Source organism: Onychostruthus taczanowskii, unplaced genomic scaffold, assembly GCF_017590055.1.
Source record: "Onychostruthus taczanowskii isolate IOZ18803 unplaced genomic scaffold, ASM1759005v1 scaffold7, whole genome shotgun sequence".
NCBI lineage: Eukaryota > Metazoa > Chordata > Aves > Passeriformes > Passeridae > Onychostruthus > Onychostruthus taczanowskii.
This window is the reverse complement of record NW_024504786.1, coordinates 7,526,743-7,664,149: the sequence shown is the minus strand read 5'-3', so window position 1 is coordinate 7,664,149 and position 137,407 is coordinate 7,526,743. Positions and strand designations below refer to the sequence as shown.

General features: G+C 48.8%; 7 protein-coding genes across 10 annotated transcripts; 3 read left to right on the top strand and 4 right to left on the bottom strand.

Annotated features, from left to right (window-relative positions):
* Window positions 1-48,490: 48,490 nt before the first annotated feature.
* Window positions 48,491-66,643, top strand: RAD54L (RAD54 like). The gene is made up of 18 exons (XM_041421486.1): window positions 48,491-48,563; window positions 48,707-48,793; window positions 49,822-49,941; window positions 50,682-50,742; window positions 52,301-52,436; window positions 53,189-53,258; window positions 55,311-55,599; window positions 56,013-56,137; window positions 57,675-57,825; window positions 58,973-59,099; window positions 61,232-61,306; window positions 61,724-61,854; window positions 61,956-62,066; window positions 62,213-62,336; window positions 62,654-62,732; window positions 62,838-63,017; window positions 64,445-64,608; window positions 65,746-66,643. Exons 1-18 carry the CDS (start codon window positions 48,561-48,563, stop codon window positions 65,945-65,947), a joined length of 2,235 nt encoding a protein of 744 aa, XP_041277420.1. The 5' UTR covers window positions 48,491-48,560; the 3' UTR covers window positions 65,948-66,643.
* Window positions 66,644-66,769: 126 nt separating this feature from the next.
* LRRC41 (leucine rich repeat containing 41) lies at window positions 66,770-74,676 on the bottom strand. Its single transcript, XM_041421485.1, has 10 exons — window positions 74,485-74,676; window positions 74,313-74,399; window positions 73,983-74,053; window positions 72,085-73,216; window positions 71,442-71,687; window positions 70,328-70,492; window positions 69,887-69,985; window positions 69,290-69,412; window positions 68,341-68,416; window positions 66,770-67,565 (listed from the first exon to the last, which is right to left on the bottom strand). The coding sequence occupies exons 1-10, from the start codon at window positions 74,609-74,611 to the stop codon at window positions 67,331-67,333; spliced, it is 2,361 nt and encodes a 786-aa protein (XP_041277419.1). The 5' UTR covers window positions 74,612-74,676; the 3' UTR covers window positions 66,770-67,330.
* A 135-nt stretch (window positions 74,677-74,811) lies between these two features.
* On the top strand, window positions 74,812-76,085 carry LOC121345007 (cytochrome b-c1 complex subunit 6, mitochondrial). Its single transcript, XM_041421508.1, has 4 exons — window positions 74,812-74,950; window positions 75,036-75,056; window positions 75,282-75,443; window positions 75,817-76,085. The coding sequence occupies exons 1-4, from the start codon at window positions 74,927-74,929 to the stop codon at window positions 75,847-75,849; spliced, it is 240 nt and encodes a 79-aa protein (XP_041277442.1). The 5' UTR covers window positions 74,812-74,926; the 3' UTR covers window positions 75,850-76,085.
* Window positions 76,086-77,074: 989 nt separating this feature from the next.
* On the top strand, window positions 77,075-80,893 carry NSUN4 (NOP2/Sun RNA methyltransferase 4). 4 transcript variants are annotated; one of them, XM_041421496.1, is made up of 7 exons: window positions 77,075-77,199; window positions 77,526-77,774; window positions 77,930-78,351; window positions 78,495-78,649; window positions 78,816-78,970; window positions 79,614-79,738; window positions 80,466-80,893. In XM_041421496.1, exons 2-7 carry the CDS (start codon window positions 77,760-77,762, stop codon window positions 80,737-80,739), a joined length of 1,146 nt encoding a protein of 381 aa, XP_041277430.1. In that variant the 5' UTR covers window positions 77,075-77,199; window positions 77,526-77,759; the 3' UTR covers window positions 80,740-80,893. The 4 variants fall into 4 exon arrangements, with proteins under 4 accessions (XP_041277430.1, XP_041277429.1, XP_041277428.1 ...); XM_041421495.1 differs by lacking the exon at window positions 77,526-77,774 and having other exon boundaries at window positions 77,078-77,199; XM_041421494.1 differs by lacking the exons at window positions 77,075-77,199; window positions 77,526-77,774 and having other exon boundaries at window positions 77,786-78,351.
* Window positions 80,894-81,853: 960 nt separating this feature from the next.
* On the bottom strand, window positions 81,854-98,384 carry LOC121345000 (vitamin D3 hydroxylase-associated protein-like). Its single transcript, XM_041421492.1, has 16 exons — window positions 98,351-98,384; window positions 91,262-91,484; window positions 89,367-89,480; window positions 88,905-89,048; window positions 87,580-87,713; window positions 87,002-87,208; window positions 86,507-86,547; window positions 86,169-86,293; window positions 84,934-85,059; window positions 84,455-84,552; window positions 84,185-84,284; window positions 84,041-84,084; window positions 83,555-83,594; window positions 83,041-83,149; window positions 82,644-82,789; window positions 81,854-81,979 (listed from the first exon to the last, which is right to left on the bottom strand). The coding sequence occupies exons 2-16, from the start codon at window positions 91,472-91,474 to the stop codon at window positions 81,854-81,856; spliced, it is 1,767 nt and encodes a 588-aa protein (XP_041277426.1). The 5' UTR covers window positions 91,475-91,484; window positions 98,351-98,384.
* On the bottom strand, window positions 97,887-108,632 carry LOC121344999 (vitamin D3 hydroxylase-associated protein). Its single transcript, XM_041421491.1, has 15 exons — window positions 108,423-108,632; window positions 107,324-107,437; window positions 106,854-106,997; window positions 106,365-106,498; window positions 105,885-106,091; window positions 105,325-105,365; window positions 104,622-104,746; window positions 104,130-104,255; window positions 103,311-103,408; window positions 102,745-102,844; window positions 102,155-102,198; window positions 101,495-101,534; window positions 99,300-99,408; window positions 98,351-98,496; window positions 97,887-98,088 (listed from the first exon to the last, which is right to left on the bottom strand). The coding sequence occupies exons 1-15, from the start codon at window positions 108,630-108,632 to the stop codon at window positions 97,960-97,962; spliced, it is 1,767 nt and encodes a 588-aa protein (XP_041277425.1). The 3' UTR covers window positions 97,887-97,959.
* A 2,780-nt stretch (window positions 108,633-111,412) lies between these two features.
* Window positions 111,413-119,798, bottom strand: LOC121344998 (fatty-acid amide hydrolase 1-like). The gene is made up of 15 exons (XM_041421490.1): window positions 119,443-119,798; window positions 118,291-118,404; window positions 117,457-117,600; window positions 116,998-117,131; window positions 115,807-116,013; window positions 115,369-115,409; window positions 114,726-114,850; window positions 114,424-114,549; window positions 114,111-114,208; window positions 113,643-113,742; window positions 113,320-113,360; window positions 112,904-112,943; window positions 112,261-112,369; window positions 111,839-111,984; window positions 111,413-111,751 (listed from the first exon to the last, which is right to left on the bottom strand). The coding sequence occupies exons 1-15, from the start codon at window positions 119,605-119,607 to the stop codon at window positions 111,623-111,625; spliced, it is 1,719 nt and encodes a 572-aa protein (XP_041277424.1). The 5' UTR covers window positions 119,608-119,798; the 3' UTR covers window positions 111,413-111,622.
* Between the last annotated feature and the right edge of the window lie 17,609 nt (window positions 119,799-137,407).

The window sequence follows — 137,407 nt, the reverse complement described above, 5'->3', positions numbered from 1 at the left end:
ACAATGTGGATGAAGTCACCTGGCTCTGAGTAGAGCTTTTGGCTTGACCCTCGTGTGGGGGCTGTGCCATGGCCACTGCCAGCGACCAGAACCAGGCCTGTTTTACTTGGGTAGCTGCAGATCAAGGGGTTGTTGTACTGGATACTCTCCTCCTGCATAGTGGGAACCATTGCCCGATGAAACAGTGGAGAAACTGAGGCACAAACCAATTAAAGGACTTGCAGGAGTAGGATCTCAGGCTTTCGAGGGTGTGTCACATCCCTCTCCACACCTAACAGGAACCTCCAAGAGTGGATTTCACCTTCTGAGGTCATATTCCATGCTGCCTTTCAGTGAGTGTTGGGGGTGCTATCTCTTCCACTTCCACAATTAATTGTTTACAAATGAATTTTACTGCCGGTGCTGTTGGGCCTGGGCGTGTGGGTGATAACCTGGAGGCTGAGCACAGTGGGGAGGCTGAGACATGCTCTGCTTTCCAGATGAGCCAGCTGTAATTTTTGGAGCCCTTGTTTCATTCCATTAGGAAAATTTTCCCCCTGCCTCGCTGTCCCTGATGTTTGAAGTGCCAGGCATGAAAGGAAAGGCAAGTCAATCAGATGAGCAGAGGCCTACTGGAGATAATTGCTAGGCTCTCTCCCAGACAGCTGAGTCAGCTGGGGAGAGCAACATCACAGAAGTGATGTCACCAGCTCCTCTGTGATCTCCTCTTCTTCCCGAGCAGAAATGGTCTGAAAAACAGCTTCTGAAAAAGCCATGGGGGAAAAACAAAGTTGGTCTTAAGGGAGTTGGGCAGATGGGCCCATCAGCTGGCAGAGAGGAAAGGGAAGGCGGTCTGGTCAGTGTGAGCAACCATGGATGTGCTCAGGAGGCTTTTGAAAGGAATTGATGGGGAAGTCAAACTTGGGCTCTTTGCAGTGGAACGCAGCAGGAGAATGAGCAGCAATGGTCGTCCTGTGGAACAAGAGAGGTTCAGGCTGGTTATGTGCACATCCTCCTTAGGTTATGTGCACATCTTCCTTATACAACACCAACTTTTCACGTGAGGGCAATCAAGCAGTGGGACGGGTGCCCCACTGTGAAGGCTGTGCAGCCTCGGCCTTTGGAGGATTTTAAGCCCCAAGCAGACAAAGCCCTGAACAACCTGGTCTCACCTCAGAGCTGACTTTGCTTTGGGCAGGAAGCTGGACCTAAAGACCTCCTAAGCTGCCTTTCCACTTGAATTATCCTATGGCCTTGGGAACACATTCTTTTCAGTGTCAAGGGGACAGGGAAAGAGCAGGTTCAAAGATTGTGGCTGTACACCCTCAAAGAAAGCCCTTCCAGAAATATGGGAAGGTAAATACAGAGATGCCTTGACATGGAAAAGGGTTTTTACTCTTCACTGGAGATTTCTAGGAACAGAGTAGATGAATGTGGATCAGTGGGCAAACTTAATGTGACCTTGTGTGCCTTCATGTGTGAGCCTTGGTGTCTGAGGTGACTTTCCTGGTCTCCTGACACCCAGCACCAAGCTGGACCTTTCTGAGATTGAGTGCTGCGGCTCTGCCTTTCACCTTCGGCACTTTGGGATCTTGGGGATATCATGCCTTTGTCAAACTCCCCTGACCCCCTCTCCAGGTCTGCTGCCACCATTACATGTCCTTACCCTTCACAATCAGCACTGTCAGTGCTTTCTAGAAACATTCCCAGTACTTTGTAGGAATCTCCATTTTCTTTCTTGACATTTTCCTGGTATTTTCCTGATTTTTTTTTTTTGGGAATTTCCACATTGCTTTTTAGGAATGTCCCAGCGCATTTTCCAGGAATGCACCATTGATTTCTAGCAATTTTGAAGCAATTTCAAAAACAAATTTTTTTTTTTTTTGGGAATTTCCACATTGCTTTTTAGGAATGTCCCAGCCCATTTTCCAGGAATGCACCATTGATTTCTGGCATTTTTGAAGCAATTTAAAAAACAATTTTTTTTTTTTTTGGGAATTTCCACATTGCTTTTTAGGAATGTCCCAGCCCATTTTCCAGGAATGCACCATTGATTTCTGGCATTTTTGAAGCAATTTAAAAAACAATTTTTTTTTTTTTTGTTGTTGTTGTTTTTGTTTTTGTTTCTGGTTTTTTTCTGAATGTTTTGCAGTGTTTTTTGGGAACACATCAAAAATTTTCTCTGAATTTTCCAGAGTTTCCATAAGTTTTCTCTGAATTTTCTTTCTAGGAAGCTCCATGTTGCTTTCTGGAAAGTTCTCAGGTTGTTTTCCAGGAATTTTCTCCGATTTTTTTTTTTGTTGTTGTTTTTGTTTTTGTTTTTGTTTCTGTTTTTTTTTCTGAATGTTTTGCAGTGTTTTTTGGGAACACATCAAAAATTTTCTCTGAATTTTCCAGAGTTTCCATAAGTTTTCTCTGAATTTTCTTTCTAGGAAGCTCCATGTTGCTTTCTGGAAAGTTCTCCGGGCCTTCTAGAATTGTCCCCAGCTGCTTTCCAGGAATTTCACATTTGATTTTAGGAAGTTCCCTGATGTTTCCTAGACATTTTACCATAGGAGCTACTTTCCAGAAATTCCTTCTCTGCTTCCTAGAAATGTCCCAGGATGTTTTCCAGTAATTTTTCTTTTCCTGAAGTTTCTCCTTTGATTTATTTTGAATTTTATCAGGATGTTTCCAAGGGATTTTTTGGGTTCCTTCCAAGGAATATCTCCATATGATTTCTAGGAATTCTCATATTACTTTCTAGGATTTCTTGTGTTTCTTCCCAGAAATTTCCACATTGCTTGCTAGAAATCTCCCCTTTGCTTTTCCATGTCAATATTGTTTTCAAGCCATTTCTTGTTTTGCTTTCTAGAAATGTCCTCGAGTGCTTATCAGGAACTTTGCAAATAATTTCCCAGTTTCTTCTAGGATTATTTGTAGGAAAAAAAAAAAAGTTTTCTACTAAATTCTTTTCTTTCTAGGAATTTTGTCACTTCACAGGATTTTGCCTGTATGCTTTCTAGGAATTCTAAAAATCCCTTTTTGTTGTTTCACTAGATCCCTTCCTCCTTCACGCACCTTTTTGAGGCTATTTTCCCAATATTGGCGTGGGGAACTGCCAGAGGTGGTTCCACAGAGCCAGCTTTGCTTTTTTTCCCCTCTGCTAACTCTTGTGTGGAAGTGAGCTTGTGTACAACACACTGGGAACTATTTCCTGCCTGTGTTCTTGTCGTCTCTGCCTTTGTGGAGCCCTCAGAGGTGCACGTTTCTTTCTGCCACTGCTGCCTTTGAGCCTCTCTCCTGCTCCTCAGTGAACACAGATCTGCTGCTTGCTCAGGAATCTGACAATGCCTGAAGCCACTGGCAGTAACTCAGGTGACAAAACACCATTTGTAAATGTGTTTCTTGGGGTTCCAAGCTGGCGCTGTGAAGAGCAATATCATCCTCTGCTCTGCCTTAGCAACTGAACCAGTGCTGAGAGGGTCTCTGTTTGCACAGAAAGCAGAGGTGCTTATTTATCACTTCAGTCGTGTCCAAGCTGCCCAGGTGGAGTGGTCATAAAGCAAGCTGGATCAGCAGTGTGGATGATGAGGGAACCACCAGTTCCTGTGCAATAGGGTCCCATTAATCTCCTGCAGAGTTAATGTAGCTTCCATGTAATGCCTGAGGATGAAAGATGGGCTGGAGATTTCGAGTCATTAGTGAAATCCTGGTGTTACAAAAGGCAATAGCAGATGCCAGTGAGGAATACAGAACTCATCCTATAGTTTCAATCCGTTGATGTGATGGTGTTTTAGTGAGTGACCTTGGTTATGACCTTGGTTTCCAACCAGCTTTGGGCCTTACCTTTCTCTCTCCTTGTCTCTGCTTGTGTCTAAAAGGTGGCAGATCTATTGAAGTGGAAACTTTTTTTTTTTTTTTTTTGGTAAAAAAAGAACAGCTTTGGCAAATGTCTTGGTTTAAAAAAGAATCTTCAAATTCTTGAAAAGTCTCCCTTTGACAACCAAGACTTTTAATTTTCTAATTTAAAATGCCCTTGTTCTGTAATTTAAGCTGATTATTAACAGCATGTTCAGAAGCTACTGAAACAAAACATTTTAATTGATCCAAACCAGGTGGCTTTATTTCTGTTTAGTTTCACAGGGGCTTGGAATTTTGATCTTCAGCTGGAACAGGAGAGGGCAAAAAGAAATCTCCAGGAGCTTTGTGAAGTAAACCCTTTTCCTAGCACTAGGATATGGGAGAAAGCCTCGTGTCTTTGCATCTTTGCCTATTGCTGGGCTCAGTAAAGCTCTTCTCTTTTAGCTAAGTAAGAAAGCAGCTCTCAGCTGGCTGTTGTCTTGCAAGCAAAGACACTCAGAGGTGACCTGAATGAAGCCATGCACACATCTCTTTCACCTGCTCTGCTGGCAGGTGACATCTCCCAGAGCAGCAGGCAGGTATGCGGGGAAGAAACCGTGTTATCCCTTGAAAGGTTCCTTACCTGGATTTCTAAGGTTGCTGTTGCTTTTCCTCCGCGGGAAAAAGAGATAGAAGCCTGCCTTGCCCTTCCCCTGCAGGTGCCTGCCCAGCTCCCTGGCAGGCTCACACAGGAGGGAGTGCAGAGTCCCCGTGCAGCAGGACCAGGTGACCTTTGTCGTGCCCAGCCAAGCGTGCGCAGCGCAGCTCTCGGGGCCAGCGTGGCAGATGTAAACACGCAGCTCATCTGAATGCTGAGCCCTGAAGAGGGGGAGCGCTCAGGCATGCTAAGGGGCAGATATTTGTTTGCCACAGCCCACCCCGAGCTTTCCAGTTAGCCAGGGAGATGCTGGTGAAGGGATCTTCCCCAGCAGCAGTCGGATGAGCTCTGTGCTGTCCCACACTCTCTGCCATGGGGTGGTACAAGGTGCAGCTCTTTCCAGGCAGGAAAGCTGCCCAATACTCTGGAGGGAAACCCCACCAGCCCCAGCATGTGAACAGACACGTGGATGATGAAAGTCAGGTCTGCAGGGCAGTGTTGGTGCAGATGTGCTGTGCTGGAGTGTCAGGAGAGCTGGGTAACTGCAGCAGGGAGGTTTCTGGTTCCTTGAGCACCTGATCTTAGCAGTGCTGGGATATCCACTGGGGAATATCAGGTGGGACCATTCCTTGAGCTGGTGGCACTCCTGGAGGAGATTCAAATAGGACTTTGACTTGATATTGGACACAATGGGTGGTATAGCAGGTCTGTCAACATGCCAGCTTTCTGTTAAGGTCATCCAGAATCTATTTAGCATAATTTGGCATTTCATAACTCTTAAAATTCTTTCCTATGGTTCTCTAAATGGCATGTAGAAACAAAGACTTTGGAAGGAGGAAATAATAATAGTAATAATAAAAAGGGCAAGTTAACAACTTTTTAACAAAAATTATGCACGGGGCTGCATGGCAGAGGGAGATATTAATCCTCCAACTGCTTCACTTAATATGGAAATAAAGGGCAATTGATCAGAGCCAGTCACCCCCACAGCGCTGAGCAAGGAAAGGCCAGGCTGACAGTGTGGGGGAAGGCACAACAGAAAGAGGCAGCTCTAAATGTTTCATTTTAATGTTCTCCCCCTGTAGCCCTTTCTGCCTTTTATGTAGTGCCTCTTCTCTTCCACGTCTGCTCAGGGAACTGGCACTGGCCTGGGGATGTGCAGCGGGCTGGGGAGGGGTTGTGGGCAGCATGTGAGCTTGCAGCTTGTGGGGCAGGAGCTCACAGCCACAAACCTGGCACAGGACCCCTGTCCCATTAAAAACTAGTGGTCCTCATGAATCTGCTCCTCACCTGAGGCCAAACTGCCCTGACCCCAGAGGGCTTTCTCCTGGAAGCAGAGCTTTGTATTTCATCAGTTGCTTTCAGACAATTTCTTTCAAATTTTTGGGATCTCTCTGTGAGGTGACAACTCAAGGTCACGCTTTCAAACCCTCATGGCTCCAGAGAGAAGCTTCCCAGCCAAATTATTGACTCCAGCAATGCCCATGCCAGTATCAGCATCCTCTTGAGTGTCCCATGCTCGGGGCAGCTTTGTAGCCCAGCCAAGGGCAGAGGTGCCAGTGCTTAGCAGAAGCTGGACATCAGCTTAAGTAATGGGATTATCTGGGGATGAAGAGGGAGAGGGAAGATGAATGGGAAGATCAGAGCAGGAATGAAGGGGGAGAGGGAGGGCTGTGTGCTGTCTCAGGGGAACCTGTCCCCAGGACTGGCTACGCCTTGGGGCAGTGAACCAGTCCTGCTGTCCCCAGTGCTGCTGTGGGTCCATCTCTGGGACTCCCTCCCTGAGCAGGGAGCTGCTGGCAGGCAAGCACTTTGTAGGAGGGCCAAAGAAATGTGTTCTGCTCTGTCTCCAGAGGCTGTGAGATACAGCCAAGGTGTTAGAAGGACACAGTCCCATGGTCCCTTTCCTCTCTGCCACTGACAGTCCCTGTGACCTCTGGAAACTCACTTTCCATTTTCTGAGCCTTGATTTCCCCAGCCTGAAAAACAGTGCTGATTATTTCCCTTTCCTCTGATTTCCTGGCTGATTTCTACCAGTTTTCCAGAAGGTAAATTTGACAGAGGAAATAAAGACTTTTTTTGACTGCATAGCAGCAGCAGGGTAAAGTTTATCTAACTCAGGAGGCCAGGAGGAGGATGACAGGCAGACAGCTGAGGAGAAGCAGGTCAGAGTATCAAACTGTAAATGACCTTGGTTTGTGGGTTTTTTTCCCCTTCCCTGTTCCTTAATCCTGGCTATTAGTTCTTCTGTCTGAGGCACAGGTGATTATTTCCAAAACCCCAATCATTTGGAAAGGAGAAAAATATCTTCATCAAACACGGAAATGCTCATGAGAAGAGCATGAAACATGAACAGCACAGAAAGCAGTGGAACTAACTTGTCAGGTTCAAGCAAGCTGAGAGTATTGGGGAGTGATGGGACACAGAGTGAGTTCAGGGGACTTGCTGCTGTGCTTCATGCCTGGATGCCCAGCTCACATCCAACTTCAAAACCTCCCACTGCTGCTGCTGATAGCATTGCTCCTGCAGCTTGTGTGGAGACCAGTGCATCAGCTCTGGGATGAGGAGATCTTTGTGTCAGGGGTGATGTTAAGTGATGGGTTTTATTAAGGTGATGAATGGGGGTGGGCTTGTTTCCATTTTGCCTTGGTTGACAGGAGGCAGATGGTGACTGAAAAGGAACTGGTTGTTGACTGTGACCACTGTGGAAATGTTCAACTCAGTTGTTCAAGAAGCTTCAGCTGCAGTGCCAATGTCTCCCTTCATTTACAAACAATGCAAACTTTTGCAGCCATTTGGGTCATGAGAATGAGGAGAATTCAGTGACACCTAACCCAAGAGCAGCCCAGTGTGATCAGCAATATGAGCAAAAGAGCTATCTTTTCCACTTGAAAATAGATTACATTTGATCTGAACACTGGCGGCACACCACAGTGTCTCTGTGGAAAGGGCTTTCAAATCAGAAGCGCACTTTCATGTAATTTTTAATACATTTTTGCAGAAGTGGCAGGTTGGGCAGAGCAGAAATCCATCCTGACTCCACCCACAGAGCAGCTCCTGTAGGCAGAGCAAATTCCCTTTGAACTGCTCACAAGACTGTATCTGCAGGGAGAACAAACACTCCAGCTGCAGACATGAGGAAAAGTACAAAATTACTCAAGGCCCAGTTGAAGGTGTTCTGTACACGTTTAGTGGGAAAGCTGACACACGAGTGATTCCAGGAGCTGGCTATGACAAACTAAGCTCGCCTGGCAGAGAAGCCACGGTGGGCAGGGATTAAACAGCTCCAAGGGGGCTTGCAGGGCTCTGACCTGCTTCATGCTCATGCTGAAGGACAGAGGTTATCTCCCAGCAGTTCCTGGGAGGTTTGGTCTCAGGAAAACAAATGGGTTGGTGTTGGTAAGCAAGAAAATCAACCCTTGGCTCTAACATTCATGCCATGCAAAATATCCTTTCTTTTTTCCTGAAAGAGGGTGAGGTGGGTGTTGATCTCCCTTTCCAAGTAATAAGTGATAGAATGAGAGGAAATGCCTCAAGTTGTGCCAGGTACTCCCAGCAAATGGGAGCTCAAGGAAGTGTGAATTTCAGATAGTGAAAGGTGTAGGCTGGCAGTTGAACTACCAAATAAAAGTATGGATGGAAATTGAATGCAAAAAGGGATGATAATTTGAATCCAATCAGCCTGTGGACAGTGTTATAAGTAATCTTTTCACTTTCATCCCATTGGTTTTCTGAGGGATGGTGATGAAGAGGGTGCCCTACCCCAAAGCAAAGACAGCCAGGACTGCAGAGGGGCTTGTATGAAGCATAATCAGTATTTGTCTCCCACTGAAACCTTGTCTGGAGGGGTCATTAAGCAAAGAGCTGGAGGGAGACATGACTTTTGCATGGCTCCTCATGGCCATTTTGAAGATGATGATGCACTCACCAGCCACAGGGATGGCTCCACATGCTTCTGATCTAGGGATCTTCTGCTCAGGTGTAAACTCAACCTAAGCCAGGGAGCAGAGTTGTCTCCAGCTGGGATGGCAGACCACCACAGACTAACACTGCACAAATCAGGTCCTAAAGCCAAAAAATGCACTGCCTTAATCAGAACAACACAGTGCATGTCCAAGGAAATTAAGCTGTTTATTATTCATCTTATATAAGGGAGGGGACAGTGGTTTCCTGGAAGAGGGACGCCGAGTCACTGACTGTGCAGGGAGAAGAGCCCAGTCTGACCACGAGGCACGGAAAAACCACGGAATGGGCCATGGCTCAGGCCAAGCAGTACCTCAGAGGAGGAACAAGGGGTGCAAAAGGCCAGCAGGGCAGCTGCTCCGAGCCAGTCTGTGCACAAAGCCATAATGCAGCTTAGTGGTGCCATCCCAAAATAGCCTGCTTGTCCAGCGAGAAACCTCTCCAAATCGGCCGCCGTGTTTATTTAAGGAGACACTAATTTCCTTCAGCCTGGCTTCCCTGGCTTCAGTGACCAAATAATCACCTGTCAAGTGGCTTACACGGTGACAGACTGGAGGAGGGAGCACAGAGCAACGAGGAATCATCGCTCCAGGTGATTTTTAATATCCAAGAGGCAGTGGCAGACAGGAAGGTGATGGAAAAGTGTGGACAGTGGCAACACATCTGTCAGGAGCTGCCTGTCCTGCAGGCAGACAGATGGGCTTTTCAGCATGTTTCATCAGGAGAGTAACCTGCAATATGGCATGGAAAGGGAGAGAAGAACCAAAGGGTGAAGACCTGTCCAAGGGGGACAGGGCACCACAGTGCCCCTGCAGTCAATGGGGGCTCAAAGAGGCTGTTTGGTCTCTTCTTATGAAAAGACTGGCAGGAACTGGGCTGGATGGAGCCCAAATAATGACAAATTTTAGCTAGGTTTTTGTAAGGAGGGTGAGGATATTTGGACAGTGCTTCTGGGCTGGGGTACAGAGCCTCCCTGCCTTCTTTGGTGACAGGGTAGAAGGAGGGGATTTTCATAATGTGAAGATCTGCTCATGAATATCTCATTTTCTTGTTATTGGGACCTTTTTTACATAGCCAGCAAGAGGACTGGGATTAACTCACTCCCACATAGGCTCAGTAATACCTTCCCTACCTTCAGGTGCTCCTTTGGGAGCTTTGCTGCAGTCTGCAGGTCTGGGTGGCTTTGAGGACCTTGCACCCCAAGCTCCAGCTCTGAACTGTCCTTGCAGTGCAATGTAAGGTGCTGTTCCCAGGGTCTGCCCCTGCTTCCCTAATCCACAGACTCAGCTGTGAGGTGTAAGGCAAGAGGGCTGTGAAGGCAAAGTTCCCTGGGTAGCTCCAGTCAGATGCTGTGTTTGCTGCTTGTACCATGCTCAGCAGACAAGCAGTGTGTTTTGTCTCTACAGGCTGTCCAAGACAGGGCCCACTGGGAGCATCTGAACATTGGCTTTTAATGCAACCGAGAGAAAGTGTTGCCCTGAATCCCCAAATCCAGTGTTTTGTTTCAAACAGGGGCAAAGCCACAGTGAAAGTCTAGTTACTCATTGCCATGGCATCCCCCAAGCTGAATTTGCCTGACAAATATCAGAATGACCAGTTCTATAGAGATATTCTTCCAGAAACATAACTTTTCTTTTTTTCTTTTTTTTTTTTTTAAATGAACACCTCAATTTTTGCCATTACTTTGGGAGACTGCAGTTATAATTTATTTCTTTTTCCCTTTCCAACCATCCAGGGAAATATGTTCACATTTCAGGGCTGAATGTACCTTGGAAACAGATTTTCTATTTCATTACCCTACTCAGCACCTCTGAGAAGGAATGATAAGAAGTGAATTCTTCCCTCGCTCTTATTTCTGGCAGGCAATAAGATATATAAAAAAAAAAAATCTGGAAACACCCCTTGCTACTTTAGATTTAATTTTACTTGTCTCTTTGGGCCTGAGTTGTCACTTTGCCTTAACTGGGTTGTCAATGGACCTGACATCCCCACCTGCTCTGCTCCTCCTGCTCAGGTGCTGGGGCTCCCTCCACCTCTGCTCCCAGCTCGCTTTCCCTCAGGGGCATCTGATCTCTTGGTGCTTTCTGCCACCCAGTCTGCTTTTGTTTCCAGCTGAATTGTGATCAGCAAATGCACAAATATAGATGTTAGCGTGACTATTTACTGAAGGGATCAAGCGTCCTTCCACCTCCTGTTTTTCGGGTTACTTCTATCCCATTACCTGATATAGCTCTAGTTAAGCCCTTCTTGCCAGTTAAATGGGTGCTGTCCTGTCCCTCACCTGAGAGCAGGACTTGGACCTTGACCTCCAAAGCTGGTTATTCTTCCTTGGGAGCTGAAAGAACAAGTATGTTTTTATTTTCCTCCTGATACAAGCCTGAATTGTCTTTTTCCTCAAATAAAACTTCTCAAACTGTGTGAAACTGTCCCCTGTGTGAAAAGCAAACTGAGCTGGTCTCAGCCAAAAGATTTTCCAGGTGGACTGGTGTCAATATAACAGAGCTTCTTCCATCTGTGTCCTGTTGGTGCCATTAGCGTTGAAAAATATTCTTAATTACAAGAGGATCATGCTCCCATGGCTTGTAGATGGATGATCCTAGGGAAGGCCATAGACACCTCACTTTTCTCAAGGGCTCTGACATTGATTTCTCCTCTGGGAAAACTGTTTTTCCCAAATGCAGGACTTAGGAAATTGGAATGCCTTGTTCCCTGAATGTTTGGGGGTTGGATGTGTCCTCCTGGCTCAGAAAGGAATTTTTTCTGAGTTTTGGTCTTACTGTGCCAAACAGCTCCAGTGCTGCTCTGAATGCATGGGTGTGTAAATCAGAGAGATGGGGTAGGAATAAAGGAGTTGAAAGATGAGTGGAGGGGTGGATGCAGCAGTAGAAAGTGAGTGTGGTGTAGCTGTACCAAAGTCTTTCAATGTGTTACAGGGTCTCTTGCTCCACTTAAGAGTCTGTAGGCTGGGACTTCTTCTGACAAGAAGCAACAGGGGGGAAAGCTCCTGCCTGACTCCAGCAGGATTTGCTGTTACCATCTCTGCATCTCTCTGTGTATATCTCAGTCGTGCTGCCAGTAACAGGATCTGGCCAAGGGGAGGGTGTTCTGACCCCGAGCAGAGCACACATTCCTCCCCAGAGCACCTGCCTTTCTCTCAGGTCTATTTCTGTCCTCCAGTGTCCTTTCATCCCCACTTCCAGGGGATGCTCTGACTCTGTTTTCTGCTCTTCTTTTTTTTTTTTTTTTTTTTTTTTTTTTTTTTTTTTTTTCTTCTTCCCTTGGTGTTAAATAAGCATTTTACTTTAAAGGGAGAAGACAGGGGTGAGCAGAAAGGTTAAACCAGTGACTGGCACCTAGTGAGAAGCCCATTCCCATTCACACTGGGGAGTGTATTATTTTGACAGTTGTTCCAGGTTGCTTCACTTCCTCATCCCCTTTGGGGAGCTGGCAATATTACCAGATTTGCATCTGGTTTGCAGATGATTTTGCACATCTTCCCTCTGGTGCCTGTCTCAGAAGGTTCTTCACAGCCCCCAGCTTGCAGCATGACAAGAGGGACCATGCACTGTGGTGCCACCTGACAGTCAGGGGGCTCAGGGTCACCAGCTCCAGGCCCTTCCTGCTGTTTGGGGTGTCTGACACAGGGAGAGAGAGGGATAATTCTAAGCACCAGTCCCATGCTGGAGCTTAGCTCTAGGCAGCAGATCCAAAAGCTTTTGAGGAGACCTAGGCATCTCCTCAGAGTTGTGTTTGAGTTCAGACCCCACTGCCAGCAGGTTTTTGATTTGGGGGAGGGGAAATAGGACTTTTGGCAGGGTTTAGGTGACCCAGCTGTTGGGGAAGGCAAATTCTGGGAAACAGTTCTGGGGAGAGGCAAATGACAAATGACAGCATACACAAAGTGCCACGGTGTTCATCCGGGGGCAGCTGGTGGCATGCTGGTTTCTGTGCATCGTGGGGCCAAATTCATTCTGAAAGCATCTCCTAGGAGCTGACATCAGAGATGCTCGTGAGGTAGGGACTGCTGGCACTACATCTGAGCCCTGGAAGTGGGATTACCTTCCAGCCTGACTGGGGCAGATCCTCAGGGAATGGCTGTTAGGGTGGTGAGGAAATGTCACCTCCACGCTGTGCCCATGCCAAGGCTCCAGCCATCCAGGGTGTGCTTCTCGGCCCTGCAGCCTTTGGGGTGTGCCTTGTAGGCGCAGAAAGTTTCTCTTCCTGATCACCAGGCTTTGACAGGGCTGGAGCTTTCCTCCCTTGGGCTCTCAGCTGTTCAGGCCACTCAGGCCAGTGTGGAAATCACAATCTGTGCTCTCCTGTTCCCAGCTGACCACTTTGGAGGCTGGTGCAGCTGTGCAGCTGCAGCTTTTCCAAGGCAGACTCTCCCCCAGTGTCTCTTATTTGCACCCAGTGGAGTTTATTGCTCACAGGCTCTCAGCTCTGAGACTTGCTCTGATTTTCCTCTCCACAACCCCCCACTGGGTGCTTTCTGGTCCCTCCGCAGCTCACTCTGTAATCAGATCAGCTCCCTGCAGGGATCCATGGAGGGACACTCATTCTCAGTGTCTCACTGATTGGGTTTGTTTCAACACAGGCTGATTGTGAAGAGGTGTTCTCAGGGCTGTGTGGTAGCTCAGCCTTTGGAAAAGGAAACGCCCTGCTACTTCAGCAGTTAATGATGGCCCTTTGCTGATGAGCCCTGGCTGAGCTTTGCACAGAGGTTTTTCTTTGGAAGGTTTTTATTCCAGGTGGTGTGAGTCGGTGTTTTGTTGTTGTGTTTTTGGTGGTGGTTTTTTTTTTTTTTTTTTTTCGGGTGTATGTAATATGTATTTTTCTATTCCCTCTCCTGTCTGAGTCTGCAGGAGGAAACAAGAAAAATATTTGACCTGCAGCCAAATAGCTTGACTTCCATGGTCAGATTCTTCCTTTTGGAAGGTGTGAGCTTGGGGCCAACTTGCTGTTTTCTTGGTTTGTACCTTGCATTTTGAAATGGCTCTCACGTGAATCAGAGTTGGGTACCTTTTTAATGATTGTGTGGCAGGTTTATTCAGAGGTTTCAATTAGCCATCTGCATCTTGCCTCTGGTCCTCTGCATTTCCTGTGCCAGTCATACTCCCATCTGCCACGCAGAAGCACCATGCAGTGATGACAGCAGTGCTGAGGCATGAGCTCAAGCTCCAGCTGGATAGAAGTTTTCTGGCAGGGTGGTTGAGCTCCAGATCCCACCTCAAGGCTGGAAAATGTCTCTTGCTGTTCCCTGTGTCAGGCACATTCTTCGTGCACTGGAAACTTTTTGGTCTTGTAGAGGGCTGTGGAAATTCAGTTTCCTGCTTTTCCCAAGAGGAGGATGTTCATTAAAGCAGACTCTGCTCCCTGCTCAGTCTCCAGACAATTGCATTCTCCTCATGGGCTTTCCTGTTTAAACCAATAGTCCAGGCCTTCTCCCAGTGAGCTCAGTCTCCTTTCTGCTGTTTCTATAGCAACGTCTTATCCTAAAGGAACCTGAAATCCCTTTGTAAACACAGCTTGAGGATATGCCCACAAACCTGCAGGAGGGAGGATGGCAGGTGCCCCAGAGCCCAGAGGGAGGAAGAGGAAGTCAAGAGTCATCTTGTGCCACTCTGGTTTTACAGGCAGATTGGAAAGATTTGTTTTTGCCAGCCCAGCTGGTGCTTTAATCACTCTGCTGCCGCTCTGCACTCAGAGGAAAAGGGTCAGGAGGAGGCCTGTGGTGCCTGTAAGTGGCTGTGGCTCTGGGCTACCAGAGGACCTTCATGGCTCACAGCCCTTGGTCTCCTCCTGGCAGCCCTGCACATAAGGAAGCCTTGATCCAGCATCCCTGGACAGCACAGAAGAGATTCCTGTGAATTTCATAGGGATAGCCCACATGGAATGTGAGCAGGGCCCAGCCTGCTTTGCCTGGGAGATTGCCTGGGTGAATCCAAGCACTATGTGCCATTGGAATGGAAACAGGATTAGCAAACTCAAATGTTGTCCTATATTTGTGATGGACCATAAATCCTTGTTGCTCCCCTGGATAAATCCAGCCTGGATCACAATTCCTTTGAATACAACTTAGCTGGTGCTCCCAAGCTCCCCAGTGATCCTGAATCTGGCCGAACACTGCCTGACCAGTGTGTGCTGAATGCACTTGCTCATAGTTACTGTTTTAGTTTGTCTGGGATGGCACAAAAAGGCACCAAGGCTGTGGCAGTATGAGCAGCAGATCAGACAGGTCTGCCCTCAGGGGTACAGAGCTTCATCTTGCCTTTGGATCATTTGGGATCTTTGAGTTCCTAAATGACCCTATGGACTTTATCTACTCAAGGACGTTTTTCTACCCTTGCCTGTGGATTTTTGTCCTGAAATTTTCTAGAGGAAATCTCATGGCGTAGAGAGCACATTGTCCTGTCTCCTGCCTGAGATAGATAAAGGGGTGGCATAAATTCCTCATGAGTGCTCTGAAAGAAAGTTTCCTGGTCTCCCATCACCACTAAGACTGGTAAGCAGTGGAAGGACACCCAAGATGTGTTTCCAGAATGGGTTTCATGAGGTAGTACAGGGCAAAGGATTTTCCCCAGCATGTAGGCATTCCAAGCCATCTGGAAGCTGAAATCAGTGTTTGATGAGGAAAATGTCAGGAAAGCACATCTATATGGGGGTGTCAAATTCTGCAGTCCCCAAGCAGGCATGGTTGATCACACATGTGGGTAAGCTGATGGGATCCTTTCAGAGCCACCCCAGAAGAGGCACCCAGCCACAACCTTTTCTCAACAACTTTGCCCTCAAAGTCCTCAAACACTGACTTCTTGACTTTTTATGTGCCAATGGCTTCTGCCTGTGCCTAGCTCTGTCACAACACCAGTTGTGTGAATGATTCTGAGGATGTAGAAGTCGTGGTTTAGCACTTAATCAATTCCATTAAAAGGAGCATAGGAGTCGCATAGCAGAGGAACACGGAATATCTGTGGTGTCAAAACACAAAACAATTGGCATGAAATTATGCTGATTATTCATGTATTAATTGGAAAAAAGACAAGCTCTGGAGGAGGCTCCGATTGCTAATTCCCCTCCTGAGACAGGCACAGAAAGGTCTCCTGGAGCAAAATCCACCCCCTGGGAAGCCCTCCCTCAGCCTAAGAGGAGGATCATTAATAATACAAACCCAGAGAACTTGTCCTGGGGTTAGTGTGACTGTTTAGACAGGGTGAGGTGGCAGTGTCTTATCACATGCTTTTTTTCCACTTCCCTTCCCAGGGATAAGTCTGTGTGGAAACAAGGAGCTGTCTTGTTGACACTTGGGCATCAGCCCAGACACTGTCACCATCTGTTCAGCCCTGGAATGGGGTTGGGAATCTTCGCAGATGGAGGATGAGAGCTGATGGTTAGACATAAACCAAGAGCTGTCACCTCTGCAGGTGAAAAGATCGTCCTCATGCTAGACTGAAGCATCAGCCCCTGCCAGGCAGCCCTCGCTGCAGGGAGCCTTGTTTGTTCCTAAGATCTCTGCCAGCTGTGAGGTGCTGGAAGGGGAGCAAGGTGGAGAAGACACGGTTGTTGCTGGGAGACAGGGAAAATGACAAAGGTAAAAGCCACTTCCCTGGTTTGTTGGTTTTGTTGTGTTTTTTCCCCCCCTCGCAGATTTGTGACTCTGTGTACCTGTGAAGAACAGACTCTGAAAGCCAAAACACAGGAGAGAGGGTGGTGTGAAAAGCCTGACCTTACAGATGCAGAGTGTGATTGTTTCGGTGACTTCATTTATTTTGCTGCTTTACTCCAAGGGTGTGCTGCTGTGCAGCTTAAATAAACCCTGGCCAGAAGTTCAGCTCAGTTTTAAGCTCTTGGTGTAGACTGACCTTTAGTTCCCACTCCTTCTTCTTTACAGTTGCTTATTGTCCAAACAGCCTGGCTGAGACTTGCTTCACCCCAGAGGTGATTTAAGCCCTCGGGGTCTCTCACTATAAGGAAGTTGGTCACCCCTTGAATAATGTTTGTGCACAACACACAGCAATTTGGTGTGGGTCAGGGATTAAACTGCTGGGCAGGGGGAGGTTGTTCCTTCCTGCCACCACTGAGGGGACAGGAGAACTTCAATCATGGCAGCAACAACTGAGATTTTACTAGAAAAAGGGCAGTTATGGAGGCCTCAATCTGCCTCACTCAGACTCACATCAGGACAACCTTGCTTTCAACAAGCAGCATGTAAAGTAGCGAGAGCAATGCCCCTCTTCCTACTGAAACAGATTATTTGCCTCAGTAATGAAGAAAATGTGAGCAAAACCAAACTGCCCCAGACCTGCTGTTTAGCCTGTGCACATGTGTGGCTAAACAGAGTGAGCAGCCTGGTCACAGCTGTGTGGGAGTGGGCTCAAGTGACAGACCAAAACATGTGAGCTGCAGGTAATGGATGGAGAGCTCTCCCTGCTCCTCAGGGAGCGTGAGGAGTGAGCACTCTTGGATGAATTGTGCCCGTGGCTTGGACTGACTTCAGTTTTCCATGGGAAACCCTCCCTGTCCTTGCCAGCCTGGCTGCTTGCCTGGGTGTGTGCCTGGGTGATGGATGGTGGCTTGGATGTCACCCAGGCAACGAAACCTTGCCGTTGTGCTCCTGGACATGTAGCATTGCCTGTGGCTGTGTGTGGAGACTCAAATTCCCTGCTCTTCCCCACGGCTCCTGAAGGACACGGGCAGCTCTGACCCCTCAGGGGGAGTTTGGAGGGGTGAAATGGGAAGCCTTGGAGAGCCAGTGCCCAAACAGGTGACTGGGAAGCGTGGTGTTAGCAGTGGGGCTGCTGTGTGTTGCAGGAATGACCATGAGGAGGGATGGTCAATTGCTCAAACCAGGTCTGAGTCCCTCAAAAGGAGCCCTGTGCAGCTGCTGAGCTTGGGTTGGGGTGTCCAGTTATCCCTGTTCAGCCAGCCCAGCCTGGAGGGCCTGAAAACCCCTTGGGAGTCTCTCTGGGACATGGGATGTGTCAGTGCTTATACAAACCAAGGTGTTGGGAACTGCCTGCTGGCACTGCTGTGACAGGACAAATGGGGACAAAGAGCTCAGGCCGTGCCTCCCCTGGGTCCTGTACCTTGGTGCTGGCTCCATCCTGGACCAGGGATCCAACAAGGGCTTTAAACAGCCCACAGCCTGTCTTTCTCTGTTTCTCTGGGGTTTAAAAGGTATGAGGTGGGGATTGCATGCTTTCTCAGGGTGCTCTCTGGTATGTGGTAAGGGGCTGATGTGTCCCCACAGGCTGTCCTGCTGTCCTGCAGCTCTGCCTGTCCCTCTGCCTGTCCCAGGGGCACGTGCACAGACGGAGGCTCCTGGCAGCCTCCACCTTTCGAGCCCTGAGGGCTGAAATGAGCTGACCGGTTCAGGACTTACGAGGGTGGGCTGGCACACTGATGGGTACACCTGGTACCCATGTTGCCTTTCTTCAGAATACCAGGTTAATAACAGTAATAAAGCCTTCAGCTTTGTTGCTCTGGTGAGGTACCAGCGTGCTGTCATGCTCTGATGGTAAAACACTTCAATCCAAGTGAGCAGAAGGTGATGGCCCTGTGGAGAGACATATGTTCCTGCTCTATTATTTTTATTGCTCTTAACAGCAGTGTTTTCAAAAGCCCTCCATTTCCTGATCACATCTTTAAGTGCCAAAAGCTGGTCTCCATGGAGGGGGAAAGCAGGAGGAGCGACCTGGAGGAGGCAGGCACAGGCACAGCCTCTCAGGCAGTGCCTGTTTAAGCTCTGTGACTGTGGGCAGAGAGGGATGTGCTGTGGAGATCTCAGTGTTCCCAAGAAACCACTTGCTTTGTGCTTCACCTTGCCTGGCTGCTCGGAGCAGGGTGTGCTGCGGGAGCGCTGCCATGCTTGGTACCCCATCTGTGTCCAAGCTGCCTGAAGAGTACTCGGCTCTCAGCAATGGCCCATCTGGACTGATTCACAGGCAGGAGCAGCACCTGTGCTGGTTTCTTTGCTGTGCTCCCCAGAGCCATCACTGACACCTCTCTTGAAGCACCAAGATCTTGGCAGCCAGCTTCAGCTCAGCTGACAATACAGATCAGGAGAGGCTGAGGGTGCATCCAGCCCCTGCTGCCCCAGCTCCTAATCCAAGCAGCAATGGAGCATGCAGCCCCCCAGCAGTCTGATGGAGTAGGATGTCTCTAAAACTGTATCTTCTGCTGAGAGTTGACAAATTTCCCCATCGGGGGTGACCTAATGATTTAGGTGAGCCAGGGGCTGGGGTCCCTCACTGTAGTGTCACTCCAACACTCACTGATATACCGAATGTGGCCCATGGGCTGTCACCTTGGTGGGGTGGAAATCTGCTCTGTGCTCAGAAATCCTCAGAAGCTGCTAAATCAGAGATCAGAAGGAATCTGTAATGCCAGTGCTGAGGCTTTTGGCATGCCAACGTCCACTTCTAAGAATTAGAAAGAAAAAAATGTCCCCCTGAGATGGCAGTGGGGAGTGCACCGGGCCCTGGGCTGGTGATGAATTGCAAATCACTGGTGTTTTGTAACAGGGCAGCTTCTTGCTCTTCTCTCCACCCTCAGGAAGAGATATCTCTGCTGCAGATCAAAACAAAATAGATTGAAGTAACAGTTCAGATGAAGGAACCTGTCCACCCAGGGAACCCTGCAAATTGCTCTGCCATCTCCCTGAGAGAACAGAGGGATACACATGTATTTTCTCTCCATTGCCAAAGAAAATGAGACGCAGTGATGTTTGGAGGCAGAGAAATGGAGTTCAGAAGAGACCTGCCTGTGTGGGTGGAAGCACTGACAACCAGGAAACCTCCAGAGTAATGGAAAATGCTACCTGATGGATTCATTAATGACAAGGAAATCTGGGGTTTCAGTGCCTGACAATCAAATGTGGGAGTGTGTATGGATGGAGGCTGCTGAGCAGAGTCTTGATCCAGCAGCTCCTGTGTGCAGGTGAAAGCAGGATCTGCCAGGGAGTCTAAAGATAAGCCATGCCTAAGTGATAGTTTGAGCTGAACTGACTCTTATAGTTGGGGGAAATGGTCCAGCCTTTCCCAATAAATTCCGGATGCTTCCTTTCACATTCATTAGTAGAGGGGTCCCTGTCCATCCCATGCCCACCCTTATTTGCAGCACTGCCCCAGTGCCTGGGCCAAGCTGTCTGAGCCCAAAATGCAGCATGCTCTATGTGACCTTTCCAGCCTTCTTTCATGGCTCACAGCCAGGGCATCTCATTCTTTTTTTTTTTTTTTTTTTTTTTTTTTTTTTTTTTTTTTTTTTCCTGCTGGCCAATGCAAAAATGACTGTCCTTTGCTCTGCAAAATGCTTGGAGCACCAGCAGGAAGAAAGAAACCAGTTTTGTCTGAATGGAGTGAGGGGGAAAGGGAGAAATGAAAGGACATGTCCCTGGCACTCTGTGAGCTGGGCTGGTTTCAGTGATCAAAGGTGACATTAGCGCAGTGCTGGGAGAGGAGCTGCTTTAAATAAGTGGGTTTCATCTTAATTGCATCTTTCTAAAGCCAGTGTAGCTGTTGTGCAATGAAACCTTTCTGAGCCAGAGCCTGATTGAGAGGCTGGAACAAAAGAAGAAAGAGGAGGGGAAGAGCACGGCTGTGTCCCCAGCATTTGGTGAGGAGGGCTGGAGGAGGCTGAGATTTGCCAGAGCACGGTAGTGTGGTTTTCTCTGGCACTCTGCTGTACTGGGGTCTTGGTTTTGAGATCTCCTTGGGGACAGCTGTCAGGATGGCAGACACAAAAGGAAGAGCAGTAGCTTCTTCAGGAAGTCTCCAGGGACTACAGGTAGCCCAGGGGGTTTCTGTCCCATGTCACAGTTGTGAAGGAGTAACTCTTCTGTAGTGACTCTTCATCATTTGTGACTCTTCTGCCTGCCCAGAGCCTGACTCTTGGAGCTCCCACATCCATAGAAACATGGAAAGGAGTTTGGACCAGCCACTGCTGGCTCCAGCACTGAGGGTCCCTGCTACCTCCACCTGTGAGGTCAGGTAGTCCCTCCCAGTGTCCAAAATTCCCTGTGTGAGTCAGAGGCACAGCTCTGTGGTGATCAATCCACAGCCTGAGAGAGGCTCACACCTGCTGGGATGAGATTTGCTTGCCAGATCCCAGCTGTGTCCTGGAGAGTCCTTCCCCATCTGTGAGCAAAACCAAGTGGGGACAACAACAAAGCTGAGGATCTTTGACATCCCGGGATGATGGAGTTGGCCATACACCATGGGACTGGTGTTTTATCAGCTGAAGCCAAGCAACCCTAATGAGCAGCTGATTAGTATAATCACAGCTTCACCTGTTCATCAGGAATGGAGCATTTCCTAATCAGCTACAGGAGGGGCTCCAAGAGGGGTCCAAGGTCAAGGAATTTGAAAAATATCTAATATCTCAGCAGGCAGAAAGGGGACACTGGTCTTTGCAGGAGTTGGACACAGCTCCATTTCCTTTTTTTTTCTTTTTTTTTTGGTTTAGGTACCCTTTAGGTTTGGTAGCAGCCTGAGAGCATTTGGTCAGAGAACACTTGTGTTTCTCTGTAATAGATTGGTTGGAGGTCACATCCAGAGGGTGTTGGTCAATGACTCTGGACATCAGTGACAAGTGGTGTCCATCAGGGGTTGGCGTTATTTAATAGCTTAATTAGTGACACAGATGGAGGGATTGAGTGCACCCTCAGCAAATTTGCAGGTGACACTAAGCTGAGTGGTGTGGGTGACACACCTGAAGGATGGGATGCCATCCACAGGGACCATGGGAATCTCAGGAGGTTTAACAAGACCAAGTGCAGCGTGCTGCATGTGCGTAGGGGTAATAAATGGTATAAATCCAGGCTGGGGGAGGAAGAGATTGAGAGCAGCCCTGCTGAGGAGGGCTTGGGTGGGATATTGATGGATGAGAACCTCTGCCATGAGGGAAGGCTGAGAGAATTGGGATTGTTCAGGCTGGAAAAGAGAAGGCTTCAGGATAATCACAGCCTTCCAGCACCTGAGGGGAGCCAACAAGGAAGATGGAGAGGGACTATTTACAAGGGGGAATGGCTTCAAACTGACAGAGAGCAGGTTTAGATTAGATATTAAGAACTCTACTGTGAGGGTGGTGAGGCACTGGAATAGGCAGCCCAGATTCCCCATCCCTGGCAGTGTTCAAGGCTGCACTACATGGGGCTGCGAGCAACCTGAGCAAGTGGAAGGTGTTTCTGTCCATGGCATGGGAGTTTGAACTGGATGAGTTTTAAGGTCCCTTCCAACCCAAACCATTCAATGATTCTATGATTTTTGCTCAAGACATGTCTGTAGTCAGAAATGGGAAATGCTTTGCTTGCAGGAATGCAACTGTCCCAGGGAGCAGCACCACATTTCATATTGCTGAGAAGTGCTCAAGAATTGTCCTTAGGGTTCAAGGCTCAGCACAGACTGTGCAGTCTCTTTGTGCCTCAGTTCCCTCACTGGATTTGATTGCTCCTAAAAGTTGCCCAGAAAGTGCCCCTTCAGCTGAAACCACCAGACCTTCCACCCCTTGTAGCTGGTGCACTGGGAGGGAACCCTAAACTGTGATGCCCCTAAACTCTGCTCTGGGTCTTTTGTGCCAAAGCTCAGCTGGATGGGAAGGGCTGAGCCTTCTTCCCTCAGAGAAACTTCCAATGCCTTCACCCTCACACACAGGCATCTGCTTTGCCCTCTGTTTTTACCTGCCTTTGGCTTTCAAGCCTACTTCCCCTGTGCTCTCCTGCTCCTGAGCCCCACGCTGTGCCTGCTGCCAGCCTGGCTGTGCCACCGCGGGAGGACAGGGACGGTTGCATAAGCCACTCTCTGTCCTCCAGCATCGGCATTCATGCTGCACAGCCCCTATTATTGGGCTTGCAAATGACACTAATTTCCCTTCCCAAGCCCTCCCTATAATTTAGCAGCAATGTCCTGTACTCAGATATTATTAGCTGTGCCTTACGTGAACAGTTGCCCTCTTTCTGTTGGTGGGGGGAGATAATGAATTTGATAGGGAGGGCAGACCCACACCAAGAGCCTTTGTCTTTATTTTTTAATTGACCTGGCTGGCTGGGTTGGAATGGCATTACACAGGCTCTGCTGCAGCCAGCCTCACTGCTCCTCAGCTGTCAGCATCAGCTCAGAGGGGATCCCCAGACCTCTGCACTACAGGAGCAGCACGTATCACGAAGCAGGCAGTGAAGGCAGTGGACAGAGGGCTTTCTAAGCTCCAGGTAGCTGTGATCTATTTCAAGTTCTTTCACTCCTTGAGAGGCTCAAAGCCACCCAGCTCTTTTGTTATATCCCGTTCCTTTAAGATTTCATTGTGCTGGGCTGAATACAAAGTGACCTTGACCTTAGGCACACCACACATACACCTGAGCGTGTTTTGTTAAGAGCAGAGAGAAGAAGGAATTGTGAAAAGATGAGCTGCAGATACAGTGACCTGCCCCAAGCCAGGGCCATCCATGCTGTGAGGGACTCAGCCCACGCTGTGCTACCTTCCTGGCCTTTCCTGCCCATGCCTCCTCTCCAGCCAGCACACCCTTTCCAGTCCACTTTGCTATACAGGGAATTTCTGGTGGCTACACAACCATGTCACAATTCATAGCTTGGCCTCCAGCTCCTCCTGCTCCTCCAACATAGATCAGACATATATGAACAGACAAATGCAGTCGCTGTCCCCACTATCCAAGTGACACTTTGTCCTTACCCCAGCAAGAAATAAGGTGACCGTGAGAGGTTTCTACTCCAGCAGAGTGGTCACTAGGATGCTTCTCTCGTTCTCATCAAGGAAAATAACTCCAACCAGCAGGCAGGAGGAAGCAGGATTGTCTCTAGCAGGCACAAGATGCCCAGGTGAGTGGTCTATATCCCAGGCTGCTGTAGCTCTTTCATCTGCTTCTGAGCACACTTGGAAACCATATAACCTGAATATCCTGAGTTGAAAGGGACCCACAAGGATCATTGAAGTCTAGCTGCTGGCCCTGCAATGGTTTTACACTTCATGCCATTCCTGTGTTTTAAGGCTCTCCTGCCTTAGTTCACTTGCCATGGGCAAACTCTGCTGCTGGGTGTGGACAAGGGCAAGACTCAAGACCTGGAGAGCCAGGAAGCAGCAGCCCAGGAGCAGATCAGGGAAGGGGAGCAGCCAGGACAGACAGGGAAGCTGTGAGGTGCTGGACAGGATTTCTTGGTTGGAGAATGCTGTTGGAAACTCAGCTCTGTTTCCCCAGGCACTGGAGTTTTCCTTCCTCCCATGCAGTCACCAGGAGTCTTATACTGGTGATAGATGAGGAGTTGACACTCTAGCTTTGTTAATTTTCTGTGTATGCTCGTACTAAGCAGTGCCAGGAGTTTGCGAAAAGGATTTGCATGTGGCTAAGTAAACATATTAGAGATTCAGTCTATAGAGGAAGACTTAGAAGATCATTTTCTGTTGAACCCTCTCCTCCTGATTACCAGCCCTCCCTCGAGCAGATGCTCAGCCCTGCAGCAGGGATCACAGATGCTGGCTTCTTCTCAGCTCAGTTTCTGCAAGAATATAATATTCCTGCTGATAATTAAAGATAAAATCCAAGGCTTGCTACAGGCTATCTCTGCTGGTGACCCAGGAACTTAATCTGAAGCTTAGCAAAGGTTTTGCTAATTTTAAACCTGGAAGGGCTATTGGGCTGTGCTCAGTAATGGAGGGAGGGAGAAAGCCCAGACAGACTGAGTCGGATCAGCTTGTGCTGTCATTTCTTCTGGCTTTGATTCAGCTCTCCTGGGAAGACACCCAGCTGGGCCCTGCTCCTTCTCCATGTCACCTGAGGTTGCTCCACCAGCTGGCTTCAAAGCTTCAATGCTGGCAGAAATCTCTTTGAAATATTCTGTGTTCACCTAAGAATATAAAAAATAAAAGGAAGAGGAGGAAGAAAGCAGGGAGAAGAAAAGCTCCGAGGGCTTTTGGAAATGTGTGATGGATGTCCCCCCTGCCAGGTGTGTGCTGGATCAGCTGTGTAAATCCTGGGGGCTTTGAGAAGATCCACCCACTTGTTCTTGAAAGGATTCAGGTTGGGAAGAGAGCAGAGTGGGTGGAGGGGACAGCACCAGAGCCCTTCCAGGACCTGCCAGTCCTTGAGGTTTCTTGTGGCAGCCACTGACAGGAAGGGACGGAGACTGTTTGGGCACAGGGGGTCAGGCAGGGACCAGGACTGCAGGGAGGAGACAGGGATGCCAGGAGCTGCTGTTGGGAGTTTCAGCACAATATCACAGCTGTTGATCTCTAGTGTCTGCCTGAAAGGATGTGATGGTGATGACAGCTCCTCTTTCCTGGCCAAGATCCTTCTGGGGGTGGATTAACAGTGGCCTCACTGCCTATTGGCATATTAAGAAACCTCTCAAACAAAGGAGTGAGTGAATGGAGGGGGCGAGTTCATGCTGGTGTTTATCATCACTCCCATCAGAGACACTCTGCAATTGTGTGGTCTTCCTAGGAGATAATGATGTGATCTTTATCAGTGCTGAAATCAGCTGGGTCTGTCCCTCGTGGAGGAGGAAAACTGGGCAAACCCTCCTGTTTCTCCTGCTGGCCAGCAAAAGCAATTTACACATCGAGTAAAAACATCTCGGTGTCTGGAGAAGCATCTCTGCTCCTGATAGCTCCCTCGTGCTGCCAATGGCTATCCACCTCCCTTGGCAGCAGGGTTTTATTTTTCCCTGTTAATCTGTATTTTCCCACCAGCACTGTGATACTGATGCCTCTTATCTCCAGGGGGAAGAGGTAGAAATGCCTTCTCTAAAAGTTTCGGAACTTGGTTTTGGTCAGATGATCTCTCAGGATGTTTTTCCCCTCTTGCTTTCTTCAGTGTAGTGATACAAAGATCCTTCTCCTGTTTCCCAAATGACCAATAATCAACCCTTAAAAGCAATAATCTGAAGACATGAAAAATTTTTAGCAGCTATAAATAGGTTTTAACATATCTTCAACTATTTACACCGGGTTGGCATTTTTTGTCTGGAGTGGGCAAAAAAAAGTTTAAGGAACCCAAAAAAAGCAACAACAACTACCCCAAACCACAAAAAAACCTCCCCAAAAGCCCCAAAACAAAACAAAAAAACCCAACCAACCAACCAAAACCCCAAAACAAATGAACAAACAAACAAAACCCCAAAAAATCAACAAAAACCCCCAAAACAAAACAAAAAGCAGAAAAAACAAAAAAAAAAAAACAAAAAAAAAAACCCAAACAAAACAAAAAACCCCCAGAAAACGCTAAGATTGCAAATTTTCCTTCAGATGGAGGAGGATAACTCCTCTCAAGGCCACCAGCCCCTTTCTCTGCCAAAAGACTCACAGCTACACAAGAATCTTGCAGGTTGTCTTCTGATCCTCTGGTTCTAAGTGAATATATGGGCAGTGAACGGGAGAGGCCAGCAGCATCAGACCATAGGGATGATGTGTATGGAAAGGAATTGTTGTGCTGGTTCCCAAGCTCTGACATCCCATGAGCCTGCCAAGATTTCCTGCAGTCTGGCAGCAGATCATGCCCAGGAATATTGCTAATGAAAATTAGCTTTTTATTGCTTTTAGATGTGTGGAAATATGGGAGTTGCTGCACATTCCCTGTGGGGCTGTCTGGGCTTCTGGAGATTACAGAAGCTGTTGGGAGAAGATCCTGAAAGGGTGGAATTTCTTCTGAAGCTTGTTCACGAGCTTGGAACTGGATGTCAGACCCTCTCCATGGTCCTGGAGAGTTGCACAGGTTTGCAAAGCACTCTTGTGACCTCTCCTGTTGCTGCAAGGAGTTATTAGGAAAGGACAAAAGAGAGCAGGGAATGTCTCTGAGCCACTGTACAAATCCATGAATGAGAATCTTGAAGACTGGGTTTCCTCCTCACACCCAAAGCCCTCAATTCCAAAGGCATGGCAGGACTGGGAGAGGCAGCAAGGACGGTCGCCAGTGTGTGAGGTGTCTTTGCAAAGGACAAAGAAGCAGGAGTCTTTATTCCTGGAGCAGAAACATGTTTTAACCTGTCATCTTTTCTCTTTCCTGATGCTCCTATTATGAAAGCAAACGTGCCTTGATTGAGCAAAACAGAGAAAATGGAAAATGCATAGCACAGGGCTGATGATAGGACAGCAATACTGTCTCTCTTGCTCTGTCCCTTGGGGCTGATTTCCCCAACCTTGCCATGCACTGAGCTCCTCCAGAGAGGCAGGAGATGCTCCCTGCAGCAGTCAGACAGGGAGATCTTGATGGCACGTACACAGCTTCAGAGAGATCTCTGAGTTTGTTCCACCTGGGAGGTGGTGCCTGCCCCCTGAGCCTGCAGCTGGAATGTTTCAGGCAATGGAGGCCAATTACCTGACACGTCGAGCAATTTGGGAGTGATTTCACGCTCCCTGCGCGTACCAAAGCTGTGCCCGGAGAACCCGTGCTCTTGGAGCAGGCATGCTAAACATCAAACAGGACTTGAAGTTTCCAGCGTTTAATTTCCCATTTAGCCAAGGCAATTAAAAGCATCACCATGTAAAGTGGAGGATTTTCTCCTGCATTTTTATTTGTCTGTGTCCTTAAAGAGAGCAGCTCATCCATCCTCCTGCAGCAGGAACAGGCCTGTCTGCTTGCCCCTGTCAAGGACATCTGAATCTCTGCTCCATACTTCCACAGCTCTGGAAGCCTGGACTCTAAGAGGATGCCCTAATCCACCTGAAGAACCACAGTGCAGGCACATCTCCATATGAGATGGCTCTTCTGCTGCTGGCATAGCCAGCAAGGCAGCAAGGGAAAGAGGATGAAAATTAATTTTGAGAACAGGACTACTGATTGGGGTGAGAAGGTGAAGTGAGATTCTTCTTGGAGATCCCAAGTGAAAGGAAGAGAACAATAGATGCAATTTGTGGCCAGTGAGATTCCAATCAGACATTAGGAGAGAAATTCACCCTCGGGATGGTCAGACACTTGGGACGGGGTCCAGGAAGGTGGTCAGTCTTAGTCTTTAAAGATATTTAAGCCTTCACTGGACAAAGCTGTCCCTAGCCTGTACAAGAGAGGTGCTGGCTGGCCACCTTTCAGCTTTGCTGTCTGGGTTATAGGTCTGAAGGCATCAATTTCTCACTAAAAAAAGGGAATAGCACTGATGACTGCAAAACTGGTGAGAGGCATCTGGATGGGATGGTGAAGGTGCCCCTGGAAGCACCACAGGAATAAGCGAGCCCTCCAGCAGTGGGAGGTGTGCTCCCAGGCAGCTCATCCCTGCAGCTGGCCATTCCCTGGTTGTTCCACTGGGCACACCCAGGTATTTCCTCTCAGGGCTGGCTCTCGGAGGGCTTTGAAGTGCATTTCCTTCCATTTAGTTATCTCTGGGAGCTCTGGAGGGTGGTGGCAGAGGTGGCTGCATCAGTTCATTTGTTCTCCAGGGCGGGTTTTTAACCAAGTAATTAAGGGTTGTTTTCAGTTGTACCTGAGAACCAGCCAGTGAGGCAGAGATAAGGTAATGACATCGCAGCAGGTCCTCCACTGTTATTTCTAGCTATGAATTAATCACAGCCACTGAGGCCCTTCGAGTAAGTGCATTGATCATTTGCTACAACAATAAGAATTTGAACCAGTTATGCTCTTTTCCTCTCTAGAAATACTTTGGAAACTGCTGACTTAATGAGCATGAGTCCAGGCTCTTCCCAGAACACTAATAGCATCCATTAAGAAAGAAAAAAAATCCAACCCTTTATTTTGTGGCTGCTGAAAAGCCTGTTGCTGTTAACTGCCCATGTCTGGGTTCTGCCGAGGGAGACTGAACTCTCCAATTCACAGGAGGATCCAAGCTGTTCCCTCAGAGAGACTGGGAAAGATTAAAAGCAGCTGAAAGCAAACCATGCTGGCTTGATGAATGGCGTTTGGATGCTGTCATGTTATGGCTGCTGGCATTGTCTTCCTTGAGAGCTGTAGCATGAGCCTCCTAAAAATCAGTGCTTGGGGCAAAACCTTGAGGAGCCACAGGGCAACACGAGGATCCCACCTTGCCTTTTTACTTGAGAGCTTTGCGGAGATGAGATGAAATCCCAAATTCAGAAAGATAGTCAGATGGTCCCAAAAGTCTCAGAGGAAAAAAAAAGAGCAAAGTGGATTATTATGTTTTGAAGCCATGCATGTGCTTTTTGAACCTTTGAATTTCACTGCCTGGGGTGAGGAAAGAGGGTGAACTCAAGACTGGTCATTCCAGAGAAGGACAAGCCTGTACTTTGGGGGCTTTAATACAAAATATTGTTTATTCAATCATCCTGCCACTGCCCACAGGGATGGTCTCCCTGGCACCAGTGCCATGGGGCTGGGATGCTGTGAATGTGTATGAGGGCAGGGTTTGTCACTCCTACTTTCCAGAAAAGCAGCACTGATGGTGCTGAGCAAACAGCCCAATGTGCATCCCAACAGGAATGACTCCAGCATGTGCTCAGCACCTCACACCATCCCTGCCACGCTCTTGGGAAGGGTGGCACAGCTGTGAGTGACAACAGGGACAGTCTGGCTGGACCAGAATCATCTCCAGATGGCTGCTGTCACATGTTGATACCCTCACATGGCTTCCAAGCAATAGGAGTGATTAAATACAACTGGAAAAGCCACATTGAACAGTGACTCCCTCATCCCTAAGTAGGTACTTGAGAAAAAAAGTTCATGCTGTTAATGTATGTTTTGGGCAAGTTTTTTCCCATGTGCAGGAAGGGTGATCTACTCAAAACAAGGAACAGATTCAGAAAATCGAAGATAAGTTCTGTGCAGACTCTCCAGCCCTTACTGGAATTATCAAATTCCAGATTTTAAGGTTCTGGCCTTTAGTATGGACTTGGTAAAGCAGGGCTAACAATCTGTGGTTTGTGTGTTTACACTGCAAACACTTCCACATCAAGATTACCTCCTAGCTTGTCCAGCTGGGAATTGTTGGTCTAATTTTCAGATGGAAACTGGGCACATGATGTTTGGTAGCAAATAGGGAAGAGAATTCCATATATCCCTAATGACTCAAATAGGCACGATTATTCACTCAGGTTTCCCACCCAAACAAACAGAGGAAACAGCTGTCACAACTAAAATACCTTTCAAGAGCTCAAAAAAACTTTCCAAGCATGGGCTGGATTGGAAGGCTGAACACTGACTTTTGTTACACTACCAAACTACTTAACCCTCAGCATGGGTCAAATAATATATTTCTTTTAGATACTCTGATATATTTTTTTTTCTTGACAGTTAAACTTTATTTGAACTTTTAATTTACAAATTAAATTAATTAAGTTGAAAAGATGAATAATTTTTTTTAAAGCTGATGTATGAAACTGGAATTTTTTTATTTCTATAGCTGTATAGGGAAAGAATGTGGAATGAATCAGAGTGCTTTTTTTGTTTGGTTTTTGGCTTTTTTTTTTTTGTTTTGTTTATTGTTTTAGGTTTTTTGGTTGGTTGGGTTCTTTTGTTTGCTTGTTTCAGACAAAATAGTTGCCTTCAGCAGGGTTTAGCAAACATTTGGGAGGGTGACCCATCTTTGGCCCATTTTTCCCATCTACAGATGGACCCTCACTACAACAGCTCATGGAGTTAAGGAGAAAGAAGATGGGTCCAGTCACAATAGGATTCACTTACTCACTGGTAAACACCCATTACTGACAGGAAATGATCTCCTACACTTCACCAGAACTTTAACTGTATTTTGAATAATCTGCCCTATTTACCAGGCAGGGGAACCCAGGAAATTCCTTCACACTCAAGTGGCAAATATTTACATACTGTTTTCACCAGCAAACAGCCCCTGGGCTGGAAAGGACTTGCTTGGTTTATTTATTTGTTAATAGTTTTCTTTTATTGAACACAGCTGTTCAGAGAAAAAAAAGGAGAAAACGCAGCAACACTAAAGAGGGAACTGCCCAGACCTCCCAGGAGAATCCAGACTCAGAAACCTTCTCTTATCACCAAACAGGAAGGATTCAGATGAGAAACACAGAAATTAGTGCTTAGGAGTTATTTTGCTTGAGCTTAATGTCTGTTCTCCAGAGATGCACAAAGATGTTTGAGTTAGAAACAGGCCAAATTAAAATTAAAAAATAAGAATTTTCCTGGCCAATCCCAAGATAAGGCAAATCACAAATAACAGCACTTTCTTGCATAGTATTTGTACATACAAAATGGTGGGAGAGAAGCCTCAACAAAATCTTGAATAGCACATAGAAATGGCAATTAGTAAATATATCATGCCACTCACATAAAAAAAATAAAGGGTACCAGTGAGAATCAGAGGATTTGAGACGACAAAAAAAAAATGTTTCCCCACATTATTTAGTGATGAATGTTATTGCTCCAGGCAAAGATGTAATAGATCCAATACCAGCCTGAAGTTTTCATGGGAAAAGCACCAGGGCCTGTTAATAGCCATGTGTCAATGTCCACTTCAGGAGTCCATCACTCATAAACCGCTTGAAAGAAGGAAGGAATTCCAAGGAAAAATCACTCCAAACTTGAGAGGTCTTTTTATTTTAAACAACTTCCTGCTAGAATTCCCTAGCAGTGCCAGATACAGGTGCAGTATCATATGGACTTCTGCTAATCTTTTTTTGGTGCATGTTTTTCATTGGCAATGTCTTAAGTCCTACCCATGACAGCTTTTCCTTCCGCTAGACTGGAATTTCTCACCAGCATGTGGCTGGCCCAATGCCAGGAGAAGCAGGCTCAGCCCACCAAGCCTTTGGAAGCCCAGGCCCTCAGGATTCAGTCTGACTTTGAAACCATGAACACTGAGCTGAGGTCTTCCTGGTGACCAGGTTGTGCCCAAGGCCCGTGCTCAAACATTTTTCAGTCCTGACAAGACCTAGAACTTGGATTTTCTTGCAATTAGGAGACAAAGAAGTGCCAGAGCACTTTGTCATGTAGCCACGTACCACAGACTTCTGAATGCCCCCTTGGAACCAACCTGGCTCCTCTCTGGCTTGGCCATGTTATCCAGCTCCCACTTGAAGGACCCAGGGATACTGAGGTCATTCTCCTTGAGTTTGCTCTTCCCCTTTATCTCCCCTCTGCTAAAGATATGCTCCCCATGTCTTATTTGCATTTGTCTGCCTTCATCTCTCAGCCACTGGCTCTTGTTCCGGCTTTCTCTGATAGATTAAAAAGCTCTTTAGAAACTGGTGTTTTCTTCTGCTGACGGCACTTAGGCACTGTAATCAAATCACCTCTTGACCTCCTTTCTGATAAGCTAAATAGACTCTTTCAAGGTCTTGTTGAAATTTTTTCTGTTGCTCTCAGATTATTTGCAGGCTCTCTCCTGCAGCACTCAGCCTGTATGCAGCACTCCCGGCCTCCTCCTAGGATGGGGAGGTGGAATAGTTTTTTTTTAAAGAAATGGGAAAAGTTGTGGCATAGCTGAGGCTTTGGCTTGGGGTCTGACTCTTCTGCAAGGGCATCTACCTGTCCACAGCCTACCTGATACCCATGGCATGCTCCTCCTTTATCCACATATGCCCAAATTCCCCCTTCATAAAATGACTTCTCCTATTGAGGGTACAAATGGTCTGATCACATGTCAGCCCCAATTCCCAGGCAAGAATCGTTCTGTTCACCTGGAGCACTCAACACCCACTGAACAGACCCGCCAAAGTGCTTCTTGTGGACTTGGGACAGATCTGTGCCCCAAAACGTCTGGTGCTCGCTGCTCCTCTCTCCAGCTGTCCCCTTCCCAGACACATCTTCCTCTCTTCTCCTGCACCCTTCAATGCTTCACCCCCTTTAGGGCCTGCAGCTCTTCTCCTCAGGACACAGCAGCAGCATCCTCACCCTGCACATGTCCCTTGCAGAGGTGTCTCCCTCCCTCAGTGCCCTTCCTTTGCCGCAGGATGACCAAGCATCTTCTCTGCAGTATTAGGAGAACTGCAGGATATGGAAGATCCTGCTTTTTGCAGCCAGATGTTGTCAGCCTGTAGTTATTAGAGATCCTCCAGTGCTCCCACAGCCTCTGCATTTTCTCATTGATGAAGCAACAAGCTCCAGATTTGAAGCCCTTCCTAAGTGTGTCAGACTTGGAATGACTCCACCAGCTTTTCCCACTGCTCAGAGGCATTCCAAAGATATTTAATTAAACCCACATAAGGTTGCTGTTAGCAAGCTTTCTCCAATTAGCAAGGTGGAGAGGACTACATGTCATGGGGGGAAATGAGCAGACATGAAATGGTTTTGTTGCCTATGCCTTCCTCAGTGTCAGATTAATTGGCACTTTTCTTCCAATTTGAGGCAGAGCTCTGGGTGCACACGGGTCACAGCATCACAGAGCAATCCCATCCCATTTTGTAGTTTCCTCTCTCTCTCAGCATGATTGAAAATTTCCTTAGGCACTTGAATCATGTTGTGCTCTGTCTGCCAGAGGGAAAAAAAAAAAAAAAAGAAGGAAAATTAGAGGCGCTCAGACTGGTCCTAGGCAGGGTTCTTTCAGGATTTCCACTCTCCTCTTCCTCACCCATCTCTGTGCAAATGTGTTGGATTTTTGGGCTGTTTGAACATATGCCCTAAAGCACAACTAGTTAAAATCAACCTCAAATGGACTTGCAGTCGCTCAGGCCCTCTCTGAAACAAGTTGAATTAGTCAGAGGGTGATCCAGCCTGACTGAGAATCTGCCTCTCTGTCACTATGAACTTGCAGGGATCAGCTGCAAGGAGAGCTGCTCCTTCAAAAGCAGTAACAAGAGACTTGCTCAGCAGAGGTACTCTCCCTGTGACCCCAAGGACCTACTGGCTCTCAGGATCTGTGTGTGACACTCATTTGTGTCCTTCCCATGGCCTGGTGCTGTGTCCCAGTTTGGGCTGAGTTTGTATCCTTGGAACTCCTTACCTATCCTTGGAACTCAGCACCCTTAGGGCTGCTCTAAGGGTGCTGAGAATCAGCTCCACTTTTCCTCCCACAGTCACAGTCCCAAGACCACAACAAATTCTCTTCTATCAAATCAGGACACCAGGCCTTGTTTATTATTTGGAAATTGCAAACCAGACCTACCTCGATGTGCAAGCCCGCGATGGGGACATGCTGCTATAACAACATGAGACTGAATCATCCAGAGAGACAAGACACACATAATTGTGTGATCACCTGTTCCCACTTGTTCAAAGGAAATTTTATTAGTGCTGCTGAAGATGCATTAGTGAACAAAGCATAAAACATCCACACATCAGCTTGGGCTCAGCTAATCGATGCAAGCGTGGCTTGAGCCTGTGCCTCACTGTTTCTGCTACTCAGCATTTCACAGGATCCAGAATAGAATTTACAGAAACCTGTGTCTACATGTGAGGGATCAAGAAAGTCTCAGTATGAAACATTTATCCTTTTGTGTTTTCTTGAGAACATTGGAGTTTTGACTGTAGGATATTTGTGGCCAGTGGAGGGACAGTCTGGATCCAGGATGACGGTTAGAGAATGGGCATGACTAATGGAAAACATGACTCTTTTTAACATTAAAAATCCCAAACCAACAATAATTAAGAATGGTAGGTGGGAGAGGAAAGATGGTCTGCTGTACTGCAGGCAAACAGTAATATGCAGGGTCATTATTCACTCAGCCATACATATAAATCTGAATGTGTTAGTGCTGTGCAGGTGCATCAACCACAGCATCAAACACATCCATTTCCAGATGCTGAGAGCACAATTCCACTTGTTTCCTTGCTCCCTTGTTCCTCCTAACACGAGGGTGCCAAAATTACAATTCCAATCATAGGGCTGGCTTTGTGAGTCCTTTTTTTAGCCATATAACCCCTGGGCAGCACAAAAAACGGCTTAATGTCAGTTCAAGTATATCCTAAATGGGAGTGTCTTGTGCTTCTTTTTAATGATCTGTCTTTTCCAGATCTGTTGGTGGTTTTGCTTCCTTAAGTCTTTCATACCTTAATCTTGTTCACCCAGAAGACTCCAGCAAGTATAAAGAGCTGGTCAAGTGGAAAAAAAAAGGCCCATTGTGTTTATGAATCACACTCTCTTTGAAGCAGTGGTCAAAAAAATTCATAAGGAACTTTTTTTCCCCAAGCTTTTTGTCAAGATTTCAACACACAACGATAAAAAAAAAAAAAAGAAAAAAAAAAAAAAAAAAAAAGCAAGCAATTTTGATAGGGTATTTACAGCATTTGAAGATTTTCTACCAGGAGAATCAATGGCATTTTTACATGACTTGGGGAATTTTCTGCCAGTGCTCCATTCTGATAGTGCCCAAATAAATATCAGTCAAATTTCCCCAGGAGCTGACAGGGGGCATTGTTGGCAGCAGCAATAAGACCTGAGATGTGGATATTTCCTCTGTAGATAATGCACATGCATGAGTGTCTCACTGAGAACATTTCCATCTGCTCCATGGTGAGAGGAAAATGTGGGTATTCCACAAGAACCATGCTGAGACCACTCAATCAACCACTAATAAAACCAGCCCCGGAGTAATGTGAAAACAAGAGGCTCAGATGCACAGACATGAAACATTGCTGGATGAGCCTGTGCTACAAACCAGGGCCACCCCAGTGACAGAGCACATTGTGAAGAGCAGCACCTCTCCCACCTGCCCCTGGATGTGGCACCAAGGCTTAGCCAGGTGTGGGGAGGCACTTTTTGAAAGTCAGCTTCAAAAGGCATTGAGGAAGGAAAGAAGTCCCAGGAGGGACAATAGTGAAGCATAACAATAGACCTGCAGACAAAAGCAAGACCTCTGTGTTGAACAGAGAATTAAATGCATTGAAAACTGTCTGAAGGGCCAATGCAGGGGGGCGTCATCATCAGCACAAGGTCTAGCTGGAGTCCAGCAGGTAACAGTGTGTGCCAGGGGTCAGTACTGGACCCAATTCTGTTCAACATCTTTATTAACCATGGGGATGATGGGGTAAGAGTGCCAGTCCTCTTATCCCCAATAAGTTTGCTGATCATACAAGACAGGAGAAGTGGCTGATACACCCAAGGGTCCTGCTGCCATCCAGATGGACCTTGACATGCTGGAGAAATGGGCTGACAGGAACCTCATGAAGTTCAGCAAGAATAAAAAGTCCTGCACCTGAGGAGCTGCCCCAGGCACCAGCAGTACACTCTGGTGGTTCAGCACTGGTACAGGCTGCCCAGAGTAGAGTCTCCATCCTTGGAGATATTCAAAAGTTGACTGGACATGGTCCTGGGCAAACAGCTCTAGGTGGCCCTGCTTGAGCCATGCAGACCAGCTGGCCTTCAGGCCCTGTCAGCCTCAACCATTCTGTAACTCTGCCATTCTGAGGAGGTTTTAAAGGACAGGTTGAACAAATATATGGTAGACTGTTTTGGGAGGATGGACAAACATTGTGAAGGCTCCCTCACTCCTGCCTGGGTTCTGGTTGGGGTTGAGAGGATCTTCACACCAGGTCTACACCAGCTGGCAGTGTCTCTGACTGCCACCAGCCCACATCTAGCAGCTGCGTTTGCTCAGTGACACTGTTAATAGGAATCTTCAAGAACAGATGGTGCTAGAAGGTTTTTACTCAAGAATGGGGGAAATCTTGACTGCTTTCTTACTATTTTAACTGAAAGCTGTGTGGCAAAAAAAGCCATTCCACACTCTCTCTGATTTTGGGTTTTCTTCTGCAACTCCATCTCCAGTCAGAAGATCATAATGTTGCTGCACAACTACAGAAGAAGAGGGGCACCTGTGGGCATGGCTGTCACCTCTTTGCATGGTTTTGGTGCTACAGGTTTGAGTTAGAGAGACAAATTTTCAAGAAAAAGACATGAAGCAATCCTATGACCTTTCACTGCTTAGAAATCTGGGGATGCCTTTTGATGGCAACCTTGTGCATTAGCCCTTGAGCTCAGTTTTCTTCCATAGCTTGGCAGATGGGTTTCATGATTTGGAAAGGTCTGAATAAGCTGTGGAGCATGGAGGTCCCTCAGATCTCTGCCTTGAACCCTTCTCCTGTCAAACAAAACGCAGGAGATGGACACAGTGTGAAGTGTGGGGGTGGCTGTCATTCTGCTACGTCATGTCATCAGTCATCTCCTCTCCCCACCAGCCTGACTTGGGGAAGATGGGATCCTGAACAGAGCCAGGGGAACACACACACATACAGCAGAGAACAGAAATAACCTAACCTGGCAGAAAGCAGGCAGGCTGTCACACCTCCAAGGGGAAAACTGATACAGCCTCTTGCTTCTGTTTCAAAATCAATTTCAAGCTGGTTCCACAAAAGAAATGGCATAAAGGGCATTAGATCTGGCAAGAGAGGCTGCTGTTCCCAGGATGATGTATGGGAGATGAGTACAATTACCTGCATGCCTAAAGCTGGTACACAGCCTTTTAGGTTCAGCAGACCCTGGCTGTCCTTTCCCATCAGCAGGAAGATCAAAATAAAGTCTCCAAAGCCTCTTATGGGGCTGGGCTTGTCTCTGCTCCTGCTGTGTTGGAGAACAGAACAAGGAGCAGCAGTGGCAGCTACTCAGCAAGGACCATCTGTAATGCTGTACCAAAGATGACCTGGTGCACAGTGATGCAGGGGAACTCTTGTGCACCAGCAATGCAGTGCCATGGCTGCTCTACCACTCTTCCCTATGCCTGCCATCTCCCCTCTCCCAAACTCACCATCCCCTTCCCTTCTGCACCTAATGAGAGAAGCAAAGCAGAAACCACAAGACTCATTCCCACACACACCCTCTTGCAGGTGCCACCTTCTTTCCTTTGAAGGCTCACCTGGAGTTGGCATGGACAGTGGGAAAATCATGACCTTGTGGGGAAAGAGATGCTGAGGTCCTGGCACCATCATCCACTCAGCCAGTGTTTAGTGGGCCCCCCAGAGAATGGGGACACCTGCTCAGGAGTTGTGTGATCCTCACACAGTTGGATGTGCAGCAGATAAAACATGATAAAACAGCTGAACACCTTTGGCCCCTGGACTTAATTTCTGTGGAAGAAGGAGACATAGGCAAGCAATGGTTGCTGCATTTCGCCCATGAGCAGCAAGGGCCTTGCATTGGCTTCTTCTCTCTGCTTTTGTTTGGAGGCCAAATGCAATAGGAAATACCAGAAGGTAGAAGATGTCTTCAACTGGTGGCTCTGGTTTTTCTCAGACTGACAAAAGCTTGGAGATCTACAGCCTGCTTAGAGAGACAGGGCCAATGGTGTCTCATGTTATTTGGTGTAATTAATGAAGTCTAATCTTTATTTTCTTCTTTAAAATTGAAATGCCTTGGAAAAACAGTATCCTCTGTCTCGTGGCTACAGGCAGCTCTCCTGAATAAGCTATTGTCAGGCCTCAGAGATGTGAGTCACAGCATCTTTAATCTCTGGGCGGGAGCATTCTCCATGGCTTTCATGCTTTGGAATAAATCTTCAGAGATGTTCCCAAATTAAGCATGATTCCTTTCTAATCTCCTTGCACTTCTTCCTCTCCCCATTTTATCAGCCAGGCTCAAACACATTTCACATGGCCTACTTCGAAGCAAACTGATTAATGTGATCGCTTCAGGTTTTAGGAAGGATCAGTGCTTACAGCACAGGAAAGGGCTCCTACTGCTGCTGGCAGCCCCAGCTCCACAGTGCCTTGGTTGGCTCAGAGGGATCTGCCTGTGAGCAGGGCTGACAACAGAAGCTGGAATCACAGACTCACATGGGCACCTTCCCAAGTGCAGCAGGACTCAGTGTCCAGACAATTCCCTGAGCCCTCAAGGATCAGAAGCAGCATCATGCTGTATCATGTGGCTGGTGCCTCCTGGGCTTGGGGGAGAAGGAGGGAGGAGCTGCTGGCCTGCAGAAGGGATGTGCTGTGCTGCCCAGTGGCACCACTTCCCTTCCTAGGCACCACAACCTCCGCCTGCTCCTTCAGCCAGGGTCAGCTGAGCAGAGGATTGCAGCTCGTGCTGCTCTGCTGCAGCTGGCACACATCTGGTGTAGAACAGAGGGTTTGGGTCTGCATCACTGCCATGTGTGATTCAGGCCTAGCTGTGGGGTGTGAAAAGCTTGAGTTGGGAAGCAGTTGTCTGAATGTCAGTCAGGGATAGAAAGTGATGTTGGAACCGGGTGGTGAAATGCTTTGGAAAAACACTAACTGTGGATCCATATGTGTGTATTGATGTTGCTCACAGAGAGAAAACTGCTCCTCTCGGCTTTTGTGAATCAATTTTTCTGATAAAAGATGCAATCTCTCTCTGCCATCCTGCCTGTGTTCAGCTCATGCAGGTCATCCTCTGTTGTCTAACAGAGGGGCTGCTCGCCTGCAGTGTCCTTGGACAGCCCCCAGGAGCTCACAGCCTACACAGACAAAAGCTGTGCAGTGATCAGCTGTGTTTTACAGACAAGGAGCTAGAGATGGAAGAACTAGCAAGGAAGGAATCTCCCTCTGCAACTGCAGTTTTGAAGCAACAGTGTCCTGAATGCAGGGCTACATTTGCCTGGGGCTGGGAGTCTCAGAAGCATAAGTGCCCTTTGATTTGCCACCAGGCTTCAGAGTGGGACAGGCTACAGTTTCTGAAGGTGAATGAAATAATAACTAAAATGCTGAAGTAAAAAAACAGTATGTCTTGATAGGTAACACCAAATGGGACACTGCCCATGGAAAGCTGAACCTCGTGGAGTGCCACAGAACTCACGGAGCAGAGTAAATATTGATGGTAGAGGGGATAGGAGAAGCACAAATAAACAAACAAACAAAAAAAGTGTTTTGAAGGAGTGAGCCTCCTGACATTACTTGTTTCCTGCAGAGTCTCTGCCTCGAGCAGAGCAGGGTGATGAGGAGCCCTAGAGCTCCTGCCTTTGCAGTCTGGCCCAAATGTCTACAGTCTTGTGCATTTCTTTTTCCTTGATTGACAAGAGTGAAGGACCCTCGTGCTTTAGTGAGTGTATAATGGCTGCCTTGATGTCATTTATTGAAGCTTTGGAATAGCTGTGCTTTCTAATTACTTCTTCCCACCTGCCTGAAGAGCACCTTTTGCTTTCAGATTAACTTCTTGCTGTCTCTTTGAACTTGTGCCTCTGTACTCCAAGCACCCTGGGTTTTGTGAGATCAAGGCAGGCTTGGTTAAGGTAAAAGGCAAGTAGTGATCAAGGTGGTTTTTATTTCCTTTTCTGCACAGAGACGTGCCAGGTTTGCTGATTAGACTGTGTGTGGCACAATCAGAGCCCTTGTGCCTTCAAAGAGACCCTCCAAGAAGAACAAGTTAGTGAGTGGCCTTTGAAGGGGAAAAGCCTTTTTCCTAATCTTCAGGGGGCATCAGCAGTGTCCAGCATGAGCATCCACGGGCACTGCACATCTATCCTGCATGTGTGCAGTGGCTTCTTTGCTCCTGCAAGTAGAGAGGTTTGGGGGCTGTGTGATGGATGCCTCCTACTTGAGTGATGCTTTGCAATTCAAGCTGCAAGGGCTGATTTGCTGCAGACAGTTAAATGTCCTGGACAGAAATGCCAATGTCCAGATCCAGACACTACATAGTGGCAGCATAGTGGTTTGACTGAATTTAAAGTGGCAAAAAAATCACAATGTTCTTACCAAATAAGGATTCAATGGAGCTTTCAATATGCCAATTCACTGTAGTTTAGTTGTGGCATGGAGGGAAGTTCTAAGGTTTTCCTGTCCACATAAGACATTTAGGCACAAATGATAATCTGGAATTTGCAGCATCCTTATTGTCTGAGGCAGTGGGGCAGGAGTTGTCCTTGGGCTTTGTGCAGCATTAAGCACACCAGAAGCATTAAGCAAGATGAAAAATGACATCCTCTCTTCTAAGATTTGTGTCCTGCCCATCTATTTCAATCAGAGCATTAAGTTGCTGGTGGTCTCCTCAGAGATGGTGGTTTCTTATGGAAAACTAGAAATTAAATCAAGAGGGAGATCTAGGGGTCCAAAGCATAAAGCCAGGTGAAGGGTGTACTGCCTGCTTTTAAAAACTGTGGCAGTGGAAGGCCATCCCTATCCAGACAAGGTTTTCCCTAATTTCTGACCCATACATATCTTCTTGAGCTGCCACTGGAGCCTACCACTTTCCTTTCTTACTTCCCATCACAGAGAAGATGCCCTACTTTGACAGAGCTTCTTATAAATTTGCAGATTGATCTCATTTTCCCCTTTCCTGAGTTTAAAACAATCACATCTTTTCAGTTTCCCTCTGCACTTCCTATTTTCAAGGGTTTTGATAATGCTGGTCACTTCTCACCTCCTAACACACTGAGACAGGGTACCCAAAACTGGGCATGAAATTGCAGTGTTGAGGGACAGGATGCTGTGTGGCATCTGATGGTTTATGCCTGATGATACAGTCCAGGATGCAGCAGAGCTCTTTAACAGCTGCACATGTGGTGGCTCCAGCAGCTGAGGACTAAAGGAGCCCTGAGCACAACCTCCATCCTCCATGCTAGAAATTATTGCTGCTTGCACACAGGAACAGCTCAGAGCAAACTGCAAAGCCCTGCTGTAAAGCAGGACAAGTTACTCGGGAGACACGTGGGCTGGCCTGAGCACAGCCCGTTTCCCATGGAGTTATTCCTGAAAGCTGAGTTCTGCTTGGAGTCTGTGGTGTCCTGTAAATGAGATGTTTCATGGTCCTGTGTGGCTGTCAAGAAGCATTTTGCACCAGCAGAGTTTCTCTCTCCTCTCCCCAGCTGCCTGTTTACTTCAGACCTGTCAGAATGGCATGTCTGGTTCCCCTGTGAAAAATTTGGTGCAAGCAGCCAAAGGATTTAAAAGTTATTAGGAAAAAGAAAAAAAAAATTAAAAAGAGAACAGCAGAATAATTCTGCTTTCTTCAAAAATAAAGCTTAAAAAAGATGAAAGGTATTTGCCTTCACTCTCTGTAGGCTCTAACTCAGCAGCCAGCTGGAGAGAATTTGGGAAAGCAATTCCAGGAGCTTGGAGCTCTTACTGTCAGTAAAACCTGCCACTGGGACAGCGGAGCCATCTCACTGCAATCCGCTTTCCTCTGCTTCCTGGCAGGTTCAGCTTTTCAGCTTTTTTATAGTGTTTTCTTTGAGCTGAAAGTCCCCCAGTAGCTTGATCCACTTCCTGTACAAGATGACAAGTGATTGCCCACAACTGGCAAGTCAATTCCTTGCCTGGCACTCCAGGCTGTGGCATTGAGGTTCTTCCTTTTTAGGTTGTTGGTGTTTGATTTTTTTGTTGGTTTTTTTTTTGGTTGTTTTTGTGTTGTTTTTTTTTTTTTTGTTGTCTTTTTTTTTTTTGTTGTCTTTTTTTTTTTTGTTGTCTTTTTTTTTGATGTTGTTGTTTTTGGTTTTTTTTTTGGTTGGTGTTGGTTTGGTTTTTTTTCTTTTTTTTTTTTTTTTTCCTGCGGAGACTCATAAACATTCTCATACAGGAGGAGAAAGCAAAGTGTCAGAATCTTGAAGTCTCTGTTATGGTGGGGCTTGGTGTGTCCAGCACAGCTGCCTTGGATGAAGCACCCACACTCAATTATTTATGTCCCTGCTGTACACAGAGCCTGAAGGTTTCAAAAAGTTCTGGCCCACATCTCTTCCTTTCAGGGGCTACTTCCTCCATGACTGTATATGCCACTGCACATCCCAGATCTCTTTCCATGACAATCCCAGGGCACTGAGAGGTATTAGGACATTTTTCATTGGGGCACTGAACCAGAAGGCTGAAAACTTGAGTGAGTGTGAGTGGGACAAGGGATTGGGGTGCCCATCCTCAGAGATCTTCAAAACTTGACCAGAAAATGCCCAGAGCAAACTGATTTAATCTTTGAAGCTGGTCCTTGGAAACTGGAACATGAAGCTGGATCAGAGACTGCCAAAGGTCCTTCCTTACCTAAATGAGTCTGTGACTGCAGGCATGGTTTGAGGTAAAACATCCTTCTGGTCCTGAGGTCTCCATCTCCAGTGGAGGGAAAGTCACCTTCCTGATTCTGCATTACCCATCCAGCTGAAATCATAAAGCGGAAAGTCAAAAATAAAACACCCAATCCCTCTTTTCAAGGCTGGAAAGATTGTTGTGCTTGTCAGACATTTCAATTTTTTTGACATTTTCACTGATTTTTTTTTCCCCTGAAAATGTTATTGCTTTTTAGCTTGACTGAAAGCCCTCCTTTCAGAGAGAACTTCTCAACAGCCATCTTGATAACGGTTTTTGTTGTTTTTTTAAAAACTCCAAATGATTAAAAGCCCTCATTACAAATGCTGAAAAACCCCTCACAGTCTGCCTGTTTTGAACCCAGCAAAATGAGAACAACAGACAGTTCTGTATTTTTCACAAAATAGTTCTTCCTCTGTATTTTTTTAAGTCTTTCCATTCAGGCTGTGAGCTTTTCAGGGCAAAAATTGCCTCTTTAACAATGTCATTTTCCAGATCCCACTTCACCAAGGTTTTCAATTTGGATGGGAGCTCTAAGTCAGATAATCATTCAAGACCACAATGTCTCTGGTTCAAAGCAGTGCTGACTATTTCAGCTCACAACTCTAAACTAAGACTTTCAGTTTATTAAAGCCCTAAGTTTGATGGTGGTTTTTTTGTTTGTTTGGCTTTTTTTTTTTTTTTTTTTTTTTTTTTTTTTTTCCCAGTAGCCTTGTTCGCTGGTGCCCTGTTTGTTTTGCAAGCTATTATATAAAAGCAATTGTTTTTTTTCAGGGAGATGCTGTCAGTTCTTTGCTTTTCAGGAATTGCAGCTATCAGAAATGATTGTCTTAGTGCCTAAGAAATCTATCATGCCTGCCCCTTCCCTTAACACTTACAAACATGTATCATGTTGATGAATTTAGATGGTCATTTAAAGGCAAATTGCTTGTCCTACTTTTTGCTTCTTATTGATTGTCATATAATTAACTGATTCATTTTGTTAATATAATCCAGAGTGCCTGTAACCCAGTTAATCAGCAGAGCCTGATCAGAAGGCTTGGCTTTAATTAGACTGCTCTAATTGCCCCAGTGAAATGATGTTTCCTCTGTCCTGAGCCATTACTTACAGAAGCAAGATTTTTTTTATTTTTATATTGAGATTTAATCAGGGGCAGAGAGAACAATATTTTGCCTCCTGCCAGAGGGAGGGCTCTCTAAGCAAAGACAAAGGGGTTAGGGACAGCAGTCCCACATGGTGACACGTCCCTTGTTACCTGGTGAGGACCCAGCAGGATCAGGGGCTGTCCATGGTCCATAAGGCTGAGATCTGCCCTTGAATTTGCTCTGCAGCTCTCTGAGTGCTCTCTAAGTGTCTGAGCTTGGCAAGGAAAATTGTAACTGATTGTAAATTTCTTGCAAAAAATGGACCTTCAGCAGGCCTAAACCAATTTGCAAAATCAAGCTGAATTTGGGAAGTAATTTCAGCCTTCCATCCTGCCCATAAGAATGGAGGGATGTGTTTATGGGAGTGCCAATATAGCTTGATTCTGATGTTTCCTAAATCCAGGCTTTTTCATATTCACAGGCTGTGTTGTTGGCTTGCATGCGCTTCTAAAGGTGAGCAAGATAAGACTGGCTAATTAGCTTGTAAACAAAGTAGAACATTTTGCTTTGCATCAAATGAAGTATTTTGGGTTGCTGAGTCAGACTTATGCATGTTTAAAAACATTCTGGCAAAAAAAAAAAAATTAAATTAAATTAGACACAAAGATGGTGCAGGGGAAAATACCCTGTGGGGATTGCCTTCTTGAATGAAGGGCTGGCTCCTGAAAGCAGTCCTGGCTAGTGGGAAAATGCCTGAAGCACTCAAGTTGCTGCTGGCTTTGCTCAGGGTGAGGGGATATCACTCAGTGGGTGAGCCTCTGTTTACAGGTACTTTTCAGCCAGTGCCACGAGCCTGAAGAGGAATCAGCTGATTAATGTGAAATTAGTGCCAGCGACTGTGATTAATGGTGGATGCAGGAATAATGGAGAAGGAGGAAGCCCAGGGCTCTGCATCTCGAGGAAGTTGTTGCACTACCTGGAGGCTATCCCTCTTCCTGCTATCCCACTGATCCCACATTCTCCTCCTGCCTCTGGTCCCTTCTCCATCTCATGACTCTCACGCCATGGCCTGTGGCTCAGCATGGTGTGCAGCTCTCTGTCCTCGATTTCCAGCACAGGGACAAGGAGGTATTTGGAGAGGGATGCAGCAAAACCATGAGGAAGAAAGTGAGCTTGCAGCATTTCTGGGGCTCAGAGCTCACTAGAGAGATTTTTCCCTGCTCCTTTTGCCTTTGCTGCTTTAAGGAAATAGGATTTTGCATGTCTTCCTTCCTGCCTGCTTTTTTTGTAAATAAACACAATTAGCAAAGATTTATTTTTTTTCTCTTCCAGCAGTAATAAGGATTAGGTACCACAGGAGCTAAAGGGACAGGAGTCAAATGAACCACAAGAAACAGTAATGTTTGAAGGTGAAGGGCCCCCAGAGTGACTGGGACAAGGTCACCCAGCTGTGCCACCCTGCTGAGGGACACAGAGCCGTGCCCTGGCTGTGCTCAGGCTGCGGTGGGTGATGGACAGGGTGAGAGGTGGGATGAAGGTCAGCCCTTCCCCGCCAGGCACAGCTGCAAGAGCTGGAGGCTGTGCCAGCTCAGCATCCAGACGGGGCCGGGGGTGGGATGTGGATCAGCCGCTGACTCACATCGCCCTGGGCTCCTCGTGACTGTGCTCTTTCCGTGGTAACATGCCAACGTGCCAGGAGCAGCAGCAGTGCTGGGAGCTTTGCTGCTGGTCTCCTGTCTCCTGCCAGCCTGTGACCTGCCTGCGTGTACAATGGCACCTGGCCTCCAGAAAGGAAAAGGATTTTCCTCCCTTAAGTTAATATTTTCAAAGCACTCAATGTTTTCCCTCGCAGTAAGTGGCTCTGTTGGAAGGGCAGATGAGCTGTCTCTGGTGGTGATGAGATGGGATCACAACTCCAGCTGGCAGTAACTCTGTATGATCATTGTCAGTTTCCCTCTCGTGGTTTGCAAAGGAATTAACTGGAAGGATACTTAATTACTTTCTCAAGTGAATATGGTCAAGCCATGCTGGTGCATCCTGCAGTCCTGGTCCCTTCAGAGCTTCATCTGAGAAGATCCAGGTGGCACTGCTGAATTTTGTTAAAGCTGTAGCTCTGCCCTTACAGCCATAATTACAGATTTTCACCTCTCCTTTCCATTGCAGAATGGCTGGAGCTGTTAGGCAAGGTCTGAGGTGTCCTTCCATTAGGAGATATTTTCTTATACTGTCTCTCCCTCGTGCTGTTTTCTGCCTGCTACAAAGGTCACAAGTTCTCTCGACTGTGAAGAGCTGGGTTAGAAGCCCCGGTTCTTCCAAAACATTTCTTAAAAGTTTCTGTGGGGAACTGGGGAAGGTGTGCATTCTACAGAGAAAGGAGCCTCAAAAAGAAAAGAAAAAAAGGGAGATGGTGTAAAAGAAGAGAGATCCCACGAGTCAGGGAGGTCAGTGGAGCACCACAGCATCCACAGGGTCTGAGTGCAACAGTGGTCCCAGGGAAATGAGGTGGTGGCTGGCACCCAGGGAGTGTCACGAGCTCATACCATGGTGGTGACTGGATGACAGGCTCTGTTTGAGGTGGACAAACAATATAAACAATAAACATTTTTGGACTGCTTTTTTGCCTAATTCTAGAGTCCCCGAGGAAGATATTTGGCATCCTCCCCTCTCCTTGCTTGTACTGGAGGGACTCAGTATCCTGCAGAGACAGCAAGAGAAATGACAGGATTATTCCCCATGGTGATTATCCTGTGATCTCTCAGGGCTGTATAAATAGGAGCTGATTACAGTAGAAAAGGAGTAAATTGTGTAATTAGAGAGGGGAGGACTTAACCTCTGCCTGAAGGTGCTGGTTTGGAGAGGAGAGTGGAAAAGAGAATGCTGGGCAGTGGCTGTTCTGGGAGCCCCAGCCCTGGAAAGGGCTGATCTGGTCCCTGGCTGCTCCTGTTGCTTTGTGCAAGCCCTCTGCTCTTCCCTTCTGGAGAAAGAACAAAATATTTGTTTCTGCTGGAACTCTTGACCAGTTTCTTTGTGAAGAAAGTCCCTCTTGCCTGTGCACCTTGCTGCAGGGCTGCAGTGTGGTTGCCTTATGAGAGGACTGGCTGCACTCAGTCCTTGGCATCACCCCAGATTTCCCTCTGGGACTTGTCATGAATGGTTAGAAGAGAAAAGCCATTGCAGGATGGAAGACACAGCAGTTCTATGTTGGGTGTAAGATGACTAAGATCTTTCCTGCTGCTCTACATGGTGCAGGATTTTTGCCTCCCATTCCCTTCATTATTGACCCAGCCCAGCCTGGGCCATAAAGTGTGTCTGTTCCTATTGCAGGGGAAAAAAGCACACAGCAGAACTGCTCTCAGAGCCATGGAGAGGGAGGCTATTATTGTGAATATTATTCATGCCAGGAAAAATAGCCAATTACCTTCCCATAGAACCACTCTCTGCCCAGTGAGCCAGTAATTGCAATATCTGACATTCATCATGGAACTCTGAAAGAGCTTTGGGAATAAAATACTGGCAAATGGATGGACTTGAAAAAGACAGAGGAAAAAAGTAAAGTTAAGGCACTAGATATTCAGGGAATCTATGCCCACTTACACCTCAAGTCCTACAGATGCAAGAATTTGGCTTTGTCTTATATCCACTTTACCTTACGGTTTAAAGGTACATAACTGAATTAGTGTACATGTTTAATACACTGAATAGTGAAATAGGATATAACTGAGGTGGGGACGCTGCCAAAGGTGCTTTCTTGATGTTTAAGAAGGTCAGTTGGGCAGCTGTGACACCAGTAAGTCCTTACATTTATTTCCCAGGTTTACCAGTGAAACAACCAACAAAGGGGAAGTCCATCTTCCCCCTTCTTCTTTTCTTCCTTGGAGGAGGAAGAAAAGACAAAGTCCTGTACAGAGATGCAGGGTGTTGAATATGTTGAATATGTTTGCTCTGCTGGACTGCACTAAAGGCCACATTTCACTCCCTGCCTGTCCCCAAGGTGATCCATGGACAACGTCTGGAGATTTGTCAGCTTTCCCAAGATCCATTAATGCTGTCAGCTGATGAAGCCTCCAGGACCCCACAGGCTCTGGGGGATGTGCTCCAAGGCCTGTGAGCAGCACCTCTTCCCCACAAGCTGTGTGGGAATCTCACCCTGAGGAGGGTGCCTTTCCTATCCGGCAAAGGGAGGGTTAACTGCACGTGTCAGAGGACTTGGCTCTTTTCACTCAGTTGTTTGGGGTTTTCCCTGTGTAGCCAGAAGGATAATTTAGCTGTGTGTCTCCAAAATACTGCGGTTTTGCACCCTGTAAAATGTCTGTCCTTTAAATTGCTTGCTGAGCACCAGCCCTCATTTATCATGTCAGCTGTGATCCCTGCAGCAGCAGCAGCCTCCCTCCGTCCTGAGGACTAGCCCCCTTCTCTTGGAAGGAAAACAAATCTGTGCTGAAATTGCTGCTGCCCTGAGTTTGCTTTTTTTGCCCTGAACCCTCACAAATCCCCGTTAGGGTGCTCCAGAGAGATTTTGTCTTTGTTCCATGGGTGCAGAAAACATTGCTGGCCCACAATCAGAGGGTTTGGGTCAGCCATCATGTCATACACAGTATCGGTAACGTCAAAACCTGTCAGAACAGGAAAGCTCGCAAAATAACCTAATATTGTGCCGAATTGAGGCAAAACGGTAACGGGACAGCTTCCCCCTCTGCACTGCTCTTTCCTGGGTGCCCAGGGTCCCCTGCCTGCCCTCCACAGCAGCAGGGCTGTAATTCCTGTGCTGCAGCCATGGCCCCGCTGTCCTCTTCACACCTCCGTGTGGAGATGGCTCCTGGCACCTCTCTGCCAGCACCCGAGCTGCTGAGGAGCCAAAGAGCCGGCTCAGCCGCTCGTTCCCTTGCGCTGATTTCCCTGCTACAGTCTCACAGCCTGGCTCTCCTGTGGCGCAGCCTCTGTGGGCCAGCACTGCTCCTGCTTGAAGGGAGCAGGGTCTTTCTGCGGACAGAAAAATAATTCGGTTTTTTTTTTCTTTTTCTCTCCCAGTCTCCCTTTGAACACCTCTACTTGGCACAGAAATTCATGATAAATCTCAAGTCCTATTATTGATATTGATATATATAATCATTTGCATTTCTTTGCCGCACGCTCCCTCCCCGGAGCCCCGAGCGGGTCGATGCGGCTCTGGTGCTGCTCGGCGCTCGCTTGGCCACGCCTGTTGGCGCGGGGCGGAGCCGGCCTCGGCGGTTTTCCCGCCAGCGGCGCGCGCGGGCCGTTGCCGCGTCCGCGCGCTCCCGTGAGGCGATGGTGGGTGCTGGGGGGGGGGACCGGACCGGACCGGACCGGACCGGGGGTCTGTGTCTGTGTCTGTGTCTGTGTCTGTGTCTGTGTCTGTGTCTGTGTCTGTAACCTCCCGGCCCCTCACTGTGTGTGCTGTGCCTCTATTCCAGAGGAGGAGCCTGGCCCCCAGCCAGCTGGCCAAGAGGAAGGCGGGCGATGAAGATGAGGAAGAGGAGGAGGACTGGCAGCCCCCGACGGTGAGCGAGGGCTCCCGGGACGTGGCCCCCGTGTGTTGCCGGCCCCGTGTGACCCCGCAGCCGTGGGCAGGGGGATGCGGCGCTGCGTGCGAGTCCCTCCCCGGTGCCTGAGCCTCCGCATGCTCTGCGCACCGCGGCCCCGGTTTGTGCTGCTGTAAAACCTCGTGGAGGAACTTCCTTGTGTACAGATGGTGCTTCGTGGTTGTGGAAAAACTTACCTCTGTCAGAGCTTCGAGTGCTGTGTGAAAGGAAGGGTAACTGGGTAACTAGGCTGTTCAAGACAGAATGTTACATATTTTTGTAACAGGATGGAGAGGATCAGTTTCACCGATTATGTGTAAGTGGCAGTAAAGATCTCGTTTAGGCATTTATAATGACACGAATCCCAGCCCTAATCCTAATTTACAGTAATGTTCTATGGCATACAGGTTAAAGAGTCTCATGCAATGTTTTCTATGTCAGATCCATTTTTCTGTGCCAGCAGGTGGTTGAAACCGTGCCTCACACTAAAGAGGACTGTGTTAAATCAGGAAACAGATCAATAACTTATTTATTTTCATGCTTTTCTAAGTGTTTGAAATGTAGGGTTCAGTGCGAGGCCTTCCACCTGCATAACACCAGGTGCCATGGAGCCTCTGGGGACTTTGATGTAGTTTGTTCCATGCTACTGACCCTTCCTTTTCTTAATTCTGCTTTTGCTTTTGAGTGGCAGGACAGGACAAATCTTAGCATGCACAAGCCTCCCTTTTTACAGGGTAGAAGGTGGTAGTTATTTTCTTAACTAGGAGAATGCTTTAAGCTTCATGTAAATTAAACTTGAAGGTTCAGTGACCTTGCTGTGTGAGTGCTGTGGCAGAGGGGGTGAGTGATGGCTGTGTGTGCTCCGAGCTGCTCGGCTGCCTGGGCGATGGTCCGTGTGCTTTGGTGCTTACTGAGTGTGCCTGCAGAGCATCCTCTGAGCATGGCTGCAGAGCATCTCTGCCCTTCCAGCTCCCCCTGGATTGTTCGGTGCTCGTTCTGTTTCCCAGGGCCGGAAGAGGCAGAGAGCAGCTGCTGAGACAGGGAGTGGAGAATGCTACCGGTCGCCTTTCCGCAAACCCTTGGCTCCGCTGACCAACAGAGCCCAGTGCCTGGACAGCAGTCAGCACGTGAGTGGGGTTGCTGCTGCTACACACACACACACAGCTCACTCAGCAAGGAACTCCCAGTGCCTCCATGGCCCCTTTTAAACTGAGGCGTTATGCAGGCACAAAGTCTTGGAGAGGCTTTTTGCCACCTCCAGCCCTTTAATGTTGAAGGAGCTGTGCTGGGGGAGCTCGCTGTAGTGGGAATCCTGAATGAGGGAGTTCTGTGAGGCCCAGGTGAAGGACAGTACCCAGAGGTGTGAGTTGGTTTCCAGCCAGGTGGGTCAAATGCTGACTGCCTGCCCAGTTCTCTCTGGGCTTCCACTGCTGGAGACCAGATGCTGGAGTGGCTGGGTGCTTGCTGATCCAGCATGGATGTCCCTGCAGTGGTAACCCAGCTCCTTTACAGGAAATGAGTTGCCTGACTAAATTACCAAGGCAGGGGGAAGCAATAAGTTTTAAGGAAGTGAGAAAAACCAGTGGATTTAGGGAGATGGGAGCTATGAAAAATCAATTTCATTTATTAGAAAACCCAAAGGAAAATAGTTTTGAAAAGCGGAAGTGGTGGAGGAAATTGTGCTGAATTGTTACTTTCTTCCTTTTGGATAGTCTTGAAAGTAGTTGGAGTTGAAGCTTGAGTAGATTAAATAGAGAGACTCTGGGTACTTGGCAAAACTGAGTTCTCAAAAAATGTCCTGGACTTGCTTTCTTGAGCAATCTCTGATTTCAGACTTCTGAAATGTGTTTCCTTTCTGAATTCCTAGGAGGCTTTTATCCGCAGTATTTTGTCCAAACCCTTCAAAGTCCCCATTCCAAACTATAAAGGTAAGATGAGGAGGTTTAAGGATTGTCTGTGTTGGCTGACTCGGGTAAAACAGATGATGCTTAGGCCTGTCAAATATATCTGTGGGGATTATTGTTATTTTTTGCACTGATGCATATGTTCCAGAAATCCTGACTTAATTTTGAAAGAAAAATACTGGCATATTAGCAAAGTCTTCATATTTCTTACTAGTGTTTAGTTTGGATAATCCTACATTTCAGAATTGGATTTTATAGTCTTACTGCTATGTATTTGATGTAGTGCCAGGAGATTTTACACTGTATCACAAATACAAAAGCAAAATGAATTCCAAGCCACGAAGGTTTATCATTTAAATAATGATGCTAACAGACAGAAGGCTGTGGTGAAAAAGATTGTATGTGCCAGTTTTATTTCTCCTTGGCTTGGAGTGTTGAGCCTCAAGGTGATCTTCAAAACGAGATCATTTTGAAGCTCAAAGTCTCAGCTGGTTTGAATCAGTGAAACATAAGATCTCAAAAACAAATGGGCCTGTTCACGTCCCCTGCTTCCCCTTCACCCTCCAGCTGAAAAACTCAAATACAGATCAACCAATTTCACTCAAACTGTAGTTATAAAAACGTCTGTAAGCAGCCACTGAATATGGAATGACAAGCCCCAGAAGAGTTTAGCAAAGCTCGCTTCTGGAGAAGTGGGTTTGTCAGGAGGATCAAACAGAACTGCTGCTTTCTGTAGCTGTTACCTTGCTCTCTTAATTGGGAAAAGGGACTGTTTCTTATGCTCTTTCTTTCTTGTTATTTGTGCATTGCTGCCTCAGCTTGTACGCTCCTGTTTTGCAAGGAGCTTTAGTAAACAGTGGACAAATAGACTGATTGAATCTTCTCTCGAGCAAAATCAATCCTGGGAGCACAGTTGCCCAAGTTTTGATGGGAAAATGGATTTTTATGTGTGTTCTTGTGTTCATCTCCATTACAAAACTGTGCCATCGAAATACAGTACTAGGAAAAGGGACTCATGCTTGGTTTCTGCTTTTCACAGAAATTGGCTCCAAGGCCAAACATCTACTATTGCTCAGCAGAGAGAAAATAATACCCCAGAGCAGGTAGTGACAATATGATGTTGGCTGTGGTGCTGTAGAATTTCATCATTATTAAAGATCAGTTCCTGACCTTGCATCAAAGATACAGCTCTGGCTAAGTCTGGGTTAGGTGACCCCAAAAGAGAATTTCACCCAGCATATTCTGTATGTAGGAGTGTATTTGTTGGGCTGTTGAGATGTACATTGTGGAACCCTCCTTGGCTTTCCAAAAACTAGAACAACCACCTTGGGTAAGCGGTGCCATTGCTCCCTCTTTGCCTCTGTTCTGTTTTTTCCTGCCGCAGAGCTTCCCGCTGTGTGCTGCCAGAGCGCTGCCAAACAACCGCCCTGCTTAGGTTTGCTGTGTGCACCAGCTGTGCGTGCACCTCCACTCCAGCACCCAATTAATTCACTGTTCCTAAGTGTAATCAGACTCTGCTGCCAGGCTCTGCTTGCTTCCAGGAAGATGTTGTTGTTTGAGCTGTGCCTTTGTTCGATTTCAGGGCCCCTGGGCTTGCGCTCACTGGGAGTCAAACGGGCAGGACTGAGGGGTCCTCTCCATGACCCATTTGAGGAAGGAGCTCTGGTTCTGTATGAGCCCCCGGTGCTGAGTGCCCATGACCAGCTGAAAATAGACAAGTGAGTCACCACCTGGCATGAATGCTGCAGCCCTGACCTTTTTCTGGGTGTAGGTTTATGTGCTTTTCTCCCAAATGTGTTTGAGCTGGGGTCTGATCATCAAGGGGATTTCGATTCCAAGTATTCTGCCTGGATTGGTTACAGTCAAAGAAGGAATGTACCCATGCTGGATTGTTTGTGTTCTTTCACTGACTGTTCAATCTCTCATGCATCAAAAATTTAAACCTGTTGCAGGGAAGGAGCATACACGCATGGAGAAGTTGCTTAGAAAATCTCACAGCTTAGTCATTAGTCAGGAAACGTCTGCATCTAAGGACAAGCAAAGAGAGATGACTGTCAAATATTAGGCTGCCTACTGGTTTTTATTCTGAAGTAGTTTCTTTTGTGCTATTGTTACAACTTAAAAAGACTGTCAATTGGATCTTCATGGACAGAGGGAGGTTTCTCTCTACAGAAATTTAGTTACAATATTGTTATAGAAACAAGAAAAACAATACTGACTTTTTAACTGAACCACATTCTGCCCTTGTTTTAACCACAGCCCACATACATGGTTTCACGGATGTTTCAGACTGTGGGCAGGTCTCTAACTTTATTCTCAAAGCTGAATTAATCAATTTTTTACTTTCTTGTTTGAAGTTACTTCCTCTGTGCCACAGGAGAGTCCTCAGTATAGCAGTGAGATTTAACAAAACCTAAACCTGTGCCAAATTCCTCAGTCACACTCTCTCTTCCTTGACTGCCTCCTGCAGGGACAAGATACCTGTCCATGTTGTGGTGGATCCTGTCCTCAGCCGTGTTTTACGACCCCATCAGAGAGAAGTAAGTTTTCCATTGGGACCTGAGGGTGTGGCTGGAGGATTTGCTCCATTTCAAAAAGTCACATTTCCTCTGCTGAGTTGTTATAGGTCTGCATAGGCCTCACAGACTGATAGTCTAACAGACTCCAGTCTGTTGCAAATACCAAGTGAAGCATTTGCTTTAAGCATCCTCTGAGAGGCCTGAATGCTGACAATACTTCCTGTCCCTTTTCAAGCGAAGAGTTGGGGCTGAAAGTCCTGCTTTTACTTACCTTGGAGTCTGAAGATGTAGCTCTGCTGGGTGGAATTCAGTGTGGAAGGTGATGAGATATAGTTGCAATAAACTGTATTGCAGCCCAGTTTTGAGTCAGGCAGGGCAAACTGTCCACCACTGTTTACTGCTCAGCAGATTTGATTGGATCTGCAGTCCCTGAGCCAGGAAATACTGAGGCTCCAATTTCTGTTAGGAACCACAGTTCCTAACAAAATGTAGAGTAGGTTCCTGCTTCAGTGCGCTTTGTTTGGAGGCTGCCTTTGGTAGGTGTGAGCTGGGCCTGACCTATGCAGACTTGAAATTTGATGGTGGAGACTGCCAAAAACATTTTATGTTGTAAATATGTGCAACATTGTAACATGGCAGCAGTGGCTACAACTCTCCAAATATCTGATATAGGCTTCTGGAGAGCTCGAAGTTCATCCCAGATTCAGTATATTATCATTTGAGCCTGGAGGGAGCACAGATGGAAGCTGTGATTACTGATCTTGCAGGCTAAGCAGGTAAAGCTAGATGAGTCCCTGCATGGGAGATCTTCAGATGGCTATGAGAGCATAGTAGGCTGCTCATGGCTTGTAGTTTTATCTCAGATCTGGTTATGAACCTGTGACCTGTTTAATGCTCATCTCTGTCTACATGGCTGGAGGCACTCTGCTTTTGGGTAAGCTGCTGCCTGCAGGTGCTTTTGTCAAGTAATCAAAGTTGTGTTGGTGTCCTAGGCACACTGGTTTTTTGGCAGGTAAATGTTGATGATAAAGCAGTTTCAGTTCTAAGCTGACTAATAAGTCTCTGCCTGCTAGGATTCTTGAGCTGCTGTATTCAGCTGATGCACCTACGTAGCTGTACAGCTCTGCTCCAACTTTGTTGTGACTTTTGCCCAGGTGCTGGTTCTGCAGCAAAATGCAGTCTTATAGTCAGTAATGTAGTTCAAAATTGTTCAACTGGCTTAAATAAATTCCATTAGCCTCTTACTAAAAGTCTAAGAAAGAAAGAAAAGGACTTGAAAGTGCAGGTCAAGGTGCTCCATCTTCAAGCCCTAAGTAGTGGAGTAGAGAGGATGAATCCTTGCAGGTGTTTAGCTTGTACATTCCCAGCACAATGCCCTGATTTTCTTTGACTCTCATCATCACAGGGTACAGGAACATTTTGAAGTTTGTCTCTTCCCCCCTTCCCCCCGCTCCCCTTTATCTCTCTCAGTGATGTGTCAAGGCCTAATGCAGGGCTGAGCTCTTCTCTCACCATGTGACATAGGTTAAAACCTCAGCCCTGTGTCTTTTCTAAAGCTAAATCTGCTTTGGACCTTGAGCCCCCAGGTGAGTCACAGCTTCTAGGCAGAAATGATGAGGGCTGATGATGGTGTTCTGGGAATTATTCAGACAGCAGAAACAACTCTACTTGCTCTGATTTTTTAAAATTGCCTGATTTGGTGGTATTAAGATGATAAACCTCTTTGAAATGATTGATGCATGTTAGTTCATGGCCAGGCCCGGTCTAATGCAGCCAAGGGTAGAAATTTCTGGGAATTCATGTTCAGAAGTACAAGAAAAATGTAGCAAGATTTTGTGCATGTTGTGAGGTATGTGTTGGCATCAGTAGTGCTGTTTCACTCCAGATGTGGCAGCATTTTAGCTGTGCCTCAGGTGGTTTCCCTCTGTCTCATTAGAGCACTGCATGTCCCCAGGGATGTGTGCGCTACGCGGATCTGCTGTTTGTTGTGCTACCAGCCCTGTGCGTTGTGGTAATGAAGTTGTCACTCTGCTGATGTCCCCATCCTGCTCTGAGAGAACAATTTTTTGGCAGGGGGTGAAGTTCCTCTGGGACTGTGTGACGAGCCGGCGGATCCCTGGGAGCCATGGCTGCATCATGGCAGACGAAATGGGGCTGGGCAAAACTCTCCAGTGCATCACGCTCATGTGGACGCTTCTCCGGCAAAGCCCAGACTGCAAGCCCGAAATCGAGAAAGCTGTGGTGGTGTCTCCCTCCAGCCTGGTGAGAAACTGGTACAATGAAGTAGAGAAATGGCTGGGGGGAAGGATCCAACCACTGGCCATTGATGGAGGCTCCAAAGAAGAGATTGATCGTAAACTAGGTACAGAAATGTTTGCAATCTGGGCGTTTGGCTGGTTGGGGTCAAAGTCTTGCGTTGGAAGAAGGCTGCAGCAGCTCATGTGAACATCTCTGAGCAGTCACCGGATCTCTGCAGACTGATGGCTGTCTCTCAGCTAGCGTGTTTAGATCTAACCCTTGCATGCTGGGTAATAGTTGAATAGCTTTGTCATAATCCAGATCTAAATCTAGTCAGGTGTTAGGGTAGTCCCAATGCTCCAGGAAAGGAGGCAGAAGGGACATGGAAATGAGAATGGGTATATATGGGTGGAAGGGTTTTCATAAATTTTTAAGGTAAATGTTTTGCCCATTTGACCTGTTTTCTATTAATTTTCCTCATCCTTTTTTCTTTTTTTTTCCTTTCTTCCTTTTCCCTTTTCCTCTTCCCATCTGCAGTTGGCTTTATGAACCAGCATGGCCTGCGAGTGCCTTCACCCATCCTGATAATCTCCTATGAGACTTTCCGACTGCACGCTGAGGTGCTGCAGAAGGGCAGCGTTGGGCTGGTCATATGTGATGAGGTATGGGGGCACCTTTAAGGGGAATCCATTCCTGGTGTTTTCTCAACATCTGAGTGAAACTGGATCTGCTTTCTTAAAGGAGAGTGGACAATGGGGTACAAGACTTAGCTATGGACAACACCCATTCTGGTGTTTCAGGCTCTAATTAAGATCAGCCATACTGTGTGAGCCTGAATGGGAGAGGTGTCTTCATGAGCTAAGATATGGAGAAAATCCAGCTGGTGGGAACTGCACCCACCTGTAGTTCCGTGATGGGTCCCTACTAGGGCCCTCTCCATGTGAAATATGTACCAGAAAGGAGGTCATGCCTGGCTCTGTTGGTAGTGCCCTGGCTTACTGGTTTTCATGCATTGGTGTGTGTCAAGCTCTGCTTTCACGTGGCCAAAGTTGAGTTGTTTTTTCATTTGTCATTCGCTATTTGTGGTTATAGGTAGTGACAGCCAGAGATGCTTTGAAGGACAAAATAAAACAAGTGTCCTCTGCCTCCTTGAAACGATCAGCTGGGACCTGGCAGGGGTTGAGGTATCCTCTGCTGCTGGGTAGAAGGGATTTATTAAATAGGGGTGCCACCCAGTGGTTTGGCTTTGTATTTGCCAGAGCAGTGCCAAGAGGGCCTTAAAAAGAGTGAGTGTCCTCAGGAGTGTAGCTCTCACAAACCTTTTATCTACGAGTCCGTGGCTGCCCACACCTCTCAGTGCCCCTGGAATGAGGCTAGCACCCAGAGAATCTGGGAACCCAGGTCCTTGGCCTTGTGGCTTCTATAGATTTCCAAAAAACACTCACCTGTGTTGCAGTCTGGCACTGATGAAAAGTTATCTACGAGTCCGTGGCTGCCCACACCTCTCAGTGCCCCTGGAATGAGGCTAGCACCCAGAGAATCTGGGAACCCAGGTCCTTGGCCTTGTGGCTTCTATAGATTTCCAAAAAAACACTCAACGTGTGCTGCAGTCTGGTACTGATGAAGAGCTTCTTATCACTTGTGCTTTGTCCTACCCAGCACTCAGATGCTAATAAAGTTGCTTTTCCCAGGCAAGAGAAATGGGGCCTGTATTCAGATTACCACTGTAAGAGGTGAAGAACCTCTTTTTATTAGTGTGCAAAGGTCTGGCAGTTCTCTGTATAGGTGGTCTGGGTGGTTTGTGGTCTTGACCTTGAGTGAAACAATTTTACTGGTCCAGAGTTCAGTGCTTGTGTTGGTAGCTGAAGACATTCCCATCTTAGAACAGGAAACAGTTCTTAGAGTTACAAGTTGTATTGTGTGATGGTTGTTATTTTCATGGTAGACTTTCTTGCCTGGGTGGAGCTCAGATATTCCTGGTCTGGGAAGCTTGTAATGTCTTGTTTCCTCACATAATGGCTACAGGTTTTTCACTAGATCCTTGTCCTTGAGACAAGTCTGTTGCAACACTTACTCCACTACAAGGAATGGGAAGAGTGGTGAGATGCCTTTTATCAGTCCTGGTATGGCTCTCCAAGCTGCTTCCTTACAGGGCCACTGGATTTATCAGCCTTATTCCTTTTCTCTGTTTTTTTACAGGGCCATAGACTGAAGAACTCTGAAAACCAAACTTACCAGGCTCTCAACAGCTTAAACACACCTCGACGAGTCCTTATCTCGGGCACCCCTATTCAGAATGACCTGCTGGAGTATTTCAGCCTGGTGCACTTTGTCAATTCAGGCATCCTGGGTAAGAGATGGATGTGTGGGAGATGGGAGGGAGGACAAGGTGCTGGCCAAGCTTCCCTTGATGCCAGCAAAAGCAACAATTGAGATGTTGGTGAAAAATCATGTCAGGGGTTTGTAACTAGATGATCTCTTAAGGTCTTTTCCACCTCAAGCCATTCTGTGATTCTATGAGACTTAGTCTCTTCCAGTTTGTATCCAGAAAGCCTAGGTCAGGGTGCCCTGTTCTAGGGGCTGTGTATCATCTGAGCTCTGTTTCAACATGATTCTAATGCAAACTACACCAGTCTAACAGGTATTTTGGAAGGGGAATCAATTAAGGTAAAGCGAATATGTGACACTGAGTGCTGCTGTAAATTATTTCTTTTTTCATCTCTCATGATTGTCTCAGTTTGTTGGGCATCCAATCCAAGAGGCTTCTCATTAATTCTAGTGCATGCCCAACTCTAGTTAAACACAATTCATCAGATTCTTAGTCTTGCAAGCAGAATTTGGGCTGTGTCTTTCTGTTCAGCTGTTTTTCCCCCAGGAGTTCTCAAGGAAAGGATGGAATGAGGTGGTAGATGTTCTACATCTGATTTTTCTGTGTGCTGCAATTTTGGGTAGTAATTACAGGGAGCTGATGGGATTTTCACCTGTCCCCCTTGACCTGTACTTTGGGCAAGATTACTGTTCCTGTACTTGCAGTTCGTTCTTTCTGAGATGAGGTTAATGGTGTAACTACTGCAGCAAAGCTGCATGCACTCAGTAGGCATTTTTCTCACTTTCAGCCTGTGGCCAGTAATAAGCAACTGATTACAGATAATTTTGGAATAGGCACAGATAATGCCTGTGCTGTTGTTTGCAAGGACAAAATCTGGGAATGAAAGTATAACAGGAATGTGAGCAAAAGCAGTATGTGTGTGACTGTTGAAGTAAAATTCTGTGACCTTTGGCATTGCACTCTTGTTGGAGTACAAAATTATTATCTGTTAAATTGATTTGTCTGCCTTGTATGAGTCTTTCTTGGCTAGAAAAAAAATACAGTCTTATGGATGGGATGAGGGTTTGTTTTATCTGCTGGGTCCAGTGTTTGGGGTGCGGTGGCTGTGAGATGCTGATCAAAGTTTCTTTGGTAGTAGTTGTCACCTTTTCACTCCCATTTTATACAGGAACTGCACAGGAATTTAAAAGACATTTTGAAATGCCCATCTTGAAAGGAAGAGATGCAGATGCGAGTGAAGCTGAGCGACACAAGGGAGAAGAGAGGCTTAAAGAGCTGATCAGTATTGTGAATAGGTGAACTTCATCCCTCTTCTTTTTACAGAGCCTTTGCCTAAGCCCTTTGCATAAGCCCTGCTATATTTCCAAATTACAGTTGTAGCTGTAATGAATTCTCTTGCCTGTTACATATATTTAGCAAGCAATTGTGCAAGTATTTATTGCCTGAGAAATCTAGGCAGTAAATAGGATGGAGTTTAGTCTGATAAATGGAACTGGCATGGCACAGCCAGCTGCAGTCACCCCCAAGCAGTACTCTCAGGTACGGAATTATTATTTGTCTCCTGTATTTCTGTTTTCTTCTGGGATCTGAATAATCAGGCAGCATCCTTTTATTTATGTCATCTATAAATGTAACCTGGATCAGACTCGAGATCCATCTGGCCCAGATGTTGAGGAGCAGAAGGAATATAAGGAATGTTGATTGCCCAGCCCACAGACTAGCCCAGCTCACACAGTTTTGTTGGCTCTGTAGGGCTGATAGGACAGACTACAAGTGTTGGAGATGGGACTTCTGATCCCCAAGAAGCACCTCTGTGATGTGAAGTGCTGTCTTACTTCTCTTTGGTTGATTTATGGTACTTTTTTAAACCTGATTTCTTTTCATGAATACAACCAGTTTATCCATATCTACTGGCAGTTGCTTGGCTCTCTTTTAAGAACTTTCTAGAAAAGACTCTTGAGTTGTCAGCATTGCTGGTGTCTTCAGGTTTTTTTCTCATTGTTTGTGGGTTTTGTTTGGTGGTTTTTGGTTGCTTGGTTTGTTGTGTTTTTTTAATATGATCTTTTGCAGCCATCACAAATACAATTCTGCAGTTCACAGTAATGGTAAATTAAATTTCACACTAAGTAGAGTCACTCCATAGAGACAGTCCTGACCTTGACTCACATCAGCTTGCAGAAGCCTGAGAAAAAAGAAAGGTTGGGAGGAGAAAAGCTTATTCCTTCTTGAGGTGCATTTATTTATTTTTATAGTTGATGAAGAATGGATGTAAAAGTGTGTTCAGGAATATCTGTGCCTGGCTCTGTTGAGGTCTTTGTTCTTTCCTTTATTGTGCTACAGTCATGATACACAAATAGGGAAGACAAAGCACAAAAGTAGTAACAGATGAGTCTGTTGAATTTGGTAGGAATTGCAAATGGGACAGTGATGCAAAGACATATGGAATCATAGAGGTAAGGCTGGAAGGGCCCTGGAGAATGCATCATTGCTGTCCTAAGGTAGAAGGTGTTAGACCTAAAGACCTAAACCATCTCTTAACCCCCACCCAGCACTGAAGCACTTGCAGTTTTCCTAGGACATCTTTTCCAGGGCACTGCTGTCTTTGCAGTTAGAAAAGGCTCTTTATGTCTAACATAAATCTTCCTTACTGCAGTTTAAGCCTATTACTGTTCATCCTGCTGCTTATGGGTTCGGAGACCAGATTATTCTTTTATTTACCAGCCTTTGACTGATTTTGGGGTTGTCATATATCCCTGCTGTCTTTCTTCTATAGGTTTTGTAACATACTTTTGATGCTTCCTGGCAGAACTGGGTTTCTGCACCTCTTAACTCTGGTAGCTCAGCTCAGCACTTTTTCTAGTCCATTCCACCTTTTCTGAAGTGTGGCAAAACCTTTCCATGGAGCATTTCCAGAGGCCAAAGGATATGTCCTTTGCTGGAATCTTGGGCCAGGCCATGAGCCCATCTTGGGTGAGGATGGCTACTGAGGACTAAATGAGGAGTTGCCTGCCTGTACTTTGGCTTATGCCCACAGTTTGTGGTGGGCGATCCCTGTACTTGTTTGCTGTCCATACTGCTGGTCTGTTGTAGCTCAAATTGCAAATGCTGTTGGTAGTCTGAGGAAGAGCAGAGTTTCTCTTGTGACTGAGCTCTCTCTGTGTAGGTGGCATCATGTCTGATCTCTCCAAATCTCATGAACCACATTGGAAGCCTTGCAAAGACCATGGGTTATACGGGGCTCTGTCCACAATGTGGATTGTGGGTGTCTGGCCTCTGCCATGTGTTGGACTGTCACACAGACCTTTGGAGAGAAAATATCAGTGGGTCTGTTGACCACATGAGGAATCATAGTGATAAAACAGAGTTTTATCAGTAAAAGTGATCCAAGAGTCATCCAAGCAGCTGATCTTAGTTTCTCTCCCTGCAGGTGTTTAATTCGGAGAACTTCAGACATCCTGTCCAAATACCTGCCAGTGAAGATTGAACAGGTGGTCTGCTGCAGGTACCAAAAGCATCTGCTGTGTTTGGGAAATAGTGGAAGCAACAGGAAGGACTGAAAAATTGCAATAAGCCCTTCAGTTCTTGTGGTGACTGCTTCCGTCTAGGAATGATGTTGTTGCCATTGGCAGTATGTTGCTTTTCCTCCTTGTCACGACCCACAACTGGTGGTTCTGCCAGCCAGCTGGTGAGCTCTGGGCAGCTCAGATGTCAGAGCAGAGCTCCTGACTGTGCAGTCTCTGCAAGCTTCTCTTCCAGCTCTGGAGGATAGCAATACTCTTATTGCAAGCAGCCTTGAGGTGGTTCTAGGCTGTCTGTGCTGTGACTAGAAAAACTGAGCTCAAAGGAACACTGTGTAGAGATGGAGCAGGGCTTTTGTGGGACTGCAGGATGGGACTGCAGAGCTCTTGTTGTGTTTCAGACTGACACCTCTGCAGACTGAGCTGTACAAGAACTTCCTGAAGCAAGCCAAGCCAGTGGAGGAGCTGAAGGAGGGCAAAATCAGTGTTTCATCTCTCTCTTCCATCACATCCTTGAAGAAGCTCTGCAATCGTGAGTTGTTCACATGGGTTTGGGTTTTGCACTGTTGGTGGAGCTTTTTTAGGTCTTCCTTGTGCACTCTAAACAGTCTCTGAGCTCTGTCTATTCTTCAGATCCTGCTCTTATCTATGATAAGTGTGTAGAAGAGGAAGAAGGATTTATGGGAGCCCTGGGCTTGTTCCCTTCTGGCTACAGCACCAAATCTGTGGAGCCCCAGCTTTCAGGTATAGTGGAACTCAGCAGTAGAGATGAGCTGCCTAATACAGGCAACCACGAGACTGTATTTAGCATCTTACCAAGTGCCCCTCCAAGGAGAATTGGGAATTTGGGAATTCTGCTCAAGCTTTTTCTTTCTTTCCTTTTTATGCAGGAAAGATGCTGGTTTTGGATTACATCCTTGCTGTTACCAAAAGCACCAGTAATGACAAGGTGGTTTTAGTGTCTAACTACACTCAGACACTGGATCTATTTGAAAAACTCTGCCGGAGCAGGAGGTTTGTCTTTGGGTTTTACTGCTTTAATCCTGCTAGACTGTACTTGTTGCCTATGGTGTAAAAGAACTGGCTGTTCCTACACTTTCTCTCAGCAGGAACTTGTGATCTGTCTTTTAGCTCAGGTGTTCCTGAATTGAAACCAGTGTAGCTTGTGCTTTGTCTCCTGGGGTCACTCAGCAGAAAAACTGTGGCCCTCTGCTAACACTTCTAAAGCCCATTCTGTTGTTACAAGGCTGATGGTGGCAGATTTTTCTCTTTCAAGAAGGATGCTCTGAAGATGGCAGCAGTCTGGTTGTAGTAAATGCTGTATGTTCCAGGTATCTGTATGTGCGGCTGGACGGCACCATGTCCATTAAAAAGAGAGCGAAGATCGTGGAGCGGTTCAACAGCCCCTCGGTGAGTAGAACCTGCCAGATGTGAGCAGCTCTCCTGCCAGCTCTGAGTGCTGGGAGTAAAAGCACGGCTGCTTCTGCAGTCCAATCCAAGCCTGCCTTTTTCCAGAGCCCGGAGTTCATCTTCATGTTAAGCAGCAAAGCAGGTGGCTGCGGTCTGAACCTGATCGGGGCCAACAGGCTGGTGATGTTCGACCCCGACTGGAACCCGGCCAACGACGAGCAGGCCATGGCTCGCGTGTGGCGCGACGGCCAGAAGAAGATGTGCTACATCTACCGACTGCTCTCGGTGAGGAAAACTGCTCTGCCCTCCTCGGCATGGAGCTCTGGGTGCCAGCCCAGACTGCAGCTGCTGTGACTGGGGCCAGAAGGGAAAGAACTCTTCTGTGTTGGTGACCAGAATTGATTGGAACTTAATTGCTTCCTACCCTTAGATGTGTTGCCATGGAAAACCATGAAGGTTCTAGCTGGAGGGTCATTACTGCAGCCCTTGGTTTCTAGCAGTGACTGGCTTCTGAGAAATAGAAACAACTGTGGCTTTGCAGATAAGATGTTCCTTTGAAGTAATTTAGGCATCTGACTTCTTTAATTTCATGGGGTGTCTGATGCAGAAGTTGCTGTTTTTCAGTCAGGCTGCAGTCTGTTTTAGTTGGGTGTACGTGCACTTTAGAAACAGCAAATATGTTCCTGGAATTACCAGCAGCATTTGGGATGGAGCTGCCAGTGAGTAGATGGGGTAGCTGCTCTGTAGAGGAAAACCATGAAGGAGACTGCTCTCTTCAGGCTACTCTAACACTGTCCAGCAGTGCCAGTAGTGATTGCGCTTTGAAGTGTCTCCTCTGCCCTTGTTCACCTCTCATTAGTTCAGACTGTAGGGTTTTTTGTTTTGGTTTGGGGGGGAAAGTTGTTGGGTGGTTGGGTGTTTTTTCTGTGTGTAGTTTTTTGTTTTGTTTGGGGATTTTTTTTTTTGTGTAAGCTTAGGTTCCTTGGTCAATTATTATTTTTACTTTGAGAAAACAGACATTCTTTGCCCATCTTTTCTTAATGGAGTTCTTCTCTGACCTTGCTGCACTTGGAAGCAGGGAGCTCCTTTGCTTTTAGAAATAGGAAATCAGTCTGCAAATCATGACTAATTAGCCCCCTCCTTGGTGTTATATTTGTTTGCAAAACAGACATTTTGCTCTTAGCCCAGCATGCTGTATTTCTAAGGCAAAAATCTTTCTGCACATCTGTTCTGGAAGCAGATCTCTCCCTCCAGGCAGGATGTGATTGATCTGTGAGTGGGTGAACCAGAAAATAGTGCTGATGCTCGTGTCACCCAGGGCTAGACCTCATTGCTGCTTCTTGGGGAGATTGTAGTTGGGGATTTTTGTCAGGGAGCAGCTGTAGCTGCTCAGCTCCTTTCCCTTCCTTCATGTCAGCACATCCTGGTGCAGTGTGTGAGCTTTAGCCATGAATGGCAGTTCTCCCTCTTCCTCATCTGTATCTCCACTGGATCCACTCCTGCAGCCACGGGGAAAGAGAAGCAGAGTTGGGTTAGATCTGCAACAAAACATGTGGTTGGAGTGAAGCTACTAAAACTTGCCTGTCACCTGTACTGATGAGGCACTGAGTGGTCCTGACAGCTGAGTGCCGTTTGATCTGTGACATTTTCCCCATGCAGAGCTCCTTTAACACCAGTGTTCCAACTGTGCTTCATCTCTGACTTGCCTGTAGACAGGGACCATAGAGGAGAAGATATTCCAGCGCCAGACCCACAAGAAAGCCCTGAGCAGCTGCGTGGTGGATGAAGAGCAGGATGTGGAAAGGCATTTCTCCCTCGGGGAGCTGAAGGAGCTCTTCACGTTGAATGAGACCACCACCAGTGACACCCATGACAAGTGAGTATTCTGAATAACTCATGGCTGGGATAGCAAAAGTTTGGTTGTGTAATTCAGGGGTCTCCCAGGCAGCAGGAGGAAGTCCAGAGAGTGAGCTTCAAGTGTTTCTGCTTCTGAAGCTGTTAACCACCTAGACATGAGCACTTCCTTGCTGTCCTCCCTTTTTGTTATTTAGAAAAGCTGTGCTGGCTGGACAAGTGAGCAGACTACCTTGTAGCTGCCTGTTTTGGAGACTGAAGTACTGCAGCTAATGAAAAGAGAAAAATTGATCAGAGTTGTTCAGATTGGTGGAGCCTAACTTGGTCCTTCCTTACTGCTCTTACTGGTGAACAAATGCTGAACTGCTTCCATCTAGGGCTTCTCCATGGGCTAAGGATTCATGAAGCCAGTGTTAAGTTCTGTTCTGGCAACTAAAAGAGTACTCTTCTCCATTGTCTGCCCTTCTCTCCCAGCCCAGAGACATGTGGTATTATAGCCACCAGAAAGAAGACAAGGAGTGCAGGGAAAATGCTTCACTGTGAAAATTAAGACTCTTAATTCAGGCAAGAAGTGAAGAGGATTAGTTTTAAGCTGTGTCAAGGCTTAGCTCAGTGTAGGTATCCATTCTGCATGGTAACAGCCCTTGCTGACCTGGCTGCTGCTGCTCTTTGTCTCCTTAAGTGACAGCTCAGTAGGGCATCTCCAAAACAGCCTGAGCACAACCTGGTAGCTGTGGTGGGTGCCAGGATGGAGTGTTTTGGAGCATGGTGTGCTCTTTGAATTTAGGAGTCCTGATGCAATACTAATAAGGTGTTAGCAGCAGTCACTTGAGATCTGCCTTAAGCAACATCCCACACCTTTCAAGAGAAACTCCTCCTGAACTTCCTCTGGGTCTTGCTGGACCGTTCCCAAATGGTTAAACATGAAGAGGGACTGCCATTGGAAACAGAACCCCCAGGTTTTCAAAATGTGTGAGTCACTCCTTACCTGTCACACACACACCAGAAGGTAGTTATCTGTTTAAATGAAATGCACCCGTAATTCAGAATCTGAAAATGCAGGGGAGTTGATCCAGATGTTGCTGGGCTGCAGTTTTGAGCAGCCCGTAGGCAGGCCCGGCAGAGGAGCCTTGCACTGATGTTGCACTGACCTTGGCAGGATCAAGTGTCGCCGCTGTGTGAACGGGCACCAGGTGCGGCCCCCTCCCGACGGCTCCGACTGCACCTCGGACCTGTCCCAGTGGCACCACTGCGCGGACAAGCGCGGGCTGCAGGACTCTGTGCTGAAGGCGGCATGGGACGCTGCTGTCACCTTCACTTTCCATCACCACTCCCATGAGGAGCAGCGAGGGATTCCCTGACAGGTTACTGTCCCCTGTGGGGGCAAGGGCAGGCTCTGTGGCAGCCTGCCCCGCTTTGATCCTTTCCAAGGAAAGGGGCGGCGGGCAGCTGTGCGTGCTGGACTGTTGTGTGGCTGTGGGATAGCAGAACAGCGTGGCTCTGGAGTGGCTGCAAGGCCCTTGGCAGTGTTCAGTCTGCTGCAGCAAGGAGTCTGTGGCTTTTTCTTTGCTGTTGTATTTATTGTGTGCCTGAAAAACAGCCCCTTGGGAACTGGGAATAATGGGACCTTGCACGCTTGATCAGATTTAGCACTGGTTCTCCTGCCTTTGATGTTCGTGCCTTCTACTCAGCCAGATTTTGTCTTCAGGTTTAAGTTGAGCCAGGAGTTTTATAGCACTTTATGTGCAGTCAGGTTTTTTTCTTTGACAGCTCTGGCTTACAGTTGCTGATCAAAACTTGCAGGATCCATTTTTGCTGTGAAATGTGAACCTTGCTGATTACTTGGGAACAAGAGGATTTTGTACAGGGGAAAAAAATTTTAGCTCATATGTTGAACATCTGGCCTGGAAGATCATGCAAGCAGTAGGAAATCAGGCTCTATTCCAGTAACTCCATTTCTAAAACCACTTGCTTTGTTATGGGCAGGATCCCCTGATCTAGCAGTGTTTTAATGAGATCACATTACATGACAGCACTAAATTCACTTTGGTACATTATGGGTCTTAATTATAATTTTATTATAAAAATGTTACAAAATAACAAACTATTCAAAACCTCTGTAAAATGACTGCAGACAGTGGAAAAGGGCAGTGTGATTGCAAATAAACAGCAAGCTACTTTGTACATAAAGATTTTTTTGGTGTAAAGTACAATTTTCCAAATGGAAAAAGGTCAAGCCTGGGGGCATCATTAGCTTGTTTTCTACTCCCTTTAGTGGAGGGAGGAGTTCTTACTTCACAGACCACAGAATGAAGAAGTTGGAAGGTATGTCAGGTGATACTGTCCAATACCTCTCCTCAAAAACAACATCACCTAGAGCTGGTTGCCAAGGACCACAAGCCGATGGCTTTTGAGTCTCTCCCACACTGGAGATGGTTCTTGGTGAGACATTAGCTGAAACAACATGAAATTTGCCACAACACCTAGTGATGTAAACAACTGTTTGTTCAGAAGCTCATTTGGTGTATGTCCCATTTATAACATTCAAAAAGATGGCAGAGTTAGATCACCTGGAAATACAGCTGTTGGCCCACATGGTCTGGTGTGTCATGGCAGTGTCACACTCCTTCTTCAGATGAACAGCAGAGTGAAAAGAAAAACTCCATACTGCTTGAACTGGGAAGAAGTCCCCACCTGTGCTGTGCAATGAGAAGGTGATGGGTTTCCTCCTGCTCCTGTGCCCCTCACATGACACTGATGTAGTCAGCAAAGGCCTGGGAGGAGTCCCACGTGTCGTTGACTACACTGCACAGGGCTTTGAGACGCCGCAGCGCCTCCTGCGCTGTCGCTGCATCCTGGTCCAGCCAGTTCTGGAAGAGCCGGAGGTGTGTGAATGGAAGCTGTCCCCCTCTCTGCTGGATGTGGCCTTCCAGCTTCTTTGTGAACTCCAGGAGCCCATCAGGTTTGATGCAATTTGAGCTTTCCAGGGAAAGAAGAAAAAGACAAAAATAAACATTAAGAGCTGAGGCTATGATTCAAAGCAATTTAAATTACTGTTCCTTCTAGTAACTGCCAGTGCAGGTACCTGAGGATGTTTCAAGGCCAGGTGCACCTGTTTTCAGCAGTACAAAATCTGAGCCTTTCTCACAAAAACCAAAACTGAGTATGAAGGGCTGGAAACCTTTTCAAACCAAGCTGGTAACAGCTACCAAGTTAAACTCATTATCCAGACCTCTTGCTACTGACTTAAGTAGACATAGCTGTGGCCTTAAAATGTGGCAGCTGTCGACTCTGGACCAAGGGACCTGGCCCAACCTACACGTCCCGGTGCAAGACTCAGCAGTAAGTGATCATTTATCTCTTCCTGCTGAGAAAATCTGAAGGGCATGTGTCAGATCCTGTTATTTCTAGGAGATTAAAAGGTCAATTCCCATGTAGAGTTGTGTAAATAAATATCAAGTTGCATGCTGGATTTAAATCTTGTTAGGGGCACGGTAAAAATCAGGCTTCAATCCTGCTGCTGCAAACCAAAGCTGCTTTAAAGATGGAGCTTGATTCCTTCTAAAGGTGAAATGTCTCCAAGATCCTGGAGGTCTCTGAGGGTGTATGTGCACATTGCAGCATTCTCTGAGCTTTTCTTGGGCACACATTCCCTCAAGGAACAAAGCCATGCTTAGGTTCTCCTGCTGTCAGAGCCCAGTTCAGCTCTCTCCCTCCCAAAACAAGGAATTCCATGTTTAGAGCAGCAGAATACCTGACATCTAGCTGGCAGAGAGAAGATGAGGAATCTTCAGAGAAAATATCTGCAAGGGCAACCAGCCTGTGATTCCCTGAAAGGGAGAAATGCACTATTAGATGCAAATCAGAAATGGTCTTAAAATTTAAATTGCCATAGGGCTGGGATAATAGTGCAGAAAAGGAGTCTGTAAGCATGTGAGTGCAACACACAGCCCACCTCTGGACCCTCAGTGTGTCCCCCTCAGTGACATCAACTGAGTTCATCCCCCTGAGCATAATGTTCAAGGCAATGAAAACATTTGCTGATAGGGTAGTTTGTGTCCCTAGAGAAATCATGCTTTTGCTTGTGAAGTCCAGATGCAGCTTTGTTTTAGAAATTACATGTATTCAGATTATCTCAAGCTTTCCTGTTTTACTTTGTTAAAATAACAGAAAACAGTACTCTGGATTTATCTGCAATTAATTTCTAAAACATTTCTACTTGGCCTGTGATTTAAAAAGCCTATCACTTCTGTAAATTCTTCTTCACTTCTTTGACACAAATCCTCCTTTACTTGTTCTCATCCCTCCAGTGGCTGCCAACAGCTCTTGAGACACAAACTGCCCAAACTTGGGCAAAATCTGTACCTCTGAATCAGAGGCAGTACATCTGATGCTGGATCTGTTCCTGCTGAAGTCTGAAGCAGACCAGTGTTCAGTCAAATCTGGAGATCTGCTGGAACTTGCATTTGCTGCAGAGAAAAGCAGCCATAATTCCTGCACAGTACCTTGGTACACTGCTGAATGCAACTGAAATTCTGCCTTCTAAAATGAATCCAGTGCTCCTTATTTTGCGAACTAAATCCCAGTGTTCCTGCCTGGGGTAAGTTCAGCACTGCAGTCAGCAGCTCTCTGGTGCTGACTCCAGCCCCAGAGCTCCCTCCAGAGCTGCTCCGAGGCCCCTCTGCCACGCACAGCGTACGCACCAAGGCGGTTCCCGGGCAGCTTGAGGCTCTTGAGCGATGAATTTCTTTTCACTGCATTGATTATTTCTGACAAAAACTCAGCAGTAGAGCTTTCAAACAGCCGGCAGAAGGAAAAGGTGATTTCTATGAAGAAATGGATTTACAGTATGTATGAGTATTCCCTGTGCTTCGGTATTCCATAACTGCATTCTGCAGACAGCTCCAGCCCCCTCTCCAGTCCACAGGCAAGAACAAAGCTCCCCCAGCAGTGGATTGCATATAACAGCACTTCTGCTGTGTCAGGAGGAGAGCCAGATCACACCCAGGCAAGTGGCTCTGCCAGCTCACCCAGTTAAAGGCTGATGTGCTCTGCAGGTTAAAAATATTTTATAGCTGAGACTGCAGACACTTCCCTGCAGGATTTGCCAGCAGCTCCTCTGCTCCACTGGCACAAAGACAAGCATGTTCCCACTCTGACAACACCTGCAGATCTGCTCCAAATGTCTGTGACATTGGCTAAATCTTACACATCCAAAGATCCCCTCTTAAATGCCAGCCAGCCAAAAGCAGCCACCCGCAGCACCTTTCCAAGCAATAGCACCCAGGAGCTGGCTGTACCTTGTAGGCCAGGATCCTGAAGCAGAAGCAGAACTTCTTTCTGGTGTTCAGCCAGGTTCACATCATGAAAGCTCAGTTTCTTCAAATTTGGAGTACACTCTAAAAGCAAAACAAGTTCTCAGTTAAAGCACTGCACATTCTTGGGATAAAAAGACCCTGACCCAGCTACCAGCTAACCAACAGAAACTGACTTAGACTGTGGGTAATTTGTGCTGGATTGTGGATAATTAAAAAGGAACCATTGTGCTGTGCAGGATCATCCACATAACACAGCACGTGGGATGGCTGACACCTGTTTCCTTTTCTTGGGAGACTTCAAGGATGTCTATGCTGAAGAGATAGACCCACCCAAGCTGGCTTCATGCTAGAGGATGGAAGGCCACAGCATTGAAGCTACAGTGTGTGTGCCCCAGTGATTCTGCCTATCAGTTAGCAGAGTACCTTTGAGCACCTCCAAAAGGAGCCCGAGCTCCTGGGGGCAGGGCAGTGTGGCACTGTCAAGGGACAGCTGCTGGAGGGACTTGGACGCCTTGAGCACCGGCAGCAGGAACGCAGTGTGCAGAGGTTCCCTGGGGAATCGGATCTCCAGCACCTCCAGGCAGCTTTCTAAGGGAAGAAAAACAATGAAAGAGTTTGCTCTGGAGTCTTCAGAGTAGCTACAGCAAGCAGGAACCCTGTATGCCCAATTCCAGGCAGCTTTCTAAGGGAAGAAAAACAATGAAAGAGTTTGCTCTGGAGTCTTCAGAGTCATACAGCAAGCAGGAAGCCTGTATGCCCAACACCACCATCCTTTAGGCTGGTAGAAACTGCCTATGCACCGTGCCCTGCCCTGAGGAGCTCTGGCAGCTCAGACCTGGGGTACATCAATCACTTACAGCTCACTCCAGGATTCCTGCCGGACCACAGGGCCACCAATTTCTACTGTGCTCACCTGAGAAAAGGTCACCCTTTAAGGCACAAGCCAGTCAGTGTCTTCCCAGAGCACAGGTCTTTCCTGACCCCACTCCAAACTCACTCAGGCTTTGCTCACTGCTTTTCTGGCAATTCAAGGGCTAATAAGGGTGATGGGAGACCTGTGAGCTGAGCACCCACTGCTGTAGCTCCCAGGCTGTAATCCAAAGGCTTGGCCAGTGCTTTGCCATCTCCTGTGGTACTGTGATGATAAAAGGATGCTTGCCCTCTGCTTAAGGGTATGTCTAAGGCTTACAGCCTCACAGTCAATGGAATAGACAAAGAGGAAGCTCCCAGTCAGTTTACAGATCTGGTGGGACAGGATGCCCATGGACAGTCACAGGTAGCAGGTTGTGACTGGCCCCGCACAAAGCTGATATTGGAGCATGCTGGGATACAGCAATAAAACATTTTCTCGAAGATTCCAGCTCCACAGAACACCTTAGACTGGAAAGGACAAACTGCAACAACTACTAAATCAGAAAGGTAAGGCTGTAATTGCCTAATGACAAACCACCATGATAGTGTTGAGTGAAGCCTGTACCAAGCCTTTACAGCTCTACCTGCCTGCCAAGTCCTGGCCATCACTCAGAATGATTCCTACCTGGGATTTCTGCCTCGCTGCAGCTTGGACTCGCCTCTGGCCTGCTGCCCTCCAGCTGGTTTTTGAGGTCGAAGCTGACCGAGAGCGTGTGGAGCTGCGGAAGGGCGCTCAGGATGCAGCGGACCAGCTCCATGCACGGCATGTGGGAGAACATGTCGCTCACGCGGAGCACGCGGAAGCAGCACTCTGGGTGGCGGGACAGGGCCCGGAGCCCAGAGAGGATGCAGGAGATGTTGGCATTCAGGCCTGGAACAGCATTTGTACAGAAAAGTGTCAGCTGTGTGTGCAGGCACTGACATGCAGAGCTGGAGCTGCAGCAACAGCAGCCCAAGCCTAAGGCTAAACTCACAGACCGCTTTATCCATGAATCTTTAAGCTACACTCTGTGCAGGGGAGATGCACATCTGGCTCTTCCCTTTGCTCTCTCTGAAGAACGTTTAAGCACAAAGCCAGGGGCTGCTCTGGGACAGACGGATCCCATTCTCTCCCTTAAATCCTCACACTCCTTAAACATCTCACCCAACACCTTTCTCAAGATGGAGCACCAATACTCCTACAATGCCCCTTCCTGTGAAAACTAACGCAGGGTGAACCCGAGCAGTAAGCCAGGGCTAGAAGGAAGTGTCCCATTCACATCACTGACCATTGTAGGACAGAACCAGGTTTTCTAAAGACACCCAGGAGCTCAGCAGGTTACTCAGAGTCCGACATGTCTCCCCAGTCAAAGGAATGGAGAACAATTCCAGTGTGGAGACGCTTCGGAAGCGGTGAGCAGCTTTCAGAGAAAGAGTTCCAGCAGGTCCTCCTCTTTTCTTACAGCCAGCATGGCCAGTGCATGGAGATCCTGGGGAGGAACTAGTCCAGTTCTCAGTGCTCTCTCCCTCTGTGGTCCTGGTTTTTTCCAGTAACCCTGAATTATCCTCTCTAGCAACAGTAAAAACAAAATCATAGAGATCTTCTGGGTCAGCAGAGTGTCCCCTGCTCCGTCTGAGACAGCGACGTTTCCTCCCCACTGCAGGTTTCTGCCATCTGCGTGTCTTTCGAGGAATGGGGTGACAGGACAGCTGCTCTGAGCTGGAATGAGGGGAAGAATCCCCCTGAATGCTGGTGTGGCCACAGGGCACCTCGCTGCTTGTCTCTTCACATGCTGGGTTTTGCAGGGGAGGACTTCTGGGGCCAGATAGGACAGAGGCCATACAAGCATCAGCCTGTTTTGAGGATCTCCTCTGGTTCTCAGCACCGCTCCCCTCCTGCTCAGCATTACAGCCCCGCTCTGCTCCCCCCTGTGCTGACTGCTGGCTTTGGGCTTTGTCCTCCTCTCTGCAAAGGCCACACGGGCTGCCGTGATAGGTGAAGGCATTTCCCGAGCGCCAAAACCCAGCGCTCATGGTCAGGATGAGAACGAGAAGAACCGTGTCGGGAACAGGCCAGGAGCACATGGACACCTGGCTGACAGAGCCGTGGTGGATCAGCCGGTGAAGGAGCAAAACCAGCGAGCGCCTGACGGACTGGTCGCAGGAGAGGAGGTGCTGGAACTTCAGGACCCGCAGGGAGCCAGCCAGGTTTTCCAGCACTTTGTGGTTGTGCTCAGCAGTGAGCTCCACGGCCCCCTGGAGCATGTTGCAGAGGGTGAGCTGGGAAACGTGCGGGGAGCTGTGCAGCAGCGGCGAAAAGTGACGGTCGTGGAGGCGCCAGTCAGAGGACACGTCCAAGACACCATGGAGGACGTTGGAGAAGAATGTTTCAAGGAACTTCTTCCTCCAACATGTTATGCTCTGCAATTGAACAACAGAGCGTAGGAGCAAAAAGTCAGCATTCATTTTTCTTGTTCTTTATATGTTAAATTATTGCTGTCTGCTAACCTGGTGTCCAAAAAAACGCCTTCCTGCTAGCTCCACTGAGACCACTTCTCTAGTTGTCAGCATCCTTCCTCAGTGTATTCCTTGAAAACCTGAGTGAATCCTATTGCTCTCTTCATCCTCCTGGCCTAATTTAAACACTCAGTGGTTTGGAGCTGGACCATTTTTTTTGCCTATTAAAAACCACGTCACCAGCAATTTTCTTCCAGCATTTATTTACTGGCTGTCATTAAGTTGTTAATGATTCTTATACGATGATGATGCAATGAAGCTGCTTCAGTTTTTCTACATAAAACTATTCTTCAAACTCACTGTCTTCTCTATTTTTCTCATGCTTTCTAAAACATCAGCTTTTGTTTTTTGATTTTTTTTTTTGCTAGTGTAGGTGTAAACATGATAGAAGATACTGTTTTTGGCCTCTGTTTCAGTGAGAATCTCTGAAGATTTGCTCTTTTGCCAAACTCAGTGTTGGGAAGTGAAGGGTGTGGCTATGCTTCCTTTATAAATCCCATTTCCCAAAATGTTTGTATCACCAGGGTCATGCCTTGGTCCGGAGCTCTATAAATGCTTATGAACACGTGCCAGGAATTGACTGGAGGCAGCCAGAAAGAAAACCTCATGGAAAACAGCAGAAACAGAGTTCCCGTGTCGAGCCCCTTCTCCCACCAGAGCGTTTCCTCACCTCCGAGTTGGGCGGCCTGGTTTTCATCACATCGTCCCACAGCTTGCGCCAGATGGGCTGTGTCGAGAGGCCTGGGGGGAAGAATCATCAACCGGGCGCTTTCACCCCTCCCCGTGTCCTGCTCCGGAGCTCGAGGGGGTGCCGGGGCCCAGCCCGAGCCCGCCCGCGTGTGGGGTACAGCGCGGTGTCCCTGGGACCCCGTGGGTCGGGGCTCCCCCTCCCGCCGAGGGTCCCTGCGCTGCGGGCCCATCCCGCCACTCTCTCACCCCGGCAGTTTCGGGGGCCCGTCCCTCCCGCCGGGGGCTGTCCCCACGGGTTCGCCGGTGTCACCTGCTCTCCGCGCGGCGTCCTCGGCCCGCTCGAGATGGAAGATGGTGAGGAGCGGCAGGAGCCCCCGCAGGAGGTGCCCGGGCAGCGCTGCGGAGAGCCAGAAGGAGAAGGCGGCAGGGTGCGGACGGGCCCGGACCCCGCGCCCCGCCGCCCCGCGCCGCCCGCGCCTTACCCCAGACGTCCCGCTCCAGGGCGGCCATGCTGCGGCTCACGGCGGCCGCGCTCAGCGCGAACAGGCTGCGCGGCCGCTCGGCCGCCATCACCACCTCGGGCACCGACCGCCCGTCCCGCGCCGCCATATTGGGGAGCGGCTACAGCGGGCGGCCATGTTGGGGAGGTCGGACCGAGCAGCGGGGCAGACAGAGCGACGGTAGCAGCCCGACCGCGCCGGCTCCGAGGCCGAGACACGTAGGAAAAGGGGAAAGGAAAGGCGGGAGCCCAGCTGTGGCCGTTTTGGCGCGGCCACACTTGCGGCCGCTGCCGGCTGCCATGTTTGGAAGGGCCGCGCCGCGGACCGAAGCACCGCCCTGCGGAGGGAGCGCTTCCGCTTCCCGTGCGGGAGCGGCGCTTCCGGCGGGTGACCCTGGCGAGTCCTTCTGTGCGGCGGGAGCGCGATGGGGCAGCGCGGCGAGCCCGAGGTGAGCGCGGGGCGGCGCGGGGCCCGCACGGCACCCCCGGGCCGGCGGGCGGGCCCTGACGCTGTGCTCTCTTGTCTTTCCGCAGGAGGAAGAGGAAGAGCTCGTGGTAAGACGGGGAGCCGCGGCGGGGACTCGCAGCTGCCAGCGGCGGCTGCCCGGGGCCGTCAGCGACCAGGCCCGGGGGGCTCGGGCGGGGCCGCGCTGTGCCCGCCGTGCAGAGCGCCGCGGGGAGGCCGGGCTGCGGAGGGCATGCGGGGCTCTCTCTTGAAGGGGCTCGGGGGCAGCGGCGTGCGGGGCTGTGCCTGTGCTCACCGCAGCCCCGTGTCCGCAGGACCCCCTGACCACGCTGCGGGAGCAGTGCGAGCAGATAGAGAAATGCGTGAAGGCGCGGGAGCGGCTGGAGCTGTGCAACGAGCGGGTGTCCTCCCGCTCCGAGACTGAGGAGCAGTGCACTGAGGAGCTCTTCGACTTCCTGCACGCCAGGGACCACTGCGTAAGTGCGGCTCTGAGCAGAGCTGCCTTCAGTCCCGCTTTCTTGTTTAATGTTTGATTCCTCCTTGTTACAACTGATCCAGCTGGGATTCGGTACATTACTAAATAATTTAATAACTTAAACCCAGTGTTCGTACCCTGCAAATGGCACTTAGCTGTTTGTGTCTTGTACTTACCATTTTAAGGTTAAACCTTTTGAACCTGAGCTGAAGCTTTGTAAGGCATCTCAATAGCTTTACTGAATGACTTTTTGCAGAACAAAAGCCAGGGCTGTGGAGCTGTGTGCATTGTTGGCCCAGAACACCAATAGGCAGCACCTTTGCTGATTTCCATCTCTTAAGTTATGAGTTATTGAAGACTCTCTTTCTTTCCAGGTTGCTCACAAGCTTTTCAGTAAGCTGAAGTGAAGGGGAGCATGGTTGTCCCATCTGCTTCCACAGCCAGTGCCAGCGGTTCCTGGGTCACAGTTCTGCTTCCTGCAGTCCATCCTCCGTGCTGAGCATGAACGAAACGGCTTCCTGGCAGCCTGTCACTGCCTCTGTGCTCCTGGAAGATGTGCAGCTGTGCAAAAAAAAACAAAAACAAAACCAACGTGTTGGTGTTCTGTAATTTTCCATATTAAACGTTGAGAGTTCCTGTGGAAGTGCTCTGTGTTTATTTCCTATTCTCATCCTTTTTGTACTGGGTTAAGATGAAATCGGGGTGTCAGAGTCCAGTTAAGTTTTCCTCACTTGTGGGAATGTCGGTTTTTTTGCTGCCATGATGGACAGCTGCTGCAGCCCAATCCCCTGGGGAAGAATTTGTCTGTTGGAGCCACAAAGATTATTCCTAAGCCCCTCAAGACCAGCGTTGTTCACACAGTATGTTCTGACAAAGTTAGACTGAAGGGAGTGACTTTCCTAGGAGAGAGAAGTTTGTCCCCAGCCTCAGGGGAAAGCTGTCAGCTGTCCCTCACTGTCTCACGCTTCTGCCAGCGGCTGGAAGAGCCTCCTGGCAGCAGCCAGCTCTGCCTTTAGCCCACCAAACCAAGCACGTGGCTGTGGAGGTGCGTGGGGGTGCTTCACCTACTCAAGCCCCGGTCAGGGTCACCCTGGGGGAGCTAAAGCCTTTCTGGCTGAGTTACCAGGCGTTCTGCTCACCCTGGGACTGTCCTGTCCGTGCTCCGCCTGCTCCTTTCACCAGAGAGAATGTTTGGTAGGAGGAAAACCAGGGCATCTCACAGCTATTCAAAGTGAAATGAAAGTCACCACCTTATAAATCACAGTTCTTTATCCATATGGTGGTTCATGGTCCTTTTGCTGACGGATTTCAGACTTTTATTAGGTTAAGTGTATCATGTAAATTCCAGTAGGTTTTTTTGGGGGTTGGTTGGTGGTTTTTTGGGTTTTTTTGTTTTTGTTTTTTTTGGTTTTTTTTCCCTGTGGCACAGGGCAGGGCATAGCTGTGCCTGTGCAAAGCGCGTTTGTCGCCGGATCCTTCTCAGGAGCTGATGCCCAAACCCAGCTCAGTAATGACCGCACGTTTAGGTTGGAAGGGACCTTGGATATCATTGAGCTCGGCCCCGTTCCCGAGCCCCGGTGCCCGCCGCGCTTCTCAGCCGCGCCCCGAGCGCTGCCCGGTCCCGCCCCGGAAGGCGAGCGGCGATGGCGGCGCTGGGCGGGCGCGGGCGGGCGGCGGCCGGGCTGCTGCGCCGGGCACCGGGAGCGGCACCGGCACCGGGAGCGGGGCCGCGCCGGCACCGGCACAAGGAGAAATGGGTGAGCTGGGCCGGGGCGGGACCAGAGCACCGCAGCCCGCGGCGCTGCTTGCACCCCGCTGTTGTCCCCGCTAACCCTACTGCGCCCCGGTGCAAATCCCCTTCTCGTCCCCCCATTGCCCCTTCTCGTCCCCCCATTGCCTCTTCTCGTCCCCCATTGCCCCTTCTCGTCCCCCCATTGCCTCTTCTCGTCCCCCCATTGCCTCTTCTCGTCCCCCCATTGCCCCTTCTCGTCCCCCCATTTCACCTCTCGCTGCACCCTCCTGCCGCCGCTCTGTGTGCAGCCGTGCCCACCCCGGCCCCCAGCCACATTTCGGCCATTCGCAGAGTCCTGGAATCGCTGAGTGTGCTGAATTGGAAGGGATGCACCAGGATCCTGGCCGTGCACAGGACACTCCCGACAGTCCCGCCCTGTGCCTGAGAGCGTTGTCCGAATCCTCTTGAACTCAGACAGGCTTGGTGCTGGGACCCCTTCCCTGGGCAGCCTCCTTCAGTGCCCAAGCAGCCCATGGGTGAAAAGCTTTTCCTGTCATACAGCAGAAGTCCCCCTGTCACTGCTTCATGCCATTCCCTCTGGTCCTGTCACACTCCGGAAAGGCCTCATGGACTTCTGGCAGCACAGTCCCAGTGCTGGATTCTCCCAGAAGAACATGAAGGCTGGGTGGGGAGGCTGGGTTTGGGGGTATTGTGGTATATTGTCTTTTAACACTTGTGTTGTTTTTCCCGCCCAGGCTGCCACGGCCCCGCGCATCCCGCCCACGCGGCTGGCGCTGCACCACTTTGACACGAGCTACGGCCTGCACCTGGGGGCCCTGTGGCCCTCGGTCCGTGCTGGCCTGCTCTGCGAGCAGAAATATGGGGTCCTCCTCAACAACTTTGCTGCTGCTGACCACGTTCCCGAAGAGCTGGAGCTGCTCAATGCCACCGATTTCGTTTCTGAGGCCCCCCAGAAGGCGCAGCAATGGCAGCGGGGCGCAGCTGTGAGGGAAGCGGCCCCAGGGTGCCAGGAGGGCTCCGGTGAGGGCAGGACTGTGATGCAGGCAGAAATGGGGACACAGGCAGAGATGTCCCCACCACTTAGCGCCTCCATCAGCTCCAAAATCAAGTGTTACACCTTCCCCAGGGGTGACATCACGCGCTTTCGCCCTGCACGGTGAGACATCCCTGGCAGACCGCCCTGGTCTTTGCCAGCCTCAGGGGTTGCTTCCATGTGTCCCCATCCTCACTTCCAACTGCTCCTTTATTTTCTTTTCCCCTCCAACATTTGATTTTGTTATGCACACTGATGATTTCCAGGCCGGATGCTCTGGGGCTCCTCGACTATTACCTCATGGATGCAGCATCTCTCCTGCCTGTGCTGGCACTCAGCGTGCAGCCAGATGACTTTGTCCTCGACCTCTGTGCGGCTCCGGGTGGGAAAACTCTGGCTCTGCTGCAGACTGGGTTTTGTGGTGAGTGGGGATGGGTGTTCCCTTGTTCCCAAATGTAAAACAGGGCTGGAGCAGTGTACTGCACCCATTCATGCATGACCATTAATGATTTCTGTGTGGAAGAGCTGGGAATCAGGTGTGTTTCTGCAGAAGTGACATTCCCAGTGTGCCTGTTGTGTCCTGTCAGGCCATCTGGCAGCCAACGACGTCTCCGTTTCCCGGATGAAGAGGCTGTACCAGATTCTCCATAGCTATGTCCCCAAAGAAGTCAGGGATGCTGTGAGTGTCACGTCCTACGATGGAAGGGACTGGGACCAGGTGAAAGGAGGCACTTTCCATAAGGTATGTGTTGGGAACCAGTGAAGATAAACCCATCAAGTTCACTTCTCTTTTTGAGGAAGACAACAGCTTATCCTTCCATATAACTGTGTAGTTTTCTGTAATCATAAATGAAGAGAGAGAAGACCAAGCCATACAAGGAGTAATATTTCCTTCTGCTACCCCTTCCTCCAGGATCTGGTGCATATGTGCATCTAGAGTTGTACCTGTACTTGCCTGTGTAACACCCTTTAGAAATCCTGTTCCTGTCCATCACCTGGAAGGGGTTAAATGTGAAGATTGGATAATTCTGGCTTCTCAGCCATGTCCAGCCACAGGGGCTGGGTTTGGTGTTCCAGGGGCTGGGTACTCTGGGAGGCTGCAGCAGCAATGCCCATGTGTGCTGCAGGGGCATTGCCAGGGACACACACAGAGCAGGGACATTAAATGAGGACATGAGTTAGTGCAGGATGTTTTCCTCCATTTTTGCACGTTCCAAAAATGCCAGAGCAGCCAGATGATTACAGTTCAGTGTGGTGACCATCTGTGTGTGGGCACTGAGAGCTGTTGGCAGGGGTGGAGGGGGTGGGCACGGGGCTGGCTGCAGGAGGGGACTCGCTGAGCTTGACCTGTGCAGGGGGCTGAGGTGGGACCTCTGCTGCTGCAGGTGCTGGTGGATGTGCCCTGCACGACAGACAGACACTCTGCCATGGAGGAGGACAACAACATCTTCCACAAGAGGCGAACCAAAGAGCGTCAGATGCTGCCCATGCTGCAGCTGCAGCTGCTGATGTGAGTGAGCTCGGCTGTGTTGTGTTCCCTGAAACCTCTTCTTACTCTGTCCCCAGCTGGGAAGTGTGGAAACCAGTGTGGAAACCATGTGTAATTTTCTGGCAGTAGCTGAAACACATGAAATCACAGTAAGTGTAAGAAAGTGCAGATGTTCTTGGTCAGATCACTTGTCCTTCTGTCCCCAGCAGTAGCTGTAGGATTTAGGGAGAAGGGTCTAAGGAACAGGATGGGTACAGTTGTTCTGGGTGATGATCTCCTGGGTCCTGGCAGTCAGCCCTGGAGGATTCCTGCGTGCCTACCTATCCCAGCACATGGGAGGACATGTGGTGCTGGGAAGGGCCACAGCTTGTCACTGTGTGCTGTGGCAATAAGGAAGCAGCTTAGAGAGTCCCATGGCAGCACTTGAACTGCAAGAATCTCTTCCCCTGTACGTATATCCCGTTCCTTTGGATGTGACTGCAGGATTACACGTGCCAGCTGCTCTCCAGTAGTGTCTCCCACGTTAAATCCTTTATCAATATAAGTACTGTTTGACTCTTTGCCCTGGCCCAAAACACTCCTCGTGTTGCAGTGACACAGACTGCCAAGCCTGTGGAGTTCAGTGGGGGTTGTCTGTCACTTCCTACGAGTTCCCTGTTGGCTTCCCAGTTTCGGTGGGTGGGGAAGCCCCTCAGTGTCCCTCTCTCAGAGTCCTCCTAGTGACCGTGTGTTGCTCCCCTTGCTGCAGGGCTGGGATCCTGGCGGCGAGGCCGGGAGGAGCTGTGGTGTACTCCACGTGCTCCCTGTCCCCGCTGCAGAACGAGTGCGTGGTGGAGCGGGCTCTGGACGTGGCAGAAACCCAGTTCAACATCAGCGTCCACGTGGAGGGCTTGAGCCACTTCCGGACGCTCTTCCAGGACACCTTTTCCTTCTTCTCGGACTGCCGGCTCGGGGAGCTTGTCCTGCCTCACCTCACAGCCAACTTTGGGCCCATGTATTTCTGCAAGTTACGTCGGATGTAGAAGGGGCAGCAGAATCTGTCTGTCTGCTGTCAGGAAATAGCCCAATATTGAAGGGAAAGCAGAACTGCTTTATATTTATTTTTCTTTCTAAAATGTCCCCAAAGGAAGCCTCCTTTTTTACTGCAGACATGGGGAATAAATGAGAAAGACCTGCTGTGGTGTTTCCTGAATACTTATCTATTTGAGACTGAGGTGCTTAATCTAGGAAAGAAAGAGAGGTTTTATCAGAGGGAGCGATTATCCATCTGTGTGGGGTGGGATAAATGGCCCTGCTCTCTTCCTCCTGACTGCTTTGATCCTGCATGAGCAGGTTTGGGTTAACAAACACCATCTGGGGATCTCAGCCTTTCTGTCCCACATCTCACCATCTGCATAAACGAGTTGCATCTGTCTGTGCTTATCTCCTACCTTCAGAGAGAGCAGCCTGAGGTCCTGAAAACCAGAGGCTCCTAAAAATGCCCCTCCTGTGGGGTTGGAAATGTGCTTGGGATGCTGGAGAAGTGGTGCTGTGGAGAGGCCAGTGACTTTTGCTATCCCTCACAGCTAGCAAGGCTGTGGATAAGTGTGAATATTCCCATGCTAGATGCCATTTAATGTCCAGTGAGCAGGTGTTTGTATGATTTTGAGTAGTAACTTTGTTTACAGAATCATCACCATCAGTGAAGAATTACTGGAATTTATAATGGGAGTTGCTTAATAGTTCCATTTTTATTTTTGTGAGCAAATTACAGTGGTGGGAAGTGATGGACACGGCTGTATTCCTCCTGGGGCAGCCCATAGTTCCATCCATATGAAGTTACTCCACTGCCAGCAAGAAAATACTATTGAACTTCTGTAATCCTTTCCTCTCAGCACCACCCTGTCCTGCAGGAGGCAGCACTGGTGGAAATGGCCACCCATCCTTGCTGGAAGTGCAGTTCCTAGATTTACCACTGTTTGAACCTATCTTAAGGCAGTCCTGCAGGACATCTGTGTTCCTTCCAGGATCTGTGTTTATTGGCAAGGAGAGGGGTCAGGAGGTGGCGTTTCCTTCCTCCTCCCCTCCTCAGTGCAGTCTCTGCACTGCTGGTGGCAGTCCTGCAGCGCCGTCCCTTCTCCTTGGGCACCGTGGTGACTACGCCGCTCTCTTGTCACGGCTGAGGGTCTCCACCTCCTTCATGAAGCGCAGGCACAGCTCCTCCTGCCACGGCAGGGCCACGCACTGCACGGCCACGGGCAGCCCCAGGGCTCCTGACACAGCCTGCAGCGGGAGGGGGCACGGGCAGGAGGGGTCACCCGGGGGCTCGCACCTCCAGCAGATCTTGGCAGCTTGGTTTAGGCCTGTGGCTCATCCCACGGCGTGGGGAGGTTGGAGTTTGAGCCCTGTTAGTGTGCTGGGCAGAGGGAGGGCTCTTGGTCTTTGATAGAAATGGTTGCCAAGTGTTGGGTAATGTGTTTGAGACACCTTCCCCCTCACACACCCCAGCCAGCTCTGCCTTGAGCTGTCTTGTAGGCAGATCCCTTTTCCTTCAGCATCCTCATTCCTGATCCATGCTCCACTGACAGCCTGGGCCTGGTTGAAGGCAACGTGGAGCAGGAGGAAAGTGCAGTGCAGTGCTGTGGGCTGTGGCTCTTGCAAGGACCTGCTCCCAGCAGCTTTGCTGCATGACTCCTTGCTGCTTCAGCTTGCCCAGCCTATGGGAGATCCTTTACTCCCCCCAAAACTTAGTGATTTACCTGCTGGGGGCTTGGGAGAACAAGGGGTGTGTTCAGGGTGGGTTTGGGGATTAGCAAGGGGTGTATAAAGAAGATACAATTTTTTTTGCACTGTGCCCATACTGATGGAGATATTTAGGATCCCCTGATACTGATGAAACTGTGAGCTGAACACACATCAGCAGTCTCTGCTCCCCCACTTGCCCTACCTGTTTCAGTGTCCGGTCCCAGGGGTCACCACAGCATCCTTTGTAAAGCTTTAGCTCTTCCTCATCAGCCTCTGTCACGGTGCTGACGGGGACAACCCCGGCGGGGAAGTTCAAGACATTGTACAGCATCGTGGAGGAGATGGCAGCTGAGAGAAGCAGGAGAGGACGCAGGCTGTCACAGCCTCCTGTCTTCAAACTTACACATTCCATATTCACTGAATCCCCTGAGAGCTGTGTCTGTCTCCACCTGCTCAGAGAGCTCTGTGTAGTTACTTTTCCTTCCTAATTCCCATTAAATGCTTGGGTGGGCAGTGAAGCTCCATGGTAGTGGGTGTTTCCCTCCAGTCTCGGCCGCTGTGTTTCTGTGCCCTCCTGGGAAGGCCCCAGACTCACTTACCGAGGAGTTTCCTGGGGTATCCCGTGGTGAAGGCAGGCCCCAGGACAGGGCACAGCACAACGTCCAGCTGGAGTTCCTTCCACTGGCTGATGAACTGGGAGCGGTACACCTGGGGAGAGAGGGGCGTGTCGTGGAGCCATGGCCATGCCTGGAGCCTCCCAGCCTCTCCAGGCACAGCCGAGGAGGCAGCAGCAGGGATGAGGAGTGTGTGTTTGCCTGCACTGCATGTGGCCAGGAATTTGAAAGGTCCCACTCTGGCCATCCCCACTCCCAGGACAGCCTTCACTGTGCCTGGGTATGAGCACTGCAGGCAACCAGTGAAGCTCTGTCTGGCTCAAAAACCCACCCACCCCATTCCTATCATTCTTTGTGCCTTTCCCTCCATCCTGTCTCCTCCCCAGCAGCCCCTCCCCTGCACAATCCCTTTCCAATCCCATGACTTCTCTGACCTGGCGCTTGCCACAAAGCCTCAACTTGCAGCATGATGCCAAAGAGGAAAGTCTTCAAAACAAACCTGTATTTCATGGTGATGATTCCACATCTCCTTCACTGACCTGCAAGTGGAAATCATAGCAACATCTTTAAGCTGTAAGAGGAGCAGGGATTGCTTAAATAGTCCTCTGGGTTGATAAGCCCTGGTGATTTTAGCAATTGCTTGAAACAATACAGCTTTCACAATCTTCCTAAAGTTTCCTTTGGCATCTGGCCAAGCAATTAAGCAGCAAATGTCTGGAAGTGCTGGAGAGAAGGTTTTCCTGATGGGCCTGGATTTAATACTCATCTCTTCCACAGGCTTCCTGTAATGACCTTATCCATTCAAGTGCCCCATTCCTGTCAGGATATCACTAGGGGCAGTGAAGCTGTGTCCAGGAATGAGGGACAGCCCCTGCAGAGAGCAGATCACAGCCTGCTGTGAATCCAGTCCCCCCCAGCCAAGGACACCTAGAGGAGAAGGTCTCACCCATTTCCACAGACATCCCTGGGGACAATTCCATCTCACCTCATTCCAGCCATGGCGCTCAGGTAGTCAGCCAGGCGGGGAAACTGGAAAAGCACAAGGTTCCTTAGGGACATGGCATGGGGCTGCAGTAACTTGTGTCACCCCAGGAAGCCCCTGTTCCTGTCCTGAGGGACAGGGACGCACCAGAGGTTTAAGAAGCAGAGCCAGCAGCTTCTTCACCAGCCTTGGCATCTTGCAGGAATTCACCTGTGGTTTCAAGCCTGGATCTATAATATTTCCTGTGCTGAGAGATGACAAGGAGATGGGGTCACGCCAGAGAAGCTGTTTTCTCTTTCTCAGAGAGCTGAGTGTTGCCTGTTTGGGTGGGAGAGCTGGGCTCCTTGTGCCTGTGCCATGCTCATGGCATGGGGGTGGAGGTGTTGGCAGCACTGCTGCCAGAGGGCTCCTACTTACAACACATCCAAAAAGGTACGGCCTCCATCAGCAAAAAACGTCTTCAGAAACAGTTCAGTCATGACATAGGGGATCCGGGGAGGAGAGAAGAGCACCAGCTGCACCAAAACACAAGATTATGTAGCAGCCTGGGGATGTGAGTGGTTTCCAAGACCCAGATGTGGATAATCCTCAGAGGCAGAGAAGCATCTCCCTGGGCTTCACGTGCCAAGAGAAGCCCTGGTTCAACCATTTTCCATCCAATAATCTCCCCATGAGATTATTCCTGCTGGTTGCCCCTGAGCTGCACTGCTCTCTTAGGCAGAGGGGTCTCTGCCTGGTGTTATGTGGCTGGAGTACCATAATCCCATACCTCAGCCAGGTCATTTTTCCCACAGATGTGCTTGGCAGCTGTGTCTGGTTTCTGAAGGGTGATTTCCTCAGCGAGGAGCGAGGCTGGGGACACCTTGGGGGGGAGAGCAGGGGGTGGTGGTGCTCACCTGGTGCCCAGCTGCCTGCAGAGCACGCCTGGTTTCCTGCACTGCCCTCCTCATGCAGGGGGGCAGCGGGAAGTATCCGTCGGTGTCGTAGTACCCGACCCGCAGGGGAGTGGAGCTGGAGTACACCTGGAGCAAGGAGACACCAGTTGTCATTCCTGTTCCTAATGGGATTGCTGTGAAAATCCTTCAGACATACACCATTGACCAGGTCTGGGACTAAGAATGGATCCAGCCACAGCCACATGACATCAAGAAAGCGAGGGGGGTTCTCTCTGAACCTTGTGATGCCGTGGGAGGGTCTCCCCTGCTCCCTGTATTTCCCTATTAAATTCTTAGATATGAACTGTTGGCCAGTCTGGGACTAGGATTGGACTCAGCTGTACCTAGGCTCTGTCAGGAGTTTAGAAAGCAAGGGGGTCCTTTCTGAACCTTGTGACTCAGTGGGAGGGTCTTCCCTGACCTTTGCACCCTTGTCCTTTGCATCCCCAGTCTCCAGGCAAATCATTCCAAAGTGACACTGAGCTGATATTCCTTTGTGTGCTCCATCTTCAGAGAGAACCCTGTCATTGAACTTTGTCACCCTTTTGCAGATTTGTATTGAAACCTGCTTTTTGCAATGCCTTTGACAGTGATTCTTTAGATGACCTGAATCACTCATTCGTGACACCCACCCTGCTGGGGGGAGGTCTGCTCCCACACTGACACCCACTGCAGAAGGGGGCAAGAGCTCCAAATGCTAAGGAGTAACTAATATTCTGGTTTGCTGCTTATAGTTACCCTTTCCAAAAGTCTACTCCTGCCTTTTTCTCCAGGCCCTCCTTCAGGAGGAGCACAGCCACTCTAGACAAGTGGATTCAACCACTGCTAAAAAATGTGGAGCTGGAAAAACCTCCTGAAGCTGGTCTGCTGCAGACAGAAAGGGAACACCCTCAGTTAAGAGATTTGCTGCAGCAGTTTCTGCTCCTGTTTCATCTTCCCCTAAAGATCTCCAGCCATTTGCTCCCAGTGTCACCTTCTTCCCTGCTCTTTCCTGGATCCTCTCAATTCAATTAGCTGCGTTCCAGCTAAGACAGGATAACTACTGATTTGCCTATTTTTTTAAAAATAAGAATTATGAATTGTGCCCTCAAAGAGAGCTGTTTTACTGAAAACCAGAACTGTAAAGATAACTGGACCCTTCAGGAGGGCGTGTGGCACCCTGGAAGGAACCAGGGCTTGCTGAGTGAAGGCCTCACCTCCTCGTTGAAGGGGATGGGGGGCACGCTGGGGTCCAGCTGGAACATCTCCTGGCAGAGCAGAGCCTTCATGCACAGGGCCAGGCTGTCCACGTCCCTTGCCATGGGCCCCAGGGCACAAGGGACTGCATGGGACAAGAGCAAACACCCACAGTGAGCAGATGGGTGTGCCAAACACCAGCCCACCCCTCTGCACAGCCACGTCGGGGTGGGCAGGCAGTGAGGGAAGCTTCAGATGGACTCCAGACAGCCTTTTGTTGTCTCAGTATCTTCTGGCCTACAGGAGAACATCAGGCTCTTCACAGGATACAGGGAAAAGGAATTTAAAATTCATGTACCTGCCAGGATGCCATTGATGGGGCCAGTCACTCCAGATAGGCTATGGGAAAAAAAGAACTACATTGTCATTTCAGTAATGGGGAAATAGTCACAATGTGTTTGAAAAGCATGTGGGGTCTGCAGCTCAAGACCAGAAATAGAAGGAAATTATTTCAAAAATTTGAATAGAGTAGTTCAAACCAGGAAATTTTGGCCAAAATAAATAAACCTAAACCCCAACAGATCTTAGTTTTGGTTTAACCAAAACTGTTCCATTTGGGCATTATTTAACCCCTTTAACTCCCTTTTATTTTAAAGTCCAGGCTAGATTTAAGATGAAAATATGCCCATTTCCCACTAAATCCAACCATGCCATCTCCTGGGGGAGGTTTGGAGCAAAGCAAGCCACCCTTTAAGAGCCACCCTCTCTCCTGCCTCCAAGTTCTCACCCAGTACCTTCCCCCTCAGCTGAGCCTGCCCCGGAGCAGGGCGGGGAGGGCAGCCCCAGCACCCACCTGAGCCTCTCGGCCGTGGGCTTGAGCCCGCAGAGCCCGCAGAAGCTGGAGGGCAGGCGGATGCTGCCGCCCATGTCCGAGCCGATGCCCAGGATGGAGCCTCCCCCTGCAATCAGAGCTCCTTCCCCTCCCGAGGAGCCCCCGGGGCTCTTCTGGGCGTTCAAGGGGTTCAAGGTTTGGCCGAAGATGGGGTTGCTGCATTCGTAGCTGGGGAGAAGAAAGCCAGGAGAGAGGCTGTGAGGAACAGCCAAATGCCTTGGGTTTGTTTGTTTTCCTTTGCAGAGAGCCTGTGTGGCATAGCCAACCCCATCCTTTCATCCCATAAATCCCTCAGGACACAGCTCATTCCCATGCTCTTCCTCCCATGCACAAGTGCACTCGATTTGTCTTAACTCATGGTAGGCTTTCCCCCCTCTTTATCTTTTATCTGGCAGCTTTTTCAGTTGAGATTGTTGCCAGATAATGGAAGAGGGACTCTCCAGGACACGTCTCAGGAGCCAGGGAGGAGCCTGTCCGGGGACCTACAGGCTGGGATTTTCCTTCAGAAGCACAACCAGATTTTTAGTGATGTATGTCACCTGAAGAGGGATTGTGGCACGTTGGTCATTGCAAATGGGATGGCCCCTTGTCTCTTCAGGACCTTGACCAGGACACTGTCCTCCTCCATCGGAGTGCCCAGGCACTGCACGAGCCCACAGGTTGCCAAGTGCCCCTGCAGAGAGGAGAAGTGACAAGGGACACGGTCAGTGAAGTTCCCTTGCTCTTTTGGAAGGATCCTCTGGCATTCCTTTGGAGTTGTGTGTTTGGTACCAACCCACTCCCTTGAGAGCCCTTCCCTCTCCTTCCATCCTTGGCAGAGGGCTGCCAAGCACTCACTGGGTTGAAGCTTCTCCTGCAGCTCTCCTTGCTCTTTTCCTTGCTCCTTTTCTCCCCTGACCCAGTGGATACTCCATACTCCATAGGTGCACTAGCTCAGGATCAAACCCAGCATCCTGCTGTCCAGGTGAATCCACCAGTTGGTGTTCAGGGAAGGAATAATCCCAGGTAAACAAAATGTGTGAGCCATTTTCAGTTAGCTTTGGTATTTGGGGCTCAACTTTAGTGCAGGCTGTACTGTGTCATGTATCAGAGGAGAAATCATTTGTGCCTATAACTATTCATCCCTGGCTTTTCTCTGCTGATGGAAGTTTCTGCTGCTTTTGGCTGGGCTAGAGTTTATTTTCTTCACAGTAGCTACTACAGGGCTGTGTTTTGGATTTTGTGCTGTAAACAGTGTTGATCACACAGGGATGTAATTGTTATCACTGAGCAGGGCTTGCACAGAGCTCACACTGCCTCACCAGGGAGCAGACTGGGGGTGCACAGCTGGGAGGGGACAGTCAGGACAGCTGACCCAAGTGACCAGAGGGACATTCCATGCCATATGGAGTCACACTCAGCATATAAAGCTGGGGGAAGAGGAAGGAAGGGGAGATGTTTGGGGTGATGGTAACTGGGAAACTTGGGGTTTCCCAGTTACCTTCATGCATGATGGAGCCCTGCTCTCCTGGGGGCGGCTGAACACCTGCCTGCCCATGGATTGGGGTGAACAAGTCACTTGTTTTGCTTTCCTTGTGTGCAGAGTTTATATAATGAACTGTCTTTATCTCAACCCCCAAGTTTTCTCACTTTTACCCTTTCTATTCTCTCTCCCACATCCCACCGGGTGTGGGGGGAGTGAGTGAGCGAGTGGGTGAGTGAGTGAATGAGTGAGTGCCCACTGGATTGCAGCTCCTCAGACACAGCCAGGTTTCCTGTGGTGCAAGCAGGGAGGGATTGGGTCCCTTCCCCATTCTCCATCTCCCACCACTTCCACACCCAGCCCAGCCCACTCTGGGACATCCACAAACACAAAGGGAAGAACCTTGTGGCCGATGTGATCCTTGATGCTGATGGGGACGCCGTAGAGCAGCCCTTTCTCCTTTTGCCCTTCTATTTCCTGGAGCTGCTCCTCACACTCTGGGATGAAGTGTCGCAAGCAGTTTGTCTGCTGGGTCACTTCCAGGGCCTTTGTTGGGCATGTAGAGGAACAGGTGGTGGATAAAAACAGCATCATTACACAGCTGCATTCAGCAGCTACCTTGATTTACAAAATACAGCCTGAATAAACCCCTCCCCAGAGCATCCCAGCTCAAGCCATCTCAAAGGACTGCCCAGTGATGGATCTGACCCAGGAGACAGAGCATGTTTTTCTCTCAATATCTCCTGTGTTAAAGGTTGGTCATAATCCAGCTCCAAGGAGCCTTTTCAGCCACCAGCACACACACCATGGCATGGAAAATGTGAAAGATTTGCTTTGTCCATCTCACTGTGGATGGACACTCACCTTCTCTAAGTAGGTGTAGAGGACGGTCCTGGGGGACAGAGACCCTTCCTGGAGTCTTCCAGTGAGTTCCAGCAGGGGCAGGGACAGAATGGCATCTGTCTGGACACTGGGGACCTGCAGGGGGAAGGTGAGGGGGATCCAGGGCAGCAGCTCCAGGTATGTAGCAATGTGGAAAATGGATGGTGTTTGCTGCTACCTCCCAAAAGCATCTTCAGAGAAAGCCGCTTGGGCAGGCAGAGTGTCACACAATCCACACTCACACCACAGATAGCTCAGCAAAGAAGGACAGAAAGGGTCTCTGTAAGAGTTCTTACAGAGAAGAAGAGTTCTACAATAAACCTCCTCAGCGAGGTTTGTTGTAGAGCCATGCTGAAGAAGTCTGGGGACAGAAGACAAGAAACCAGCGCAATGTCCCGGGTTAAGTGTGGGGTCAGGGGCCAATGGTCTGCGGGCACAGGGGCAGTACCAGGACAGGGCAAAGGGCAGTGACCTACAGGGAAGGGGCAGATTAACACAGTGCTGCAGAGCACCGTGGGAGAAGACCCTTTGTGGGAAGTTCTTCCAGGACATTACCCTAGAAGTTCCCCTAAAAGGCTCAAAGGCCTCCCCACAGTTACCCTTTAGCTCGGGGGATAAGGCTGTTAAGTTTTGTCAACATTATCACCAGAGTTTGCTGTAAAGGCAGATCCTGCATGTGGGGGTTCAGACCTTGAGCTGCCAAGTGTTTTATCCTGAGTTTGGATGTCACAAACAGGATGCAAGCACAGGAACCCAGGTGCTGAAGGGCTTTGTCCATCCACTGAGGCAGAGGACAAGGCAATGCCTTCCTCCTGGCACGGTGGGAGTTAGCCACTGACCAAGACATAACCTCAGCTAAACAAACACTGCCTGGGCAGAAGGTAGCAAAGTCCTTGCACACAAGTCTCAGGCTGTCCTTTCATCCCTCAGAACAGATGCAGGCCGTGCAGGACAGCCAAGGCTGAGAACAAACATTTAACAGCTCCAGCCCATCAAACTGCAAGGAAGTCAGTGAGGAATCATGGGTGGTCTACTCAGGTAAAGAACACTGGCAGTTCTCAGTGCCACCAGGTTTTTAGAGGTTTTATATCATATATTTATATTTGTATAGATCTATACTTAAGAAAAAAGGTTGTAGATATATGTTTCACTTTTAGCTGGTGTGCTTTATCTCCAGGTGTGTTACCTGTATAAACATGAGCTGGTTTACCCCGTGTGTATTCAGAGGTGAATGGAGCAGAAAGGAAAGGTGGTTAGAAATGATGTTGCAGTAGAATTCAGGGCTGTGCTGCGTGGATGCCTGGCTCATTCACCCCCGTGTCACGTCCTGGTTGTTCCCAGGGGACACTGAAAACCCTGTGTTTCAGTAGTGTAAAGTTAGACCAGGCCCCTTCTGGGCAGCCTGATGGGAGGTGCCACTGACTGACAATGCTGTTTTTGGAGACACCCCTGGAGCTGTCCAGAAGCCAAGTCTTAGAACCAAAGGTAGAGGGGTGTGAACAGATGTGCAAACTTAGAGTTAAGCAGAGAAAAAGCTTTCTTGCTTCTACCCATTATTGGCAAGAGACATTTCCAGATCATTAAAGCACAGGGGTTTGGATCAATGCAGATCCAGTGCATAATCACCTGTGTTGCTCAAAAACCTCTTCTCAGTGAGTAATTCACATTCCCCAAGCAGTAGGCTCCCACCACACCTCATCCAGCTTGAGGAGAGCAGTGATCTCCCTTTCTCCCAAAGCAGCCCTCCCTCTTGTTGAGGGCTGCTGGCACATCTCCTCCTTATAAAAGCTATGGGGCCATGAGCTGGAAGGAGGAGCTGAAGGACAGCATCAGCAGACACCCCAGAGGGACTCAGACCCCCAGGGAGGATGGTTTACCTGCTCCCTGAACTGCTGGACAACCTTTGCCATTTTCTTCATACCCTCATCCCGGGTCCTCCGAGCCTCTTCCATTTTCTTCTGGATCATCTTTTTGCTCAGCCATTTCCAGACCCCCAGGGCTGCCACGGAGCCGCCGAGCAGGGCGAGGGCAGCAGCAGTGTCCACCTTCCCCTCTGGCAGGAGCTGTCTCAGCTGCTGCTGCTGGATCATCACTTCTGCTCTGCGAGGACGCAGTGAGAAGGAAAAGCAAGGCAGGTGCAGGAGACCTTCCCTGGCTCCCCAGGCCCATCCCTCCCCCCAGCATCACTATCCTGGGTCAGCAAACAGTTCAGAGGGTTCAGTCTAAAGCTGGCCCCTGCAAAGCCCTGGAGGTGGAGTGTGCAGTGAGAATGATTAACCACGAAATGGAGAAGGTAGAGTTTGGCCAATGGACCTTGTGTTCATTGGGGTGTTGGGTTTATAGGGGCTTTCTGGACTGTGGGAAGTTCTCCGCTGGGGAGGACTGTAGGATCAACTGAACAAATGCAGCAAGGAAATTGCTGCTCTCCTATTTCCTGTGTAGCCTGAGAGGACAATGGGAGAAGAGGAAAACCAGCTTGAAATAACAAGGCTTCCCTGCACAGGGCTGGGGAGTGTTATGCTGAGGGAATGCATAGCTGTGGGGTACCCTGGGCTCACCAAGTCCCTTCTGCTGCTGCCATGGTGACCAGAGGATGTTTTGGCACTGCTGTGATGTCCTCATGCACCAGAAGGAGAGGCTGATCCACCCTGTGACAAAGCAAGTTTTTATTGCCTTAGGAGTGGAAAATCCGACAGGCTTGGAGGCCAGGAGCAAACTATTTCCACCAGACATTGGAAAGGCTGTGTGTGACCTCTTTCCAGCACGGGTGCCTCTCACTACAAGCACCAAGAACAACACACTGGGCTGAAGGCCACAGTGAAACCCAGCCAACAGCAGCCATGGTCTGTCTGCAGCCTCCTCTGTTGCTTTTGGATGGTGGATCCTCCCTATGGGTCCCCTCCTTGGGAAAAGTGTTTGGGCAGCTATGGATTGTGTGTTACAAAGCTTTGCAAGCTTCCAGCAGAGTGTGGAACTGGATATGGAATGGAGGCTGAAGAGGCCTCTCCCTTCAGGGCTAAGTGGTCCTCTAGTGCTCAGTTTTCCATTGTCATGTCTGTTCTTTGCAGTTGTAAGAGTTGACTGCTGCTTTCTGTCACAACTGGTGTCAGCTGGGAATGTTCTTATCTTAGCTCGTAACTAGAGAAATTTAGGGTCTCTGAAGAAATCTGGCTTTGGTGTCCTCAAGGAAACATTCTGGAGCTGGCAGCAGTGTGGTAACACATTGAGCTGGCCTTTTCCTGTGTCCATTCCAGTGGCACCCTTCCTTGGAGGGTGCCCCCTCTGCTCTGGCACTGCTGGTGTGAAAAGAGCTGCAGCTTGGGAAGATGCCAGCAGCCCATCCTGCTCCTGCTGCATGGTGCTGGCTGCAGCAGGAGCTTCCAGAAGGTGCAGAGTGATGCATGTGAGCAGAGCCAGCATGCAGCAGTGCCCAGCCCTCTCCCAGTCCTCATCCAGCCTCCAGGAATCCATGCCAGAGGTGGCTTCTTTGCCTGTGTGACAGCACCGCAACCTCTGTGATGGGCTGAGCAGATGTGGGAGGGTTTTCTCCCTGTGCTGGGAAGTGTCAGGCATCGGCCTCCCTCATCCTCCCACATCCTCCCACATCTGCCTGTGCCCTGGGATCTGTGCCCCGGTCCTGCCCTTTAGACACCTGGTAAATGTTTAACACAGGCAGACACAGCTGTGTCTGGACTGACTTGGCATTTCAAAAGGCACATTTTTCAGCAGGCACAGCTGCATTTCCAGATGGCTGGGTGCTGGATGCTGCTGGGAAAACCCTTCTCCTATCAATGTGCCAGCATCTCCACATCCTTCATGAATCTGAGGTGTGGCTGCTCCTGCCACCACAAGGCCACAAATCCAAGGGAACCTAAAGGAGGGAAGTAGAGGGATGTCCCAAGTGAAATCTCAAGTCCACAGCAGAGGAGACAGACCAGCCTGACTTGCAGGCCAATATTCACTTCTCCATGTTGATTTTGTCACCTGAATTGACCCAAGACCAGGTCAAAGCCCCTGGTGGAGTTCATATGAAAGCCATGACCCTTTTTATGAGGAGAGTCAGCCTGTTATCTGGTCTGGGATTTCACTGTGGCATCCACAACATGCCCTTCACTTTGACCATCCCAGAAAAAGGCAATTAAACCAAATCAGAGAGTCCCCTCCTGTCCTCAGCAAGACCGGCACCATCTTTGCTTGCAAGAGCAAAACTGCACTGATTCACTCTCAGCAGGTTCAGCTCTCAAGCAGGCTGGGTCTTTTCTGAAATTCTTATAACTGAACTGGTTTTTCCCTAAATTGGTAAGAAACATTTTTGTCAGCTTTGACCCCCTTCTGATTGAAATGACAAAGAATAAATCCTGACAGCTGTGTCTTGTGTTCATGTATTTGTAACCAAGTACTCTGATGCTCTTTTTAAAACTATTTACAAAATGAGGCACGTTAACTATGCTGCTCTGAAAGAATTTTAAAGACATTTTACAAAATACTGAAATCATAGTGAAATGGGCTGGACCCCTCTGGGGAACTTGTTCAAGTTGGCTCAGAGGGCTGAATAAATGTTTTCTGGGAACTCTCCAGTTTCTGACTCATTTCAGCCTGGAATACCCATTGGAAGCATAACACTTTCCTTAGTTCCAATCCAACTCCACCAGCACATACAGAACATAGCAGCTGCTAAGAAACTTCCCCCTACCTAAGCTGCAACTTTCCAAACAGCAAGGACATCAGCTGGGAGGTGAGGGTCTGTCCCTAATAACCCTTCTTCAAGTTGCTCAGCCAGGACCCTGTTGGCTTTTCCTGAATAAACTGGCAGGATGGGAAGAGAGAACTCCCACAGCAACCCTCAGACCTCTGACAGCAGGGGCTGCTTTCTCTCCTGACCATCCCTACATTTTTATGGGTATTGCGCTATTTTCCCTCAGATTTTCCACAGCCAAGTTGTATGAATCCTACTTAGAACTTGTCCAGCAAGGCAGAGACATGATCAGAAAGGGTGCTGTGGAGAGCTGTTAGTTCTCCACCAGAAGTCCAGGAGCATTCCTATTTCTTCCATCCTGTCTGGTGTCTTGCACAGGTCTGTCCCCACTGAGTGACAGCTGTGACTCCAGTGCCCTGATGGGGAGGGACTGGGATGTTCCCAGCTGCTCCATGACTGGGCACAAATCTTACAGCAGGAATCTGGGCTTTCACTGGTCTCCCACGGACAAGCAGGGAATGTAGGAAGCTGGAGAACAGTAACAGGAAAGAAAACAGAATAAAGAGCAAGCAGATTGAGACCCTGCTTGGAAGGGTGAGGATTTGTGCAGTAAGCAGCTCTTTCAGAGTGAAAGATTTACCAACCCTAATTCTTGATCCTTTTTTTTTTTTTTTTTGTGTTTTGAGGGTGAGCCTTGTTATGTTCAGCTGTTTTGTTTCACCTGCTTTTTGAACATTTGCTTTGAGCTTCTTCAACTACCACCTTCCTTGAAACTTCTTTGAAGCGAATATCTGGGATCCTGGGAATGTTTGTCTCCCTAATTTTCTCTGCCACTGCCTGGTACATAGAGAGCTCTGTGTATTTTGGATCCTGTAAGGGAACAACTGACCCCTTCTAACCACTCATGTTCTGTTGGTGTTAAGTCATTCTAGGGCGTTTTATTTGCTCCTGGTGTTGTGATTATGCAACAATGTGAACTGCAAACTAAAGAAAAAGTCCCACAAAATAAAGTAAAACCAAATAAAGAACCTGGATTTTCTGATGCCTCAATCTCTCAACCTTGCTTGGCTGTTTATCTGGCCACAGAATGAAATGTGCATTAAGGAGGGCAGATTTAAATTATTAAAATCAAGAGGGAGGAGGAAAAAGGATCAAAGACCACAACCGGGATATTGTGCTGAAGATGAAAGAAACTAGTCAAAACAAAGCCCTTTTGGCCCAAGCAGCATTTGCACATAATTCTCTGGGACAGACCAAAGCCTGGACTTTGGTCAGTGCACTCTGCAAACGCACAGTGCAGGGCTGCAAGGGCTGCACAGCTGCACAGCAGCCCTTGGTGAAGGAGCTGCAAACAGCAGCACTGTGCTGGTGGGTGTGGAAGGGGCTGACATTCTTTTTCCAGCTTGGAGGAGGCCTGGAGGAAGAACTCTGCTGAAAACTTGAAGTTATGCTCTGCTAAAGGCCTTTCTCTTCTAGTGTTTCAGCACCTGACCTCACCAGACTGCTCTCAGCATCACCCTCCCCACTTTCCCCTACACTGATGCAGCAATGGCAACTCATGTCATCAACAGCCTGGCTGGAGAATGGCCCTCAGTTTTCCCCAGGAAGGTGCTTTGCTGTCTGCCCAGCTGAGGCATTTACCTGATCTATAAATTACTGAACAGGTCCCTAAATCAGGGGTCTGTTCAGGGGTCTGTTCTGTTTGGTCAGACCGTGCTGACCAAACATATGTCTTATTTCCCTCACACTTTTTCAACATTCTTCTGGATGTCTTCTCTACCTCATTCACTTCAGTGCCAGGAGAGTGTTATCTGAGCATCCACGCTCTCTACTTTAGCATCTGCTGGATCACAGGGAGAAATTCCCTTTGTCTGCTGGGTCTGGGAGTGAGTGCTGCACGATCCTGCGATCTAATGACTGGCTGGAGGCAGGAGAGAGTGGGAGGAACAGCAAACCCCTTCTAGAGCCATCACAAGGAACAGCTGGAATGCAGAGCACAAGTATGCCTGGAGAAATTTGTGGATGTGACAGCCTGGTCACAGAGTGAGAAAATCAGAGAAGTTTTCTCACGGCTGACTTGTGAGACTTTAGGGAATTGTACAGAAAGGATGATAGCTTGTTATTATAAACAACCTGCAGGTGGTGTTTTCCTACTCTCTGTTTTCCTGTTTTTGTCAAAGATTGTTTATAAGAAAGGTGCTTTTGTTAATTAGCTAATCAGGTGAAATAGTGAAATGTATTGATTGATTGACCAGTCTGGTCGGTATGTATCAAACAGTCTATAAAAAGAGAGAATTTTTGTATTAAAGCTGCTGCTGTGCAAACCAGCCTTCTGGTGAGTCTGTGCTGTGCAGTTTCTTACTCAGCAGCGACAGAAATTCCATTTAGAAACAGGACTTTTTCACTTGGTTCAGCCTTGCAAAGACATGGAGGGATACAGGAGTGAAGAACACACGTTTCCTTGCAAAACAAGCTCTGTGCATGCTCAGGTCTAGCCAGGGATGCTACCTGGGCAGATTTCTTATTTAATGGACAGCTCCCACCTTCCCTTTGAGAGGACACCTAGAGACCCTCTGGTCACTCCACAGGCTGTCCCCAGGCCGGGGCTCCGTGGCTGGTGTCCCCAGCAGCAATCCTGCCAATTGCAGGAGCAGAGCATCTCCTCGGGCAGGGTGTGCCATGGAGCTTCTCCCTGGCAGAGCATCTCCTCGGGGCAGGGTGTGCCATGGAGCTTCTCCCGGGCAGAGCATCTCCTCGGGGCAGGGTGTGCCATGGAGCTTCCCCCGGCTCGGCACGGGCCAGAGGGTGGTGACTCAGACTGTGTGACTGTCACGCTCCCTGTGTGACTCAGACCTGCTGCTGGCCACGGGAGGCAGCTGGATGACTGCAGCACCCCTGCACAGCCCCGGGAGCCAGATGAGTACCAAGGGCAGTGTCACCCCTTCTCTGTCCTGGCAGGCTTGGGAAGGGAGTCACCCTAATGATCATTGCTCATGATAGTGCCTGATTTCAACACACACTTGCTTATTCAAAGCATCTCCTTCATCACTCCTCCTTTGTCCTCCAGCCTCTTCTTCCACCTTGAGAGTGAAGGATGGGTCAAGAAACAGCACACCATTGTCACAGTGTGGCTGGAAGCACCAAACAGTGGAATGGCATAAGTGTAGCCACAGAAATGCTTTCTCAGTTTTCCCTGAAGTGTTTGTGGGTAATAAATCCCCATCTTTTCCCATTGCTTAACTGGAAGAAATAATGAGAAACAGGAGTGATGACAGATCAGTTAATATTTCTCTCAGCTTATGGTTAAACAGAGAACATTAAACTTTGCAGGACTCCCTGCACAGCTAAACTGCTGGATGGTGTGGAGATCTAGACAGTAAATGAGCTCAGGAAGGGGACAAGCTTGTGGAGGAGAGCTCTCTTGGCAGCTATTTAAACCCACGGGATGACTGCAAGCCTTTGCCAAAAATCTCTTGGCCAAACAATGGCACAGCCAGAGGGGGAATCCTGCACTTACCCGGCTATCCTCTCCCACAAACATCTGCTCCTGCCCAATGCTGGAAGTAAAATATTGCAATAAACAGCTCCTTGGTCTCACACCATACAAGAAATAATATAAAAACTATTGTTATTGGATCCCTTTGGTCCAGCATTAACTCCTTTCTTTTGTTTTTTTGACTCAGTTTAACTGTAACAATGAAGGACAATTTAGACAGAGACGAGATTTCTGCTGACTATTTTAAAAGCTAATTTAGTGCCACTTTATTAAACCATTAGCTCAGTTTTCAACTCACTATCTACTTTGCTTCATATCAGGTAGAAGGTGGAGTGAAGAGCAGGGAATGAAAAGCCATCCCACTGGAGGCTGGCTCCCAGGAATCACACATTTCTCTTCGTGCCACGGGCAAGAGCCTCCACCTCCTTCATGAAGCGCAGGCACAGCTCCTCCTGCCACGGCAGGGCCACGCACTGCACGGCCACGGGCAGCCCCAGGGCTCCTGACACAGCCTGCAAAAGTTCAGGACAGTGCTGAGTCAGGGCACCATGGCAGGCACGGGACAGTGCAGGAAGGGAGGGCAGAGGAAGACAAGCGAGGGCACGGCTGCCAGGCTGACAAACACCAGGGTGCCGAAACAGCGGCTGCAAACTGCGCTGCTAGACAAGCAGTTTAAACAAGCATCTCCCTCTAGGAGATGTAGACAAGCCTTGGGACAATGTCCCAGAGCTGTCACTCTGCTGGTTCTAAGACTTGAGCTCTTTTCCTGCTGACCTCTTTCAGCCTCTTGTCCCAGGGGTCTCCGTAGTGCCCTCGGTAGTGCTTCAGTTCTTCTTCGTCGGCGCTCGTGACCGTGCTGACCGGCACCACCCCGGCAGGGAAGTTCAACACGTTGTACAGATTGGTGTAGGAGGTTGCAGCTGCAACACAGAGCATGCAAAATGGCAAAATTTGATGTGCTGGGCCAGCAATGACCTTCAGATGGTAACCTGAGTTCCAGGAATTGCAGGCTGGAGTTGCTGGTCCAGAGGAGGCTCTGAAAACATGCTGCCTCAAAGAGACTTTGATGGAGAGGTTTGAGTGACAGAGAGCAGAGTGACCTGTGCATTCACCTGTCACTCGTGTGGAGATTAGATGTGCTCCGTGAGGGACCAATTCAGAGTCTGCATCTATCCCTGGGGAAAAATCCCAGCTACCTTTCCAAGATATTCCTGATGTCCAGTTATGTAACACCACCGTGGGGATTTTGGTTCCCAAGAGGTGGACCCTAACTTACTGGAAGCTATAAAAAAAGGCCTTTTCCTGCAAGTCACAAGCAATGGCCCTTCCTGCTGTTGGCAGAGTCTTGGGAAATGTGAGACAGCTGCAACCAAAAGAGCCTGGTCCTGTACCAAAACCTACCACAGCTGTCCTCACTGCCACTCTCTGCTGCAGGAGCAGCTCTGGGGCTTTCTGCAGCAGAAAAACAGGGAAAACTCACCCATGAACAACTGGGACAGAGGGACCACTTAGTGCTGCCCCGTTATTATCCACACACCTTCAGCTCAGATGAGGTGGGGGTGTGAGAAGACCCACCCAGAGGCCTCTCCTTTGCTTTCTCCCAGAGGGAAGAGCCAGCACCGTGCAAGGTTTGGGGAATGCCCACGGGACTCAAGTGTCCTGCTGCAGCTCTGCCCGCAAACACAGCCCTGGGTGTGTGCAGAGGCTCCTCAGAGCACATTACCAAAGAGCTTCCCAGCGTAGCCGTGGTTGAAGGCTGGCCCCAGCACGGGACAAAGGATCACATCCAGCCTCAGCTGCCTCCATTTGGTGATGAACTCAGTGCGGTAGGCCTGGAAGGAAAGGCACAGAAGATGTCAGATGTGTCTGTTGGACAGCAGTTGCAGATCAATGCTGACACAGGAAAAGGAGGGAGAAAGCCTTCCTGGATACAACAAAAAAAATATTTAAGATAAAATCTGAACTGTGCTTTGAAGGGTCAAAGGAGATTGTTCTTCCATTTTTAGGTTTCCTGTCAGAATACCATGTGCTGCCCAGACCTAGACATTAATGCTAGGTGTGTGTTTCAGAACTGATTTATCTGAGTATTAACCCAATCCTTTCCATGAACAGCTTTATTTTAGAATGATATTGAATGGAGATCAACAGCAGTTTGTTTGGATGACTAGAAAGTCACATTTCCTAAAGGCTTTGGTTATTCTTGTATAAGTATTAAAAAACACAAAGCCAAAATACTTCCACAAAACATTCTGTCATTCTGCATGAGGATACAGGTAAGGAAAGGAAGCAGCAAGAGACATTTGGGCAAGCCCCAGGACATCCCCCACAGGATGGCACTGCTTCAGGATTGCACTGCAGCTCCAAGAGAGATCCAGATTTGTAGTCTGGTTTAGCACAGCTTTGCTGAACATCAGGCAATTGATGAATCCATCCCCAAAGAGATGTCCCACTTTGTCTTAGCAAACAGACACAGGTGGAACCACAGTTGTTTCTGCAGCCATTTTCTGTTTCTGGGACACACCTGTGCCATGGCCCAGCCCCTGTCCTGCACAGCCCTTTCACAGCAAATTTTCTGTACAAGAGTCTTCCAGTTCTCTCACAAAAGGCCTGGCCTTGGGGCTATTTTTCAGTCTGACCTCATTTTCCACCTGCTGTCTGAGATCCTTCCTGCTGCAAGTTCAACAAATGAGATGTGTTTCCAGGAAATACAGTCACTGCAGATAACCTGATTTTTTTTTTTTTTTTTCTGGGAGAAAAGCTGGTCACTAGCCAAAAGTTTTGAATCAGCTCTTGTTTGCAGTAGATGAAAACATGTGAATATGGTTTCACTGAACTGTAACAATTCAAAATATCTCTGAAGCCATCAACTCTTTTAAAGTGTTTTCTTTTTTGCTTTTTTGTTTTGTTTTGTTGTTTGTTTGTTTGTTTTTGTGGTGGCTCTTTTTTGTATGTGTTTTGTTGGTTTGTCCGTCTTGGGTTTTTTATGTTTATTTGTTAGGTTTGGTTTTCTGTTTTCAGGAATGGGAGAGGAATCTATTTTCACCTTAAAAAAAAAAAATGCCCATTTCATTTCAAACACTCCCACCAGTGAGCAGGCAGCTTTTTAGGAGTTTTTGCTCTGCCCCATAATTTGTCAGGCCACAGTGCACATGCAGGGAGTGAGTGGCACTGATGGAGGCTGGTGGTGCAGGCTGGGGGATGCTTCTCCTCGGGGAGGATTGTGAGGGTGTCCCAGGGAACACAGATCCTGCCTTGTGGGAGGACACCAAAACAGCCTCCTCAGCGTTGCAAAACACCAGCTGAAAGAGGATACTCTCTATAAATAGACGGAGGCGGCGGAAAATACCAGAGAGGAGAGGTGCTATTTAAACCCAAGGACAAAAATAAAATAAGGATAAACTGGAAGGGAGTAAAGAGCAAAGGAAACATGGTGGTTTCCAACCATCAGAGCAGAGACAAGAAGAGGCTCAATAAAACTAAACTGAAGCATAAAACTCAGCTGGTTTAAAAGAGGAACCTGGTCAGCTTGCGGCAGCACTGGATGCAGTTGTCCAGGAAAAAGCTTCCTGTCTGAGGTTCCTGATCTCAAATGAGTTCACAAGGAAGTTATCTAAGTCACAGGGTTCATATACAAAAGTTTTGACTTCTAGTGTCTCTGCTTGATAGTTCAAGCATGGCTTTAGGTCAGAACAGTAACACCTAATACCTGAAATTAAGAATTCACAACAAGAGACAGAAAATACAAAGTGAAGCCTCATCTTTAGTGGCTGTTCCTATGCTGGTTTTGCTTAGACAGTGCAGGGCAAAGTATGGTGAATAATTTCCGACCTGAAGTCCATCACAGAGTGCAAAGCAATCGCTCAGAAACTTTGGAGACCTCTCACTATAGTAAGAAAAATAAAGTTAAAGTTACATTACCGCCACTGCTCCATGCTGGTCCCAGAGGTTTTTGGCAGATCTGGAAAGGTGACAGAATTAATGAGCTTTGTGGCAACAGAAAGCAATTAAGAAAATGCACAGCCAGCCCATTTTTAAAGTAACTGCATGATCCTTCTGGGAACAAGCAACGGTACCACCCAGCTGATCCCCTGGTGCACACAGGCTTACAGGTACCTCAAAAGAGCTTTTGTTAAAGCATGCCAGAAGATCTGGATAAAAATCAGTCTTCCAAATTAATTTGCTACCAGTTTGGTGTGCCTGTGCCTCTTTTGGAGGTGCAGGTACCTCACACCACACTGCACGTGCAGGCAGAGACCTCTGCATTGGCTTGGCACTGGATGCTGTGTGTACCACCCAGACGGGAAAACCAGCCTTTATCTCCCTGTGCTGATCTCCAGGGAGTCATCCTAGCCCTGTCACTCTGAGGATCCTTAAGCTCTTAAGACACCCTCTGGCTGAGGAGCCCGGGATTAGCCAGAGCTGAGCCCAGGAGGTGCAGAGGCAGCTCACACCCGCCTGGCTCAGCCCGTGCCGCACAGCAGGGCTTTGCACAGCCAGCTGGCATCCAGCCGCCTGCACGAGCAGGAGGGCACAGCCAAGCACACCCCCCTTCTCCAGAGCTGCCCCAGAGTGTCTTACCCCACTCCACAGAGAGCACCCAGGTCCCGAGCAATTCGTGGGTACTTTCGGAGGAAAGAGAAAAACTTGGGATTAGTCAACAGCAATGCCGCTGGAATAGCTGCGACTGCATTTTGGGCATCTGTCTTCTAGCAGAAGTGGCTCTGAAGGACAGGCCAGCTCCTGTGAAAAGGGTTTACTCCCACAAAAATTTACACATTTAATCACTACAACTCATACAAATAAGGCTCTAGACCACACTAGTAGTCCTGGAAGTCATCTTCTGGATGTGGGAATGCTGTTTAGATCCTCGCTAGTGATATTCATTCTCCTGGATCTTATTGCTGGAAGGGTTGTGTGCTCACAAGATTTCCTGAGAAAGGATCATATTTCAACCTCCCCACCCAAAACTCTCACAAAAGTCTGTCAGACTCACTTGATAAGTTCATCTTTGGTTTAAAAATGAAATGTATTTCATTATGAAGCCCATCAGGCAATTAACATGAAGCAGCCAAGAATTCCTGGGTGGTACAATTTACCTCCCTGCACAAGGAAGCCTCCTCACCTTGCAGATCTCCTGTAACACAGGTGAGCCACATCCACACACTTACTATGGGTTTCAAAATGATAGCCAAGATCCTTTTCACCAGAGCAGGAAGCCTGTAAGTATTGTACTGGGATCTCAGGTTGGGATCCACAATGTCTCCTTTGCTGGAATTGCAGAGAGTGAAAAAGTCAGGACGAGTCAACTGCAGACAGAGCAATAGGAACAGCAGCACTGCTCCCAAGGCAGGGTTTGCTAGAAGAAAAAATCTGCCTATTTCAACAGAAAACACTGAGAAATGAATGCTGAGGTATAAATGTTCGTGCCAAAAGTGAGAGATAAGTCAGTACTTCACTGCCTGTGTCATCAAGGCCATAAAGATTGTGGGGGCCTTTGCAGTGGTGGGGCCATGCACAGCCCTGGGCATGCTGAGGTGAGAGCGTGGCTGGTGGGCACCCACGCTGTTAGCTGTGTGTGTGAGCTGCCTGCTGCTCGTGCTGGAGTCACCCTGCCAGGAACTGCTCTTCTGCTGCTCACTGTCCAGTTGCACACACAGTGTGAACGCCCTGGACGCAGCCACTGGCCTCGCAGCTGCAGGTGTCACAGCCCACACAGCAAGGGGGTTTTACTCACAAGCAGTCCACCAGGTGGGCAGCCCCATCTGAGAAAATCCCTCTGGTGAACAGCTCATCCACCACGTAGTCAATCTTTGGCGGGGCAAAGGGAACAAGCTGCAAGAAAACCATCCCCGTTCAAGAGGCAGCAAAGGTGAATGACTCAGAGCCCTCTGTGAGCCTCCTGCCTCATCAGTGGTCACCAGATGTCAGTGGGAAGTGGTGGGAGACTTACACCTTCCTTTGCTGCTCGAGGACAGCAAGGCCTCATTTCCATCTGCCTGCTGTCCCTGCCCATTAGCCATGCACAAGGCATTAATACATACTGGCACCTGGCACAGGCTCCACTCCTCCACATTCTCAGAGAAGAATTCTTAGAAATTTCAAACCACCAATTTTAAATTTTCTTAAAATTATTTTGCATCATCGGAGAAGCTACCATATAGAAATTTCCACTGGTGGAACCACAGAAAAATGTAGGCTAATATAAGTCCCTGGAGGGTCAACTGCTCCAGCCTCCTTCCCACTCACCCACTAAGAAATCTACAAGCTGTGTTTAACAGCTGAGGGATCACTGAAACTGTTTTGAGTTTGATATTTATGGGAACGGCAAGCATGCTGAAAACAACCGTGCTTGGCATGATGTGGAGATATCTGAACATAATTATCACATCTGCTAGGCCGGAAATACAAGGAAGATCACTCCAGTTTAGAAAACAAGGTGTTGCATTTGCCTTTCTCTTTTACGGGGAGCAAAAGCAGAGACGGAAAGTGATTTATCCAGACTTTGTTAGGAGCAGGGTAACAATTCCAGGCAACCACAGGCATGGAAACCCACCGTATGGCCTGCATCCTGGAGGAGCTTCCCTGTGTGCTGCACAGCCCGTTTCATGCTGGGCGAGGGCTGGAAGTAACCATCTCCTTCGTAGTACCCGATGCGAAGGGGCTTTGAGCTGGTGTAAACCTGTGAGAAGGGGAGCCACGACTGCATCCAGGAGAAGAACAAGGCTGGGCTGCCCCCAGGGCTCAGGGAGGCACCAGCTGAGCTCTCCTGGGCTGGGGGAATGAGGGGAGGAACAGGGCTGGTGAAAAGCAGTGCTGTGAGAACACAGGTCTGCAGCAGTGGTTCTTGGTGTGGTCTTTTCCACACCACCTCCTGCCTGCCAGCCCTGCTGTGTGGCTGCTTCTTGGGACACTCTGCTGCGTGTCCTCTGTCCACAAAGATGTGTGTTTCCCTGGGTTCTTTGCTATCTTGGACATGAAACCAGATAGGAATTTCCGGAGATTGTTGCTGGGCAGGTGGAGATGTGGGAGTGCCTGTGAGCCTTACCTGCTCATCGAAGGGGATGGGGGGCACGGTGGGGTCCAGCTGGAACATCTCCTGGCAGAGCAGAGCCTTCATGCACAGGGCCAGGCTGTCCACGTCCCTCGCCATGGGCCCCAGCACCCCTGTCACTGCGAGCACAAAGGGCCTGTCACTGCACCCGGGTGGGCTGGTGCTGGCACAGAGCTACTGGTGGGGCTCCAGCACGGGGGACTTTCAGGTCAGGGAAAGAAGTGGGGAATGGGCAAGGAGGTCCAGCAGGAATGACCTGTCAGTCTCAGAGCAGGGGCAGCCTAATGAGCCTGGTGACCTCCTGGGCCAGGCTTCTGCAGATGTGAGGGGAGAGGGCAGCAGCCTTCTACCAACGCTGCCTGCCTGCAGCTAAAGCTGTCAGTCTCCTGGCAGCATCTCCAGTGAGACATCCCAGGCCTTTGGCAGGCACATCTCACACCTCTCCTGCTATGCATTGCACTGCCTGATTCCATTCCATCATTGCAGTGGTTTCATCTTGCTGAGGTTCAGCCAACACCAGCCACCACAAGGACCAGAACAAATGGTGCAAAATGTCATAGCACGAGGCTGCTTTAACAGGTCACTGCTTTGGCTGGCCGTGAGGCACAGAGCAGAGCAAGCACTCTTGCTGGCATTTCAGTAGTTGGAGATGTAAGAGGCAAAGGTTTGATGTAAGAACATGTCATCATGGACTTACCTGACTGCATTCCTATGAGAGAACCAACAACTCCCTGTTTGCTGGGAACATAATGGGAGAAGCAGATTAGCAGCAGGCTGTAGGGCAGGTCACCCTGCTGAGTTGCAAACTTCCCATTTGCCCTCAACCAAATCTAGGAAGGCAAAAGTTCCTGCAAGGACTTGACACTTCCTAGGCTATGAAGAAGACTTACACAGTCTGGAAGATGCTAGGGACAGTATTTATTAATTTCTTTTCCCTGCTGCAACTAACTCCTTATCTATGAGCAAACCACCTCTGATAAACAGAAAACTCTTATAAGCAGAGCAAGGGCTGGCAAACATCTGAAAAGGAGATCGTCCTGTAGGATTTGCTTTCAGCTTCTTGGCCAGAGCTATTAAAAACTGAATAAGTCTTTGTTGTGATGGAGATTGAAGTCATCTTGTGTTACTAACAGAGCAAGTTCAATGCTAACTTAACCCTGGAGGAAACCACAGGCACTACCACAGTTTGGTGCGCTGTGGGGGACACCTTGCAGCCTCCACAGTGGGTGGAAGAAGGGGACAGGAGCTGGGATGTACCTGATCCTGTTGCCTGTGGGCTTGAGGCCGCAGAGCCCGCAGAAGCTGGAGGGCAGGCGGATGCTGCCGCCCATGTCCGAGCCGATGCCCAGGATGGAGCCTCCCCCTGCAATCAGAGCTCCTTCCCCTCCCGAGGAGCCCCCGGGGCTCTTCTGGAGGTTGAGAGGGTTCAATGTCTGCCCAAAGATGAGGTTGCTGCAGTCGTAGCTGGGGAGAGGAAGATCAGCAGGTGAGGGAGGTACTTCTGCCTCTGCAAAGCACAAATGCAGGGCATAGAGCGCCTTGCAGGGATGGGTGTGGAATTCAGGTAGAATTGGCATGAATAGATTTATTGAGACAGCTGAATTTAAGAAGAAAGAGACAGCAAATACAAGATAAATCATTTTAGATCAAAGTGAGGAGGCAATTAACTTTTGCAATTAGCTTGGATAGCAAGAGGCACGTGTCATAGTGTTTCCATGAAGGCAAACATGGCATTACTTTATCATGGTCTGTGGGATGTTGGTTTTCACAAAGGGGATTCCCCCCTGGTGCTTTAGAACCTGGACAATGACGCTGTCTTCTTCCTTCACTTGGCCCAGAAATTTCACCATCCCTCCAGAGGAGATGTGGCCCTTGGGGATGGGAAACAAAACTCTTGAAGTGAAGGAGAGATGCTGTTTGGAGCTGTGACAAAACCAGACCTAATTCATGATGCCTCTTGAATGCTTCTTGGTGGCAAAGATCCCACCTAACTTTTCTCAGAGGTGGAACAGGATCTGACTATCCCAGGGAAAACCAGATCACAACAGACTACAACTTTCTGCAGAAACCAAAATTTTAATCATAAGAAAGGCAGGCTTGCTGGTCCCACAATATTGGATCCAGAACATCCTTGTCTGAGGGAACTCTTAGCCAGTCCTGATGAGGATGGGACATCCTGGCCTGTTCCCAGACCCATGGCAAAAGGCAGAGGAACTGGGGATGTACCTTGCAGTTAATGTGGTCCTTGATGCTGATGGGAATGCCATAGAGCAGCCCCTTCTCCTTTTGCTTCTTCAGTTTCTTGAGCTGATCCTCACATCCATGAATGAAGTCTGTCACGCAGTTCACCTCCCGATTCACCTCCAAAGCCTCTCCAAGACAGAGAAGAGCAGCAAGACAGATGAATGGATGGAAGGAGACATTACATATTGAGTTTTCAAGATGAATTTTCAACCTTCTCAAAGCTTTGGCATTATTGAGATTTTACCTATAAATTTAATGTATTTCTTTCTATTTTTCTGCCCTGGATTCTGTCCTGCTTATTTGCCTGTAAGCCGCCCTTCAGACATAACAGTACCAAAAATTGTAATCCCCAGTATTTCTGGCTGTCTCAGCAAATGAGCTGATTTTTAATTTGAAAGTCCCACTGTAGCAGAGCCCTGCAGCATCTCTGCCATGCTGGAGGTATCACCCACCTTGTCCATGTAGGAGTAGAGGACACTTTCTGGGGACAGGGACCCCTCCTTCAGTTTCTCTGCCAGCTCCACCATTGTCAGTGAGAGGATTTGCGAGGTCTGGGTGCCCGGGTTCTGCAAAGGGTGGAGAATTGTGTACAGAAGGAAGAAAAACACAGAAAAGGTTGGTTAAGGCTGCAAAAACCCAATTCTAACATCTGCCCAGCAATCACCTTGAGTGGAAAACTCTAGGATATATGCCCTGTAGACATGCAGACCTCCCACAGAGCACTGTGTGTGCTGCAGTGGGGAATTTACAGATGGGGAATTTGCTGAGTCTGAATTCATAAAACTGGAACCAAAACAGGCAGAAAGCTCCACCTTGACTGGAGAGTTGCATGAACCTGTAAGAGTGGTTAGACCTGTGTCTGTTTACCCTCTTAAAGGCCTTCACTCCCCTTCTAACTCTAACTCACTGAATAACAGTTCAACCAGCTAAAGTTTTACAAAATTTATCATTAACAAGGAGGGGGGGAAGAAAGTGTGTGGGCTGTTTGCAACCTCCCTTCCAAGAAAAGAATAGCAGGAGGTATTTCTTCTGGGTTTAAGACAATTCCAAAGGCCTGACCTCCTAAAATCCAGGTGCTTCTTTACCTGGGCATGGGCAGGAGGAAATGGCTTTTGGTCACTGATGGGCAGATGTTGGAAGGAGGTGGAACCCCCTTGTACTTTGAGGATGATGGGGCAGCCAAGATCCCTATGGAGGGGTAGAGGAAAGAGGGTGGGAGAGGAAAGGCTTGGCAGCAGGGATGGATGAGGAGAATGAGCGTGGGAGGTCTGGGGTGGTGACCTGACTGAGAAGGTCCCAAGCTCCAATTTTTCTTTCATCCTCAGGATTTCCTCAGTGGGTCTGTATTGATAAATACTTAATTTACATTGTCTTTTGTGGGAGGGCCTTTTGAGGCAATGGAGGGTGATGACCCTCACAAAACCTTGAGTTGGTGATGCTCCAAAACATGTCCATGCCCCAGCCACAATTCACAGAGGGATTGATCAGAGCACCCCCATTTCTTTGGTTATCCAAATTATAATCCCCTCCTTGCACATACCCCAAATTTACCTCTTGTTTAAGCCTGCGAGCTGCCTTCTCCATTCTCTCAAGGGCCAGATGCCGAGACCTCCTTGCCTCATCCATCTTCTGCTGGACCTGCCTCCTTCCCAGCCATTTCAGAAGCAGCACAGCTGCAGCTGAGCTGCAGAGCAGAGCCGAGAGGGCACGGAGATCTCCCCAGGATGGATCCAAAACCTGCCACAGTCGCTCTTGGGTCATGATTTCTGTCTCTTAAGGCCAGCTGCAGACACCTGGCTCTCCCACCTTCTCCTCGGAGGGCTGATGGATGCAGACTGTGCTCGCCTACTGTGCAGCATCAGCTCTGTTAAAGCAGAGCTGCTTTAACAAAGTCCGGGAATGGACTTTGCAGAGCATGGACTTTGAAAGGGTCTGGCTGCTGGAGCAGCACTGTGGGTCAGGCTGAGCTGTCGTCTGCTCAGCTTGCTCAGCTTGCTCAGCCTGGGGGTTTCCCCAAGGCAGGGGTGTCCCCAAGGCTGTGTCTCCCCAGCCAGTGGCTGTGGCTGTACCTGGCTACACACAGAGCTGAATGCCAGCAAAGCCCAGCTCTGGGCTGGCCCTGCTATACCCCCGTGCAGTAATTAGTGAACACTTAAGCCCATTAACAACAGTGCTCAGCCATCATCCCTGTCCCTCAGGCAGCATCACCTGCAGCCCCGTGAGCCTGGAAAACACAGTTCTGCTTGTCCTGGGGAACCTCACATAGGGAGTCAGAGTGTCCCTGTGGAGAGATGGGAGCTCAGGAGATCCAAGAGAATGAAGGTGCAACAGCGACTCTGGAAGTGCAGTGTGGAAGGAGCCCTCTGAAAGTGCCTTCAAGGAGTGACTGCTCTGTATCATTTTCAAGAAAAGCCCCTTTGAAAAGCATTTTGGCAACCTGAATCAGAGGACAGGCACTTTTGGGAAATCCCCTCTGACGGATCCAGAGTCTGCTGTGCTGCTTCTAACCCATCTTCCAGCCAGCAGAATGCAAAGGAGCTGGACCATATAGACTTATCAGCTGCCCCTTGCCATGGGTGCTCCCCTGCCCAGGACTGTTCTGTGGATTAGTGCAAAAAGGAGATGCTGAAAAAATTAATCTTCTCTCAGTTCTCAAGCACCTGCAAGCCCACAGGGAAGGGGCAGGGGATGCCTCTGAGAGCTCATTGCCAAGAGGCAAGGCAACCCCCCTACTTCTGGAGAGGTGCTGGCTCTGCTCCAGTCAGCAGGGTAGCACAGCTTGTAAGGGGAGAGCGTCCAGAGTAACCACTGCTCTCTGTGGAGGGGTCTCGTTTGGGAACTGAAGCCAGTGGTCGTGCTGCTATATCGTGTTACCTTCTTGCCTGTTACAGACATGTCCTGTGAGATTATTCCTGTGTCAGCACAGAGGAAGCTTGAGGAAGACATGAGACCTTGCAGGGAAACTGCTGACAGGAAGATTGGGGAGGATCCTCCCTATTTGGACAGGGCGGGTAGCAAAGTGAGCCAAACAGCTCAGTGGGGATGTCACCAACCTCTCCCCACTGACTGGTCTTCACTGCCCCATCCCAGCCTTCAGTGCTTCACTGCTGCCACCCACACCATCCTCTTGCTGCCCAGGCTGGGCTGGGAGCAGCCTGCAGCTGGCCCTTGTGGCAGCCTCAAGTCCCCAAAGCCAGCCAGCAGCTCCAGCCCTGCCTGGTGCACTGCCCCATGGCCACGGGCATGGCTTGCTGGAGGGCTTTGCTCAGGGCTTCCAGTGAGGAATAATTAAAGGTTCAGGTTCACTGGCGGCTCCATGGTTTGGACTCCTGCACCCTGCCCACCTCCATGCCAGGGAGAGAGTGGTTAAACTAACAATGATGTGGAGCTTGGCTCTGGGAGCAGGGGTGCAGGTGGCACTGCCTTTCCTGGGACAAGTCCTCCAGGACTGAGTTTCAAAACCAACTTATAACCCCATCCAGCATTTTCCGTGTGGGAAGAAAGCACCTGTAACCCCACCCAGGCTCTTCTGGGCTTGGCTTTACATAGCATTCAGTCATGGGATGCCTGGAGCTCCCTCCCTCCTAAGCCTGCTGATAAAGAATGGGGACCCTTGGGGCTGCTTTCTCCTTGGCTGTGATAAACACTATCCCAAGCCCTGGAAAACACTCCATGCTTTTGCATGGTTTAAACTACGATAATACATTAAAAACCCAAACATTAATCCTGCCAGAGCTTTTTTACAATCTGCTTTTGGCATTCCCACACGGGAAAACACTTTTGCATTGTGGTATTCCTTTTGGAGCACCCTTGGAAACCTGCGGGGAGCAGCCAGTGCTGCCAACCCCAGCGATGGGGCTGCCAGTGGCTGGAAATCCTGCTGGAAAACCTGGCATGGGCCAAATGGGAGGAGAAGATGTGCAGGGCAGGCTGTCTGCTGTCCATCTGACCTTGGCACGCTGCTCAATACAGGCTTGAAAGGGGGTGGATTTAGGTAAGATATAAGAAATTCTTTCCTTGGGGGTGGTGAGGCCCTGGCACAGGTTGCCCAGAGAAGCTGTGGATGCCTCATTCCTGGCAGAGTTCAAGACCTGGTTGGGTGGGGTTCTGAGCAACTTGTTCTAGTGGAAGGTGTCCCTGCCTGTGGAAGGAGATATCTCTAAGGGCCCTTCCAACACAAACTGTTCTGCAATTCCATGATTTCTCCTTCATGCTGTGCAGGGTGCCAGCAGCCCTGTGGGAAGTGGGCCAGCTCCATCCCTTCTTGCCAGAGTCTGCACGGAGGCTCAGCTTTCCCTTCTGACTGCTGGTCTCTGGTAGGGAAAACACCAGATTTCATCCTCAGGGAGCTGAGAACAGAGGGGAAAATCCCTGTTCCTACAGCACTCCCAGTAGCAGTCTGAGCATCTCAGACAGAACCAGTGCCCGTGCCCCAGTTTCCCCATTTGTAAGAGACAGCTCACATTCTTGTATTTCCCTGGGGTGATTAAACTCCATTCCAACCCCACACACAAACACAGACTTGAAATAACAGACATAACTCAGATAATAAAAAGCACTATGTTAGGACAATGATTGGAAGAGCTCCACCTCATCAGAGCTCGCCTTGCTTTCCTCTTGCTCCCAAATCCAGCAGCCAGCCCAGCCACCACTGCATCCTCACTGAGGGGCACCAGAGTCCTCTGGGTCACACCAAAGGATGGCCCATGCTGCTGTCAGCTGGGGTGTTGCTCTGCATGAGCACCCGGGGCTCAGAAGAAACTGTTCTTCTTCAGGCTGAGGGTCTCCACCTCCTTCATGAAGCGCAGGCACAGCTCCTCCTGCCACGGCAGGGCCACGCACTGCACGGCCACGGGCATCCCCACACTGCCACGGAAAGCCTGGGCACAGAGAGAGGGACAGGCTTGGGGATCTCCAGAGCAAGGGATGGGGGAGCTTGTGCCCCTGGAGAACCTGGCACCGCTCACCTTCGCCAGGGTCCGGTCCCACCAGTCCTGATAGTATCCCCTGTAGCCCTTCAGCTGCTCCTCGTCCTCGTCCGTCACCAGCGTGACAGGGACAACGCCCGCGGGGAAGTCCAAGGCGTTGTAGAGCATGGTGTAGCTGACTGCCACTGGGGGAGAGGGGGAGTTTCCAGTGCCAGCCTGCACAGGGAGAGCCTTCACCCCTCTGTATGCAGGATTCCAGCTAATGGGGCACTTGTTCTGGGATGGAAACCGGCCCTTTGGCTCCCACTGCACCGGGGGCTGTTCCAGGTGCACCCCGTGGGCTGGGCAGCAGCTGTCCCAAGAGCTGAGCTCTTCCTGCTGCTGGCCAGCACCCTGGGGATGTGAGGGAGGCAGGAAGGCTGCTCACAGCAGCACAGCAGAGGTCCCTGTGGGTGCCCTACCTGAGAGCTTGGCAGGGTAGCCGATGCCCAGGGCCGGGCCCAGCATGGGGCACAGCATGACATCCAGATTCAACTTCTTCCACTGGGCAATGAACTGGTGGCAAAAGTCCTGAGGAGGAAACGTGCTGGTGGTCAGTGGGGTGGGTGTACTGTCCCACAGCTGCTGGCTGAGGCTCTCCTTGGGCATCCAGCTGGGCTCTCGGCTCTTCCCTGCGAGCAGCAAACAGGCTACACCACGCCTGATCCTGCTAAAATCCTGCTAAAATGTTGTGCTGCCTGGACAACATTCCTCCCAGCTCACAAAGCAGCCTCTTCCTGGTAAACTGGAGGTGGGCAAAGACTGAGCGCCCAGGCACGTGGTGACTTGGGACATGAGCTTTTGTTTTTGGAAAACCAAAAGGGAAATAAGGGAATGTGTGGTGATGTACATTTTTACATGCAGGTGTCAAAAATTCAGGTGTGTTGTCCTAATCTTTAAATGTGCTGAGAACTTGCACATCCAAGTGAGGTCTGTTGAGTGACGTGTTCCCATCTTACATCACCAGAGACCTGATCATCTCCTAACCTTGGTGAGTGCTGAATCTGCCTCTTCCCAAAGAGAAGTCAAAAAAAACCTATTTAACCCCAAACTTTAATACTTTACCTCGATTTCATGATGAAGGCTCCAGACTTCATCCACTGTGCTGTAAAAGGAAACAAATCCAATGAAAGGCATTCTTCCCTGTGCACACCTTCTTTCTGCCTTCTGGCATCCCTTCCTCTTGGCATGATGGATGCATGAACCAGTGCTGAAGCCAACACAATATTTCATTCCCACAGGCTTCATCCTCTTCCTAAGCAAAAGGCTATGACCCTGCTCTCATTCCCACCCTGAATTTCCAAAGTTTTCCAAACCCAGCAGTGTTATGGTGTTGACACAAATTGCTCTGTTTGCCCCCACCCTTGCATTTTCTGCCTTGCATTCTCTCAGACACACACAGCTGCAGCAGTATCAATAATGTAGCAAACACTGCTGCAAAACAAATGTTCAGACATTTGCTCAGGCTCAGATTTACTCACTTTTCTTTCATACTTCTTATGATACTTGAAAATCGAGGCACCTGAGCAAGAGAAAGTGAAAAAAAATATAAAAATCCCAGCTCTGTCCTCTGAGACAGCTCAGTCACAAATAGAAGCTGTTTCCTCAGTGTTCAGGCCAGATTTTCCCCACAATGGGGAGAAAAGGCACAGAAGTAACATCACCCCAGTTTGGAGATGTTTCTGACCACAGCCAGAAATAATAATGCCCAGAGACTTCTCTGTGAGAAAGCCTTCCTCCATTGGGAGACAAGTTACTCACATACAGCTTAACTCTGTCTACACTAGAAAGAAAAGGACCTTACGAAAGGTTTGGAAATCCAGGAGAGGAGAGTTTTCAGCCAGTGTGGTGCCTTTGCCAGCCAGAAGAACAGCTTCGTGCCGCCTTTCTCCATCTCCCCTTTGCTGAAAGGGAGAGGAGGGGTTCAGCTGAGCAGTGGTAGGAATCACAGCAGGTCAGCTTTTCCCAGGCCAACCCCTCTGAACAGCCTATCTAAGTGACAAAAAGAGGTTTGCTCCATTCTGTTGGGCAACACTTGATTGTCACAGCATTTGCAGGATATCAGCTCCCAGCCTCCTTCCAAGGCTGGTAACAATCCCAAAGAGAACCAAAGTACAGCTGAATCACTTAATGTTAAGCCCTCCCCCAGTGCCTACCAGCCACTACCTACATCCATTAGATCTGCTACCTGTATCCCAAGTCCAGCCAGACCCTAGGGAGGATTTTTATAGCCAGGCACCAATCCCACCAAACCATTCCAGGCCACACTTACAATTTCCTGACAAAGGAGCTGCCTCCATCTGCGAACATTCCCCTGACACAGTAGTTAAACATCACGTAGTCCACATTTGTGAGTTCAAAGGGCACCAGCTGGAGGGACAATGGAGGAGGGTATCAGTGGCACAGGCACTGTTTGGGAGAAGCCACTGAGGGCTTGAAGCGGGCTGTGCTGAGCTGAGGATTTCCTGACAAGCCCACAGAAAAACCTCCATCCTTCCCTGAAAACAGTATTTTCCCTTTTGAACAGCTACTGCTGAGTCAAGAGACACGGGATGGGCTTGTCCCCCTCTCCAAGCAGCCCCTACCGTGTGGCCAGCCTCCTCCAGGAGCTGCTTGGTCTCGCGGACGGCGCGTCGCATGGCCGGGCTGGGCATGGTGAAGAAATCGGTTTCATAGTAGCCTATGCGGAGGGGTTTTGTGCTGGAATACACCTGCAGGGAGAGGGAGGTGCTGGCTGGAAGGCTGCCAGGGGAGCCAGCAGCACACCCATGCCACGGGGCGAGTCTGGAAAGCAGCACTTGGCTCTGCCCAGGTGCCCACCCGTGGGTCAGGTGTTTTCAGCCTGCAGCTCTCCCCAGAGGTCTCTGGCCCTTCGGAGGCTCTGTACCTCTTCATTGAAGGGGAGGGGTGGCACTGTGCTGTCCAGGCTGAACATGTCCTCGCTCAGCAGCGCCCGCAGGCACAGCGCCAGGCTCTCCACGTCTTTTGCCAGTGGTCCCACTGCTGCAGCCACTGGAAGAGACCACAAGAGAGCATTCATGGCTGAGGGTCTTCCAAGGGCATGTTCTGCAGAACCAGGACCTCTTGGCATTGTTTTGTCTTAATCTAGTGTTAGCAACAGCTTCTCTTTAAGAATTGGGCAGGGGATGCCCACAAGTGTCTTCCCATTCACAGGTCCATCATTATGGACGGAGTTGCTATCCATTAATACGTACCCTGACATCTCAATTTCATGACTTAAAACAAAATAAACAAAAAGCTTTGTCAATCATGACACGAGGACAACATCAGACAATCCCTTTGGCTGCTAATCCCACCCTCACCAAGCAGTGACAGGCAAGGCCACACCCTGTGGGTAACAGGTTGTATTGTGGTTTATGCTACACAAACAGCTCCTCTCAGCTCATGTTAGAAAAAAAATCCATGAAAGGGAACCTGCTTCTCTCTAAAGGTGATGGAGAAAGTCCCCCATAACCAGAGGGTCCTTCTCACCCCTGCCCTGCTGCTGGGGGACAGACATCAACTCCTACCTGCCTTCTGCCCAACGACTCCAGCCATTACTCCTCTTTTGCTGTAAAGAAAAGAGACACACAAAATACAGCAGCTGAGTAGCTTTCATTGAAGGGAAAGGCTTTAAGCAGATGCAAGTATTAATTAAAATTGCAGATGTGAAGGTTGGCTAAAGAAGGACCAAGAGAAAGCTCAAAAGACAAAGTCTCGGCCTGAGTGATTTAGGCCACGTCAGCCAGAAGAACCATCCCCTCAGCAGGCAGATGAAGAGGCTTCCCCACCTCCATTCTGGGGGAACCAACACTTCCCTCCATATAGATATTGCTCAGGCAGGAGGGATAAATGAGCTCTTCCCAGTTCTTCCCAAGATTCCCTTGCCCACAGGAGCATGAGCATCCCAGCAGAGCGGTTGGTAGAGTGGGTGTCAGCCAGAGATGTCGCTGCATTTCTCACAGTACCTGAGTCTCTTCCCTGTGGGTTTGATTGCACAGATCCCACAGAAGGCAGCAGGAAAACGCAGGCTCCCTCCTACATCTGTCCCAATGCCCAAGATGGACCCACCACCTCCTACAAGTGCTCCTTCTCCACCAGAGGAGCCTCCGGGGGTTCTGGTGTACATCAGAGGGTTGCGGGTCTGACCAAAGATTAAGTTCTTGCAGTCATAGCTGAAGAGAGAGAGATAGAGAGATTGCAAATGAGGAATTCAGGTATCTGCTGCTGTGGAGCCCAGTCACCACTAAAAGACCTTGAAAAGACAATCAGGTAATTCACTAGCTGTTACACTGACATAATTTACTGTGGTTGTGAAGACCATGAGCCTTTTCCTGGTGGTCCCAGGACATGAATTCACTGATAGATTATGTCACTGGCATTAAACCTACCCCAGAGAGAACCTCTGGCAGCACAAATACAGCAACCCTCCTGGAAAGTATTCCTGTTCAGGTAGCCCAGTGCCACAGGTCACCCAAAGCTGAGCCCCTGCTTGAGCACAGGCCAAATGCCAACTGCAGAGATATCTGACACTGGACTTCCCCAGAAAGTGGTGCAAAGTCTGATAATCCCTAGGGCAACCTCTTTGTGTGGCTTTTTTGAACTGTGGCCAGCCATTACCACATCACCTTAAGAAAGGCCTTTCACAGGGCTTGGGCAATGGTGGCCCACAGAGGAGCTTTGCCAGAGCTCACTTGGCAGGACACAGGGACACTAGAAGGGTGGCTGTCCAGCAGAGCACACCTGAGCACACCACATATCAATGACACCAAGAGTGGTCTTGCCAGATAGAGCAGGAGGTTTGGGGGCAGAATAATTTGAGCCCATTAGCTTAACTAGCTTCCCCTTCCATGAATATGTGTTTGCATTTTAGAGTTAATAGGATCATCTCTGAGAAGTTAATTTTAAAAAAGACAAAAAACAGTCTCCTCTTCTCCTCCTCTTCTGCTTCTTGATTTCATGTGGAACTAGAAATAATTTTTATCCTCAGAGTAAATGTGTTTACTTTTTAAAGTGAAATTTATAGACACAAAGAATGGAGACCAGGTGTTGTTATATAAAAAGAAGTGGGAAATGAGAACGAGACCAGATAGAAATGCTCCCTTGAGAGGAGGAAGAGAGCACTGCTCCTATGCTGAGGGAATGGAGCACCCACCTACCTGATGAGGGACTGGGGAACATTGGTTTTGACAAATGGAATTGCCCCCTGTCTCTTGAGCACCTGCACCACCACACTGTCCTCTGCTGCGGGTTTATTGAGGTTTTTTATGAACCCCAGTGTGGAGTCATGACCCTGGGAATAGAAGACAATGAGGTTTCCAGTTGGAGGACTGCAATTCTCCCTGTCCCCATACTTTTATCTACACGTTTAAGTGCATACATGAACCTCCAGCAACTCCCCACCACACACACGTTTAAAGGTGTGCTGATGGCAAACCTGACCACACTTCTCTGCTGGCTCACATGGGAGACAGGCAGCAAAGCCCCTCCCCTGTCCAGGCAGCCCATTCCACATCAGCTATGACAAAGTCAAGCCAGGTGCTGAGGTCAAAGCTCCCCCTTCCCCAAACTTCAACCCACAGGGATTTCGGGATACATGGGAATTGTGCTGGAGGTACCTGGCAGTCGATGGAGTCTTTGATGCTGACAGGCACCCCATAGAGCAGACCTTTCTTCTCCATCAGCTTGGCTTTGCGGAGCTGGGTCTCGCTTTCCTGCAGAAACTCCGTGATGCAGTTGGTTTCTGTGGCAAGTTGGAGGGCCTTGGGGAAAGGAGGACAAGGCCACAGGTGAGTCACAGCCCAAGGTGCTGCACAATGAGCTCTCTTCTGCAAAGGACACCTGCCTTTTTCTCTTCCCCATCTGCACAGCTGGTGTCAGGGCAGCCCTTGCTGATACTTTTCAAACCAAACTCCAAGATGGACACAGTGGGGCCATAGTACCAGTCTGTGTGTGCTAAAGGGAGGCACTCAGCTCAGATGAGTACCACAGACTGTTCTCTTGTTTGAGCTTCTGGGATGGCATAAATGATAGTCCCTAAGAGGGAGCCCAGGAAGTGATCAGAACATTAGAGCAAAAGTAGAGAATGAACATGAAAACGGACTTTTTGATGTTTAACAACTCATTTGGAGATGGAGGGGAGACAACAGCAGCACTCTGCCACTTCCCTACAAGTATACCTGCCCTAGGGAAGGTGTGGGCTCTCCCAGGAAGGCATGGCTGTGCAGATGCTGCTTGCTGCTCATTTTTCCTCAAACCAAGCTGAGAGCTATGGCAGGCAGATGCCCAGCTCTCTAACCACTCACAGAAAGCCACAGAAGGGCCCACCGCTAACCAGTGAGCACTGACAGCTCGCAGCATTTGAGCCAGGTTTGAACCTTGTGTTGTGCTCCTCCCAAAAGAAGCCAGCCCCACCATGGGTGACACGCTGCCCTGCTGCCCTTGCTCCTCACCTTGCCCACGTAGGCATAGAAGACGTGGTCCAGAGGCAGGGAGCCATCTCGGAGCTTCCTGGAGAGCTCCGGCAGAGGCAGAGAGAGGACGGAGACCACGTTCACGGAAGGATGCTACGGGAAAGGTTGAACAGGCAATGTCACACTTCTACTTCAGCTGATGGGTTCCTCCTTTCTCCTTGGTCTCCTCTGTAACTCACCCCAAAAATATCTGCCATTTAGTCACTGAAGGTGGTATCTGCCTCAAGACCACATCCTGCTCTACCTGGCACCTGTGAGCACGGTGTGAAACCCTCAGGGCCAATATTAGCCTCGGCTTTCTCAGCCTTTCTTCCTGTTCAGACCAGGCACGCCAAGTACCTACTAATTAAAATAAAGCCATTCACACAGCCTTGTTCAGACAGGTCATGGCCAGGCCTGGGGGAGCAGCTTAGTGCAATGCTCTTGCTGAATTATAGTGGGAGTTAGCGTCATGGTTATACAAATGGTTCCATCAAGGAATTAAACCAGAACCAGAGCCAGTTCTTCTCCTGGCACTATAAGATATTTGCACATGGAATTGCAAAAACCAGGGAGCCCCTGGGCTGGTAATTTTTGGGTCAGCAGAGGTTTTTCACCACCTACCAAACATCATGAAAAATGTATCAAACCTCACGCTTCCGAGCTGGACTCTGAACCTGAGCGAGTTTGCTCCAGCCCGAGGCCGGGCTGCCCGCCGGGAGCGCGGGGCACCATCGCATCCCTGCCCTACCCCTGCAGCTGCGGCCGCACTTTGGCCTCTGCTGATAACACATCGCCTGTCGCCTCTTCCTGCTGCCTCTTCAGCCAGCCTGAGCCTGAGCCTCCCGCCACGGCCACGGGGAGCTTTCACACAGGGATTTTCCCCTCCTCGCTGCCCGTGACGGCAATGGGGATAACGGGTTATCCCCCGCTCGCCATCCCCGCGACAGCGGCGACCGCTGCGGGCTACACACCCACACTGACTTAGAAAGCGAAAATAATAACAACACTTAATCCCCGTGGGTTCATATAAGGAGCCGGGAGAGCACCTGACAGGCGGGCGAGCAGCCGGAGGGGCACGGGCTGGGCGGCGGGGAGGGGGCCCAGGTGCGGAGCCCCCCGGGGGATGCAGCGGGGGCCGCCGGCGCTCACCTGCTCCCGAAAGCGCCGCGCCGCCGCCTCCATCCGCACCAGGCTGAGCTCCTGCCGCTCCTGCGCCTCCGCCACCTTCCTCCAGAGCGCCCGGCGCCGCCGCCATCGCAGCAGCAGCAGCAGCAGCGCCGAGCCGCCGAGCAGCGCGGGCAGCGGCACCCGCATGGCGCGGCACCGGCACCGGCACCGGCGGCACCGCGGCACCGGCGGCAGCGCTCCCCGAGCCGCCGCAGCCCGCTCCGCCCCGCCCGGCCGGCCAAGGGCACCCGCCCGTGGGGAGAGCGAGCCAAAACCTGGGCGGGATTCCGGGCTGGACAGGGATTTAACCGGCTGGCTGCCGTGCGAGCGCGGAGCGGGCGGGGAGGGGGAGGCTCGGCAGCAGGAAAAGCTGCTGGACGGCAGCTCGCTCCTCCCTGTGCTGGGTGGTCTCTGTCTGATAAGGTTTATGGGTTTTTCCGTTCTCCCAGGGAGGTTTTGATCTCTCTGTAATTTTTCAGCTCCTCTGGGAACCGTCTTGGCTTGGAGGATCAAGGCAGCTCGGAGGGGAGTCCCAAAGGTACCCGATTCTCCTGCGTTGCTGGAGCCAAGCGGCTGTGTGGGAAAAAGAAGCAGTAATTGTCGCAGGCTGTGCCCGGCGGAGCTCTGTTGTCACTGGCAGGGCACGGGTGTGCCTGTGCTGTGCAAAGCGCCGCGGCTTCGAGCAGCGCTGTCTGGCATCCCTGCTTTCTGCGGCCTTGCACTCCGTGTTGAGGGAAACTCCAAGAGAATTTCTTCATCACCAGCCCCACAAGGGGTCTGTCCTTAAAAAAAAAACAACCCTCCACGACTTCCAAAAGCCTGTCAGAAAATATTTCAAGTTGTCCAGTTTAGATACTGCCCGTAGGATTGTGAAAAACTGTTGGGAAGAATTTGGGATGTTTTCTCACTGCCCAGCAGGATGAACTGTTCCCAAGCCGCCCCTGGGCAGATGCTGAGCTAGAAAATGTGATGGAGCTAGATGCACCCAGACTCGACTTTCCTGGCATTATTGCTCAGGCCACTGGCTTTATTTCTTTGTCTTCAGGATCTCAGGGCTCCTCTGGAAGCAGCTGAACCACTCGTGCCTGAGCCTGGCACCCTTGGAGGGAGCTGCTGTGCTGTGCATCCACAGTGTCCTGGGGTGTGCTGGACATACTCCGTGTCCTGGGGCTATTTGCTGAAGGGTTTTGAAGCCTCAAAAATACTCAGTCGTCATGAACTCCACGTCTTCTTGCTCTGAGAATATGCAGCTGCCTGTTTTCTGCGTCAAGGAAATCACATGCAAGAACAGCAGTTTTCCCAGCAGTTTTTTTCCCTTTAACTTCTTTTTTTCCTTCCCCCTCCCTGCCTTTCTTCAGATTACGGGGCTCAGAGAGCTATACAAGATTGCAAACTCCCAAGGGCACTGAAGTTGGCTCACTTCAGTGAAATGGGTTGGCAGGAGTGCCCTTCCCATGAATCAGGAGGATGTAATCAGTTCAAGGCTGGCAGAGCACATGATGCCTGTGATCCCTATCTCCCCTTTGCTTTTTTCTCACTCTGGAGGCTCCAATCTCCTGCGCTGATCTCACCCCATGGCAGCACAATGCCAAAACGGGGGCGTTCCCTGGCAGGTTGTAAAACCATGTGCACTGAGTTCTCTCAGGATGAGAACAAGAAAGGTGGGGGACTTTGGAGAATTAGAAATTAGAACTAGTTCTTGTGGAAGACAAAATTACTTCTCCATCCTTCTTCCCCCTAATTTAAGTCCTGCTTAAAATCTCTCATGCAGGAACAATTTTCAACTTCTGCAGTTCAGTTTGTGAAAGGGAAGAAAACAAATTAGGAGAGTTATGCCTGCAGCACCTGCGCCTCCAGGAGCTGCTGCTGGAGACTCTCCTTCTCCCTTCCTGGAGAAGTGTGTGGGGGCAAATAAATGGGGTTGAAAGATCAGTCAGGGCAGTGGTAAGGCTTGGGTCTCTGCTGGGGCCAGCCAGGTCCAGGAGGGTGACTCAGGGCATGGGGAATCCCAAAACACAGCAGGTGCAGCTGTGCCCAGCTGCCAGCAGAGATGGGCAGTGGAGGACACAGGGCAGAGGACGGGGAGCTCCGGCATGTGCAGGTGGTGGCTGGCAATGCCCTGCCCAGGACAATGTGCCTGGGACTGGCTGAGTGAGGTAAAATGGGTCTGGTCTTGTTCCCCATGGCCTGGGGCGGTGGCCAGCTGCTGGCCCTGTGGGCCAAGTGATGTCCCTTTGGGACACTGGTGTCTCCTTGCCAGATGAGCACTCTTCTGCCATTATGTCCATAGGTTTGCCTACATGCTACTGCAAATGGGGTTTGAAACTTGGGGTGCTGGAATTGAGGACTGATCCTACTCCTGCTCCTCCTCCTCTGCCTGGCAGGGCTGGAGCCTGTGGCTAAGGGAGGACGAAAGGATCTGCTGGATCTGTGAAGGCTTCTTTCCCCGTTGCTCATGTACCTCCCTGTGTCCACAGAGCTGTGACTGAGTGGGTGCCACCACACCCCCGAGGTGCTGGAACCCTGCAGTTACCAAAGGAGGAGCATGAAGCTGTCATCATCTTCTGTCTGTGGCAAAACACACACTGCCAGCCAGACTGGCTGGGGCTGAAGGACCAGCTAGTTCCTGTTCACCTGACACCAGAGCACTGCTGAGAGCATGGTAAACACACAGTGGTGTTTTTCCTTAGCTCTGTCTCCTGGCATCCTGGAATGCTGTGACTCCTTTAGCCAGGGGTTGTGTTGGAGTGACTAATAGCTATGTGCTCACAAATATTATAAGTAATCTGATTCTGGCACTCCCAGCATCCTGGAGCAGGGAGATCCATGGTTTATCCGTGTGTTGTAGGGAAGCAGCATCTCCTGTTGGGCCTCCCACAGCTGATTTCATTTACTCTTCTTATTTCCAAGGAGGAAATAAGAAATTGTTTGCCATTCACCCAGGAATTTTACACTTCTGTTCTTCCATTTCACCCTGCTGCTTTTAGACTGTTTCCCAGAAATTAACAACCTGCTCCTGCCTCCAATTGCCAGTCACCTGCTTCCTGGGATCTGGCTCTCTGGAAGAAGATCCAGGTTACATTTACAACAACCAGCTTCTTGCTTCATTTCTCCTCTCCTTGTTGGTTCCTGACTCTCAAGTGGAGTTAGTCAACATGATTTGCAAGAAGGTGAAGCAGCTCCACTCAGAGCTGCAGTTTAACCCCTGCAAGAAGGTTGTTCAGCAGCTTGGGCAAGAGGCAGTGCCACGTGGGAGTGACTTCTTTTGCCCCTGCCGGAAAACTGCATGTTTCAACCAAGTTGTTCACTCAGTGATGTTTTTATTGTTCACTTTGTAGTCACAAAGGTGTTTGTCCTCCTCACTGCGTGAGCCTCAGAGCTCTGTCAGTGCGAGGGCCTGTTGCTGCCGAATCTTCTTCAAGCTGGAGTGTGTGAGTTAGCACAATCAGTTTGAACACACGGTTTGTTGCCAGCCTTGTGGACTCTGCTCTGAAGCAGATTAGGAAGTGCTCATGCATTTTCTCCACCAGCAGAGTGGAGGAGGAGTTGCCCTGGGAGAGGACCATGACTTGCACATGCAACTTTAATTTGCACAAACTCTCTTGCTCCTTGTGTACATAGCAGCTGTTGCATGGTAGCTTGAAGCAAAAGCAGAAGAGATCATAACAGAGGGATCCCTAGGGTGGGAAGGGACCCCTTGAGAGATCCCTGATATTGCTGAAGGCACCTTAAGCAACAGTCTCTGAAAAGCTCCTTTGTATATAAATGAGGGAGTAGGGACTTCTAACAGTGTCTCTGCTACAGGAATCTGAGTCCAAACAGCTTTGCATTAAAAAATAAATAAGAAAAAAAGGGAAGAAATTTTAAGTGAGTAAACTTACTTCTGTAGTTGTTTTACTCCTGTAGTTGTTTTACACAGCTCAATGAAGATAATTTTATTGGCAATCATGAGTGATTACAGTATTATCTGCCATCAAAAAAGTTATTTTTTGAACGCTAAAGGAATTAATGATACATAAAACTGTGCTTAGATTGAGTGCATTCATCAGCAGAAATGCCTCGTGCTGGCACTGCTGCACTGTAATTACTCTGTCTGCTCAGAGGAGGAGAGCAGGAGATGGGGGTGTTGTGTGCACTGCCACATATTTACATACACATACACACTGAGCAGCTCGGGCAGGGGGGAGCAGAGCCAGGGCAGCAAAGCTGCTGAGCAGGGAGACAAGTTTTACACATCTTTTTTCTGTATTGTGTTACAGAGTGAAGAGTGGGGGTAATCTCTATTTAGAACTTTATAGGGTGAAGCCAGTATGGAAAAGATGATTAAATGCTCCTCAGAACATCAAGGGATGAGTCCAGTCTTTGAAGGATGCTGCTTCATGGTGTGATCAATTGATGAAACCAGTCCTGGGGTCACAGGCAGTCTTTGCCCAGCCCTGGGAGACTGATGGGGATGGTGGGAAGGGCAGAGGTGTTGTCCCCGAGGGACATCTTCTGATGCCATGTGCTTTGGGACAGCCCATTGTGCTGCCCTTTCGTGGGGCTGGGAGCAGGGACACGTCTCAGCAGGGGTGGGGTGAAGAAATGCAGAAGAAATTCTCCCCACCCTCTGGCCCTTCAAGGGAAACAGGACACTGGGGGGAATGTTTACAGGCTGGGGCATTGCAGGAAAAGCTGTTGCAGGGACTGTGGGCACTGCGTACAGAGCAGCAGGATGCTTTCCATGATACAAAGGCTTTGGAAGGGCTTTTAAAAGAAGTGTGATGGTTCCAGCCCCTTTACAGAGCCCGTGGGCCCCTGCAGTGAGGGACCCATGCTCTGCTCAAGCAGGGAATGTAAAACTTCCCGTGGTCTCCATCTCCTTGTGCACAGCTGCCTCCCGAGCTCAACCTTGACCTAAATGAATAAAGGGCAAAGAGCGTTTGGAGGAACACCAGGTGAGCATTCCTTGCAGCGCCGAGGAGAAATCGCTGCTGGATGCATTTGGCTTCTCGGGTGTAGCCACCAGAGAGCAGGATTGAGCTGCTGGCCTGGCAGGAATCCTGTACACAGACTTCACCCTAAACCCTGTGGTACATGCTCTGAACTTGGAGTACTGTACGAAGCAGAAAGCCCTTTTCGGGCTGTTTGGGTGATGAGACAGCCTGAGATTTTGTGGGGAGCAGCACTTTGATTTCAGGTGGTTTTAAGTGCTTTTATGAAGTGCTGGAAATTCTGCTGTTGATCCATTGGGACCACATTGTTTTTGCTAAGGAGAGCATCCCAGCAGAACCTGGTCCTGCAAATTGTCAGCTTTGCTGCTGCCAGGATTTGTTGCTGTGGCCAGCAAACAAGTCTGGCAGGCTGCCTGCCCTTTCGAGGAGAGCCACGGAATCATTTGGGTTGGAAGGGACCTCTGGTGTCACTGACTCCAAGCCTTAACCCAGCACTGCCAAGTACACCACTAAACCACGTCCCCAAGTGCCACATCTGCACAGCCCTTAGGGGCCTCCAGTTTTTGTGACACAGACACTTCCCTGGGCAGCCTGTTCCAGTGCTTGACATTGGAATGAATTGAATGAGCAGGGGCACCTCTGAATGCACATTGCAGAGAAGGGGAAACACTTGATATTCCTTGTGTTTGAAGCCCCATGGCCCAGGTTTGGAGGCTAACAGGGGCTGCCCCAAGTATAAACCTGGCTGTCTTCCCCAGAAGTGATGTTATTCTGTAGTGTGGAGTCTGGATTCAAATGGGGTCCTGAGTCATAGCAGGATCCTGAGCCTTGAGTGACCGGGCTGAATCCAAACCTCCTTGGCCACTGGCATTGTGGGTTTGCTTGCCTGACAAAAAAAGTATGCAGACACTTTTTTTGTTTTTCCTTTTCCTCTTCCTTTTTCCTCTTCCTTTTTTCTTCCTCTTTCTTTTTAATTTCCCTTTTCCTCTTCCTCTTCATTTTCCTCTTAATTTCCCTTTTCCTTTTCCCCTTTTCTCTTGCTGTCCCTCTGGCTCTTCTGTTTCCTTTTCAGTTTCCATTCCATTTTCCCTTTTCCTTTTCCTTTTCCTTTTCCTTTTCCTTTTCATTTTCCTTTTCCTTTCCCTCTTTCTCTCTTTCTCTCCTTTTTGAGATCCCTACTTTCTGAACAGGCCAGGAGAGGGAGACAGCCAGCCAGTTACAGCGCAGCCCAGATTTCCAGCTCTCCCTTTTTGCCCTGGGGTGGAAGCTAGCACACTTTAGATACACACACAGATTTTCCCAGGGAGAAGGTTTAATCTGTGCAGCCCCCCAGCTGATCTGCAATTTACATTTACACAAGAAAGACAGGCACAGGGAAGGAGGGGAAACTGAGGCACGGGGAAAGACCATGCCTGGAGGGATGTCGTGGGCGTGGGTGGCATCTTCGTGCTGACCTCCTGGGCCCTATTGCAGGCTGGGATTGCTCTGTGTTGATCAAACATCCCTGTGGTCTGAGGTGGGTCCTCAAATGGTCTGTGCAGGTCCATTGAGCGTCACCACAGATGTCACCTCTGCAGGGACACTCAGTGCACAACAGGAGGGCACCCCCTGCCCTGTCCCTGCCAGTCTCTGCAGGGTCTGTACAACCAGCAGCTGGTCCCTGGCTCAGCCCCCGATGGAGCAGTGCTGGGGAGCCCTGCCCATGCCAAGCTGATTTTGCTGAGTTCACCCCATCACCGTGGAGGCTCGAGGGGCAGAACTGTGCAGGGCAGTGCTGGGGAGGCCCTTGGTGACTCCTACCCTGTCATCTTCCCAGAGCCATTGGAAAGCCACAAATCATCACGGCTTGTGGGCACAGCAGACACCTCAATGGGTTGATCAGTCCCTCCCATTGCCTGCACCTTCCCCTCTCATCCCTCCTAGACCAGCACCACCAAAGGACTGGTGAGATCACCCCTGCGCTGAAAATAAATAAATAAATAAATAAATAACCAAATAAAAATGCTGACGTGGAGAAGTCAATCAGCTTTGTGTGGCCTTGTAATATCTCATTTTATCCGCGCCACGCTTTATTAAATTCTCATAAACCTGTCAATGAGGACAGATACCATTTCAGTTTACCCCATTAGTTCTACACAATGACATCGGGGGAGAGAAAGACGGGGAGGTGGTGGGGAGCCACTCGGCGTGGAGAAAAGAGGAATGAATTTAAAGAAAGGGAAAAAAAAAAGAGAAAATCAGAGCCAAAACTCGCCTTCGTGACAATAATGTAATAACATCAGCGCTCAGGGAAAGTAATTGAATTAAGTGGCTTTTGTTAATGGTTTTAAGATTTAGAAATGTAAATAATAGGTAGGACTCTTTAGTGGGACTCTGGTTTAGGTAACTGCATCCCTGAGAATAAGAAATGCTTTGCTGTTAAATGTGATGTCAGATACTTTTGTTACTCCCCCAGTTTCATGCCTGCAAAGCATATTTTGCAGTTTTAAAGCCGGGTGTGTTTATCATCTTTCCTTTCTAACTTCAGACGGAGCTTAATTCAGGAGTATTTGCATGAACCCTTCTTAGCCAGTCCCTATCAGTTATTTGCACCGCCAGGAATAAAGTATTATTTCTCCCGAGCTGCTTTGGAGAACTTCCTGACTGCAGGGTGACTCTGCTCCGAAGCCTCCTGTCTATTTACATGTTCATTAAAGGCAGCAGCAGCGCTGCTCTCTGCGGCAGGGCCGGACTCAGCCCCTGGAGTAAAGTGCTGGCAGAGGGACAGTAGTTACACCGGGCTCAGGCCAGTGGGGATGGAGAATCCAGCCGACAGGTAGGATGAGCCGGGCGATTTAGAAATGACTTTCATGGGAACTCGTTCTGCTTAAAATATTATTGGATTTTCATTTAGGAACCTATCAAAGTGCAAGAATAAAGTCTGAGCTGCCTAACCCACATAGGTCTAAACAAACAGTCCTCCCTTCTGCTCTGGGATCTGTCGGCTCGCGGATTGGAAGAGGTCCTTCGGTAAGGCATGGGCTGAGTCTCAGGGAAACCTACTGTGCCAGGCAGAATAGGGGGCTTTGCATTTATTCAGGCTGAAAATCTTCCCCTTTGCAGGATGAAGGCTCTTCCTGGTCTGTGCCTCCATCCCCACTTGTCCCCTTAACTCTGCTCGCAGCTGTGTGGGCAGAAAAAGCACGGGGTGGAAAAAGTTCTCCCATGGCTTTTGCTCCAGTCCCACAGCAAGTGGGCAGCTCTTCACTGTGCCAGATCACTCTGGCATGTCCTTTGGGAACCTCCCTTCCAGCTCCACCTGTGATCTGCCCTGATCTCTGCTAGTGGTGGCTTCAGCTCTGCTTCTGTGGCTGGAGAGGTTCCTCATAGCTGCCAGCTGCTTCCCATCCAGTGGGATCTCAGGACCCACACAACCTCAAACACCCCATAAGCCTTCTCCCACCACCTTCCCCAGCCTTTCCCTGTCACCTTCATAAGCCTTTCACCACCACCTTTATAGGCTTTTCTTAATGTCCCAAGTCCAAACCAAACCTGACCCAACTTGTGTGAGCAAAGGAGAGAGTTGCCAGATTGTTAATGTGGAAATACAGGGTTCAAGTAAGTAACACATTTTCCTCAGGGTGCTTCTTAAGTAGGTTTTTTAAAAAAAACAAAACAAACAAAAAAAAAAAAAAAAAAAAAAAAAAAAAAAACCAAAAAAAAAAAAAAAACCCAACAAAAACAAACCAAACCAAAAAACCCCAAACAAACAAAAACTCAAAAACAAAAGAAGGGAAAAAAAGATACTTCAGTCTTCCTGGAGAATTTGATGATATTTTTTACTACTGTCCATTTGCCATATTGTTGTAAAGGAAAGCTGGGGTAGAACAGAAGGATTTGTTTCTTCCCTTATGGGGAACTAAAATAAGAAAGAAGAATATTGCAATTAAACAATTAAAACAATTCCTTCACTGCTCTCCCTGCACTAGAAAAGAAAACCCAAAAGAAAACCCTATTAATGACCAAATTCTTAAAACCAGCCCCTGACTTAGCAGCAGATCCCTTTTTTCTGACCATTGCTCCGTGGCAGAGGCAGCTGCAGGCTGGGCTCCTGCCCTGCACTCTCCCGAGGATGCTTTTGTTGTGTGCAAGGTGCTGGGGAGGGTCAGTGGCTTTCCCTTCTCTACAAACAAGTGGAGAAGGGAAAGCCCTTCCCCAGAGAAGGGAAACTTCCCAGAGTTTCCCTTCTCTGCCTCCCTGCCTAGAAATGGGACAGTTTGTGGCTCTGCTTTGCAAGTTGAGGTGCCCAGCAACACAGCAAGATAACAGCTGGAAGGAGACTTGCACAGCCCTACAGACAGGGAAGGACTTTTTTTCTTGGAGTGCCATTAAATAGTTTTCCGTGGCAGGACCCAGGCGATGCTATTTTCTGCAGATAAAAAGCAGGTTATTTTTCATTAGCTGCAAAAGGCTGGTGGTGGTGGCAAACTTGCCACCAGGTCTGTAGCTCGACACAACATGAGTAGATAGGAACAATATCATAAAAATAACTGAAATCCACTGAGGGCTCTGTTGAACTGCCTTTTTAAGCACATCAGGTGAAGCAAAAAGGAGTGGGATAACCCTGATTCAGGGAGAGATGCTGCTGGATTGGGAAGTGCATACACATTGAACAGGAGACACGAGCATGCCAGAGCCACACCAGTCTGCTGGAACTGCATGTGGAGGGGAGCCTGGCCCTGGCTGCAGCATTTTGCCCAAGCAAGACTGAATTGAAGTTTTTTTGGTGGGACTGTCCAGGTACTGTCTTCACTGACAAGGTCCCTGCCGAGCCAAGAGCCCTTTAGAAGCAGACAAGGAAAGAACAAGCCAAAAAAAATCAGACTCCAGATGATTTACATGGAGCATGAGGGGCACCAGAAGGGCAGCCAGCCCAGAAAATGAGATTATAAACTATCATCCCCTGTTACACGCTGGGACGTGGCTACAGGGTGGCCCTCTGGCATCATTCGGGGAGGCAGCCGTGGTCTGGAGCTGAAAGCAGAAGGCTTTTGTCTTGTCAGATTGGAAAAGCCCACATCCTGAGGAGTGTCTGAGAATGTATGCAGTGCTGCCTTCCCTCCTGCAGCCTTCTCCTGACCTGTGTGCAGCGCCTGACACCTTCAGAGGCCACAAGAACATCCTAACTGCTCACTGCCATGTCCTGCTGTCCCTGTGGCATGGTCTGGAGAGGTGTCTGAAGAGGCAGTCTGGTGAACTGAGATGGTGGAGGAGAAGAAGCCCTTCCTCCAGATGGCCAGGTCCTACAGAGAGCAGTACTTGAGGTGGACCCACTCCTGCATTCCAGCTTGGTGGTACCTGCAGGGCATCACCTGAAGTAGTTTAAATGTTGACTGTTTTGGGGAAAGGAGAGGTGAAAGGAACCTGGAAAGGGGATACAGGGATGCACCAATAATGTGGATGCACCAAGCTCCTTACACTGATTTAGGGTTCAAGCCGGGTCAGTGTTGCATCTAAACCAAGAAAATGCAAAATATTCTGTTTGCTGATGCAAGTGTGAGACCTGCTGGTAAAGGCTTGGGTTTAATGTTCTTCACCTCTTTGATGTGAACCCACAGGAAGGGAAAAGCAGCACCAAAAGGAGTCCTCAGAAGAGGCAGAGCCTGGTGTTTTATCAGAGCTGGCATGGATGTGGTTAATAAGATAATCTGCGGACCCTCCAACACAAAGAGAAAGTGAGTTTTCTGATCCATAAAGGATCAGTCTGCAGGAAGCCCCATCAGACTCCTCAGCGTGAAATTACACCACAGCAGGGGGGTACAGTCCTGCTACTGTACAACATTAGAGAGATGAATTAGGACTTGACATTCATGTGCTTAATATGCCTATTCCTGGCATTATCCCACAAGGACCAGTCACTGGCAAGGACTTACGGTCACCGGGTCTAGGAAGGTATTTAGGGTTGCTCATTTGCTCGCTTCCAGAGCCAGGCTATCAGGCTTCCCCATCTAATCTCTCCTCATCAGGGGCAGTGGGGGGAGCACAGCTCAGCTCTGCTATCTCACAGCAATCTGGTCTGGGGAATAACCACCAGGTGCTCCCTTGTTTCTTGAATAAATCACAGTGATCCTCTGGACTGGTGAGTGAGGAACGAGGGAAAAAAAAACCACATAAAAGCATGACTTGGTCCTCAAGAAGCTGAGAAAAGGGGAAAGAGCCAACCCCAAAAGTATGCGTCTTGCATAGTTGCTGCTAACAAAAATAAATATTTACTGGAAAGGGAAGTCTCAGCAGGTCTGTATTAGGAATTATTCAAACTGGGTTTGCCTCTCCAGTGTTAAACTGGTGGGAGGTGTGCCTTGAACAAACACGGGCACTCTGAGCTACTTTACCAAATGGGCTTTGTCAAGAAGCCAGAGTATTTCCAAGCCCCAGGTCTGGGCTGTGTGAAAATTCCTAACTGTTTGAACTCCGAGCCAGGACAGAGTGCTTTTGGTTTGTTTTTTATCCATGAAATATTTTGTTGAGAACAAAATTTTTGGGGAAGGGGGAGAATCTACTCCAAATTCTGGAAGAAATAAAAAGAAAAATGTTGGCTACAAGGCTAAATAGTTTTTGAACTGATCATTTTCCAAGAAAAAATCCAAATATTTTTTTTTCAGAGAGTAGCTGTCCTGCAGGAAATTCCTGATTTCATGGACATGCTGCACTTCTGGCAAGTGCGCTTGTGATCAAACTGATTGAAAAGCCATTTAATTGGAACTGTTTTCAGAATGCAGAATGAGCTAAAACTTGGCAAATCTAATGGGGGGTAGCATGGACAGACCCAGGAGAAAAAAATGAGAAGCAGAATCCTCCCAGAAGCTGATTTTGCAATGGCCTGGCATGGAGAAAGGGTAAGAGCCTGCCCAGCAGGAGCATATCCTTGTGGCTGTGATCACATTGTGTGGCATGTGGGCACTTTGCAGCTCACCAATCCTGCTCTCCAGCTCTCCTCTTCAACTGTGTTCCCTGGGAAAGAAGAGCAGGAATGTGGTGGGATCCTGGCACTCATCTGGCCATGGAAGTGAACTCAGTGTGAACCTGCAGGATCAGTCCTGGTCCTGGCCATACAGAAACATCTCTTGTTCTGGACACAGGGAATGCCCAAATTTGTAACCCATTTCTACAATCCTTTGAATATGGACACATTCCTGCTTGCTCTGCTCGAGGAGGGATAAAGCAGAGAGGTCACGAGACAAATTCAAGGAAATTAAGTGAATTGGGACTCTAAATCACAAAACTGCTTTACCAATATGGGGGCAGCATCACCACACCCCTTGACTTGGTTCTTCTTCTCCCTGTTAAAACTGTGGTAACCCATGGGGGTGGAGATGAGGATTTCCATGGGCTCTTTTTCCATTAAGCACCGATTTAGTGGGAATATTAAATCTAAATCAGAGCTGACATTGTCATGAGTGAAATCAAATAACGATGTGTATACCCAGATATCTTTACTCTTTTCCATGCAATGGAATTTCTGGATCTGGGCTCCTACACCCCAACACCAAGCCAGGCATGGATATGATTCTTGGACTTGTAGAGCAGACTCTGGAGAATGCAGTTGCCACGGAGTTCAAGGCCAAGGTGGATGGATCACCCATCCCTGTGGACAGGATGAGCTTGCCCCTGTTGTTTCCCCTGCCTAGTGGCACCAGCTCGGTGGGTGATGTGTAGCCACCACTCCATCTCCCTAATCTTCTACAAACTAGTCCTCAAGTCCAAATAAACAAGGGATGCCTTGTGTTCAAGGAGACCTGAACACTGAAAACCACACAGCGCTCTGGTTGTTCTGTTGTCCGCACAAGCCAAACACAAAGTATTCCCAAACCCATTCTGTTGATTTAAAATAAATCCCAAGAAAAACACCCCTGAGTAAACCAATGTGTGGAGGCTAATGGAGCACTTCCCACCTGAACGATAAATTCCCATTCTCCAAGAGAGTGACAATTTTTTTTTAGCATGTTTGGCTTTTGTCTCCTGTGAAATCAGAAGTCTCCCACTGAGGGTTGGGTTTCATGTCTGGGTCACAGTTTCTACTGAAAGGAATTTTCATTATGGTCTTGGAAACACTTAAGCCTCCCTGTGCAACTGATCTATCTGAGCTTTTCATATCCATCAGGACCATGGATGCCATCAGCAATCAGGGGTGAAATCCCAAGCAACCCGAGAAGGAGGTATGAGCCTTAGGATGAGACAGGATCTCATAGTGAGATTAACATGGGCTGAGAGGGTAATTAACCACAGTAATTATTTGCTGAAGGTGAGGTGGGAGGCACCTCCTTGTTGGCAGTCTTTAGACTGCAGGATGGATTCCCTGTATCAAGGGGGAGTCAATTCACTGAGGTCCTTTGGGTAGTGATGTGCAGTGACAGATTAGATTACGAGGCTGAAACAGAGGTTTGGGGACCACTCGAGCAATGGCTGAATCCTCAGGCCACACAAAGTGTGAGAAGTAAATAACTATTCCCAACATATCAAATGACATGGGAGAGAGAGGGAGCATCCCAGGGAGATAGGAGACCTAGGAAATGCTGACAGGGCAGAAAGCCCTGGATGTGTTCTGATCAGCAAAATTCAAAGACTGTATTTCTATGCCTGGATCTTGCCCTGTTCTTTCAGAACATAGTAAAGGGACTAGTTCCTGCCCTTAACACACCTTGATGTAGTTACAGCACCCATGTATCTGAAACTCCCTTTGCTTTCTCTTTCCAGGCTACACAACATCAACAATATTAATTTTTCTTTATGGATGATGTTTTCCAGTTATTCTCATTATATTTCTCTGGACTCTCTCCAGCTAATACATATATTTCTTGAACTGGTTCTCAAAACCAGACATGTTTTTCCATCTCAGGTGTGACCAGAGATGAGCAGAAAGATGCATTCCCATATCCTGTGGCCTCTCTGAGGGTTGTACATAGCTGTAAGAGTACTTCATGGGTGTTGTATGGCTTTACTCAAGCAGTTACACCAAAAATCTGTGACAGGGGTTGTGTAGGCTGGAAATGGAACACTCTTTTGTGACCTTTTCTTTCTTGTTGAATGTGATGGAAATGAGGAATGTGTCTCCTCCCACCCACCCCCGCCCCCAACTTTCTCTGCAAAGGTGAGATGCCAAAACCACAGAATGAGTTATAAGAAAGAAAAATAACTATTGTAAGGTGGATGTCTTCATCACAGTTCTATAGTTAAAGGTTTTCTGCATAAAATAAAACAGGTTTTGACATAGACTTGCAAGAGAAAAGAGCTGAAAGGATTCCACCATTGCTCCTGCCCTGTTAACTGGAGATGATTTATCATAGTCCAGGTAGGCCCTTGAGATCTGGGGCAAATCTGACAAGCTGTGGATCTACAGCATCAATAAATGCACAAGGATATTCAGCCTCCTTTGACAAACAGGAAAACCAGAACCAAGAATGTGAAGCTTTTTCTCCGAGCCACATGTAATGGGGCAGCAGAGACAGCAGTAGCAAGCCAAGATCTCTGCCCTGCTCAAGGTCAAGGCTGTCCTGTTTCCTAAGAGAAAGTTAATCTTTTAGTTTGGGTGTGGCAGCTCTATTTTAGGTCTCTCTATTGCTTTATAGCTCATCAGATTTTTACCTGCTGGAAGCTGTGACACAGTCTCAGAGTGCTCCTCTTGAGATTTTTCTTTTTTTTTCCTTCCCAGAATAAAATCTTTTTTTCAACATTTGGGAACTGAGTAGCACGTTTGTGTGGGGTTAGGGCACCTGTGGGCAATTCAAACCAGCCTCCTGCCCGGAGCCAGGCTGTTGCCAACACCAGGTCAAGGCTGTGTTTACCCAAGCTGCTAGAAAGCACGGGTGGAGTTGGTGTGAACATATCTGTGAACTAGGGCCAGCAGGAAGGAAAGACCCCAGGGGAGTTTGTAAGGGGATGCTTTTGCAGTGCTGGGAATAAGTGAGCCATCTCAATTTCCTGCACTCTCTTTAACAACCCGATTTTTTTTTTTTTTTTTTTTTTTTTTTTTTTTTTTGGTGCCCTGTTGTAAGCCAGTTCCTCTTGAATCACAGTGTTTACAGCAGTAATTTGGGTTTGGAGGGGTCTTTGGAGGATGTCTGGTCCAGGTGTCACCTTGGCCATGGGAGGCAGCATGTGAAGCTGGGGGTGGTAGGAGCTCATCCTTCTTCACCAGCTGCACAGTGAGCAGAGAGCAGCGCCCTGATTTCTGGAGGAGTGGAGTGAGACAGGATGGAAACAAAATCCCACCTTTTCCTCCATCCTGGAAGTTACACATCACAGGAGACCCACAGTTCTGTGACAAATATGAATGGCTTCCCATGGGCTCACAGGGAAGCTCCTTCGAGGCTGGCATTGGCAACAGAAGCTGGAAGCTCTTCAGGGAAGATCTTGGGACTGTGTCTCTGAGTGCTGGAGGTTCCTCCACCTGATGGGAATTACTGGGAGCTCCCAAATGATGTTCACTCAATTCCTACAGCAGATTTCTCATGTGCTGCTGGGTAAATCCATTGGTACTCCTCATTTCTGCTTCCTACCAGGGACATGTCCCCTCCTCCTCCCACCTCCATCTTCTCTGCTTAGGTGATGCCCCTCTCTGGGGAAGGGGTGTTGATTTACACAGTGTACAGAGCTCTTCATGAGGGGAAAAAAAAGGGGAAAAAAAGCTTCAAACAGATAAAACCCCCCTAAAATCCTAAAAATGGCACTCTGCTGAGCAGGTTTGGGGGCTGCTCTGCAGAGAGGAATGCAACCAGGGCGAGGGGAGAGCCAGCCCTCTCCACCGGCCCCCACCTGCCCCTCTTTCCCCCACTGTGTGAACCTACTGTAGATTTCTTGAATTTCCCTTTGATGTTTATCTCCCCGCAGTCATTCTCTTCGGGGGATTTGCCGGAGCGGCGGTTGGAAGAATACAGCCTGGAATAGGGCGGCCGAGGGGCGAGGGAATGTTGGAAACAGGATTAAGATCATATTCTACAAGCGGCTGTCAGCCGCTGAATGGGGCTAAAGTTTCTTATCGGGCCGGGGTGCCAGAATGCCTTTGGATTCCTCTCCCTTCTTCCCCTCCCCTCCTCACAGGGCTTTCAGCCTGCTGGGGAAAGCACAATCGTGGCCCTGAATGGGGAGGTGGGCTCTGGGGAGCATCACCCCATAGTGCAGGAGCTGCCAGAGGGGCTCAGGGCACTGCTGGGTCTCATGGGCAGCCAGCATGGCAGCCTGGGAAAAATAAGAAAAAAAATTAAAAAAGATAATAAAATAAAATAAATACATTTTTTAAAAAAGCAGTAGTGATGCTGAATTAATGCCGAAATGGCTAGAGGATTTTTAGCTGCAAATCTCTATATTAAGAGGAGAATATTCCCTTTTGAAAGTTCCAAGCTCGGTTTCTTGATTTCTTTATCTTTTTTTTTTTTTTTTTTTTTTTTTTTTTTTTTTTTTTTTTTTTTTTTTTTTTTTTGTTCCCTGGCATGGGATTTCATGGCTTTCACTGGGCATTTTAGTTGTTGGGGGTTTTTTCCTTCTTTTTTCTTTTTCTTCTTCTTTTCTTAAGGTGGAATTGGAGTCCTGGTGAGAACTTTATTGGAAATATTTGGGGTTTGCTTCTGAATGTTCCAGGTGATAGGAAACAGAAGTTCCAGAAAACCAGAACAATGTTGAAGCAAGGAGGGGAGGGCAGAGGGAAACCAGAAAGAGTATTTTGAAAACTCAAAGTGTGTTTTGGAAACCAAGAGGCAAAAATAGTTGCGAAAGAGAAAAAAATTTTGGAAAGTTTTGAAGCTACTTTCATATAAAACAGAAACACAAACACACAGAGCTTTCCTGGGGAATGGAATCAGTATCAAATTCCCCTGTGTGCTCATTTCAGAAAGCTAAGGACATGCAGGCTTTTGATGTTTCCACCTGGAAGATGCTTTTGTCTTTTTACAGTTTAGAACCTTGTGATAGAGAAGATTTTGAAGGGACCAGTGTCCTCACTTTTCCCAACCTGAAACATGATGGATGGACCTGTGTGAGCCCTCTCAGATCTGTACATTTCAGTAGAAAAGAAGCATTTCTGGTAAAATATTCAGATCCATTTAGGAAAATCTGGATTTCGTTTGACTCTGTGGGTGTGGAATGTTTTTCACTTGTTCTGCACAAAGCAAACAGAAACCTTGCCATTGCTTCTGGTTTGTGTTGGAAAAGGAAATCCTGCAGGTAATGTCATTTCTGGGCTGCTCGAAATAGCTGGGGAAAGGAACAGCTTCTGTCTTTTCCACTTTCTGCACCATGACTACTTGCAGCTATTCTGTAATGAGGATTTGTGTTTTTCTAGAGCCCTTGCCTGATTGAAAGCATCAGACAAACTTTGCCAAGAGACCTGCTGATGAGAAAGAGCTTTGCAGAAGCTGTAGAAATCCAGCAAGAGGAACTCACTGACAGAATTTGCACTGCTTGGGGAGTGAGGGGGTGAAAGCCAAAGGGGTTAAAATCCAGCTTCTGAACACCTGTGAATATGAAAACAACTCTGCTTTTAAATGAGTTTTTCCCTCGTGGTTTACAGAAATTTGACAGCTGACTACAGAAATCAAGCTGTCCTTTATGTACATGACAAAATCTCATTAATTATTTTAGAAACTTGAGAGTAACTTTATGCTTGTGGCTGGCAATACCGTGAGACTTGAGAGAAACAGAGACTGAGTGACATTACCAGAAGCAATGAGCTTCAGGAAAGTTAAACAGTCCACACAAAATGACATAAAATAAATTAAGACTTTGAAAATTCCTCTGTTTTTCATAGTCCTTAACAAATAATGCTTTCAAGTCAAATTACAAGGCAACATTCTGTAGTTCTTATTGATTTCAATTGTAACTTTGCCTAAATAAAATACGCCCGCTTTATTTTTGACTCTTTAAATCCATCATTTCTTGCTATTATTCCAAGACTTTGTCAGCTCACTCATTGCTGGAATCAGCCCTTGTTGTGTGAGGGCAATCTACTTTCACACCCTAAGAGCTCCTACCCCGAGGACCTG

What these genes read in the sequence shown, in the direction of transcription:
- RAD54L (XM_041421486.1), top strand. An exon ending in AGAGATTGATCGTAAACTAG is followed by an intron (nt 55,600 to 56,012) that starts GTACAGAAATGT and finishes TCCCATCTGCAG; the next exon opens with TTGGCTTTATGAACCAGCAT. An exon ending in TGTGGAGCCCCAGCTTTCAG is followed by an intron (nt 62,067 to 62,212) that starts GTATAGTGGAAC and finishes CTTTTTATGCAG; the next exon opens with GAAAGATGCTGGTTTTGGAT.
- LRRC41 (XM_041421485.1), bottom strand. Translation starts at nt 74,611, where the DNA reads ATGGCGGCGCGGGACGGGCGGTCGGTGCCCGAGGTGGTGATGGCGGCC. An exon ending in CCTGGTTCTGTCCTACAATG is followed by an intron (nt 71,688 to 72,084) that starts GTCAGTGATGTG and finishes ATGCTGTTCCAG; the next exon opens with GCCTGAATGCCAACATCTCC. An exon ending in CCTTTTGGAGGTGCTCAAAG is followed by an intron (nt 69,986 to 70,327) that starts GTACTCTGCTAA and finishes TTTTGCTTTTAG; the next exon opens with AGTGTACTCCAAATTTGAAG.
- LOC121345007 (XM_041421508.1), top strand. Translation starts at nt 74,927, where the DNA reads ATGGGGCAGCGCGGCGAGCCCGAG. An exon ending in AGGAAGAGGAAGAGCTCGTG is followed by an intron (nt 75,057 to 75,281) that starts GTAAGACGGGGA and finishes CCGTGTCCGCAG; the next exon opens with GACCCCCTGACCACGCTGCG. An exon ending in TGCACGCCAGGGACCACTGC is followed by an intron (nt 75,444 to 75,816) that starts GTAAGTGCGGCT and finishes CTTTCTTTCCAG; the next exon opens with GTTGCTCACAAGCTTTTCAG.
- NSUN4 (XM_041421494.1), top strand. Translation starts at nt 77,801, where the DNA reads ATGGACTTCTGGCAGCACAGTCCCAGTGCTGGATTCTCCCAGAAGAAC. An exon ending in ACGCGCTTTCGCCCTGCACG is followed by an intron (nt 78,352 to 78,494) that starts GTGAGACATCCC and finishes GATGATTTCCAG; the next exon opens with GCCGGATGCTCTGGGGCTCC. An exon ending in GCTGCAGACTGGGTTTTGTG is followed by an intron (nt 78,650 to 78,815) that starts GTGAGTGGGGAT and finishes GTGTCCTGTCAG; the next exon opens with GCCATCTGGCAGCCAACGAC.
- LOC121345000 (XM_041421492.1), bottom strand. Translation starts at nt 91,474, where the DNA reads ATGATCCAGCAGCAGCAGCTGAGACAGCTCCTGCCAGAGGGGAAGGTG. An exon ending in AGGATCACATCGGCCACAAG is followed by an intron (nt 87,714 to 88,904) that starts GTTCTTCCCTTT and finishes TCCTCTCTGCAG; the next exon opens with GGGCACTTGGCAACCTGTGG. An exon ending in CATCAATGGCATCCTGGCAG is followed by an intron (nt 86,294 to 86,506) that starts GTACATGAATTT and finishes TGTCCCATGCAG; the next exon opens with TCCCTTGTGCCCTGGGGCCC.
- LOC121344999 (XM_041421491.1), bottom strand. Translation starts at nt 108,632, where the DNA reads ATGACCCAAGAGCGACTGTGGCAGGTTTTGGATCCATCCTGGGGAGAT. An exon ending in GCCCACCTGGTGGACTGCTT is followed by an intron (nt 102,845 to 103,310) that starts GTGAGTAAAACC and finishes CTGCAATTCCAG; the next exon opens with CAAAGGAGACATTGTGGATC. An exon ending in GGGACAAGAGGCTGAAAGAG is followed by an intron (nt 98,089 to 98,350) that starts GTCAGCAGGAAA and finishes GAACTTTTGCAG; the next exon opens with GCTGTGTCAGGAGCCCTGGG.
- LOC121344998 (XM_041421490.1), bottom strand. Translation starts at nt 119,607, where the DNA reads ATGCGGGTGCCGCTGCCCGCGCTGCTCGGCGGCTCGGCGCTGCTGCTG. An exon ending in CCCACAGGGAAGAGACTCAG is followed by an intron (nt 115,410 to 115,806) that starts GTACTGTGAGAA and finishes TTTTCTTTACAG; the next exon opens with CAAAAGAGGAGTAATGGCTG. An exon ending in CCTGGATTTCCAAACCTTTC is followed by an intron (nt 113,361 to 113,642) that starts GTAAGGTCCTTT and finishes TCTCTTGCTCAG; the next exon opens with GTGCCTCGATTTTCAAGTAT.